Here is a 101,296-nt window from a genome sequence, read left to right as displayed (position 1 = left end):
GAAACAACTTCCTCCTTGCCTTCTTACAAAATTAGATATAAATTTTCGTATAGTAATAACAATAGCATTTATACTTATAGACTGCTTTACAGTGCTTTATAGCCCTCTCTAAGCGGTTTACAGAGTCAGCATATTGCCTCCAACAATTTGGGTCCTCATTTTACCCACCTCAAAAGGATGGAAGGCTGAGTCAACCTTGAGCCTGGTGAAATTTAGACTGCCAAATTGGAGGCAGAAGGCAGTCAGCAAAAGTAGCCTACAGTACTGCACTCTAACCACTGCGCCACCATGGCTCATATGAATTTGTAACCAACTTCTACCATTTTTCTTCAATAAAGATGATCCCTTGGTATACTAGGTAGACACAATGAATACCAACCAATGCTTTGTAGGGAGTTATTTCTGCTGATGTAGAAATATGTTACCTTACATGCAATGCCATTCTACAAACCACTAGCAGACAGCTGTCCAGACACAGTGTTTAGATGTAGTGAACCCAAGTTTGTTGTGACAGTTATGGTGCCCTCCCATTTTAGCTACAGGTAATCCTCGACTTGCGACCAGAATCAAGTCCAAAATTTATGTTGCTAAGTGATAAATTTGTTAAGTCAGTCTTATCCCATTTTTATTATTTTTCCTGCCACATTTATTAAGTGAATCACTTCACTTATTAAATTAGTAACATGGTTGGTAAGTGAATCTGGCTTCCCCATTGACTTTGCTTGTCAGAAGGTCGCAAAAGGGAATCACATGACCCTGGGATACTGCCACCATCATAAATATGAACCACTTGTCAAGCATCCAAATGTAAATCAGGTGACCATGGGGATGCTGCAACAGTCATAAGTCAACAATGGTCATAAGTCACTTTTTTCAGTGCCATTGTAACTTCAAACTGTCACTAAATGAACTGTTGTAAGTCAAGGACTACCTGTATTTGTATCCTGATTCTTAAGCATGGTGCGAAGTGGAGTCACCAGTTCTACATATATCGGTGGGTTTTTTTACATGCTTTCCCACCTCAGTATAATTAGCCCATTTCATGTTCATAGAAATTGGACTTTATTATCTGGAAAGGTCTTCAGCCTCATTTCCTTCTTTAAAAGTTGGAACAATTACCTATTTTTCTGCTCTATAAGGAGACAAAATAACATGCATTTATAGCCTATGGCACTATTAAAATACTACAGAAAGGCTAAAGCACAAACATAACACTTGGGAGTCCTCTGAACTTTTGTTAGACAATGTAACATTCATTCTAAATCATTGTAGCCCTAGACAATTTTAAGGTCAGGAAAAGTAATGCAATTTACTTAGATCAGTCTTGCATTCAATTTGTCCTAAGACTCGGTTGCTTTCTTTCTGCACCATAATAATTGAACTTATTTGAAAACAGACTTCGTGAAATTCCCAGAATGCAGTGCAAGAGTTTGGATTTGGGTTATATAACAAAAAAAAAGAGTTTATAATAAATCAAGAACTTTTTATTTCAGAGGTAATGAGACACTTGATTTGAGTACATGTTTCTAAACATACTAAAACTACATATATTTTAATATATATTTCTTCCACCAAATCATCCCGATTATATATAACACTATGTAAATGTGACATTCTATCTCAGGGCAGTAACTATATTGAATTCTACTGTATAGTGAAATACTAATGCAATATCGGGTTTTCAATTCAATTGTATAGAATGTGAAGGATGTGTGTTTGTGTTTTAGTTTTATAACATAGTTATAATGTACGCTGAAGATCGCATTTAATTTCGTTGTATGAGGTGCAATGACAATAAAGTAAACTTAATTTAACATGGTTGACATAGGTCTTTTCAAATTGCTTTCTGTATGTTAATTACAATCAGACATATCTCTAGGGCAGTGCTGCCCAAATATTTATTATAAATGGAAATTGTACAAGTTATCATAATGGAATGGCATGAATGACACTTAGCATTTGATCGTTTACACAAAATATACAGATTATATGAGCAATCAAGATTTTTTTTTAATTATTAGAACAATGGACAACATACTACCCTTTGCAAATATAGATCACAGTGATATGCATAGCTGCATCATAGTTTAGCAATATCTGCCTATGCTAGTCTCCTTTTCCACTCCACAAGAATGCTGGACTGAAAATACCTGCTTTTATTTTCAATTATTCTCAGATTTTATCCAAACCCTGAACTGCAAATAAGTGTAACTATGGTTTAGCTGAAACAATGGCTTTAGTTTAGATCAAAAGCCGTGGTTTGATGACATCAGTCACAGGAAAGACATCCAATAATGAGGAGCTGCAGCAGGAATGCTTGGGTCTGGCCCTGAGACTTTGCTTGTGATCTGAAGTCTTATTCCTCTGCCCCTTTGACTCTGCCACTCATAAACTTTGTTGAAAAATGTTTTTAAATAGCAAAAGGAAACTCTGTCATACAGTAAATAACACTTCCTTCTCTCCTTTTTTTAAAAAAAACATAAATTACAGGTGTCAACTTCTCCATATTCTACCTGGGAACAAAGGAGAGGCTGCTGTTCTTGTTCTAAAAGCCATAGAATTAAAGTATTTGGAGCTGGTGTTTTCAAACTTTGTTTTTTTTATATAATTTTTTTATTATTATTTTTAAAACAAAAACATAAAACACATCTTTTCAAAATGAAACTTTTTCTCCGGTCACAAATTAATACCAATCACTAATAAATCTTAATTTTGAATGAACACAACTTAATATTTTACACAAATATTTCCCTCAGATCTGTCTATTTAACTATGCCATTATCCCCAAAAACCCGTTACTTAAATCTTAAATCCTAACCACTTATCATTCCATTTTTTTTCTTTCATTTGCTTAGATGGATATATTTTAACAATATAAGTCATACAATTATGATAAACATTCTTAAAGTATTTAATTTCAGCATACTCATTTTATTTTTACTATTAAACTCAAAATTTATACTCTTTATTACTATTATTAAATCTAACTTATTCATTTTACTTTAACTATCACTCTCAACATACACCTTCTCACTTTAATTACCCCACCTGATTTTATATTTTGCTAAAAAACCCAGTATTGTTATCTTTATCTTTGTTGTTAAACCAATCATTTTTATTTCTTGGCTGTTAAACACAGCATGCCCATTTTTATTTTTTGGCCGTTACACAGCATATCCATTTTTGTTTGGCTGTTAAACATAGCATATTCATTTTTATTTTTTGGCTGTTACACGGCATATTCAGTTTTGTTTTGGCTGTTACACAGCATAACCATTTTGTTTAGCTGTTCAACACAGCATTTTTATTTTTGTTTTCTGGCTGTTACACAGCATATCTATTTTTACTTTTTGGCTGTTAAACACAGCATATTCATAGTTGGTTTAACTATTGATCCCTACTTAATCCTTTCTTTGTTGTTTCCATCCATCTATGCACTGCTTATTTTCACTTAATCATATTTATCTTTGTCCTTTTTCATAGCATTCATGACATTTTAACATTGAGACATGGTTCTTGCTTAAAACATATCTTTAGATATAATTATAAATTTCTTTTAACATTTTCATTTAATCATATTTATCCTTATTCTTTTTCCTAACATTTTAACATAAAACATAAAACATAATTCTTGCTTCAAACATACCTTTACATATATTTATTAATTCCTTTTAACATTCTTAATTTCTATAGAAACCTCCCTTTTATTATTACAATCCAACTTTACTTTATTTTATTTTTGATCACATTATCTTAATTTCGCCTGCAAACGTATATTTCCTTCCATTTTCCAAATTTTTAATTTGTTCTCCATAAATCAGATTAATTCTCTTTCTTATTTTTATTTTGGATATAATGTATCAAATCTCTTTCTTTTAAGCCTGTGCTTAATCCTTCTTCTGTTCCTGCGCCAGTATTTGAGTTATTATTATTTCAACTATAGGAGTTCCATAGTAGATTCCTTTTCTTTTCACCAAAATTGAGCTGCCTGCAGACAGGAAAAAAAAAATCCTCCTCCACAGAATCCAGTAACTTTTATCTGTAAAGCTCAGAGTTTCCCATAACAAAGAGAAGTTACAAAGTTCCTCTTTAGGCCAGATGGTGTCTCTCTATAATCCACATTTTCCATTAGTCATGCAAGACTTCATTTTACTATTATATAACCATCTAATTTATTTCTTCTTCTTTTAATTTAAAAAGTATCAAATCTTTTTTTTTCCTTTTAAAATCCAATTCAAGTTTTAAAGTGTTTAATCTTTTTACCATATCTCCATGGTTAATTCCCTTAGTTCTGTTCCAAAATTAGTTGATTAGTTTGAAAAGGTGTTTTCAAACTTTTTAAAGCTATGAAATTTGTTCTCAAAACTAATAGCTCCCCAAACCCCTGAGCAAAAGGATCAGCTAATAAGCCCTTTCTGATTCATCTTTAAAAATTGCTATGGACATGCGTGAGACGATAGCTGGGTACATTCTGATTTTTATCCTTAATCCTTTGCCAAAAAAAATGTTTCTTAATCCTGCAGACCCTTTCAAGTCCCTTGAGTTTCATGAACTTATTGTAAGTTAAGTAGTCTGGCAATCCTGTGCATTTTGATCATGCATTGGTGCAATGTTGCTATGTCAACTATTTAGGCAGACACAGTAGAACAGTAGTAATCAATTGTAAAGGAAAATAGGCGGAGGAAGGAATATTAGGTATGTTCACCACACTTTGAGTTATTTAAAAAATAATAAAGGTGGGATGAAGAATATAAAATAAATTAAAATTAAAATTACATATTGGTCGTTTGCACACAATTCCCTTTCAAATACTTTTCACTGTGAAATATCATCTTTTATCTACTTTAAATCTTTCCGTTAACTGTAAATAAGAAAACCATTTGACAACTATGTCCGTCTGCCATCAAAAAGTGAAGTAGTAAATTATCAATGAACTTTGTGATCTTCCAGAATACAAATGCAGGTAGACAACTGAACATTCTTACTAAGTTTTTTAACCAAGTCTGTTCCTATGGTAATAAAAACACAGCAAGATGATACTTAGTAAAAGGAACGAGTCTTCAATGAACACAAGGAACCAATATCCAGCAAAGGATTCCTAACAGGTGAAAGAAACAGGGATTTTCTCCAATCCTGCCCAGAGGTCCCTCAAATAGAATAGAATAGAATAGAATAACAGAGTTGGAAGGGACCTTGGAGGTCTTCTAGTCCAACCCCCTGCCCAGGCAGGAAACCCTACACCACTTCAGACAAATGGTTATCCAACATCTTCTTAAAAATTTCCAGTGTTGGGCATTCACAACTTCTGCAGGCAAGTTGTTCTACTTATTAATTGTTCTAACTGTCAGGAAATTTCTCCTTAATTCTAAATTGCTTCTCTCCTTGATTAGTTTCCACCCATTGCTTCTTGGTCTACCCTCAGGTGCTTTAAAGAATAGTTTGACTCCTTCTTCTTTGTGGCAACCCCTGAGATACTGGAACACTGCTATCATGTCTCACCTAGTCCTTCTCTTCATCAAACTAGACATACCCAGTTCCTGCAACCATTCTTCATATGTTTTAGCCTCCAGTTCCCTAATCATTTTTGTTGCTCTTCTCTGCACTGTTTCTAGAGTCTCTAGAGGATATTAAGGTACTTTCATTCTGGGGAAGATAATATGACTATGAATGCTTGCCACTTCCTTCAGCAGCAGCAAAGTTTCACGGAATATACATTAGAATCCAACTGTTTGTTATTTGTTATTGCACAGTTTATCTTTAAATAGAAACTAATGCATAGAAGCCAAATTCAACAGATTATATTTCTGTTTTGTGCCATCATTGAAGTCATATGAATAAAGGAGTTTGGCCAGGTAATAATAATAATTTAAAGAGAACATCTTAGAATGAAATAATTAATGAGATAAATTCAGGCAAGGTTAGACACCCTTCTGAGTTCTAGCCCCAGAAGTCAAACTTTTCATTTCTTTAGACAAATCTCTTGACACTGTTAGAGAAGCAGCAAAGGAAAAACTTGAATTCATTGCCTGTCAGTTCAACATTTCATGAGCATCTCCAAGAGAAACAAATGGATCAATTGGACCTTGAAACTTTTCTGAAAGGTAAATAGGTCTTTTCAGAATGTTTTCAGAAAAATAACCAATTAAATTGTATCAGTTTGAAAACTGCAGTATCTGACAAGATTAAAAATGTATTCATGTGGAGGACATTACCAGCAAAATAATTTGGTGGCCCATAGAGTTTGTGATTTCTTTCTTGGTGAAATTATTTTTGAAGAGACCCAGCATTGCTAACTGAGAGCACTAATATAATTTTTAATAATTTGGGAAAGGAATATGAAGGGGGGTTGAATAAAATTGAAAACATCACAGGTTATTTGTTTTGTATTGAAATAGGTGCCTTATCTCAAAGGGAAATTTAGTTGAATTCAAACAAAACAAAGAAATGTAGTCATTTGTTTGAAAGGGTACTAAATATCTTCTCTTTGAGCCACAAAATAATTTCCACCTTAGATGTGTAAGCACAATTACACCTATATCTGCAGCAGCTTTCTATAATGGGCCAAGAGCTCTGTGTTCCCAAGCAGTATGGTAGCTGGCAATGTAAACTCATCTGAATGTATTTGCCATTTAAATACATACTGAAGGCACTTTTCTCTCCCTGTTCAATGTCATGGTCCATCAGAAGATCAAAAAGTTGGAGCAAATTCCTTGGGAAAAAAGATTTATGAGTTGAAAATTAAAAGGGGCATGGAGATCACTCACACCTAATGCTCTGACTAGACAGAAGCTGTTCTGGCTACAGAAACAGTGGAGAAAAGAACTGCTATACTTTCCTTCAGGCTGGAGAAGACATTTGCTGGTTTCCATGTGTAGGAAATTAGCATAATAGGCTTACTTTAATTGCAAGGTTGGAGTGGAATCTGCTTTCCACCATTATCATAATTCTTCTACTGTAAGCTTTCTACCCAACACAATGGCAGCTTTGGTTTAAATATCAATATATCCTTCAGAATCACACATAGCAATTGCTAAAATATATATAATAAAGTTGTCACAAATACACTTAAAACAATCTACAATGTACTTAAAGGGCATAAAAAACGTGCCTCTGGCTTATTGGAAATTCGGTCACTGCACAAATGGTGTTATTCATGAAATCTACATAACAGTACCATGTAGTCTGAAATTCAGAACTTTCGATTACAGAGCTAATTATTCAAAAGCCCAAGCTTAAATCTAACTTTCCCAATTTCATTTATGATACTATGCTATTTCTAATTCTAGCTATTAGAAGAAAAAGATGGAGGTAAGAGTCAATCATTTATCACAAGAGAAACCATAGCTTTTTCATCCAATCTCTTTCATCAAAGCTCAAAAACCATCTAAATAAAACTAACAGGTTTATAATATCGTATTTTTAACCAGTCTGTTCTAAAACTAGCAGCACCAATTTTCCTAGAGTCTAACGCAGGAAAGTAAATGTGACTTAAACAATTTAATCTCCAGATATTGTGGTTTGTAAATGTTGTACATTCATTAAGAAACACTTCAGTCCTTTACTCATCTCATTATGAGTCATTTATCTATGAAAGAATTATTAGTTTGGAAGACTGAGCAAATACAGTGTATATAGTGTACCCATATCTCAGTAAATGATCTCAGTAAAATGTTCAGTAAAACTTCTCATTATTTCTTTATGGACAAGATATGTAAGTGCTAGAGGATACAGCAATGGATTTACAACTTGTTAAGCAACCATACCTAAAGAGGTCTTGAAAATAGCTCTGCATTGACCTCAGTGAAAGTATTGAATGAAGTCTTCCAGGGCTTTTTCCTCAGCTGTCAACCTCATTATGTAGACTAAACCAAGAATCCAAAACTACAGAAAGGCTAAAACTACTTTTATTAATGAAGGATATAATAACCAAAACTTGCCTGTTTGATTGTGTTGTACATCCATTTCATCCTTCTTATACTGTACATCATTGAATTAGGGAGGTGTCTGTCTGCTTCAAAATGTCATCTAAACATTCTGGATTTTAAAATATTAAACTTAAATAGAAAACTTAAAAATATTTCAGTCCCTTTCGCCTATGACTATGTAATGGTTCAGGGAGCGAAGAGATCATTAAGTAAGACACCCTCATGTCTGCTTTGCTCAATGACAGCAATCCTGGCACTCCAGTTGAGGTCATTAATAGCAATAGCAATAGCACTTAGACTTATATACTGCTTCACAGTGCTTTACAGCCCTCCTTAAGCAGTTTACAGAGTCAGCATATTGCCCCCCAACAATCTGGGTCCTCATTTTGCCCACCTCGGAAGGATGGAAGGCTGAGTCAACCTTGAGCCTGGTGAGATTCGATCTGCCAAACTGCAGCTAGCAGTCAGCTGAAGTAGCCTGCAGTACTGCGTTCTAACCACTGCGCCACCTAAGCTCTATAAAGTAATCACATTAAGTGATCACATAGGCTGTTAAGCAAATGGCTACAATGCCCACCCATATGTGGAAACTTGCCATGACCCAGGAGGCCTCACCCAGCTATTCGGCCCACCGGTGCACATAAAGCGGCTCACTTAACCTTCATGATTTTTCTTCAAATGCTGATAGACAGACCCAGCCTGTCACAAGGCGCAACCTTTCTATCAACACTACCTCCCAAAACCCTTCAGAAGCTCTTCTCAAGGATCACAAAATGTAGTAGATTCTTGCAATGTTTTGGAAGCCTCCCAAATTGTCTGATTTGGAAAAGGAGGATTCCGAAGGATCATGAGAGCAGGATTGCTGAGAGGGGGCAGTTGTAGCATTCCTGTGGTTGTAACTGCAGGTGGGCTGCATGGGTTGTTAAGCAACTGGTAAAATTCAACTATATAAATTTTGTTCACCTGACCTTGCAACATTCATAACTTTGGGCATAGATCACAAGTCCCTTTGCTCAGTACCATTGTAATTTTGAATGGTTGCTGAACAAACAGTTATAAATCAAGGAGTACTTGTAATTTTTACATCAGTCCAAAGTTTATTAATACATGATCAAGAGAACAGAATACAGAGGGAGATGTTTGCCTAAAAATGAGGGGAAAGAAGATGAACCAAGGCAGGAAAAAAGAAAATCTTCAGCCTCTGATAAAAAAAAAAAAAATAGAGGAATTTGAGGGAAAAAATACCCCAAAGCAAGTGGGGAAACCTAACTTTAGGTTATCCTAAGAAACAGATAGGGAGAAATATGCATTAAGTTTAATTCTGTCCCTATGTGTGCACCTATCTACTATTTTATTTCCAATATTTATTTCATTCTACGATAGCAATAGCACTTAAGACTATTATATAACACTTCACAGTGCTTTACAGCCCTCTCTAAGCAGTTTACAGAGTCAGCATATTGCCCCCAACAATCTGGGTCCTCATTTTACCAACCAAAGGATGGAAGGCTGGGTCAACCTTCAGACAGCCAGAATCGAACTGCTGGAAGTGAATAGAGTCAACCTGCAATATTGCATTCTAACCATTGCCCATAAGCTCAGTAATCATGTCACCTGAAATTTCTTTACAACTGAGGTTCCTCTAAATAACAGAAGTTCAGTTGTGCAGTCTGCAGAGAGCCTTATATTTTCCTTCTTTTTTTCTGAAGGCTGTTTTAATATGCTATCTATTATTTGAACTCCATATTTTTCCTCTCCATCACTGTGTCTCCAAAAAGGTGAGAGAGAGAGAGAAGGGGGGGGATAATTTTACTACCGTGTTTCCCTGAAAATAAATCCCACCCCGAAAACAAGCCCTAGCCTGATTTTTGATGTGGGCCTAATATAAGCCCCACACCAAAAATAAGCCCAGGGGGAAGGGCGTGGCCAGCACGAGAGGCGGCAAGCATGCAGGGCAGTGGTGGGTTGCCCCCGGTTTGCACTGGTTCTATAGAACTGGTAGTAAAAGAGGCGGGAAGCTCCGCCCACCGACCCCGACATCATCAAAACGCTTCTTGCGCAAAAGAGCAGGTGTGCGATCGAAACAAGCATGTGCGCGCAACCCCGCTGTGAATTGGTAGTAAAGGTTAAGTAGAACCCACCCCTAGTGCAGGGGCCAACAGTGTCCAGCAGCAGCTGCAGCCCACAGTCCCCTTGGCACAGCATAAATACCGATAAATCCAAGCACGGAGACAGAGGCGGGTGGAGAAGACAGGCGATCCTGAAAAGGCGAACACTTTTCGCCCGAATGGAGAAATGATGGAGACTCAAAGCTTCATGTACTTGCAAAACGAAAGGTTTGAAGTGGAGCGATCAGCTCCATTTCAAAGCGTCCCTTTTGCAAGCAGACAAAACTTCATCTCCCTCTGGGTGAAAAGTGTTTGGGCAGCTACCACAGGCCCCGCCCTCTCTGTCCCACTGTCTACTTGCCTGCGGCCTCAATTGGGGCCAAGCTCTCAGCACATCCCAGCCTCCACCTACCCTGCCAGGAGGATGAAGAACCCCCGCGAGGCCAGCAGCAGCATGGGCAGCAGCTTGGCGGCCAGCACAGCACCCGCTGCAGCCGAGAAGTGTACCGGCAGCAGCTGGGCTAGCAGGCAGGGCGAGTGGAGGCTGAGGCATGCCAAGAGCTTGGCCTGTTGCAGCTGCGGGCAAGCAGACAGTGGGATGAAGACATCGGGGCCAACAGTAGCTGCACTCCCATTCCCGTCAGTCCTCACACTCGCCGCCTCCCACACTTAAAAAAAGAAACCTCCCCCAAAATAAGTCTGAATGCTTATTTTCAAGCCCAAAAGAAAATAAGACCGGGTCTTATTTTCGGGGAAACACAGTAGCTATCCAGCTTGCTGTTACAGAACCAGCAAGTAATTCTACAGAATTTATTTCTGTTTTTTCTTTTGATTTACCAGAAACCAACATAGTTGTAAGAATTCCACCTCTATCACTCCCCAGGTTAGAAGAGAAGCAATAGGTGAGATACTCCCTGGAAGAGAGCTGGCAGCAGGAAATTAGTATGCACAGGAATTTGAAGAAAGTTTTCTTCTCGTAGAACCTAGATGAATGTGCACTGTATGTAAATTGTCTATTTTGCTAGAGGAACATAAGCTGGCTTCAACCTCAGCTTCCTAATATATGCAAATACACTATGTACTGTACCCTCATTAAAATGATCATCTTTTTGCTTTACTTGGCTGAATTAATTCTTCACATTCCTAAATGCAACAAAAATCAGTAATTCTACATTGTACTAGTTTCACTTCTACATACTCCTCAGTGGTCTTCCGTATCTTTTTCCCCCTTACATTCGAGTAAAGGGAATGGGACAGCCAGCCTTGAATACAGCAGTGTTATAATTGTCTCCTACAAGAGAAAAAAAAGATTGGATTCTTCGATGCTCCCTTCCATTTTCTTCAGAATAGATTCTCTCTGTTCCTGTATCCAGTACTAAGGTGATACCAGTGCCAAAACCAAGTAGTTGCATTTATATATTATATTTCTTTTTTCTGGGGGACAGATAATTGCTACAGCCACTGCTACAGTACAAACGTTCAAGACATAAAATGGTAATTAATTCCTGCTAATGCATCCCATGGAAAATGAGTTGGAATCAGTTCCTGCATCTTATTTCTAGAGAGAGAGAAAATGCCCCTAGTGCAGTGATGGCTAACCTTTTCTGGACCGAGTACCCAAAGTCTGTGCACAAATGTGCACACATGCCAGAACCCCCAAAATGTAATGCGTAGGCTGCCCCTATGTGCAACTGCCCCACCCCTGTGCATGCACAGGGGCCCCCTGCATGCACTCCACCCCCATGCATGTGCACACCCACCCCACGCATGCACCCCCATGCGCAACCCTGCACATGCACAGCCAAGTCCCGAAGAGCCAGCTGGCTGGTGGGAAGCGCATGCGCTGTGTAGCTGAACTGGGGCAACGGCTCGCATGCCATCAGAGAGGGCATTGTGTGCCACCTCTGGCACGCATGCCATAGGTTCACCATCACAGCCCTAGTGGAAGACAGTAGAATGTTGTAAAGTTTTATTTTTTTTTGTCCCTTCCTCTCAACAATGAAGTCCCCCAACAATGGGACTGTAACTGGACCAGATGTAACTTAGAAAAATGAGGGTAGGAGTGAAGGAATCTATAACTTATTTCCCATCAACAGTACAAAAAAGAGAGGTAGAATCTGAGGCAATTCTTTGCCTGACTGCAACGAGATTCGCCTAGCCATGCCGATCTCAGCATTACAATCTTAAAACCCTAATTTTTCTCCACAAAGCATGCTTGTATACTGAGCAGAAGATTTTTCCAAGGCATTGCAATTTCATGCATTCTTTTTTTATTTCACTTTTATTTTGAGGCTACCAAGGAGCTTGTTTTAAGTATGGGTGCTTGCAACATGACTTTAGGTCCACACTAGGCAGTTTATGATTTTGAAGCACTGGTCTGTATTATGTATTCTGAAAATATATGTTTTATTTAAATATATTAATATATTTAAATAATATAATATATTCTGAATTCTCCTGCCTATCCATCAATTACTTTCTTTGAATTGAATCTGTAATAATTGGAAATAGGTCTGGTATTACATAGTCACCCTCTAGAGAAAGAAAAAGATAGCATTTGTTTGGTGGGCAAAACCTACTTTAAAAGAGAAAGAAAGATGGGGTAAATTTAGGGTATTAGATTCAACATAGGACTCCAGTCCTAAGCCAATATTACTACAACAATATGAATATATTACCGTGTTTCCCCGAAACTAAGACCTCACTGGATAATAAGCCAAATTGGGCTTTTCAGCACATGCGTTAAAATAAGCCCCTCCCCAAAAATAAGCCGCCCACCAATTACTTACACGCATGCACAGCCGGTCCTGCCATTTCCTCTGGTTGCTTGCCGCACAACCAAAACGAGTTGAGGAGGCGAGGCCAGAGGGGGGGAAGGGGGGAACATGCCCTCCCACCCCTGTTCTTCGTGCCGGCCAGGCAGCTAGCCGCCACTGCCCTAACGTGTCCCGCCGCCGCTGCCCCATGCAGGACTCTGCAAGGCTTGTTGTGCCGTTGTACTCATGAACTGCAGCACCACCACAAGCTTCATTAAACCGGCACAGCTCGCGGCTGCACCGGTATGTCAAACCTCATGGCTGTGCTGCCGTTCATGCATGCAAGCCTTGCAGAGTCCTACTCCACAAGGTGGCGGTGGCGGTGGCGCAATGAGTCTCACAAAGACTCATTTCTGACAGGTGGGGCAGGGGAGAAGCAAGATGCGTGGAGCAAGACGTGGCTCCCCTTGCCGTCTCTTCTCCCCCACCACCACCAGGTATGGCAGGGCTCCTGTCCCTTGCTTAGCCACCTGCCCCCTTTAGAGATGCAATTTGGGGGTGGCAAGTGGGGCCTTCCTGTTCCTCCCTAAAGGGGGCAGGTGGCTAAGCAAGGGGCAGAAGCCCTGCCATGCCCAGCATGGCAGGGAGATGAGACGGCAAGGGGAGCCACGTCTCGCTCCACACATCTCACTTCTCCCCCGCCCCACCTGTCAGAAATGAGTCTTTGTGAAATTGTTTAATTTGGAATACTTATCCTGCCAAAACCACCAGATAAAAGGAAGAGCACAGGTAATTAGAAAAAGTTCTATTATGGCTAATGGTGGCATATTAAGTTAGTGCACCAAAGTCCAGTAAAGATAAATATTCCTCCCTCCCCAGTTTATTATAACATGCATGAGAATTACTAGACATGTATTGATAATTTAATAATTGCATCATGCATTCATTTTAGTAAATCCTATTTGATCTAACAGGGTTTACACCTCTAAATAAATATACCTAGGATTGTACCGCAAGTTAATTTGGTGTGATTAATAAGAAAATGATTTTTGGAAGCCTTTGGTGTCCTTCGGGGAAACCACTTATTAGGAAGGAAAAAGTAAATCTCTTTAGCGCAGAGAAGAAAAGGCATGCATTTTAGACAATATTTTACAGGTAGCAAAGTTTATTACTAAGGAAAAAGAATTCAGCCACAAGTCTCTGATGGCTTTGTGTCAAGCATTCATTATAACATTAAGAAGCACTTTGTGCATAGAATTTCAGACATTTTGTCATAAAACTTAGTCCATTTGGAAAATTATATTCACCAGAAGCCAAAGATTAGTTCCCCTTAAAGCAGTGTTTCTCAACCTTGGAAGCTTGAAGATGGGTGGACTTCAAGTTACCAAGGTTGAGAAACACTGCCTTAAAGCTACATCCCGAGTAATTTCTCAGATCATTGACCTCCTGTGACAAAAACTTAACTTGCACATTCAGCCTGTTTCAATGTGGATCTGGAGAAAAAAATTCACACTCTTTAAAACCATAGCATCATCATGCCTGTATGGAAACTACTATGTCTTCAACTGTGGGGAGATTGTAACAGGTTGTTGTTGTTGTTGTTGTTGTTGTTGTTGTTGCTATTATGGTTAGAAAGAAGCATGATTTTTTTTTCTTTAAACTGCAACATTAAAAATGACTCAAGCATTATAGAATATAAACCAAATCCTAATACAGTGAAGTTTACCTTATTATTTTTAAACCAGCAAAGATGGTTTAAGATAAAGACCAAAATGTACTTTGTTTGTTTGGAAATATATACCAATAACATATAGAAATATATAATAAAAATGACCACATACTGGGATATTTAGAGGTTTTCAGCCACAATCCTGAGAGTTGAGATCGGAAGATTGGGGGGAGGAGGGGGACGAGGAGGAGGAGAAGCAGGGGAAGATTTCTCACAGTGGGAAAGCATCCAAAGGTGCTCCCAATGCCCAAAGCCCAAACAAAAGAGGAATTCAATATTCAAGTGGCAGAAGACCAATCTTTATCCATAGCAATTTTAGAAAAGTTCATTTTCCAAAATATATGTCATTGTTCAAGGACACTAGCTTTCAAATTCTTTAGCATCTTTTCCAAATAGATTTATTGTACCAATGCAAAATATTTACTCTCAAAACTATCCACCTCTCCATTTCTCCCTCCTTTAGATATGAAACTATAAGTTTGGCTACAATCCCTCCTTTTATTTGATTCACTTCTTATATTTACCATAGGTACTTGCAAGCTGAGGGCCCAGGAAAATTATAATTAGGCAGATTTGAATAAGGAAATTGGTGTGACCAATATCTTGATTTTCTTTCTGAGCAACTCCTCTCCCATCCCACCTTGCCTTTTCTTGGCATTCTTCATATTGGAACACAAAACATTTGGTAGGTGTGAGTAACCCTCTGTAAAATGGAATTTTAAAAAGGGGAGCTTCAACTGATGCCCCAAAGAAAGGCTTCCCTAGAAAATTGAAAAAAGGGGGAGAATTAATATAGAGAGACAGGGAACAATTACAAAAATATGTACAATTAACTTCACTGTTTTTTAAAAGTCATTATATACAGGCAACTCTTATGCAACCGGAGTAAGCAACAACATGGCACATGGAAATACAAGAAAACCCATGTTAGTTAGCTAGTGCAACAGTACTACAAAAACCATATCACAAGTATGAAGACCCAAATTGTTGGGGAAATATGGTGATTCTGTAAACTGCTTAGAGAGGGCTGTAAAGCACTGTAAAGCAGTATATAAATCCAACTGCTATTGCTATTACAAAGCCCATACTGTGTGACCCTTAATCTCTTCCTAAAAATCAGACGAAGGAATTTCAGATGGAAGATAGTTTTCTCCAAGCCTAAAGATAAGCAAGCCAGAATTATAACCCCTTCTGCCTTCTTCATAAAAGTTCTATTGCTGTGATTGGAAGACAAATCTGCACAAGGCCAAAATGAAGGTAAAGGGTGGCTGGTCCTTCCATCTGGCACAATGTTTGCACTGCTTACTCCCTTGCATTTTGTTTTCAATGCAATTTCCTAGAGTTTTTTGTTTTTGTTTTCAAAAAAACCCCAGAGTATCAAATGATGAGAAATGTTTTAAAATCGTTATCCTGCCTTTAGTGTCATTCACAAATAAGTGCATACAGCTTTACCTTGTATGAACACAGCATTCCAACAACAACCAAACTTCAGACCTACCGTGTTTCCCCGAAAATAAGGCCCTGTCTTATATTGGTTTTTTTTTTTTTTTGGTTTTTTTTTAATTTGATTTATATGCCGCCCTTCTCCGAAGACTCAGGGCGGCTTACAATGTGCTCAGCAATTGTTTTGAACCCTGAAATAAGCGCTTGGCCTTATTGCCATGAGCTCAAAAGCCTGATTATTATCAGGGGATGTCTTATTTGGGGGGAAACAGGGTACTCATAAACAGTATGTAATTGCACCACATTTTATGTGTCTGAAGACTTTGCTTCCATGCTTAAGATTCTGTTTTTAGCAATAAATTAACGTTAAAGGTTCCAGAAGCAAAGTAAATTAAATATTCATCGCACATATTTCTATTTAACAGAGACATCACTATCTGCATTTCTGAATACAATTTCTAACACTATATACAACACATGGGATTTTTATGATTAATATTGTTTCAAATAAATTACACAACTGAAATGTTATGTTCTGCTGATGTTATATTAGGAAGTAAATAATAATAACTCAAATACAAAGTTTGAATGAAACTTAATGCATTCACCTCCATTGTTTGTTTAAATAGGGATATTTTAATAAATGAAACAGGAAAATAATCCTTGAAATTAGCTCTTCTGTTCCTTGTATTTACTTCTCTACATTATCAACATCATTCACTATTCACTTCTCTCAGTGATAGACAAGCTTCTAAGAGCCGTCAAGAAAGAACCCCAGACTTGGCTTCTTCACCAGTTCCTTAGTCTTTTTCACCTTTTCATGAGTCAAGCAGATGCCCACAAAGATGCACCTTAAGTTGTGGAGAAAGATGGAAGTTCCCTGGCATGTTTGGTTTCTATGGTACATGGGATAGCACAGGCATCTCTTGGGGGTGTCATGAGGTATGAGGCACAATGTTGTCGTGTTGCAGCAAAATGTCTTTCTTGCACTTCCAAATTCTGCTTAACTGGGTTTCAAATGTTTGAGTGTTGTAATGATAGGGCTGCTACACTTAAGGGAATCCATGTCAATAATCCTGCATCGGTATCACCTCCAAGCTGTAACCATGATGTTGAAAAAAAATTCCTCTGCTTCATCCTTGTGGCAGGGCGGCAATTGATAGCAAATTTCAGCTCTTGACACTTTGATACCTGCTATCAGTATGCAATGAACCCATCTTGTACAAACCTTCCAATACTGAAAAACATCAATAATGTGAACCACGTGTTCCTGTGAAATGCCAAGCCTGATGGCAATTTCCCTTTGAGTGAGCTACCAATTGTCCTTAAATGTGAAACTCATCAGTTGCTGTCATAGGTCATCCACTTCATTCTTGATCACACAAATCGGTTCTGCTCATTCACCATCATTATTCATTTGGGCCCATTACGGTACAATATTCACATCAGCAGACTCATCACTATAAACAATCTGTTTGGCAATGAATTTCACTTGGAAGGACTTTTTCAGCAGTCAAAAATTTAATGCATTGCTTGAAGTGCATTAATGAGAAGTCTTTGCAGAGTTCCATTTTCACAAACAACAACAGTACAACTGTTTCTCATAGCAACTTTCTACCAACTAAATAGAAAAACAGATTCTTAAAACTATGCCAACTTCTAGCACAGTTTAGAACATTGAAGACATTACTTTTCATTCAGCCCTCCTATTTAAAATTAACAATTATGTTATGGCAACTTAACATGGCAACTATGACAACACAGGTAGAGAACAGTTGAATAAGTTCTGAAAAACAGATTGCATCTTCCAATCTTCATCCTTATAGTGTCAGAAAGAGAGCCTATTTGTAATTGGAGACAATACACAAGAAAGGTAAGTGTGGTTGATGTAAAGGCTGAACCCCAAAAGTAGCAAACTCACTGCAAAAACAGAAAATAAAATAACAGGATTTTTTCTAGGACAATTAGGAATTAGGTTTCCCTCTAAGTTAACAGCAAATACTTTGCTAACCTAGTAGTGCCTCAAATAATAATTCTTATAGTAATTATTGACCAGGACTCTGCAATCATGACTTGCAATGGTTGTAACAAGTTTATGATCCTTCCCAGTGCATATTTGCAACAAGTTTGAATTTATAGCAAACTTACAATAAAAGTCAATAGTACTTTTATAAGAGTATAGCAGTCATAGTTCATCTGCTGTAAATAAAGCTAATTTTATTGGGTTGATTTGTAATTATTTTGGTGGATTGTTGTTTTGTAATACAACAAAATGCATAATAAAAAAATGGAAGACTTATCAGATAAAAGGTGCTGATAGAAGAGAATTTTGTTGCTCAGGGCTGAACTGTGTGATCCTGGGTCATTTGCTTACAGACGTTTCAAAACCAAACTAGGTAACAATATCGATGCTAGAAGGGAGCAGGATTTGCTCTTTTTATATACTAGTGGCTTGACCTGTCAGTCTTGGTGGGAGTGTTCTTGGGAGTTCTTTGATTAGGCTGTTTACTGTTAGCTTGTTTTTCTGAGTTGGTAGTTGCTTGATTGAGGTATTATTGACTTCTTGATTGTTGGTCTAGTGTTAATCATGGTGTTAAATATTAAAGGTGGTACTACAAGAATAGCTTAACAGAGGAAGCAACTTTCCATAATGAAAACAAAGCAGCAAATCCTATGGACAATAACAACCAGAAAACAGACACATGAGCAATATTATTCTATAATGCCAGAACTCAGAAACATCTTTCAGTTACCCTCAAAAGAAACATTCCAAGGCTTCAGAGGAATACAGAACTACAAAAAATGAGACAAGGCAGTACACAGAAGGAATGTTGTGTCCAGTAAAAAGACAGTCATTAGATTTGGTGATTTACAGATTGAAAAAAGATCTCCTGAATGAGCCCATCAGCTTGTGAATATCAGCAGTGAGTGTGAGAGAATGTCCAATGCTTACCATATTCTTTTATAATTACAACCTTCTGCTAAATCAGAACAAGCAATACTGCAAAGAACAGTTACACCATCCATGATGAACTCTGAAGCTTCAAGAAGAAAGCTCAAGAACCTGATGGTTCAAATGGTCTCTTTCAGCCATGGAAGAAGACCAAAAAGGAAAAGAGAGAAGTTGTAAGCCAGGAATGGGAAACCATGGCTCTTTTATGACTTGTGCACTTCAACTCCCAGAATTCCTGGCTCAGTCCACAAATCATAAAAGGCTATCCAAATGATGTTAACAAGATTTGATTTCTGGGACCATAACATGAATTTAGTGATTGATGCAGGGGTGAAAACTAAAATTTTTCCCTACCGGTTCTGTGGGCGTGGCTTGGTGGGGGGAGGGGTCCTGTGACTGAGTGGGTGTGGCCAACTCGATGTCACTCACAGCCACGCCCACTCAGTCACAAGACCCCCTTCCACCAAGCCATGCCCACAGAACCCAGTAGGAAAACTTTTTAAATTTCTTTCTCCCGCGGCTCCGCCCACCTGCCCCATTCCCCAGATTCCTACTGCTCACTTTTCTCCCACAGCTTGCTGTCAGGGAAGGCAAGCGCCTGAAAGGTACCAGAGTCGCTCACTCTCCTTCTTGAATGAGCCACTCTGGTCCATGCGCTGGCTGCGCAAGCGCAGTTTATTTAATTCAGCGGCAGGTTGGATGTGCGCTTGCGCAGCCGGCGCATGTATCAAAGCGGAGAGTGAGTGACTCCGGTACCTTTCAGACTCTTGCCTTCCCTGACAGCCAGCCGCGGGAGAAAGGTGAGCAGTAGGAGTCGGAGAATGCACCATTCCTCAACTCCGGCCTTGCCACAGAGCCACTGCCTGCTCGCCCTTCGCCACGTGGCTCCGCCCACCCATCCCATTCCCCGGACTCGGGGAATGTACCATTCCCGGACTCCTACTGCTCACCTCCCGCGGCTGGCTGTCAGGGAAGGCAAGCGCCTGAAAGGTACCGGAGTCGCTCACTCTCCTTCTTGAATGAGCCGCTCTGTTCCACGCGCTGGCTGAACAAGCGCAGTTTATTTAATTCAGCGGCAGGTTGGATGTGCGCTTGCGCAGCCGGCGCATGTATCAAAGCGGAGAGTGAGTGACTCCGGTACCTTTCAGGCGCTTGCCTTCCCTGACAGCCAGCCGCGGAAGGTGAGCAGTAGGAGTCCAGGGAATGGGGCGGTGGGTGGGTGGGCGGAGCCTCCAGCTGCCATTGCTACCAGTTCTCCAAACCACCGGCCATCATCGCTACCTACTCGCCCGAGCCGGTCTGAACATTTCACCTCTGGATTGATGGATTGCAAACATAGGATGGGTTGCACCCAGGGGTGAAATGCTCCCGGTTCGGACCGGCTCAGGCGAGTAGGTAGCGATGGCGACGGGCAGTTCGGAGAACTGGTAGCAAAATTCCCTGCCCCCACCCCCCATGCCCAGTTGAGCCGCGCAATCACCAGAGCCTTTTTTTTCTTTTAAGTGGCTCTGACCAGCCAAGCTCTGACAATCCCAGCTGAGTTGCCTGCTAATCAGGCAACTCAGCTTGGATCACCAGAGCCATGTAAAAGAAAAAAACTTTTTTTCTTTTAAATGGCTCTGACGATCCCTCCCCCTCCCCCCGTCAGCTTGCTTACCTTAGCTGCTGGTCGCAACGCCTTACTGTAATCCCTGCAATCGATTGCATCAGCAAGCAACTGAATCTCCCTGCCTGCAATCAAGCAGGCAGGGAGTTGTGGACTTCAACTCCCAGAATTCCTCAGCCAGCAAAGCGAAGCTGGCTGAGGAATTCTGGGAGTTGAAGTCTACAGGTCTTAAAGTTGCCAAGGTTGGAGACCCCTGTTCTATTGGGTAAGTTTTTTTCCCCTTTGGGAGCTTTAAAAAAATAGTTAATTGGGGTTTTTTTTTTAGTTGTTCTTTTTTTAGACCTAGCCATTTAAAGTTTATGAAGTTTTAAATTTAGCTGCTTTTATGTAAAAATAAAAATAAATTAAAATAAAATATTTGTGCAGCTTTCTGAGATTTAGTGTGTTTCTGTAGTGTTTCACTCTAACTACACAAACACAAAATCTCACAAAGCTGTATGTGGAATTTTGTGTCTGTAAAGTGTGAACGTTGGTTTTTTGGACTTTTTGTGGCTGTATGAGGTTCCTGCTTGTTGCAGGGGCCATTTTGGGTCTAGCACAGCTGCTTTTACATTGTGGGTGAGCCAGTTGTGTTGTGTTGTGTTGTGTTGTGTGTGTGTAAAGTGTGAAAGTTGTTTTTTTGGGCTTTTTGTGGCTGTGTGAGGTTCCTGCTTGTTGCAGGGGCCATTTTGGGTCTAGCACAGCTGCTTTTATATTGTGGGTGAGCCAGTTGTGTTGTTTTTTGTAGGTTAAAAAAGGGCAAAGAAGTGACATTGACTTGGCCACGCCCATCTAACAAGCCACACCCTCCCAGTCACCTTACCACCAAAGCCACGCCCATTAATTAAGCCACGCCCACAGAACCTGCAGCAAAAAAAATTAGATTTCACCCCTGGTTGCACCTCAAAGACAAACAAGCATACATACATACACACACATACACATACATACATACATACATACATACATAAACTCCTAAAGAAACATCACAGATAATTCAGTAATGCAACTTATTACCACTGGATATTATTTCAGAAATAATATTGGCTAATTAACAACACCCAGATTTTTGGAAACAAATTACCTTCAACTCTTAGAACAAGAAAATAAATATGATTTAAGAGGTAAAGCAGATATTGGCAAGATGATTCAGGTTATTGGAATGTAACAATCAAAGATGAACTGTGACAGAAAGGCAAGTTGAAGGTTTGCATTTAAAATATCCATACTGGCTCAGAAATCCAAATGAATAAACTTTGCAATACCTCAGAGAGCATCTAGCTTAAAGTTAATTAGTTAAAGTAAAGCCTGCCCAACCCATAATAAAATACTGGGATGAGGGGGGAGGGGGGAGTTGGATGATTGAAAACTAAGCTATAGATTTTTTTCAAAGAAGCATTGAATAGCTGTGATGGAAGACTTTACCTTAATTACCAATTTAGGGTAGACAAACTCTGTCAAACTGCCCTTCCTGAAAATGCTTACCTTGTGTTGTTTCACAACTTGCCCCTTCAGGGTGACAGAAGCTGTCCTTCATATTAACCAATAATAAAAGCTTACTTGAAAAGGGGAAGTAACCTTGGGAGAAGTGATCATCTAATTCTGTAGGCCTTGATTGTAAAGGAAACTTACACCAAAGGTAGCCTAATAACGTTTTTCGGATTCAAGAAAAATTATAAAAGTATCACAGTAATGGTGACTAGGATTCCACAGTAGAAGTAGCAGTGGGAAAAACGAATTCACAGTGAAGGCAAATTCCTAAAAAAAAAGTAGATCCTGAAAGTATAACAAGCAATTCCAGCAAATGTGGGGAAATGGACAAAATCAGACAATGTAGCTACACAATTGCCTACAGATAGTCCCTGACTTACAGCCACAATTGGAACCAGAATTTCCATTGCTAAGCAAGATTGTTAAGTGAGGATTCCCAATTTAATGAACCTTTTTGCCAGAGTTGTTAACTGCAGTTTTTAAATGAATCAGATTACAGTAACACGTTTCCATCATGAAAAAAATTATTTTATATCTGTGCCTATTTGGCACATAGATTGGTCAGCTCCGAATGTCACTTGGTGACCTGTCATTTAGAATAGGATTATATAATCATCCTCAACTAAACAAGCCATTTCTATATCCCAGAACAGGATTGTTAGATTTGGGAGATTGAAATTAGAATTTCAATTATGTAATGCAATTTCTTTCCCAGAATAGCAACGGCAATAAAAGGAATGTTGTGGTGTTGAGTTCAGCTCGAGAACAATTAAACCTAGTTTCATTGCCCAGATGTTTAAACTAGCAAACTTCAGAATTATATATAAATTAAAATTGCACTGTGTTCATACAACATACTAACTCCTGCTTCACTGAATGAATTTATCTGCCTAGGCTCACACTAAGCATTTGTAACAAAGGGGCGGGAGGGGGAATTTGCATACAATTCTCAACAACAAACTATTGTAGTCAATCACATTTTAGCCTAGTATGTTGTACAAATCCAGTCTAGAAGTTTGGGTTGACACAAAACGTTGCAGCCACTCTTTCCGTTAACCATGTCTGTAATATTAAATATGTTCAAGTGCATACATTTGCATATTTTATCAGGCCAGCAGGCAAGATAAAAAGCATATACATAATATTCTTCTGCGCATGCCCCAAGATGGCGCTCCGGCGCTGAGTCTCGGCTTCTTGGGGGCGATGCCTCGGCTTGGGGGGGCTCAGGGGGGTCATTTCGAACATCTATGACCCCCCGCCCGGACGAAGCAGCATCTGAGGAGCCCGTTGGAAGCTTTGTCGGCTCCCCGGACCATCCCAGCGCTGAGGGGGATGACGTCAGGACGGCGGTGGGTGACGGCGGTCTGCGGCCTGCAGGGGAGCGGCACCGGCGGCGGCGGTCGCGGGCGGTCATGGCGGCGGCGGCGGCAGCTCCTGGACGACGTCGGCGTTGTGAGGCCCCTACGGAGGTTCCCCACACCCCTGGATGCCTCGAGGTGGATCTTTGGAGGCAGGGGGCGGCTGGGGACGTCCGTGGGGGGGCCGATGGCGACGATGGCGATGGGGACTGCGGAGGCCGCGGCGGTGGTCGTGACGGGGGCGCCTAAGGTTGGGGCGGCTCCCAAGGGCCTAAAGACTTCCAAACAGACGGCCCAGGACTCTTCAGCAGCGGTTTTAGGTCTGATTTTGGGGTGACTGGAGAGTATATGACCCTTGAGGGAAGGGTTACCCCCAGGGAGACCCAGAGCCCCCCCCCCAGGGTGAGCTGGATGGGGGGGGACGAAATTGGGGAGCTTTACCCTCTAGAATGGAAGGTTGAGGGTTATTGGGGCTGGAAAATGACTACAAACTTATGCGGTTTGAATCCCCCCCCTCCTTCCTTCAGACTGAGCTTTGGCCTATTGGCCTACTACGATCATAGCTTCCCATCCATCTTGGCCTGCTGAACTACTCCTAATTTTTTCCCATTTCCATCTGGCCTGTCTGGATTCCCTACCATGTAGAACTTTTCTGACGAACATTTACGAACTTAAACCTCCTTTGAGCTGGATATTGGATTCCCTGATGCTGCTAATCCCAGGAGGGATACTGGTTCTATGGACATGGGGCCGAGGAGGCGGAATATGGCTATCCTCACCCTTGAGCTTTCTATCAAAGTCTCCATGGATTGGCCTGGTGAGAGACGGCCACCCTGGAAACTTTCGGGGTCGAATGATATGCACCTCCTTAGCCACTGTCGTGAGAGGACAGTGGAGCTTGGCAGCCTGACCATGGACTGGAATTTTCCCTACGCTTATAACATCAGTGGTCCCCCACCCTTGGACTGTTTCCCCTTGATAGCTATATGTATTCGGTGTCGGAACTCCTCGCCCTGCGAGATTCTCCCCTCTCGCAGATTTGGCCCCCCACATTATCGAGGGCCTATCTCGATGACGGACTTTGGAGTCCGGAGAGATGGCATGGAGCAAGGAAGAATTTATGGGGCTTTTTAGGGAAATTTTTAAAGATTTTAAGGGGTTCTGGGGGAGGGGGTTGTAATTATTCTTTTAAAGATATTGGGAAGAAGACTAAGGCGGATTGGGGGGGAAATCCACCAGGGTCAGAGCCGTGCCCGGCACAGGGTAACGATCCGGGGGGCACCGGACGAGGGATTGGGAAAGGGATGGGGGACGATATCTATGAGGGCTGTACCATCGGCACGGTGAATGGGAGGGGCAGATATGGCGGGAGCAGGGGACCACATCAGGTGCTGGGGGCTCGCACTTGCTGTCTGAGAGCAATTGCTTGCCCCGGTCCCCAAGGCTCTGCTCGGATACTAGGTGGCTTAGATACTCAGGAGCTGGGCCTTCGGCTGATGCTGTGCAATGCCAGGTCCGTGGTCAATAAGGCCCCCCTCATTCACGATCTTATACAAGAGGGAGGAGCGGACCTGGCGGGTATTACGGAGACCTGGTTGGGCCCGGAGGGTGGCGTCCCTCTGGTTGAAATGTGCCCACCAGGCTTCAGAGCATTCCATCAGCCGAGGGCTCAGGGGAGGGGCGGGGGGGTGGCGGTTATTATTAACGAGGATCTGGGTCCGAGGGAGACCACTGTGCCTCAGATAGCCGGATGTGAGTCCCTCCTTGTGAGGTGGGGCCGTGGGGTTCAGATGGGCTTGTTGCTTACGTACCTGGCTCCCTGCCGCGTGGCAACAGCCCTACCTGAGCTACTCGACGTGATAGCCACGGTGGCAGTAGATACACCCAGGCTTTTAGTCATGGGTGATTTCAACTTGCCATCCGTCGGTGAAACGTCTGAGGTGGCTCGGGAGTTCATGGCTTCCATGACGGCCATGGACCTGACCCAGTTAGTTCATGGCCCTACTCACAGGGGAGGTCACACTCTGGATCTGATTTTTGTCTCTGGCCAGTGGTTGAGTGGTCTTGTTATAGGGGATATAGACATGGAACCCTTGTCATGGTCTGACCACTCACTCCTTCGCCTAGATCTTCGAACCGCGACCCCTCGCCGCAGGGAGGTGGATCCAATTAGATGGATCCGCCCCAGGCGCCTGATGGATCCTGATAGGTTCCAGACGGAGCTTGGGCCATTTCCTGAGGATCTAGCACATGACTCGGCCGAGGACCTGGTAGCCGCCTGGGATCGGGCGGCTGGTGGGGCCTTGGACCGAGTTGTGCCTTTGCGGCCTCTGACCCGATGCCGATCCCGTGCGGCTCCTTGGTTTACTGAGGAGCTGAGGGAAATGAAGCGCCGGAAAAGACGCCTGGAGAGCGGTTGGAGGGCCAGTCTCGCTGAATCTGATCGAACACTGGTAAGGTCGCATATTAAGGCCTACCTAGTGGCGATAGAGACGGCAAAGTCTAACTACTTTTCCGCCTCTATTGCGTCATCAGGGAATCGTCCGGCTGCCCTGTTTAGGGTGACCCGCGCCCTGCTCCATCCAGGAGTGCGGGAGGATCCCTTAGAAGGCAGGGCGGAGGATTTCGGACAATACCTGTATGACAAAATCGCCCAGATCCGGGGGGATTTGGACTCTGACTGGGTAGATCAGGGCAGGGTGACGAGGAATAGTCTTGAGAATGTTATCTGGGAGGAGTTTGATGCTGTGACTCCTGATGATGTGGACAGGATTTTGGGGAGACTTAGTGCGGCCACATGTTTACTGGACCCGTGTCCCTCCTGGTTGGTACTGGCTTCCCGGGAGGTTACACGAGGCTGGCTCCAGGGTGTTATCAACGCTTCGTTGAGTGAGGGTTACTTCCCCACCGCCTTGAAAGAGGCGGTGGTGAGGCCTCTCCTCAAGAAGCCGTCCCTGGATCCGGCAATATTGGCCAACTATCGTCCTGTCTCCAACCTTCGCTTTATGGCGAAGGTTGTTGAGAGTGTGGTCGCACGACAGTTTCCGCAATTCCTGGAGGAAACATCTTATCTAGATCCGTTCCAGTTGGGTTTCAGGTCTGGGCACAGCACAGAAACGGCATTGGTCGCGTTGGTTGATGATCTCTGGAGGGCTCGGGACAGGGGTTGTTCCTCTGTTCTGGTCCTGTTAGACCTCTCAGCGGCTTTTGATACCATCGACCATGGTATCATGCTGCACCGGCTGGAAGAGTTGGGGGTGGGAGGCACCGTGTTGCGGTGGTTCTCCTCCTTTCTCTCCGACCGGTCGCAGTTTGTGTTGGCAGGGGGGCAGAGGTCGACCTCGAGGCCTCTCATTTGTGGAGTGCCGCAGGGATCGGTCCTCTCGCCCCTTCTGTTCAACATTTATGTGAAGCCGCTGGGTGAGATCATCCGTGGCTTTGGGGTGAGATACCACCAGTACGCTGATGACACCCAGCTGTACATCTCCACCCCAGGCCACCCCAACGATGCCCTTGAAGTGATGTCCCAGTGCCTGGAGGCTGTACGGGTCTGGATGGGGAGGAACAGGCTCAAGCTCAACCCTTCCAAGACTGAGTGGCTGTGGCTCCCGGCATCCCGATATAGTCAGTTGACTCCATCACTGACTATTGGGGGCGAGTCATTGGCCCCCACAGAGAGGGCTCGCAATCTGGGAGTCCTCCTGGATATGCAGCTGTCCTTGGAGGAACATCTGACGGCTGTAACCAGGGGGACCTTTTGTCAGGTTCGCCTGATTCGCCAGTTGCGGCCCTTTCTTGATCGGGATTCCCTGTGCACAGTCACTCACGCCCTCGTCACCTCTCGCCTTGACTATTGCAACGCTCTCTACATGGGGCTCCCCTTGAGGAGCACCCGGAGGCTCCAGCTGGTCCAGAACGCAGCAGCGCGGGTAGTGACGGGAGCAGCATGGCGCTCCCATGTAACACCGCTCCTGCGCGAGCTGCACTGGCTCCCAGTTGTCTTCCGGGTGCGCTTCAAGGTGTTGGTTATCACCTTTAAAGCGCTCCATGGCATAGGGCCTAGCTATCTTCGAGACCGCCTGCTGCTACCAACGACCTCCCATCGACCCGTGCGCTCCCACAGAGAGGGCCTCCTCGGGGTGCCATCAGCCAGACAATGTAGGCTGGTGACCCCCAGGGGGAGAGCCTTCTCTGTGGGGGCACCTACCCTCTGGAATCAGCTCCCCCCAGAGATAAGGAGAATCCAAGACCTCAGTGCCTTCCGTCGCGCCCTTAAAACCCATTTATTTAAACAAGCCGGGCTGGCTTAAGATGAAATTTTTAACTGTTTTTAAATGTTTTAAACGTTTTTAATTGGTAAATGAGTTTTAATTGGGCCAAATTTATATATCTTTTAATTGTTTTTAATATTTGTTCTGCATGTTTTTTTAATCTGGCTGTACACCGCCCTGAGTCCTTAGGGAGAAGGGCGGTATAGAAATCCAATATAAAATAAATAAAAATAAAATAAATTATTCTTACCCTATAGGAAAAGTGTTTTGTTCCTGTAAATATGATAGGAGAAATCCTCTTATGTTTGCTGAAGGCAGAAGATATTAAAGTAAAAGGGGAAATGGACAATTGGCTGCAAACACTGCTGCTGAAAAACAGTTTTGTTTGGTGTTTGCTTTTTATGTTCTCCTTTGTGGGGTTCATCTTAAACTCAGAATTGTCTTTCTTTGGGGTAAAAATGGTAAATAAATAATTTCATTACATGAAATTCTTTTCCCCAAATCTACCAGTAGTTCAAACAAGATAAGAGTTACAACTACAAATACTTACAACTACAAGTTCTTTATTATAACATTGAAACATATAAATCAAATTAAAAAAAAAACAAGTTACAACATTGTTCAAAATACAACTTTAAAATATAGCTTGTTTACTTGTTACAAGGGAGGGGGAAGATCAATTACTATTTCATCCAGAGTGGCCAGAAAATCCTTAGTTGACTGCAAACAAGCTAAAAATAAACAAAAATAAAAGATTATAATATCTCGAGTCAGTTATATTCTCTGATTTAGCTCTAACTTTAAGTATTTTTCTAAAGTGACTAAAAAGTGTGTTTACTTAATCATTCTTAAAGTAGGTGTTATTGAATAATTCCTAAACAGTTGTTACCCTTTTTCTTTCTACTACCTCTAGCCCTTCCTAACCAGGTGCCTAGCCAATTACCTTAGGACTTCAGTTTGCAAAACTATTAACCCACATGACTAAGAAATACCAGTAGCTAGTAAAACTAGAAATTATGGTTTCAGTATATCTTGAAGACCCCAGATTGAACAAGGCAGTTAAAGAAAAAACGTCACAGCTGCTAGGTTTTCAGAATACAGTCTAACTACTTACCATAGTCCCATGAAATTAAAGGTTGTTTTGCAGGCAGAGGGATGCTGCTTGCAAATCTATCAGGCCCACTATCAAATGTCATAAGAGGAACTCCAGTCAAAGACATATGGCTCAGCCGGTGCTCTTCAGGAACATCAAAACTCTCAAAATCTATTAATGGAAAACAGTAGAACAAAATACAATGAAATGCAACTTGGTTAAAACCATGCTTAAATTTAGTCAATATAACACTTCTAACTTTTAATTAACTTTATTAACCTGGACCAAGAAGATTATATACTTCACTATATACAGGATGACATGCCAGTGGTATCACATCTTATTGTCCAGATGTTTATTTATGAAACTTGATTCTTCAATAATGAGTCTCCTGTTGCCAAAAAAGCTGAAGCTCTTTCCTTTTGGGGCATTACCTAGAGCCGTGATGGCAAACCTGTGGCACGCGTGCCACAGATGGCACACGGAGCCATGTCGCCATGTCGCCTGGCACGCCAGCTCAGCTAGGGCGCGCATGCATGCGCCGGCCACCTAATTTTTGGGCCTTCTGGGCCCATCAGAAGTAAGAAAACAGGCTGTTTCCTGCCTCCGGAGGGCCTGTGGGTGGGGTGGGGTGGGGAAGGCTGTTTTTGCCCTCCCCAGATGCATAGAGAGGATCTGGAACCAGGTGAGAGAGAAAAACAGGCCTACCGGGACATCACGTGCCAGGAGCGTGGGTAAGGGGTGTGTGCGGGGTGGGGCACATAGAATTATGGGTGTGGGCACGCTCGCTTGCGAACCTCCCCCTCCACCCCTTCTTGGCACGCGATGGCAAAAAGGTTAGCCATAACTGACCTAGAGGATTATAAGAAAAAAGATTCTCCTTCTCTGGACATTCTTCAGGAACCATGCTGTTGTCTTCAATTCTGCTTGTATTTTCATTTACCTAAGTAAGAATAATAATAAAAAAGTTACAACACCCTCTCAAGACAAAGATTAGACATTGTAGCACATGAATATCTGGGGTATATAAGAGGCTGTTTTATTCCAAAGTTACTAGCCTAGGTTATTAGCCCACAATGCCCCATTATAGTCAAGATTCATACTGTAAGCAGCAGCTCCAATCTTCCAAGTAGAAGTTTTATTCCTCTACATCAGGGGTTCCCAACCTTTTCTATAACCTACACCCAGTGGTTGGTTGCTACCGGTTCTCCCCAGTTCAGATGAGCAGGTAGTGATGGAGGTGAGGTAAGAGCGAACCGGTTCCCTCCGATCGTCAGCTGGGCCCTCCAGCCCACCCCTGCGCTATACCTACCTATATTCATTCATTTTTAGCCCAGCTGATAGGCGCAGCAGAGCGGATTGCCGTGTCTCAGGTGTTGTGAAATGCAATGCGCTTGCACAAAGCAAATCGCACGCAAAGCACATGTGTGAAGTGAACCAGTGGTAACACCGGTTGAAACCTACCACTGCCTGAACCCCAAGAACACTTGATATATTCTCGCACCACTTAAAAAATAATTATTATATGCATATAATTATAATTATACATATACACTATAATTTTGAAACTTCTAAACCCAAGTTTTCACACTCCCTGCGAGCACCCCCAGTTCAGAACCAAGTCTACATGAAGATGCCAGAGATTGAATTCAGGACTCAAGTGCTTTTTTATCGAGTCACTTCACCTCCGGTGATCAAAGGCTAATAAAATGTATACAGAATTACTGTCCTTATCGAGAATTCCCTCACATTGACTTCCTGTTTGTTGCTGGCTGCCGCCAGACGTTCCTTTGGGATCGTCAGCTTCCACTGCCTGTCAGAGCCGCCTTCACAACGGAACGGCGGCTCGAAAAAACTCCGTTTCCATGAGGAAACGGAGATAGAGCTGGCAGGGGTGGGTAGAACTCTCTGCAGAGTCCCAAAAGTTTTTTTTTTTCTTTTGGGACGGAGCGGATGAGATGCCCCATATCCCCAGCCGTTGCTCCGGGCTTTGGGAGACCTCTGCTAATGCAGAGCCAGGCGTCAAGAGCAAGCCTGTGAATCTAACAGATTACTCAAAGAAAATGTGAGCTGGATCTGTAATACTGAACCGCAAGTATTTCACTTATCTTTTAAAAAAATTACTTAAGAGAAAAGAGGAAAGGAAAGGGGGGGGAAAAGCCTTTTAAAATGGCGCTTGCAGCAGCTGGAGAAGAGGCAGAAAGGAAAAGTCCTTCCGTTTTCTATTATTACAATGTAGCGGAATAAATACCACTGGCTACATTTGTAGACAAAACCTCGCTCCTGTGTTTTTCTTTCTTTTTTGTTCCTGGAGACTTGATATTGTTGTTTACTGGAAAGAAGTCTTTTTTCTTGTTTTTTTTCTTTTTTTCTTTTTAACAAAGCCTGCCTGGGCGGAAACATGGCACTGAAACTTACAAAATCAGATAAACAAGCAAGGGGGGGGGGATTCCCCCACCAACAACTTAAAGGAACAAGTTTTAACTCTTCAGTCTCAGAAACCTGATTTTAATATAATAGAATTTCTCTTAGAGGAGATTGAAAGAAGGGATGAGATTGTGAATCAGCATCTTGAAAAATTTAAGCAGGAAATTAAAGAATTGGTAAAATCTAAGTTTGATTTTTTGGAGCGAAAAATTTTAAAAGTGGTTAATGGTTTTTCAGAATTTATGATACGGTTGGATACAAATACTAATTTACTAGAGTCTAAAATGGATGAAACTCAAGATAAATTGGACAATAGAATTCAAAAAATTGAAAATGATTTGATAAACACTCAGGACAATAGCTTAGAAGAAAAACCTAAAATGGATGCTGATCAAAAGTTTGGTAATGTAGAAAATCTGCAACAGAGGATTGAAAAAGAGGTTCTAATGGTACAATATAATTTTACAGAATATGCGATAAGACTGAGAGGTTTGCAGGAAAATAATAGAGATGATTTAAGGAAAATATCTTCTGAAATTCTAGCTGGGATTTTAAAGGTTCAACCTGAGGAAGTGTTTTGTAGGATCGACAGAGTTTTCAGAATAAATTCCTGGATTGCTAAGCAAAGGCAACTGCCTAGAGATGTGGTGATTTATTTTACGGACAAGGAAATTAGGAATAATATTGTGCAAAATTCCTTCAATTCTAATTTGCAATTGTATGGAAGAAAGATATGGATCTACAAGGAACTCCCACCCAAGATATTAACAGAAAGGAAGAAATTTGGTTTTCTGGTGTCTGAGTTAAAAAAGAGAAATATCTCATATAAGTGGAACGCCCCAGTTGGTATTATACTGAGACATCAAGGAGAAAGATATCAGTTAAATACTATTGAAAGAGCGGAAGAATTTTATCAAAATAGGTTGAACATGAATTTAACATCTTCAGGTATAATACAGGATAAGCAGAAGGAGCTGGAAATAAAGGGAAAATATCGAATTACAGAGACTGTACCAGATAAATTGCCTTTGGATTTATCGGATACCCCAGCTGGATTATCTACAAATTTGAGAGAAGTGCCATCTGATTTTAATGTGATGACTTATCAAGGCAAGGACAAGCATGGAAACCAATTAGCGGATATACAAGGGATAAAAAAGAAACATGAGACACAAAAACAAAATCAACACGACCAATCTATAAAGCAGAATGAAAACCGACCAGTTGACATACAATCTGTAGAAAGGAAACCAGGATGGAAGTCAAACCCACAAAAACAAAACAAAAAAAGAAACAGGTTGTATAAAAATAGAAATTTCTAACTCAAGCAACAGTGAAGCCAGTGACTTTAAAATACGAATGATTATGTGAAAACATAGAGGAGGCGACATATTGGTCAATATCATCCTGAGGATAGTGGCAGATCTCTGCATTGCCGTAATTTTGGGACGTGGAAAGAGCCTCAAACTGATGGATTTGAATTATCCACTTTGAAATTTCTTTTTGTGTTGATAAATATATTATAATTATCTTGAATCATAAGGCAAGAGAATCATGATGGGGCATGCAGAAGATCCGGTTGTTACCCACTACGATGATGGAAATTAATAATCCTGATGAAACCCACAATTATTATTATATGGAATATAATTATAATGTCACTCGGGTGGTTGTTTTTACTTTTATACATATAAGAAGATATTTATTACTGATGGGGGCAGATATGATTGAAGATCTTGAATAAACTGTTGCACTAGCAAGCTATGTTACCCTATTATGGATGTTGGTTTTAACAATCCAGTGGAAAGACCTCAAAGAAGATATTATATGGACTATAAATTTAAAGTTATTGTCTTTTCTTTTTTTTATTTAGATATAATGGAATATATATATATATATTTTTACGTAGTGTGGGCAGTGAATTAAAGATATTAAGAATTGTTGTGTATGGTAAATTTGCAGGACAGTGGGTGAATAAGCTAGCTACAGACCGATTAGTTTAAGAAAAGGGATTTTTAAGTGATATATTTAGGGGAGTGGAGGAAATGGATAGAGTGGAATAAATGTTAAATTAGATTTTATGGGGAGGCCGCTTTGAAATGTTATAGTAATATATACAGAAGATTAAATATTAAAGTAGGATTTATTGTATAGTTTTAAAGTGGAAGGTGGTTTTGAATTGTTGTAATAATATATAGATATAAAACACTATTATGTTAAATTAGAAGTTATTTTATAATAGTTATAGTATAATGTTTTTTTTTTCTCTTCTTTTCTGAAATGTATGGATAAAGGGGGATATTATAATATTTATAATATTTTTAGTAAGTAAAGGTCAGTATTTTAAGGCAGGAGTAAGTAATCTGTTATGAATTAGGGTTTTTTTGTTACGAAGAAGTCACAGGGGGGGATGGGTGGGGAGGGGGGTTAGGGAGGGGGAGGGGGAGGGGGGAAAAAAGGGGGAAAAAAATTTGTATTTGAGAGAATTCCCTCACATTGCCTATGGGTGTAAACTACCCATTTCAAGTCTTAAATCACTGTTTAATGATGTGAAATAGTAGCAATTGCATTTAATATTGTTAGCAATAATTTATATGTTCATTAAAAATGAAATCTGACAGAGACCTGGTGCAGAACATGTTTGTTAGGATTAGTTAATCCCCAAATGATGATATGCAAAAGAAAGCATTCTGGCCCTCATTTCCTGGACCTAAAATGTATAAAACTGACACCTAGATAACTTTGTTATCAAAAAGTTAAGAGGGGGAAGAGCTGGTTAGGACATGGATAAGCAACTACCAAGAGTAGGCTATCAAAACATCAATAACAAAATAGCAAACTATTCCTATTTTGTTAAGAATAAACTATATGGATGTTCCTGAATAGTCATCAGGCATCTAGCCTGACCTGGAGACTTTGCATCAAAACAAAACCTTGCTTTTAATTAATTAATTTTAATTAGAAAAATTAGTTCTTTCTGCATTAGAAGAATGCACCAAGAAGAACTGATAAGGATAAAGTAATCTGAACATTGCAGAAATCTTTATTACTTGGAATATTTCCTTGGAAATCCCATAATACTATCCTGATTTGTTGAGTCTCTAAATTATAATTAGTTTAGAACCTACCTACATAGGGATCTCTGTTCTCCTATGCCTACTATAACTTTTGTTAGGCTTAATCCATCTTCTTGAATTGTAGGGCAAGCAATTTCTCTGACCAGATCATTCCTCTAAAATTGGTTTGTGCTTCCCTTCACACAATTCAGGTTACTAAAGCCCTTCCCCTCTTTTTAGTTTCAAATATCACCTTTGTCCTGGTCTATTTGTTTTATCTTTCCTTTCACCACCACCACCCCAAATTAATCATGTAGATATCAATTTCATTTCCCTTCCAATGGAATGGCATGGAAGCACTGTTGTATTGCTTTTCTGGCTGTCCATCAACTTCCAAGATATTATTTCTTTCTTTTTTTGTGTAGCTGCTTGAATGCTATACATGGCAGATTAGGAGACACCTCTAAAGCTTTATGTTCAACTTCTATAAATTGGAATTCATGCTTTCTATTCATTCTTTGGTTTAAAATTATTCTAAGTTATTTAACACAAACACTGTTAGTTTCTTCTGTCTGAGCATCTCAATGGCATCCAACAGAAAATTAGCTTTACTAACCTTTTTCAACAAGAACTTTTTTCCTTTAGGGAACTGACTCTTTGCTAGAGGTCTGTTCAAACTTCCCAGAGCCTTCTTGACTGATTGAGATTCTGTTAGATTCACATTAGCTGTCCTTCCAACAAGAGGGGTTTTAGGATGAGACCTTTCTACAAACACTTTTGCTGTAGAGGGGAAAAGTCCTGTTATACAATGCAATTTAGGTCCTATATTCCAACATTTCTTTATTAAAGTAGGTTTTCTCTAATACAGGTTTAGCATCCCCAAAGGCACTAAAAGCATACAACTGGACAATTCAGAATAGGGCTATGGAGGAATCAGTACAACCACATTGGCCTTTATATCCATTAGATAATAATTTTAATAAAAATTGCTTGTCTAGTAAACTAAGACAATATCCTGCAGTTTAGTTCAGCTTTTTCCATTCATGACAGAATTCACAGTGGTCCTTTCTACAAAGCAAAAAGATGGCCACTTTTCATTTCTCTTTCTTCCCAACCAACAAGAGTTACATCACCAAATTACACCTATAGTCTCAAGACTGGCTGTTTTGTCAGGCTTTCAATTATACAAAAGCCACATTGATATCATATTTATTTATTTATTTATTTATTATATTTCTATACCGCCTTTCTCCCGTAGGACTCAAGGCGGTGTACAGTCAAGAAAAATATAGACACACAAACATCATAAAATTGCTAATTAAAATTATTACTTAGTTTGGTCAATTAAATAAAACCCAGAATTAGATAACATTTAAAAAATCATTCACATGTTTGTATGTTTAGCCCTGCCTGTTGGAACATCAGGGTCTTGAGGGCATGGCGGAAAGCACGGAGATCAGGGATATTCCGTATCTCCGGGGGCAGTTCATTCCAAAGGGTTGGAGCCCCCACAGAGAAGGCCCTCCCCCTGGGAGTCGCCAGTCGACATAATTTGACTGACGGTACCCTGAGTAGTCCCTCCCTGTGAGAACGAACTGGTCGGTGGGAGGCTATTGGTGGCAAAAGACGGTCTCGTAGGTACCCAGGTCCTAAGCCATGGAGCGCTTTAAAGGTGATAACTAACACCTTGAATCGCACCCGGAAGACCACCGGGAGCCAGTGCAGCTCGCGTAGGAGAGGTGTTACATGGGCGTAACGAGCTGCGCCCATAATCACCCGTGCGGCTACGTTCTGGACCAGTTGGAGCCTCCGGGTGCTTTTCAAGAGGAGCCCCATGTAGAGAGCATTACAGTAGTCCATACGGGAGGTAACTAGGGCATGAGTGACCGTGCGCAAGGCGTCCCGATCCAGAAAGGGACGCAACTGGCGGATCAGGCGAACCTGATAAAAGGCACCCCTGGCCACGGCCGTCAAATGATCTTCTAAAGATAACCGTGAATCCAGGAGGACACCCAAGTTGCGGGCCCTCTCTGTGGGGAGCAAGATCTCATCCCCTATTGTCAGTGATGGTACCAGCTGACTATACCGGGACGCCGGAAGCCACAGCCACTCGGTCTTGGAGGGGTTGAGTCTGAGCTTGTTTCTCCCCATCCAGATCCGCACGGCCTCCAGGCAATTTAGGTAGCTATTCATCTTCCATCCTCTTAAAATAAGAAATCATTCTGATTAGACAGCATCCAAATCAATTAATATGTTGAGTGAGCCTTTTTAGAGACAGATTTTTTTGCTTATTTAGACTACAGCTTTTTATATAAATGCAAACTCACAAGGTGCCAATAGCTGTTTTAGTCGATCCTTAGTAGCAGTATTGGTGACAGTTTCTCCATTCTCTTTGTCTATGAAGATATGTGTTGCCATTTCTATGGCATCAAATGATTCCTAAAACAGATACTTACAATATTATAGCACATCTAAATTTATTCTCTAAACCTCTCACATCAATACAAGACTGCAATTGTACTCTTCTCCTAGAACAGGGCGGTCAAATTCCCAGATGAGTCACATGCTGGCCATGCCCACGCCCAGTTTTGCGAAGGGGGGGAAAGTCCTGATACGTCACATGACGCCACCATGACACCGTGAGTTTGACATCCCGGTCCTAGAATATTACATAGCTAGGGCAGCAACTTCTAGCTCAGAATCTTTCAGAACCAAGGCAGTTATCCTAGTTCAAACTGTCTTAAATTGACCCAGGTGAGAAGACTGTGAATTCCATACAAGATTCACCTGTTCTTTTTACAGAAAACATATTTTTGGCTTAAACAATTTGAAAATGTGACTTTATAATCATGTCTTCCCAATTTGGAAAAACAGAGTCTCCCATCTACTACTTGCAATATTATTATTATTATTATTAGTCATATTTCTATGCCGCCCACTCTCCAAGCACCTCTCCCTCCCTCCCCCCCTTTCCCCCCCCCCCTCTCTCTCTCTCTCTCTCTCTCTCTCTCTCTCTCTCTCTCTCTCTCTCTATATATATATATATATATATATATATATATATATATATATATATATATATAAAATTCCTTGATTTGACAATGGAAACAAGTAAATAAATTATATTGTCTTAATTTCAACAGAGCTATAGAATTTGATTGGTCTGTAAAAATGCCATCTGTGGATAATTATGCCTCAGCAAATGGACTTAGCTGACTTTGGGCTCAAAACTAAGAAAAATCAGATCAAGTTTACACTAATATAAAAACTATCAGTATTGTTAGATAGGCTGAGATCTCAAAAGTAGACAGTTACAATCCACTTCCATTTTGGTTTCATAAACATTTTGATGAAGTAACTGGGCTTCAAGCTCATTAACAGGAGACTTATTTACACCAAATCAGGAGTTACAGTTGAATAAGTAAGATTCAAAATTTATAGGTCAGACTAAATATAGTACAGTATATAGCCATTAATTTGATCTCCAAATGCTACTTGTCTGAATTCATAGTTTTCCCAACATCTAGTATTCAAGGATCTAAAGTTTCTTACCATATTTTGAATTAAACACTTTGTAGGTTAAACAACTAGCCTTTTAATAAAAAACAGTTCTCCCTCATCCCCTAGTTTGGAATATCATGCCTCATGAAGTTCTAAACCGACATTTTTCTTAGTTCTACAACAAGGATATTATTCCATATGAATTTGTGATGTGCAGGTACTATAGAAGTCAGCATATCTTGCTTTCTGCTGCTACCTGTAAACAGAACTGAACCCTTTATTTTTCAATTATTTCAATTTAATACTCGTAGAGCCGGCATTTGTATGTTCATTAATAGAGCTTCTTCCAGAATTAGTTTTATAAGGCTATCAAACAGAAAACTAGCATTGCGGTACAAGTCCAGTATACACGACTTTAAAACAAAAACAAGTTTCAGCAATTATGACAAAAGATAGACCATCCCGCTTCTCCCTAAACTACGGCTTGCAGTTTTAATATTTCAACAGAGCTAGCTTTTAAAACCTAATACGTAGGAACAAACAGAAACGAAAATTAAACTAACTGTCATGGGAAAAAAAGTTCTGCATCTATCATCCCCTTATCGATTCATTTACCTTGGCAAATACTTTGGGTAAAACCTACAACACGGCTTTCTCTACCGGATTCTTTTAAATCATTAGCTTGCTTCCTGATTGGCTGTTGCGCTTCAGTTAAAACCACTGATTGGCTCCCTTTCTAAAACCAATGTTGGCGGGAGGGGGAGAAGTGGAGGCTACACTGCTTTGCCTTCAATCTCATTTGCAGGCAACGCGGGATATTTAAGAGCCGAGGATCGTGATGTCGATTTGTGAACTACGAAAGCGATACTGACTTGATCCCATAATCTTCAAGTTCGGGGGGGGAAGCGGGGGGAGGGAACTTCAAGCTCCAGGATAAATTTAATTTTTAAAAAATATATACATCAGAGGGATGGCTGTGTTAATCTATAGCAACATAATCAGCATGGGATCGTGGTATTTTACTGTGATGCTATGAACATCTAAATCAGATCAAACTCCCATGAAACTCACTGGGAATTGCCAAGTAAGTTTAGCTAGTAGTGCCCGATTAATTTTATCTGGGTTGGGAAGGCAAGGAGGGTTGGCGGTGGCTAAGACTTTGATAGGAGACTGCCGTCCTGGGGATACCACGACCGTCCGCTACACTGGTCGAGAAAGTCCCGGAAGAAAATAATACAACCACTTCTAAATCGTTGCCAAGATAACGGTATTTATTTATTTTATTTATTTATTTAATAAAATGTATATGCCGCCCTATCTCCGAGGACTCAGGGCGGCTCACAACAATAAAACAGGGGTATGCTGCCCCTATCAATCATATTAATGATTGATTGCATTAGTCCTATGTTATGATTCCGTGCCAACAAATTAAGTGTTGTACCTTATGATTCTTGACGAATGTATCTTTTATGTACACTGAGAGCATATGCCCCAAGACAAATTCCTTGTGTGTCCAATCACACTTGGCCAATAAAGAATTCTATTCAAGTCATCATGTCTAGCAACTACATCGCTAAGAGTTTCTCCGTGAAGAAATAAAAACCTTTGTAAATTACACGTTTCACCTTGTCACATTTTTCTTTTTTCTTTTAAACAAGGCAAAGATCCATGGATACTTAGACCATAATAAATAATAGATCCTATCGCAGCAACATTAAGATTCTAGTAGCGGCTGGTATGAAAGAAAACGCATTTCCACCAAGTCTTGGGTTTCACATCCTCGGAGCTTTATAAATGTAACAAAATTTATTTGGGAATAAACTCCCACCGACATTTGAAAGACCGACTCTGAAGAGCTTTAAGCTTAGGTCCGCAAAAAAGGGTTACTGAAAGCCAAAGCCCGGGAATGAGGATGTCATTGGGAGAAAGCGGAGCGTTTTTTAAACTAAGAGTGCGGCTCCTTTAAGGGGTAGCAAGAAGGCGACCGCGCTGCATTGTGGGAAGCGGAAAGACACCGGAAGTGAGCGTCGTAGGCCCTGTGGCGTAGGAAGGCTTGGGTGAGTGGCGGGTGTTCTCCTTTGGGTCGGTGAGACTTATCGGGGCTGATTAGCTTTTTCCCCGGTGGAACCTACAACAGGTGTGTATTTTACACGTGGAACTTAATCTGGGTTAAATTACTTCGTCGGTAGTTAAATTCCGGGTCTCTTCGTTTAATGAGACACGGGAAGTTCAGAAGTCTCCTTTTTTAAGTTTCATAAAACGGGAGTGAATTCCAGTTATGCCTCTGTTTCTGCTGCTGCCGCTACTAAACTCAAGGCAACTAAAGCTGATTATCGGTTTCATAGTCCTGGTGTTATTGGGCAGGTCGACTGGGGCTGATGGGAGTTAGAGTCCAAAACGCTTGGAGCCGACTAGGGCAGGGGTCTCCAACCTTGGGAACTTTAAGGTTGGCGGACTTCAACTCCCAATTCTGGGAGTTGAAGTCCGCCAGGCTTAAAGTTCCCAAGGTGGAGACCCCTGGACTAGGGTCTCTGCCCCAATTTAGCAAAGCAGCATATTAACTAATTGAACTTTCTGGAAGGTATGTATCAAAGGGAATGCTTTCAATGATACTTTACACAGTATGTGCAAATGTACTTTAGAATTTATATGGCTATCTGTCTCACATACTGATCGTAGACTATTCACAACCACCAACAAAAACCAGAGTAACAACAGAACAACCCTTCCCCATCAGATGCCACGGTAACGGCACCATTAATTTCCTGACTCAATCCGCATCCAAGCCCAGTGTTTGGTGTAAGAGCCAAATGGTCTTCATAGCCTTCTGGAAGGCTAAAAGCCTTCCAATGGTCAGGACCAGCTGTAGAGAAGGAGTGTCTCCAAAGCCCCAACAGATGACAGCCTTTAAAGGAAGGGAACTGGAACTCACCCAGGTCAGATTATGGGATGGCATATGCCCTCGGAGAGAGGCAGTCCATAAGTAACTCACCCTGTGCCATGTATTTCTTTAAAGGTAATAAGCAGCACCTATAAAGCAACTGGGAGCCAGTCCAGTTCACACTGTGACAGTCACATTATAACCTGGGGGAAGCACAGGGCACCCATTCTGGACTAGTTGCAGTGAAGGATCCCCAAATTGCACAACAGTTCTGTCTGGAGGGGGAGGTTACCTTGTCCAAACAACAGAGGACAATGACCCACAAACATTGTGTCTTGGTAGAGTTGACTTAGACAATTTCTACCCAGCCATGCCCATAGAGCATCCCAGGGCTGACCAAACTCCTGAACAGTATAACCTACCTAGCATAGGTAGAGATGTATGATTGGATATAATCAGCACCCACAATGGGTATAACGAGCCCACAATTGGGACGTAAGTTGTGATGGTCATAAAGCAGGTCACAATATGCCCATACCCAGTTTTATGATCTGTTTTGTGGCAGTTGTAAAACAAACGTCATGGTCATTAAGTGAACCCATTGATCACTATAGAGTGGTTTTTGCCAGAATCTGGAATAAACACTAGTTTCAGTCATGTCATTGCAGGGTGCTGCATAAATACAAACTGGTTGGTAATGTCCCAGATGTGGTCATGTGACTGGACACGGGGGTTGTCACAAGACATCAGAACTTTGAATTCGGATTGTAAATTCCATTTTTGTGATAAGTTGAAAATGCCTGTACAAATGATGGCAAAATCCATACCATTAAAGTTCATATTCCCATATTCCCATTATATATAGGTTTGTAAAAAAAAAGTTTGTAATATGTCCAGAAGGCAAAGAAAAATGGAAGATATTTTTAAATAATAAAAATGGCAATAAAATATCATAAATTAAAAGTCTTGACTGAACTCATAAAATTGGTATAAAATTATAATAAGAAAACACTTAAGTATTTGAATGATGCACTAGTTCTCACAACTAAAAATAGCATGAAAGCTCAGTTCTTGATCCATGGATTGCTGTCAAAGAAAAAAATTGGTCTTCTACACACATCCACATCTTGGTACCCATGGGAGAGAATTTGCTTTTCAGGCTAGATTAATTAATCAAAAATGGTAAGGACTTTTTTAGCATTTATTAAAATAATTTGAAAAACTAAAAACAATTAAAATAGTTTGAAAACCTATTAACAAATACAAACATGTATTTGTTAATAGGCCAAAGAACAGAATCTGGGAGCATGGAAACTATAGCTGCTAATCCTCCTGGAGGATCAAATGGCTTGGAAGAACCGAAGAAGATGACGAGAGAAGATTGGAGAAAGAAGAAGGAATTGGAAGAACAACGAAAACTGGGAAATGCACCAGCTGAAGTCGATGAAGAAGGAAAGTAAGTATTGTTTAATACAACTGAACCAATATAACTTTCTTTAGTTTTTTTAGCATATTATAACAAAACTAAGTGTGGGACTTCTTCTGAAAGATTAGTAGATATTGATCTCAATTATGAAGTTAATTGATTTCCATCTTTGATCTATGCTGCATTCTCCTAACCTTTTCTAGACTAGGGCAGGCAATTGGGAGTACTTAAATTTGGAATGTCAAATCTAATGTGGCTAGAATCAAAAGAGATTACAATACATTCTCTAGTTCAGAATTTTAAAAATCTTGGAACTCCAAGAGTATTGTAGACACTTCTGGTTCTATTAGGTTAGGACCAAGACCCCATTGATTTAAGTGGGAGGAGTCTTAGTCCTAACCTAATAATAAGACAGCATTTTGGTATTGGCATTGAGGATCTTAGTCTTGGCCAGAATGCTCTCTTGGTTTCTTTGCCAGTCACTGAGAGACAAAGAACAGGAAAGCCAATCAGAGACAGAATCCGTGTACAGAAAGCTTGTGATAATGTAAGTGAAGGTATTTTATTATGTATAAGGTGTCTTGTTGAGCCACATGAGCATCTGTGAAAATCTTGCTCCATCCCCCATATCATACAAATAAAGTTCCAGTTAAGATCTTAAAAGTATGGTATAATAGAAGTGGTTCCTGAATTTTTAAAAAATATTGGAAAATAAGTGCCGTGTTCAGTGATTCCTACATAATGACTGGAGCCTAAATTCTCATCTAATTGTAACATTACTTATTACAGAGACATCAATCCTCATATTCCCCAGTATATTTCCTCAGTACCATGGTACATAGATCCTTCAAAAAGGCCTACACTGAAACATCAGAGACCTCAACCAGAGAAACAAGAAGAATTTACAACACTAGGAGAATGGTATAAGCGAGGAGTTAAAGAAGTAGGTATCTATATGTAAAAGTGATACTGTTGTGCAAGACTATTAATAAACGTTAGCGAATTTGTTGGACTTTTTTATTATGACTGGTCTTCAAAAAGTCAAATTCAGTGATGGTGAATTTATATTCAAATGTGAAGGGGCATAGCTTGTTTGCTATTTTTGGCTAAAAATTCCGTGCAATAAGCATTTCAGAGTAATTTATATAGTTAGATAATTTCTTTGTAAAGTTAGAATGGGGCTGCCATATTCTATATTCTCATATAGGAGAAAATAAACTAAATACTCTATTGCTACAAATGACTTCGTATTTCTTTTTGTCTTTAGAATGCCTTTGCAACCAAATATCGTAAAGGTGCTTGTGAGAACTGTGGTGCATTGACCCATAAGAAGAAAGATTGCCTAGAGGTAAATAACATTCCATAAAAGCATAATAAGTTTCTTCTTGTTTTGCTGTCTTGGATTTTTTTCAAAATATGTTTTTAGAGTACATTTAATTATAGATAGATGATAGATAGATAGAGATAGATAGATAGAGAGAGAGAGAGAGAGAGAGAGAGAGAGAGAGAGAGAGAGAGAGAGAGAGAGAGATACAGGTAATCCTCAAGGTACAGTTCATTTAATGACCATTACAACAGACCCCCTTCCCCCAAAATATTTACCACCTTATTTCAAAGTTACAAATTCTACAAAACTCACACGGTCATTCGCCCTTCTGGCCAACCACAAAGATGCAACATGTCCTCCTATCTATTCCCCCCCGCCCCAACTCGCCCTGCCAGGTCCCCAATTGTGGAATTCCACATGGCCCTCCTCTAGCTGTCAAAATGCTTGCTTACTTTATGAAGATCTACAGAGCTCAGGAGATGGGGGAAAGGAAACAGAGAAAGCCTCTTGCTGGGCCACATGGAAGAATTCCAGTGGCATTTTTTTCCTTTTTCCATCCTCAGCACATGCATTTTGAAACAGTTGCTGTAATTCTCAGCAAACAAGGCCTTCCCCCTCCCTCTGCATCACTTTTTCTTAATTCTTCATTGTATGTTCTCCATACAGGCAGAGGCAGCTCAATCTTGCTTTTTGAAACCTGAACTGCCTCTGCCTGAGGCGTGCCTCATCAACAGCAGAAGGAAAAAGGTGGTGAAGGTCAGCTGGGAGTGGCAGGGACTTTGCAAAAGAAGCAGCAGCACCAGGCCTGAAGTAGAGGCTTGGGGACAGCAGTCAGCTGATGCTGCTAAAGGCTCCAGGCCTCTACTTCAGCCCCATCACTGCTGCCGAGGAATGCCGCTGCGCAGGGTAGCAGAAAGGGCAAAGATATTGGGGAGATAGGCAGGTGGGTGGAGTTGTAGTATCCCTGTAGTTGTAAGTGGACTGCCAAATGCCTAAATTCTGATCACGTGACCATGGAGGTACTTATCACAGATATAACTTTATGGGCCGGGCATAAATCCCATTTGTTCAATGCTGCTGTAATTTTGAATGGTCACTGAACAAATGGTCCTTAAGAAAGGACTGCCTGTATGAGGAAGAGGTTGATCAGATGACAAACAGGAACCACTTTTCCAAAAGGTAACAATTCAGTAAAATAGCAAGACAATCGTGTATGTTGTTAAATATAGCTAAATCAAGGCTATTTGCAATTGTTAAACTGGCTTTCCCATATTTTTCAATCACAAAGAACTGGGAAACTTTGGATGTCAGAAAATTCAAGTTTCCAGTCCACCCCATGACAGAATAAGGCATATTCTTATGCAGCTATTGCAGTGAGGTTACCATGGGATATGGTGATCCAGGCCACAATGGATGGGCCAATAGGATTTTAGTTTATCATTCCAAATTTTAGGTCTTTGAAGCTCCTGTTTATTTATTTATAACATTTTAGTAGTGTTTTCATTTAAAAGAAATCAGAGCAGTTACTTTTTTTGTAAGGAGTTATATTAATTTGTCCGTCGTGGTCCTTGGTTTCAGTGTTAACAGTAGAGCTGTAGTTCAGTCACATAAATATAGTAGCTGCATTACACCTGGAAAAAACTTAATGCCACTAGGGAAGAGTCTGCAGGAAGGAAAAGGTAGGAAAAAGCATCAGTGCTATGTGAAGATGGAGGGGCTCTGATTCCCTAATGTCTGCTAAGAAACAGGAATAATTGTAGGCAGTTTTCTTGCTGAGAAGCAAAGATTTCATTGCATATTGTTCCCTGCAGAGACCTAGAAAAGTTGGAGCAAAATTTACAGGAACTAACATTGCAGCAGATGAGCACATGCAGCCTCAATTGATGTTTGACTATGATGGGAAAAGAGACCGTTGGAATGGTTATAACCCAGAAGAGCATATGAAGATTGTAGAAGAATATTCCAAGGTTGATCTAGTAAGTAGAATGTTTTTTTTTTCCCCTCTTTGGATATAACATCCACAGTACCTTTGTGTAATTGTGTCATGTTGGTATAAAAAATAAATAACATATTATTCAGAATTGACCCTTGTGCTAATATAAACATATAGACGTGTTTCTAAAATAGTGTCAGAAGCTGTTATTGATTCATTTACTTTCATTTTCCAAGTGTTCAGATTTTTCCTCTTCCATGCTTGGAGACCCTGGGGATATACTGTACCTGTTCATGTTTGCATGTAAACTAAGTACTCTTTCATCAAGCAGCATCTTTCTCTAATAATCTCCAAACTTAGTCAACAATTAACCACAAAGTAATTACATTACTAAAAAAGGGGACAAGAGGAAGGTGCATCCCCCTACACACCATTCATAGTTTGAAGGGAACCATGGTGAATCTTTGGCTGCCTTTACTTTTTATTCCATTGCTATTTTCTCGTTGGCTGCCTCTGAATTAAGACACCAAAGAAGCTAAATATTCTTAAGTATTGAGAAAGTCATTAAAGAAAGGAGGAACAGATTTCAGACAGAGTTTAGCAAACGAGTAAAGATGGGGGGAAAAACTGAGTTAGACATAAGTCCATTTTCTGTCTAAATTGCTTACACTTCTGTATTGTTGACTCTAAATTATGCCTTGCTCATCAAAACCAAAAAGAACATTTATTATTTCATGATAAGTATGGAATGGTTAGGAAATCTTTTAAGAGATATACTAACCCTGTTTTTCCTTTAATGTACAGGCTAAACGCACACTCAAAGCTCAGAAACTGCAGGAGGAACTGGCTTCAGGAAAACTGACGGAGCAAGTGGTAAGTCAGGGGAAAAGAACGTCTAAATCAGAAGGATAAGGCAGTGTTATCTTGTTTTTTAAACATATTTTTCTAGCTAGTATGTTGACACAAAAGCACTGAATATGTCTAAAATCTGTAAGGTAAAGCTTTCTCCGGTAACTGAGTTAAAGGAATGCATGGGCTGCTTTCACTTTGCTGTAAATTCTTAATTGCTTCACTAGATGGCAGTGCAAACTTTATATAATTCTTCTGAATGTGAGGAATCAAAGCTTTTCAGGATGAAAAGATATTTTCATTGTTTGGAATTTATTTTCCTTTGCCTGGAAACCTAATTATTTATTCAGATAGCTAAACATTTCTTATTCTGGTTTGCAGCAACTCCCCAAGTTTGGCAAGAGTTTTTTTTTTTTTTTGCATCACTGGCTACCTGATCTTTTGAACTGGAAATTTCAGAGATTAACATTGTACACAGAATGGACTCATTTCTCTCTATATATGAGCATGTGTTCTTTTTAGTAATGATGAAGTCCTATTTCATACTGGGTCTTTACATAACCAACACAAGGATGCCATCATAAGCGCTATGATCCATTTTGATTTCTTATCTCCTTTTAACAACTACTTTTAAAATCTAAATTGGAAGCCAATTTAATTTAAATTGTTGCATTGAAATTAGTTTACTGTAACACTTATTCTGTATTATAAAAATATTAAGGTCTCAGTTCTTGATTTTAAGAGTGGGTATGAAATTTAAGAAATATTTTAGAGATTTGTTTTGTGACTAAGAAAGCATGAAAGAACGATCTGTCAAAAGCTATTTTGAGGAAAGTGTTAGATAAATAAAATGGCTTCAAGCTAATAATCAGCCTGGGGTCTAGCTTGAGACAAGTGGAGGCCTTTCTTTTCAGAATGCCTTTTCTCAAACAATTTATCATTTCTTCTGATAACTTCACTGTATAGTTACTGTGATTGTGCTGATTTTGAGAGATTGTTTTTGTTTATTTTCTCCAGAACTCCCCACGTCATCGATGGGGAGAAGAGGAACTAAATTCACAAACGGTGAGTGTTATTTTTTAAAAAATATATAACAAAATACAAAGGTTTTTTTATATATAAATATGTCTTTCACATAAAGAATTTGATATTCTGTGTGGCATTCCTTGATTTTTAAGTAGCCTTTATCATTTTGCCTTCTTATACGGAAATATATAGATTCATCTCTCATTACAGTGCAGTTTTTCAGGCAAGTGATATAATGAAACTTTTGCCCAAAGCAGAATTTAAATACCTAGCAACCTCAGGCTTTATATAATTGCAAACTACTTAGCCAACTAATTCAATCCTTCACTAATAGAATCATATTAGTATTAGTATTTTTTTTTAAAAAAAATCTCCTAAAATTCGGTATATGTATTTTGTTACTGATGCAAATTTAATCACACCAGTTAGTTAATGCCACACTCTCTCTTTTTAGGAAAGAGATCATAACAGTGAAGATGAAGACGAAGACAAATATGCAGATGACATTGATATGCCTGGACAGAATTTTGACTCCAAAAGACGCATTACAGTCCGAAACTTGCGAATTCGAGAGGACATTGCTAAAGTAAGCTGGACAGCATCAAGAACTGTCATTGTGACACTAATATTCTCCATATTATTCTCAAAGGCACAACTTTCTTCTTCCTGTCACATCAGTAGTATCATCAGGTAGTAACTAAGTATGCCACTCTATGGCTTAGGATACTGTGTGAATTCAGCGTATGCAACATAATAGTGCAAATACAGGGTAAATCATTCAGTACTGTGTAAAATGATCAAAATAATCCAAGATACAGAATTTCAGCTATCCTCTCTTTCTGTAGAATGGCATTCCTTCCTTATAGGGATAAAGGAGAACTGGTTATGGAAATAGTGATGGGTGATAGCTGTAATGCATCCTAACTTTGGGTTGGCCTAATTCATATTATTGATTATCTGATTTTATTGGTAGCTTTACATGATAATCTCGGAATAGCTACATTAAATTGATAATGTTATTGTATCAGAATTTCAAGTTGATATTTTTATGTTCTTGCTCTTTAGTACCTGCGGAATCTAGACCCCAATTCTGCCTACTATGATCCTAAAACCAGAGCAATGAGGGAGAATCCTTATGCCAATGCAGGAAAGAATCCAGACGAGTAAGTTAGTTTCAAATTGCTTCAGCAAATACATGGTCTTATATACTGCCGTAGAACTGATATATGGGAAGGTCTCTCCTGATTGATCTTCAGTTTGAAGAAAGTTAAAATAGAACCACAAGCTAAACACTTACAGAATAAACTATTTTTGCTTACAGAGTCAGTTATGCAGGAGATAACTTTGTTCGTTACACGGGGGCCACCATTTCCATGGCCCAAACTCAGTGTAAGTACTAAATCTGAGATGTATCTTTTAATGCTGCTCACTTGTTTTTAAGTTACATTTGTTTAGATAAGATTATTCTTTAAGGAAGAATATTTATATATCACACTTCTTAACTGCCCATCTCCCTCATAGATGCCCAGTTTATATCATATTTGGTACTATATTTCCCAAACAAAGGTGGAGGGGCACTTACTAGAGGCAAAGTCCTCTAGCAGTGCCCTCTCCCAAAGTATATTAAAACCAGTGCTTTTTTGAAAGGTATGCATATACCTTTGAAAGGTATGTATATACCCTTCCAGACACTTGAAGGACTGTACGTGCATGCTTCCTTGTAGTGTCAAAGGGCCACTGACTACAGAAAAAAAATATGCACTTTTATGAATTCTTAGGGGGCGTGCTGGCTCAGTGATTAAAGACACTGAGCTTGTCAGATAGAAAGCTAACAGACTGGGTTCGAGACCCAAGTGCGGTGCGACAGGGTGAGCTCCCATTACTTGCCCCAGTTTCTGCCCACCTAGCAGTTTGAAAGCATGCAAATGCAAGTAGATAAATAGGTACCACTTTAGTGGGAAGAGAACAGTGTTCTGTGAGTCTTTGGTGTGTAGCCATGCTGATCACATGACCACCAAAAGTGTCTTCAGACAACTCTGGCTCCCTCAGCTAAGAAATGGACATGAGCACTGCCCCTTAGAGTCAGGCATGACTAGACAGGGAATAACTTTACCTTTTATCTTTACCTTTATGAATTCTTAGCAGATTGGAGCTGGAAATGGATTAACTTATGATATCAAGGGAGGGAGGGATGGGATGATACCAAGTAAAATGTCCTCCAGTCCCCTTTACCTCTCTCAGGTCCTTGGTCTAAAAATGGACCTGGCAGGTATAAGTGTTTATCCTCCACACTGATTCTCCTCCATTTGTCTCTTGAAGTATCCCAGAGGATGGGAAAGAGTAAGAATCCTCTTTTCTAGGGTTTCCTTCACAGAGAATTTTTTCACAATATTTTCTAAGTGCCTATTAAATAAAAGCTAGTTAATAGTTCAACGTTCATGTATTTCAAAAAACCTGAAAATATTTTCCTTTCTTTAATTTTCAAAGTATTCGCCTGGGAGGCCTATGAAAAAGGCTCTGAAGTTCATCTTCAAGCAGATCCTACAAAACTTGAACTCTTGTACAAATCTTTCAAAGTGAAAAAAGAAGACTTTAAACATGAGCAGAAAGAAAGCATCTTAGAGAAGGTAAATTAACAGGCATTCCGTCTCTTTCAGAATGCCCTTTTAAAAGTTTTTTACCATTTTACTCAAAAAAAAAATGTTTGCAGCACTATGGCATCATTTCGCATTTCTAAATTAATTAAAACTTTATAAAGTAAAGTAATTAGATGTCAAATTATCGGAGACTTTACCAGATCAGTATTACTAAAGAATAAATCAATTAAAAATGGAAATAATCTCACATATCACCAGAAAAAGCTAAAATCTTTACAATTATAAACATAGCTAACTTCAAAGTCAGAGTAAACTTATGCAACTCTTGGCTTTTGATATTTTTTGTATGGTACCTTAAATTCAAATGATTTTGAGACAGTTTTTTTAAACATGTTGACCGAAGGGGGGGGGGTCTGAACTTCAGAAACAGGTTGTAAGGATGTTTGGGGGGAGTCCATTGTAACTTTGAACAGTCATTAAGTGACTTATCATAACTTTGTCAGTACTCTCTCCATTATGGGAATCTCATGGCATAAATGCAAACACCGTGTATAAAATGCTACAAATTTTTTTTTTTATTTGAAAAATATATATGGTCACTCATACCACAACTCTGGATGGCTTACAATAACAATAAAGACAAAAGTGATCAAAACAATAAAACCAAAACCTGGCAGCTGAACTATCTTTCATGCTGCATCCAAAAAAGTCATCCTCAGGCCACAACCTCATCCTGTTCGAACCTTTGGGGGGAAGAGTCAGCACTTTACCATTGTCCAGAAGGTTGAAAGGGTGAGGGCCTACCAGATCCTGGCGGTAGGCTGTTCCACAAGGCAGGGCCTACTATGGAAGAGGCACATTTCCTAGGACTTGCTAGATAACAACATTTAAGGGAAGGGATCTGGAGCCTCTCCATCCTATCCAATCTGGTGAATGGACAGATATCTTCAGGGAACGGGAGTCCTTGCAAATGAATTTTTCAAAATTCTTTTTTTTTTTTTCCTTGTAGTATGGAGGTCAAGAACATCTGGATGCCCCACCATCTGAATTGTTACTTGCTCAGACAGAAGACTATGTGGAGTATTCTAGACATGGAACAGTTATTAAAGGTCAAGAGAAGGCTGTTGCTCGCTCTAAATATGAGGAGGATGTAATGATCAACAACCACACAGTAAGCACCTCAAACAGGACTTGGCAATTTGTGGTTCTTGAACTAATTTCAAATACTTTCTGCATAGAGTAAGTGTAACTAGCCTTTGAATTGCTTAGCGATGGCAATCCCTGCAGTCCCAATTGCCACTATTAACCAAATCCCACAGTCATGAGGCAAGGTAACTTCTTACTGGTTTCCCACAACCAAAATCGTTGGGGAAACCACAGCAAGTTCCAGGTTGCAGGGAAGTAAGTGGCTGCTGCTGGATGGGAGCAAAGGGGACTCTAGGGGGTACACAAAGAAGCATGGACGGGTGCGTAAGAGTTGTGTGAGTCTGGGAGTGGGTGCAAGAGTGCAGGTTGAGAAGGGGTTGCAGGAGGAGGGCACACAGGGTGCATGGGGCTAGCATAAGCACGGAGGAGCCGTGGGAGGCTGTACAGGTTGGGGAGACTTATCCTAATGACTTCCAATCTTCTCTGCCAGCTTCCCCATTGACTACGGGGAAACCAGCAGGGAAGGTCACAAATGGCAATCGTGATCATGGCTGCTGCAACTGATTGTAAATGTGAACCAGTTGCCAAGCACTCAGATCACAATCACATGACTGTAGGGTGCTGGGATGGCTGGAACTCTGAGGATCGATAATAACCATTCTTTCAACACCATCATAACATCAGTCACTGAAAGAATGCTCATACATCAAGGACTTGCTGTGCTGATAACTTAATCCCTGTCCTGTTGTGTGCTCTCCTCAATAGGCCATTCTCAGTGAATTGCTGTCATTGATTAAAAAATTGCCTGGTCTGACCTAAAATAAAAAAACCCTCTGTTTCTATTAGAAATAAGTCTTTTCAAGTAATGAACAGTTAGTAAGGATTCTATGCTTAGAATTATTCTGAGATTTACAATTGTAAAAATTCAGCAAAAATCTGGAAGACAGTATAATTTTTGGCTTCTGTGATTTTTTTAAAATTACTTTTTAGAATTGCTTTATTTAGGAAAATGTATACTGTACAGTATTTTTCCTTTTCCTCCACATTCTTGTCTTAATAGTCTTGTTCTGTTAAAGTTAGCTAACTGGCATGTGATCCATTAGGGAGTTTTCATGGCAGAATTAAGATGAAGCCAACAGATTGAATTGGGGCTGGTTACTAACTTTACTCAGAATCAGATTTAAAACATGAAAAATCAGTTTGTAATGTTCAGTCAGTTTATTATCTAAACATTAAGACTCTAATTTTTGTTAGTCATTCCTAACACTGTGGTGTTAGTCATCACAAAGTGTTTGATGTTAGTCATGAATAGGTTCATAAGAGAGTATTGTGAAACATTTGTCGAGGAGATTTTAGCAGAATTGAAACTGAAGATACTTTAGATGCAGCTTGTTTCTTTTGACAGAGCATTGATCTTTTCACTGAGCCACCAGTTTGTTTTCCTTATTTATTTCAAAATATTCTATGAGGAAAGTATTTAATATTTACCATATTTTTCGGAGTATAAAACACACCAGAGTATAAGACTCACCTTAGTTTTTGGGGAGGAAAATAGGAAAAAAAAATTTTTGCCTACCTGGTATTCATCTGGCTAGCGACCTCAATCTGGTCAGCACATTAATTTTGAGCGTGCACGCACATTTTTTATCCCCTGGTTGGGGATAAAAAAACAGCTTCTAAAGCACAGCTGATTGTCGGAGAGAGAAGCAATGAGAAAAGCAGGCAAAGGGAGGAAATTAAGGCTGAAAAAAAGCTTCGAAAAAGCTACATTCTGAGTGTAAATGCACCCAAAATTTCAGCCTCTTTGGGGGGGGGGGAGTGTGTCTTATACTCCAAAAAATACGGTATTGGGTAAGGTTAAATGCAAAGAGAAAATTCATCGATAAAATGTGAAAAATACTGCAAGTGAAATCTATCCCATACTTTTTAGATTCCATTAATTTCATTAGTAGAATTAAGCAAATGCTAAATCTTTCAAATAAAGCAGTATAATAGAATAGGGATTTGGTTCTTGATACAAAGGAATTATCACATTACACGCAACTCAACTGATTAGTGCATGTTTCATTGTGTCTGCTCATTTTTCTGCTGTAGAATGTTGTACCAAACCTGTATAGAAATTTAAATAATACATTCTTCAGGAATAGAGTATTTCTTAAATTTTATCACAATCTCTTTGGGTATCAAAAAACCTTTAAGAAATGTATTACATGAAATTTCAAGCCATTATTATAAGCAGTTAATACCTTTGTTTTCCTTGCAGTGTATTTGGGGTTCTTACTGGAAAGAAGGAAGATGGGGATATAAATGCTGCTACTCATTTGTCAAGTTTTCATATTGTACAGGAGAAGCTGGAAAGGAAATTGCTGTAAGATACAGTTTATTTATTGGAACTATAAATTAACATTTTTGAAACAACCCTAATACTTAACTTTCTTTGTGAAATTGGATTTTTCTCATTCTTTTTCCTACACACAGAATGCCAGTGAAGAATTGCCAAGTGAGGTGCATGAGGAAGAGCAGTTAACCAAACCCAAAACTCTAATGGAGGTGGGCCTCTTTTGTTCTCTTTCTAATTGATAGCTTTCTAACAAACCTATTGCCAGTCAAGGACAAGAGAAGCTATTTTGGTATACAGAGTGTATTTATAATTTTTTTTTTCCAGTAGCCAGAAAGGCCCCAGAAGGGATACCAGTGGTATAATTATGTCACATGATGTGGCAGCTCCAATATTTTTTTCCTGTTTTAGAGGGCAGAAGATTAAGTGAAATATATAAGACTTGAGAGGGTGCCACACATTTTACTGCTTAATTTATCATCTGCCATTATTCAGTGGCATGATCTTAAGGCAAAAGAAAAGTAGGTTGCAAAGTGTGGATGGCCTTCTGTTTACTTGTTTCTGCCTTATATGAAGTCCTGAAAACATGACAACTATTACAGCACTTTCTAGGCAGTTTTAATACAACTATTGTACAACGGCAATTATGCATCTTTTGCAGTTGTTTGAAACTTTCAGGTAGGACAGGACTCTGCCAGGTAAGTGATATAGATACATGCATCTGCTGCTAAGAGGAAATTTCTAGGTCGTCGTGTGTTACTCCCTTAAGTACCTATTGCCTATAACTTAGAATACCCACATTCATGTCAATCTGCATTTATGTTTATCCTCTTTCCCATTGCCACAGATACACCAACAAAAACAAAAAGAAAAGAAGAAGAAAAAGAAAAAGCATAAGAAGAGTACAAGTTCTGATAGTGAGGGAGAAGACAGAAAGAAACAAGAAAAATTGAAAAAGGTATGCATAAAACCACTGTCAACTGTATTATCTGCAAATTCTCTTGAAGTGCACTGACTATCTGGCATACCAAGTTCCAACATGACAATAGAGGCTTATTTCCCTCAATTCCCATGCTAGAACTTCTTTCCCATCAGCTATCTTTCCAGCAACAGATCTTCAGACATCCGTATTTATTTTCAGAAACCTATATTGAATTTAAGGGAGAGAGATTGCCTTTTCCAATCAGAACACATTGGCCTAATGAACCAAGTTCTGGTTTTCTTGGATTTAAAAGAGAATCAGAGATTCCTGTTCTGTCTTCTGATACCACTGTGAAATTACATTCTCAGTCTATGGAATAGCAAACTGTATTCTCACAACTATGTGAGAGCAAGTTCCTGTTGATTATTGAAAGAGTCAGTGGATGATGAAGCTTTTATATTTAGCATTAATTATTAGTAGTCTGTGAAATTTGAATAGATTTGCAGCGTAATACCATTTATACACTATTAGCTTAAGACAAATATATAATGTTTCACTTCTGTGTTCATAGTGAGATGATTTTTTATTCTGTTCTGATATATAACTCTTGAAGATTTTATATTGGCCATTCACTGGAATCCTTTGGATCAAATCTGACTTTCACGTGACCTATGTGACCTATTACGGATTGCAGCTTTTTCCAGCTTTCTCATTACTTTTCCCGAGTATCTTTTAGCACAGCTTCACTCTTTGTACCCTATTGAGTGTTACCATCTGCTTACTAGATAGTTGTAATTCCAGGGACAACTATAATACAGCGGTGAATTTGTATTTTCAGGCACTGAATGCAGAAGAGGCCCGTCTCCTTCATGTGAAAGAAATCCTGCAATTAGATGAGAGAAAGAGACCATATAATAGCATGTATGAAAACCGAGAACCAACAGAGGAGGAAATGGAAGCTTACCAAATGAAGCGCCAGCGACCAGATGACCCCATGGCCTCTTTTCTGGGGCAGTAGTTTTGGGCAAAAGACTTGCAAGCACATAGGACTTGTATATAGGCATCTAAACAGATCAATGTTGTATGTGGGTCACTTTCCCTAAGCAAGTTGTCAGCTGATGTCCTGTTCTTTTGTATTATATTTACGCATGGCCCACCCAGCCTAGAACTCTGATTAAAAAAAAAAAAAGTGAGCCAGTGTTTTTTGTTGAGCAGCTTTGCTCAAATCCTTGGAAATTATACTGCTGAATGAATTTCTGAATTTTTTTTTAAAAAAACTATTGATTAGAAGAGTCAGTAGATACTGCAAATATCAAACAGCACACAATTGGTAGGGTATGTTTCAAAAATACATAATTGTTTACTTCCCTGAATAGATTAAATATGACTTTGAGGGAAACTATCTGAATCTAATAGAATTCCACATTTCTGAAATGGTTTTCAGTTTCTCAGCAGAATTTATTTTAGCATTCCAGATATTAAAAGTGGCTCTAATATTTCACTTCTAATAGGGTACATTATTCTGTCACAGTTAAAGATTCTGTTTTCCTATAGATTGTGGATCATATTGGCCTGGGATTTTGGGGGTGGTTATGTCGCAACATCAGAATGGCATAACGTTGAAGGAATCTCTTCTGCATTCTTTTAAAAGCATTGTGATTTTGAATAATTTTCAATTTAGTAATTATTTTTTTGGAATTCAAGAATGAGGAATTCAAATTCTTATCAATTTGGAAATGCTCTAATTCTAACTAATGTTTTAACAACATTGAATCTTGTGGTACCAAAGGCTAGTTCATTAATTGTAACATACGCCTAGATTGACTATGCCTAGTCAAACTGAGGAGCTCAAATTGGAGGGAGGTTTTGCCACGTCGACATGGCAAGCCAGAAGTTAATGAAATGCAGAGTACCGTCCAACATTAATATGTAATGCTCAATGAGAAGTAAAATGGATATTTATATTAGTTGATGTGTAATTGCTAAACTTCCTGGCTTTAGTATTTAATTGTAAAAGAAAAAAGTCATTTTGAAGTCATTCTAAATGAATAGAAACAACTTGGCAGTATACATTAGATTAATAATTTTTCCCTGCATAGTGGGAAATTCCTAATGGTGCTTATTGCTGTTTTTTATGTGGCTGTCCTTTGGCCAAAGTTATCCTTCTGGTTATAATAGAAAAGCATTGTTGACAAGTGATGGGATATCTTTTATATACAGATAAAAATGCAATTGGACCCTCAAAAAGAAGATGCAAAAAATAATAGAGAATATTTTGACATTTGTAATTGTAGCATGGACAAAAAGATATCCCATTTTGAAATGTATTATTCCAAAAATGTGTATATATATATATATTTACATAAGCTTTTTATTGCCTCAGTTTTAATAAATTAATAATCTGTTTAGGTCCAAGTATTGCTTTCTAGTATTGTGCAAGATCTTACTAAAATCTGCAAGATCCATACTATCTTGTTTGAGGATTTTATCTGCAAAAGGAAAATGTTTGCATTTCACACATTTCAAGTGCTTTGTTTTTGTCATCTATTCTGAACTGACACATTGAAAACCTCAGCAAAATACTTTTAAGTGTTTTAGTTGCAAGAAAGCCAGGACACCACTAAGGCTTGCAATTCTGAACCAGGTTTTATACAAGAGAAAAAATGGGAAGAATAATTTTGCATGGTAACCTTTACTGTAAAGTGGGTTTTCACTTTAAACTGAGTTGGATTCTAGAAAAGCTATTGTTTTCTAGATCTGTCCAATTTTTGCATATCCAATGCAACCCAAGAAAGGTTTTTCATTTCCTGTCATATTTGGTTTTTTTCCTAGTTCAGCTCTCATCCCATGTGTTTCCACATAATCTTTTTTATATATTTCCTTTATTTTATACTGAAAGCATTATAATTGCTAACAGCAGGAGAACCTACCCAGAGTCTACATCTACTTTTCCTTCTCTTTATCGAGTGGTAGGAGGCTGATATCCAAAACAGAATATCACCATCTGTAATTTTCCTAATACAAATCACACGGGGGTTTCTTTATTTACCATATAAATATTGGACTATGTTCTGACATGTTAATTGTAAAAGAGGTAGTGCTAATTTTAAATATGAGCCCTGCTTTAGCCTAAACTAAATCGTAATGCTGTTCTGCTTTGCATCTGTGAACATTTCATTTTAACAGCTTTTAGTTATACAAACAGAGCAGTTAAAACCTGGCTTGCCTCATAAAAGCCTAATGTAGACTAAGCTAAGCATTTTGTTTTGCTGTTAGAACAGTTTATAAGATCTCTCTTGGGACAAACTCTCCCAGATTTCATAAGAAGCAAGAGCATACTATGTTCCAGCAAAGAATATAGCTATAATATTGCAGGTTGCCAATGCTGGAACAAAGCCGGCTAAGGCTGGGAAACAGCAACTAAAAAGTACAATAAGGCACAGTCAAAGCATCCTGGTGATGAGCAATCACTGATTTACATCAAGGATCAACAAGCAAACAGATCACCAACATATGCTTTTGTCAGTTTTATTGTGGCATTTAATATCACACTTGGAAAAGGTAGCAAGAACTGGGATTATAGGAAGTCTTCAATTCACAACCATTCATTTAGTGACTGTTGAAGTTACAATCGTACTTTAAAAAATGACATGACTTTTTCACAACGGTTGCAGCATCCCGTGGTCACATGATCAAAATTTAGACACTTCACAACTGACATGTATTTATGAAGGTAGCAGTATTCCTTGCATCCCTTTAAACAAAGCATTCAAGATGGCTAAAGATCTTTTGCTAAATGTGTGTATTTTATAAATGAAAACTTTGTTTAAAGAAAACTCCAAGATTTATGCATTAGGTTTCAAATCTTGCCACAGAAACATACTGGGAAGATTTCCTTAGTAGTATATGTACAATATTTGTTTCCCTGAGCATATGCACACTTTTTTTTTTCACTACAGTATATCACTGATCTTAAAATAAATACATGATGCCTGCACCTGTTGAAATTTGGCAAAAATTGTAAGGAACAGAGTTAGAAATACTTGTGAGCTAGATTAAAGGCTACCTGCTGACCAGCAATGAGTAATGGTCCTCCACCTTAGAGACTTTAAGACATGTGGACTGTCCAAGGAATTCTGGGAGTTGAAGTCCACATATCTTAGTTGCTAAGATTGAGAAACATTGTTTAGCATCACTAGGTGGCATGTTGAAGACTAGTAGTAGCTCCTGATCCTTAGAACTCTTTGCCTAAAACACAAGGGGATAAGGGATTTCTCCAAGTATTTAGCCACATGTGTGGAGGGTTTTCTTCCCTGTCTCACGTGACTCAAGGCAGCCGCTCAAACACATTACACAATAATCAAAAAATGCCTCTGGCAAAGCTGAGCCAAAAAAACAAGCTGCTGGAAGAAACTGGGATGCAAATGCAAGGCAGCCACTTCAGCAAACTATATCTGAGAAGGCACGCTTCATTTAAAGGAAGTGCTTTGTGCCAGTAATTCCCAACAAAAGTGGACAACAAGGTCCGGCTGAAGAACATTTGTTTTAAGATTCAGCAGATTTCTGACTGGATGTCAGGCGCTGCTTGAAGAAAGTGGTGCTGGTAAGTAATATTTTATCTTTGACTTAAGTTAGAGTGTTTTTTTAAGTAGGGCTTTCAGCCAGAGGCTATGCAAGCAAAAAGTATGGGCAATTTACTGCTAAAGTAAGCGTGCCACCTTAAAACGGTTGATTTCTTGAGGTTTGTATGGCACTGACGGGACATGGGGAGATAAAAGTGCAGTGCAAAAATGCTGAGTTTTAAAGTTGCAGTTGTCTGTTGTGCAAAAAAATAAATAAATAGTGTGCCAAAGAATCGCTGGAATTGTGGCAAGGTCATACATGATCAATGACAAAGGGTGAAATTCTGATGAGCTGAGTTTTGAAATTGAAAAAAAAAAAAGTCAGGCGGCCACGATAGTCCTTAATTTGCACGTTTCTCTCATTGAACTCCACCGATTATTTGTCTTGGATTCTGCGCTCTCATAAACCACCCATTAGATGTCAACCGAGAAGCTGTTTTTAAAATAAAAGATATTAACACCAAAAAATAAAGAAAGCCACCAAATCTTTGCTGTTTCTAGGGAAGGGGTAAAATTAATCCGGAACTAAAATATTCATTTTAAGTAACTAAATAGTAAAACTAAGAGAACAACTGTCACACACACAAAAATAGCCAGAGGGATGTTTGACGTGGCTTTTGTGATACAAATGAAGGGGAGCTTCCTTTCTAATAAGATCCATCTGTTCCCCTTTAGCTGCTAAAAGAAATTTTAAGAGAAGGTTAAAAAATAACAGATAGGTTCGCCTTTCACAACTAATCAAACTATACTCCATTTTAAAACTGTGGGTTTATCTTTTCCCATGCCTTCGGCCAACAAATTTGATACGCTTTTCCCATATACTCACCATTCAACTGGTCAATCTCTTAGACTTTCTAACTGCTCTTGGGCATATCCTGTCTCTTTCTCCTTCCCTCCCCATCTCAAGGAAGAGGGAGGGGTTAAACTGGAGACTAGTAAAATACAGTCCATCCCATTTCCCCCCTCCTTCCCCTGCAAAAAAAGAATTGGCAGGGTTGAAGTTTCCCCCAAAACTGGTGCCAATCTTATTACCGTAGTAATTTCTAAGATTTATGTAGCAATGTATGCTTACCTGTTCAAATGTGCCTTGCATTTTTTCCCCTACTGCTTTCTACATTTGAATTTTAGGAAACCAAAATAACATTGTGTGTGAGTGTGCTGTCTAAAGTTAGTACCATGACACATATTACTACATTTTTCCCAGTAAAAAAATCACCCCAAAATTTACACATTGTTCAGTGGGTAGCTTATGAAACTTTAAAATACAATGATAATCTAAGAGAATATGAAAATCGGTGTCACCAGGTAAATTACATGATAAATTACTTTTTCTTAAGAAAATCTGTAGAAACTATTCTTCCCATTCTCTATTAATGCAGAACCAATTTGTGGGTATAACCTTCTAGTGTGAGATAGCTATGTCTGTTATAAGAAGAGTACTCTGTGCAATCTCACAGTTCTTTTGTTCATGCACCAGCCTCCATGCATAAGGAAAACAAATTCCACTCCTTACTAGGACTGCTGATGTTACCTAGTTTGGGTATTTAACCTTCTGCAAGAAAACAACCAAGCTCAAAGAGCACCAAGGACCTCTCATTTCAACCCTGAGCTACAAAAATTCTCCTTTATTGAAAATAAGTCCCAGAGGGAGACTTTAGGTATGGAAGCCAGATAAGTGACCTTGGACCGGTTCTTCTATCTCAGCCCTTGGAAAAAGGCAGGAGTAAATCACTGCCAAGAAAACACTGTGGACTTGTCTATATACAGATAGTTCTCCACTTACAACACTTTACTTAGTGACCATTCAAAGTTACAATGGCACTGACAAAAAGTGACTTATGACAATTTTTCACACTTATGATCGTGGCAGCGTCCCCATGGTCACCTGATCAAAATTCAGATGTTTGGTAACTGACTCATATTTATGACTGTTACAGTGTCCCGGGGTCATGTGATCACTTTTTGCGACCTGATAAAGTCAATGGGGAAACCAGATTCATTTAACAACCGTTTTACTAATTTAACAACTGCAGTGATTCACTTAACAAATGAGGCCAGAAAGGTCGTAAAATGGGACAAAATTCACTTAACAAATTTCTCAGTTAGCAACATAAATGTTGGGCTCAATTGAGACTCTGCCCACCTGCCTGCACGTAATGCACGAGCACAGAGCATGCACGGAAGGCCGTGCACATGTGCAGAGGAGGACATGCGCGCTCACATTTGCAAACCGGTAGGGAAGGTAAGTGAATCCCACCTCTGCCTGAAACATGTATACTATACAGTATATAGTATTTCCTAAGCAAACAATTCAAAAGAACTCTGATTTCCCTTTCTGCAAATAGAAAGGCCCCTGAACTGGATCCAATCAAACTTCCTGGAGCTGAGGATTTTTTATTTTTTTGCCCCGTCTCCCAGGTATCAGCTTCCCCAGGGTTCCAGAGATGTTCCCCTTCCTGGGAGGGGCCAATATAGAAAATTCTCCAGGTCAAGTTTTTGGTTTATTGTTTGTATGTTTCTTTTAATTATTAAAACATCAATCAGATTCTTTTGTATGTCCAGTTTAGCAACTTTTCCATGTCATTCTTGTAGTCTCTTATCCGTAAGTCCACTTTCAATTCAGTTTGTCTTGTCAAATAAAATTTGTTCCTTTAGAGACATTCTATCCACAGAGGAAGATATTTCTGTTGTCATTGTAGTAACTTCTGACTCCTTTATTCAACAATATCCTTCAATATTTCCAATATTTCAATATTCTGCATCATTTTGTAACTGTTAGTCAAGTTTATACATTCTTCTTTAGTTGAAAGCTTTAGTTCTTTCTAGGGTTCAATATTTGATCCTATTATGTTTTTTACCTTATTATCTTGTATTATTATGTTTGATAATTGCAACATCAAAAGGACATTGCATCTAAAAGCAATTAGCAGGCTTTTTTTTTCTGACTATGGTGCTTTAGAATAAAAACAGTAAGCTGTTAATGCTGTACTCTGTAAGTTGTTTGTTCTCCTTTCCCAGCTCAGGGTATAAACATCAGTTATAATTCTTTGGCAGCCATGGGAAAAACAGATGTTTTCTTTCTTATTCTAAGTTCTAGCTAGCAAGTTTTGTGTTTGAAGTCTAGTGGTTTACTGATGTTTATTTCAACTCTGATTGATTCTGAGAACATCCAAGAGAGGCCTGATACTTTAGAACAGAATGGGGGAGGGGGCTTGGCATCCCCCTGTACTATTTTTCATGATTTCGGTGTGTACAACATGGAATAGAGGAAAATATTGGAGACTAGTCTAAAAACAAAAATCATTTTCAGGGCTCAATTAATCATTCTCTTTCAGTTTCCCACTCTCCTGTGTGGTCTTAACTATGCATATTTTTAAATAGTGAAATTCTGTACATAAAAATAATTCATAATACATTTTTCCAGCAAGCAATTTGCAGTGAAGAAACACATCAGAAACTGTGCTTGATCTCCATTTCTCCCTTTCCCTGAAGACATACAGACTGTTTTATCATTCCTAATTCCTAATCATTAAGCTATTCTAGGCAGTGATTATACTCTGATTTTATATTGTGTGATTTAAACTTAAACCTCCTCCCTTTAACTTGGAGTCAGAAAATTACATTCAAGTGCATCACTTTTTTAAAATACGGTTTCTCTTTTTCTCTGTCACATACACACATTTATATATCTGTGTCTCTTTCTACATGATCTGCACTCTGTCTGATGGTCATTAGTTTGCCAGTCCCAGTTGTAAGCAATTTTTTCATGTCCTAAAAAAAATGTTTTCACCCTTCCGATGGTCAATACTCCCTCTCAATGACTCAAGGGAAATGTTCTCTGCTCTTCCTCTCTAGAGTGTCATTTCACAGCCATGAAAATAATTCTCTCTGCAACTGAAAGAAGGAAATCCAGGCTTAAAAAGGGCAGAAGCTCCTACCCAGGATTGCTATTCAGCAGGTTCTGACAGGTTCTGGAGAACCAGTAGCAGAAATTTTGAGTAGTTCAGAGAACCAGCAAATACCACCTCTGGCTGGCCCCAGAGTAGGGTGGGAATGGAGATTTTGCAATATCCTTCCCCCAGGAGTGGGGAGGGAATGGGGATTTTGCATTATCCTTTCCCTGCCATGCCCACCAAGCCACACCACGCCCACCAAGCCACACCCACAGAACTGGTAGTAAAAAAAATTGGAATTCCACAACTGCTCCTACTAGTGGGGATTCATATTTCTCTGCCACTCCAGAGAAACACCGTAAAACTGTCTCTGCAGTTTTACCCTGGAGCCAACCAATAGTTTCCCCACCTCCACAGAAGTCACACAAGTTGTGGGAACACACTGGATGGCTCCACTCAGAGCACCCAGTCTTCATGTGTTATGAAGGCCCAGAGTTATAAACCTTCTACTCTCTCTTCTTTTCAAACTGTATTTCCTTACCTACAGGAAATTCAGAGTAGATGCCTACAGAAATATGGTACAAAGCTCCCAACATTTGAAATATACAATGGAGGGAAAAATCAATCCTTTTGCTACAAGGGGATACAATAATTTTAAGACATTCTCGCTGAAGATCTCTACCATAAGACAGTAGTTAAAGAGGGAAAGCATTTCCCCAAGCCCAACCAAGCCTTAGCATCCTTGCAATATGTACATATCAGTCATGGTTGGAATAACATAGAAGTAACTGTTCTGAATGTAAACTGCCCCTGCAATTACCTTTTCCTCAATCCCACTGTGGATTTTTTGCTCTGCCTTCTGTATCTCAGTCCAACAACTTCTTCTGTAATCATCTCATCATCTTTCTTGATTCTCTTAGAAGATTCCTTTGAAGCAGTGGCACTTACTGTAGTTCCTAGGAAACTTCTACAAAGGCAGGTTCTGCTGGATTAAATCTGCTTCCTCGATGATCCACTCTTTCAGAATTGGAAGTGTTAATTCCAGGAAAAAAAGCAGATTTTACCTCACTGTCATACATTTTCAGACACTGATACATACTTTACAATCTTTTGCCTCCTGAGAACATTCCACAAAAACTTTTGTTGACAATAACATGGTCTAATATACCTGAGTTATCAGGCTGCAGTACTTACTAGAAAAAGGAGGGGGGGAAATGGTATAGGATTAACAACCAGGAATAATCCTTCTATAGTATATACCAGTGATGGCTAACCTTTTTGCTATTGCGTGCCAAAAGCGGGGGGAGTGTAGGGGGTTGCGCGTGCGTGTGCCCACACCCATAATTCAATGCGCCCCTCCCCCCACGCATGCACCTGCGCCGCCCCCTGTGTTCCCCTTGCTTTCGGCACACAATGCCACAGTGGGCCCGGTAGGCACATTTCTCACCCTCCCCAGGCTCCAGGGGCTTTCTTGGAGCCTGGGGAGGGCGAAAACAGCCTTCCCCACTCCCCTGGAGGCCAGAAACAGCCTGTTTCCCAACTTCTGGTGGGCCCGGAAGGCTAGAAAATCAGCTGGCTGGCACGTGCATGTGTGCTGGAGCTGATCTAGGGCAATGCTCGTGTGCCCACAGATATGGCTCCATGTGCCACCTGTGGCATGCGTGCCATAGGTTCACCATCACGGGTATATACCTTTAGTTATCTACTGTTCCCATCTAAAACTATCCAAACACATTCTGATGATCACTCCCAGGCCAATGCAATTTTTTTTCTTGCTTGCATAAAGCTATATATTTTGTTACAGATAATTGCCCAATCTAAAATAGAAATAACAACAAAGGAAGTAGAGCCTGTGTTGGGTGCCAGCTCTGCTGCTCCCCCTTCCCCATATCTAGTCTGACAACCTCATTTCAGGACCTAATAATATTCAAACCTTTACAAATTGATGTATTTACTTATCTTCCAATATGATACACACTATTACTTTCTATCAGTGCCCCACTATTTTCTGCATGTATTATTTCATTCATTTGTTTATTAATTTACATCCCTCATTTTTGAAGAGGCCACAAAGCATACTTGGGATCTCCCCTACTTTTATATGTTCATCATGACACAATGAGGTTGGACACTGAGAAAGAGTGAAGGGCCCCAAATCATCCATGAACTCTATGGTTGAGAAGGGACTTGAACCTAGATTTTCCCATAACTTTGGCCACTGCATTATGCTGGGGTAGTCTCAATATACTAGTCAGGTAGGTTAGTCTACAAATTCTACCAAGGAAAGAAAAAAAGAAAGATATTGGTGCAAATCTGAAATAAGTGAGGAAGCATTTCAGCCTTTCAGAGAAGCAGACACTGTTATTACCCATTTAAAGAAGGCAACTATAAAAACAAATTTCAATAAGAGCTCTTCAAAACTTTCCATTTTGTATCTTGTGGCTTGCAAAAACAGACTTGCTAAAGAAAAATCCCACTATTTGCATAAATCAGCTATCCAATAGAGAGAGTGAATTTGTATGTTACTACTTAACAATTGCTTGAGAAATGACCATTATTAATAACATAATCCACTTCCTTTAATTTCTTCATTTCATATTAATGCTTATAATTCCATCAGCTATCAATTAGATCTGTGCTTCTAACACAGGTAACATTGCATGTGTTGGATTATGTGGGCTCTAGTGCTGTACTTAAAAGCTGCTGCCAGAATAGATAGTCCTGAAATGCCAAAAGTGTCCTTCTTGGGGGGAGGGGTGCTTTCTGCAGCAGTTTATCAAAACCACACTTCTGAAAAGATTTTAGGATGCATTCCTAATTCCTCTGAGCCCCAACCTTATTACGTAACATGTTCCACTCCTGTAATGCTCCTGCCAGCCCTAGCTGTTTCTTGCAACACGCACCCATAATTGCTTCTGATTCATTTCCTGCAGGTATCACCATGATCTTCCTTTTTCTGGTTGCCTGGATTGCTCCCTGTATAGTTAATCAATTTCTCAGTAGCTTTGCCAAAGCAGACGTTCAGAAAAATTCCAAGGAAATAATTTGCAGTGTGCTAGGACCACAAGGCCCTCCGGGTGCTCCCGGAGCTCCGGGTGCTCCTGGGAATATAGGGAGGATGGGTTTTCCAGGAAAAGATGGACGAGATGGAGAAGACGGACAGAAAGGAGAGCCAGGGGATGAAGGTAAGAGATTCTTTTTCAAGATACTTTTCTACCTCAGAAGGAATCCCAAAAAGAATGGGGAAATCTAAATCGGCCATTACAGTACTAAATCCATTTTCTTTCATAAGACCAGTGGTGGGATTCAGCCAATTTGCACCACTTCGGGAGAACCGGTTGTTAACTTTCTGAGCAGTTTGGCAAACTGGTTGTTGGAAGAAATCATTAGGGCAGAGAACCGGTTGTTAAATTACTTGAATCCCACCACTGCATAAGACCTTCCTACATAGCAGCTCTCTCCAAAATCAAATTAAGGAAGAATGCCATTTTTTAATATATTTGAACAACCAAAGTGTTAGTTGTGGCATCTTAGTGCAGTTTATTATTTCAGAAGTCCATAATCATAACTTATGATAGAGGTGCAACAAATGTCATTTAGAGGCTTCAGGCAGCCCACCAGCTTTACTCTTTTATGGAATCACAAAACTTCCCAGAGCAGCTGGGGTTGAAACTTTAGACCTTTGGGGAGTGGAGTTTAAATAGCAAAATGTTTTTTCCCCCAGATTTATAGCTGTTTAAAGCAAGGGTCCCAACCCGCCAGGCCATGGCCCGGAATCAGGCCATGCGAACAAAGCTCCACTTGCACACGCGGCAGGCAAGCACGTGCACACGTGAAGCTCCATTTGCACAAATGAAGTGGACTGCCACCAGTCCACAAAGCCAGAAAGTTTGGGAACTGCTGGTTTAAGGCATATATCATGTCTTTTTTTAAAAAAAACAAAAAACAACCCAAAACTCTTTCCCAAAGCAGGTTTTGAACCTGTTCATTTTGGGAACAATGTGACATATTATGAAAAGTGTGATATGGTCTGCCACATGACAGATGTTACATTCACCAATTATTGTTGTTGTTAGTTGCGAAGTCGTGTCCGACCCATCGCGATCCCATGGACAACATTCCTCCAGGCCTTTCTGTCCTCTACCATCCTCTGGAGTCCATTTAAGGTCACACCTACTGCTTCAGTGACTCCATCCAGCCACCTCATTCTCTGCCATCCTGTTCTTCTTTTGCCCTCAATCTTTCCCACCATTAGGCTCTTTTCCAGTGAGTCCTTCCTTCTCATTAGGTGGCCAAATATTTGAGTTTCATCTTCAGGATGTGGCCTTCTAAAGAGCAGTTAGGGTTGATCTCCTGTAGGACTGACCGGTTTGATCACCTTGCAGTCCAAGGGACTCGCAGGAGTCTTCTCCAGCACCATAGTTCAAAGGACTCAATTCTTTGACACTCAGCCTTTCTTATGGTCCAACTTTCACAGCCATACATTGTAACTGGGAAATTCATAGCCTTGACTATATATGCACTTTTGTTGGCAGGGTAATGTCTCTGCTTTTTAGTATGCTGTCTAGATTTACCATAGCTTTCCTCCCCAGGAGCAAGCGTCTTTTAATTTCTTGGCTGTGGTCCCCATTTGCGGTGATCTTGGAGCCCAGGAAAATAAAATCAATTATAGGTTGCACAATTAACTATTGGCTTGAATTGGCATGTTAATTAGCATTACCATGCTAATTCAAGCAGGGGTTAACCCTGTTTACAAACCATAATGGCTTGTTTACATGAGTTTGCACTTCATATTCAGCACATTGTGGAACCCCAGACAATAAAACATAGATATCATTGTCAAATAGTCTATTCTATATCTCCATCAGAAATGAGATGAGTGGTAGGAGGTGATTCCTTACCTTTAAATAGCAAGTAAAAACAGTCTACCCAGGTATATGTTTGAAGGAGGGAGACAAAATGACCAAAGAAGGACTTTGGGGTGCTCTGTATTTTTAATTTTAACTGAGCTTTTTATCAGCTGGACATGTTTGGGCAGGCTTTAGATGGTTCAGTTCACGTTTTGTTAAATAAATAAAAAAAATACAGTATATATTAAATGAAACTGAAAGGACACATATTAATATTCTGTCTGGCTCCTAGGCCTGCTCAGGGATGATATAGAGGAGAAGGCTTGTGTCTGGAATGATGAGGCCAAATTGGGCTGTAATTGTATTGTCTGGCTGACTTTGTTTATAAATAGAAATTATCTAACTCTTAGTTAGATGAAGCATAAACTTCCTGCCAACAGAACTCCTAACCATTAACAAAAGGAGCAGCCTTTTTGCAGCTTTTCGGACTATCAAATGTTCTAATGCCTATGTTTTTGTGAGCTGTAGTTATCAGATACACAGAGCAGCTGGACTGATGAAGGGTTTAAACTGGATTTTTTTTTCATCCTAGTGTTTTTCTGTAAGTGCAGGGTCCACTTTTTTCAAATCAACCAAGCTTCAATCTTTTGACTGCAACAGAAATTAACCTACTGGTTTACCACTAGAGCTGACGTCATGGGCTAAGAGAGAGTGATTGGTCCAAAGTCATTCAGCCAGCTTTCATGCCTGTGGCAAGACTAGAACTCACAGTCTGTCAGTTTCTAGCCAGGTGCCTTAACCACCACTTAAACTGGCTCTCAAATGATTTATTATAGGATTTAAATAAGGACGAGATGGGGAAAACAGGATGTTTATGGAAATACAACTTACATGCAGGACAAATTACAGCTCATTTACCAATGAACATGTGTAATGTGTTAGAAATATTTTTGTTGAGACCTTCTGAGATAACTTTAAACCTTTTGATGAAAATTCAGCAATCTGTCACTCAATTGTGTTGGCAAAATTTGTTTGTTTCCAAAATGGCCACATGTAATCTTTATTAAAAGTGTACACTTTTTAATTAAAAAAAATTGTTTCATGGAAAAATCAGACTCCTCCCAATTTTCAGCTTTCTTAGATTAACATGGTGCTCCTTCTACAAGCTCCTCACTTAGAGGGGACTTTGAAATCCATTGAGTTTTGTACTGTTAGTAGAAAGAGGATTTTCACCAATTACATTCTTCCTCCTAAAAAATATTCGCCAGAAGGTTGACAGAGCTTTCAATACAATAAGGGTGTGGAAAGCAAAAGAATTGGCAAGAAGAATTTCCCAGCCCACCCACTTTCAGAGAGTGGAAATTGTTGAATGCAATTTCACTTGGGATCCTTCCATTTGCACCAAAACTCTAATCCAAACTCTAATTAATATACAATTACAGTAATAACTGCAAATATGAACAATAATTCAACTGGGAGTTTTAGCATACTGTTAACTGTTTCTTATGTTGTATCTTTCTGCTAGAAAGATTCTACTTTTAATATTTTTTTATTAATTTTCATTATAAAATCAAAGGAAAAAACAAAAGTACAAAGAGAGAAGAAAAAAGTAATGACTTCTGGCTTTGTTTGATGCAGTAGATTACCAAAAAAAAGTTTGTATTAGAGATATTGATTCCAATCCCACAGAACAATAAGCCAGAATTTTAAAACCATGGTTTGTTCATCAAGCTGCAGTGGTTTCATTTATACATTCAGTAATAGTTTAGATATCATGACAAACCCAAAACAAAATAAACTCTATTGTAACTTTGCAGGATGCGAGAATCCTTCCCCTACCCCTCTTTTTTTTATGTCAGCTACCTATCTAGAAGAGAATATATTTTCTCCACATTTTCTAATGGAATGACCAGGACGAAAGAGATGGGGATACAGTTCCCATAAAATAATGCAGTTCAAAACTTCCCAATAGACAGCCCTTTTTTTATGCTTCCTGGGTTGCAGAACCAGTTTTGGCCCTCTGGTTGCTGCTTCCAAAAGATCCATGAGTCCCTTGTATGATTACTCATTGAGGTTGTGTTTTCTCGTAGGTACCCAAGGCAGGACGGGAAATCCAGGCCAGCCAGGATCAAAAGGGAAACCAGGAGCCATTGGCAAAGCTGGTCTCCGTGGTTTAAAAGGCCCCAAGGGCCCCACTGGAAAAAGCGGGGGCCCTGGAAAGAAAGGTCCCCGAGGAGGCCAAGGAGACCTTGGGATGTCTGGCCCTTGCAAATGCAATGTCAAGAAAGCCAAATCAGCTTTCTCTGTTGCTGTGACCAAAAGTTACCCAAAAGAGAGACTGCCCATCAAATTTGATAGGATCCTCATGAATGAAGGTGGAAATTACAACGCTTCAAGTGGGAAATTTATATGCAACATCCCCGGCGTCTATTATTTCACTTATGATATCACACTGGCCAATAAACACTTGGCTATTGGGTTGGTGTATAATGGTCAGTACAAGATAAAGACATTTGATGCCAATACCGGGAATCATGACATTGCTTCTGGATCGACAATCCTTTCCCTAAAGCAGAAGGATGAGGTGTGGCTGCAAATATTTTACTCAGAACAGAATGGGCTGTTCTATGATCCCTACTGGACAGATAGCATTTTTACTGGCTTTATGATATACGCCGATCAGGATTATCTCAATGATCTATAAAGGGGGCTGCCAATCTCAATCAACTTAATGGGAGACAAGAAGCATGGGAAATTATGTACGTTTATCTTTGAAAAAGTTCTTCAGCCACAAAAGCAGGCCTAAGAGGACAATGGCCTACAACTCCTCCAATATTTATATAATTAATCTAAACCTTGGGGTTTCTTTGTCTCAGATGGTACAGACGCTTTATTCTTTTTCATAGACATGCATTCACAAATGATTTCCAAATGAGAAGGAAGGGGAGAAAAAGAGATAACTTTTTATTGGTGGATATGACTCCACAATCTGGTTGGGAAGCCGCCTGTGGTCCTCAGTATACGAGATGCTTATTATCAATGCCCTTTTTCTGCAAAACACAAAAGAAAGAAATTTTAACTTATACCAACCAATACTGATGCTCCTTCTCTAAAGCAGAAAGAGATAGAAAGTACATATCCTGTACTGTAAATGATGGTCAGACATTACTGAAACTAGAGCTGAATTTATCTGCCTATTTTCTGATTGCCTGCATAGAAGGACAATTGCCGTTGAGCATTTCAGGAATGTGCCTTTCAACAATGCTTTCTTTAATCAGGGAACCCATAGATGCATCTGGAGTTCTTCTGTTGGTAAAGCATGTGTTCCATTGCTAGAAGTTATGGCTACTCCCCTAAATTTGCCCATCACTACAGCAAGCCTCTCTTTATCACCCTACATGTTTTTAATAACACCAAAAGGATCTGATGTGCTAAAAAAAATAGTGCTACTATTAAAAAGTTACAAATATTAACAAATATTCCATTTTCCCTGAAAAATCTCCTTTCTTCTATGAGCAAATACAAATGGTATTTGGTTGTCAAACCAAATAAATAAGTCAGTAGAGAATTAGCTTTAAAATGTTTAAAGAATCAAATGTGCCATTGATTATTCTACACATGATTCTGTTTCATTAGGAACTAATTATATGTTGGTTAACAAAGCATTAGAGGGTGGTATAATTGGAATCCTGTAATAATGGCTTGATCTAAAGCTCTCCTGAGAAGGGGATACTAGATTTACACTCCATTATTGCCTGTTCATGATGCCAGTACTCACGGGCAAAATAGAATTAATTGGACAATTTTATACTGCAATAGCATGTTAGTGCTGCAGACTACAATAGTACAATAGCAAGAAAGTTAAAATGGGGAAAGGCTACCTTAATCTAGAATCTAAATTTTTCTGATTTTTTAAATATTTAATTTCTTAATCTCCCTATTCTCTTTCTAAGCATTGAGAATTTATTTTCAATTTGCCATAAACCATTTCATTTGGAAATACCCAAAGCTAAGGGATAGCCAAATACTTGCAATTGCTCTTGACTTGGATTGACCAGGAGAAAGGGTTTGTTTGCTTAACAGTTCATTAACAAAGCATTGTTTTGAAAGCTCTAGAAGACCATATCCCCAGATGGTTTCTTATAACACACAATTTTTTATTTGTTCATTTTTCTACTTTAAGTCTCTGTGGTTGGTAGATATTCTCATGAATGGCTCTATGGAAGCAATGTACACGAAAAGTCAGTATTTTACAGCACTTTGGGATCAGACCCAAGCCAGACTAATTTCAAGATTTCAATACAATTTGGGAGTTTTCTGCTCTTTCCTCTCCTCTCTTTTGCTATCCTGCCAGGTACCCAAAGGATCTGCCTGGGTATGTAGGACATAGCCATCTCCTCCTGCCCATCTCTCATTCACAAGGAAGAAAGGAGAACCTTCTGCTAGTCTTAAGACCAGAGTGTGACTGTTTAACATGCTCCTGAAACAGCAGAAAATCTCATCCAAGAGCTGAGGGCTTAACTTGGCTAATTCATAATGTTTTCTATGGCTTCTCAGCTGCAGGTTTTTCATTCATGCCTTAAGTTATGCTTCAGATATTAGATAATGATATATGTGGCCAGATTTTCTAAGTCAGGGTTCCTGATTTCCCAAAACCTAAGGGATAGCCAAATAATTGCAATTGCTCTTGACTTGACAGAGGCTTCACCAGGATTTTCAATAAACTAAAATTATTCAGGAAGTTATAGTCATGTTGTGAAGCCCTTCATAAATGTTTAAGAACATTTAATGAATCAAAGCAAACTAGAATCAAACTACAAGCATTTCATTTTTTTCAGAGATCTCTCTGACCACAAATCTTTAAATAAACCAGTAGGCCAATTTAAATCAGGTTCTGTTAATATCGTGCTGTGGACTACACAATAAAAACTGCTGTTATAACAAGGAATACTATATGTTATGATAAAAATTAAAAGAATTTAATTAAAAGCTATTGAAAAGCCATTTATAAAGTATGCTAACAGGGAGTACAGACCACAATAATTTATTTTCCTGTTAATAGCACGATTGATTTTACGCATTTCCCATGCTATGGAAGCCAGTAGTAGCTTTTTAGCTAGCATTTAACACCAATGTAAGAATTGAATTCAAGATCATGGGAACAGAACACCTAACAAATGGGACATTCAAATTTCAGATATTTGAATAAAAATCACCTATATCACCACAAAGTAACCCTATCAGCACAACCTGCATTTTTATAGATGAAGCAACATTTAAGAAGCCTAGGACTGAACAAGGCATTCAGCTACCATAATATGCTTTGAAATTGTGTTTCAAAATTGCCATACTGTAACTTCCTATTAGATCACCATATAGTCATTTAGGGACCTTCCAGACATCTAATATTTTTCCCATTACAAAATGTGATGTTGTATGGTTTATAGAGTGAATATCTCCAACGTATGGGATATGCTACCTAAATATTGCATTGATTTAACAATGTTAAGTAATAATTACAAGCAAGAACCAATTTCAGACTACCTAGTCCAATATAATGAATTCAGTTTGTGCAAAGAGGCCTTAAGCCCTATATTGAGTGCAGGTAGTGGGGGAATTTAAGTGGATTCTAAATCTTGGGCTTGATTTTTGACAAGCTATTGGGAGCTCTGTGTTCTGATCTAATGGAAACCATAAACAGTTGATCTCTACAGTTCTGCAGACCTTCTTACTAGTCTATTTTTCCATCGATGGCAATGCTTGCCTCACCCTTTCTCCTGGATCCAGCTAGCCATTATTCTCTTTCCCTCCCCTTCCCTCTCCCCTTCCCCTCCCTTCAGGATCCTGTTCCTGAGTCATGTCTCTTCCTGTATGTATTGTTTAAACATATCTGCCTTTCCCCATCCCATGGATACAATTATAAGTAAAAGCACTTAATTGAAAAATTATCAGAATGCTAGCATTTTACCTTCCCACTCAAATGAATAGAGGAATAGTGTTATGTGGCTAGGAAACCTTTACAAGATTTCTTTCCTCTTCGAGCTTCTCCTGTGTTTGCATACGACCAGAAACATACACACCAATGCTGTACTTATACCAAAAGACATTGATGGGTCCAGGCCAGTGGTGGGTTGCTACCGGTTCGTCCTGGATCAGGCGAATGGGTAGCAGTGGCGGGAGGCTCTGCCCACCCGCCTGGACATCTCTGCGCATGCGCAGAAGCATCACACGCACCCATGAACAAACCGGTAGTGAACAAAATTTAAACCCACAACTGGTGCAGGCTGTAGGAATTTATCTTATTTCCTTTTTCTGTGGGGTTGGATATTGTTTCTATATCTGGCAGTAACTCTGGGTTGGGATAAAGTGCTGTGGAAGTGCCCAGATGAAGTTAATCAGAAGGGAAAAAACAATAAACGATAGTTGGTAACTTTGAGCCTTTGCCAAAACAATTAAAATGTCACATAGCTAAGGGCAATGTTCCAAATTCCACAGGGTTTTCACCAGGCTGAATTATTGATCAAAACCAAGGAAGCGGGAGAAAACTAACAGAAAAATTATAAAGTAGAGGAAAATAATTTTCTATTTTTGGAAGAAATGTCCATCTGGGTTCAGTTCCAAGTGGGGAAAAAGACACTGGATTCAATGGAAGTTTCTTGGAAAGAAGGTGTATTGATGAACAGGATCACATGGCTTGAGTTCCTGAACGGAAAAGGGCAGAGATGTTGAGAGTGCCTTGGTTTTATGCCCTCTGTTGGGCTTTGAATTTGAGGTTGTATTCTGATTGGTTGTCAGATTCCCATGGGGCCATGCAGGAGCAACTCTGTAGGCTGTGTTTTGAGTCCAAGTTTGGTTGAGCCTTGCTGAGTGATGTAATCTTTCCAGGTCCCATGTGAGATGGGTAGAGGGCTAATCCTACCTTTGTTGAATCTCGGGTTAGGGCATTTGCCTATGAATAGACCTAGCTATCTCTTTATCTCTTAAGTGTGGATATCTGCTGTGGGCTATTGAGGATGGTGGGGGCTATTAAAAGTGAGTCTGTTTCCTGCCTAAAAACATGTTTCTCCATTTCTCATCCAGCAGATAACAGAAATGAAATTTGCCTATGGCTTTGCAAAATTTTATAATAAAATATTGCTACCGTGTTTCCCTGAAAATAAGACCCTGTCTTATATTTTTTTGAACCCTGAAATAAGCGCTTGGCCTTATTGCCATGCGGTCAAAAGCCTGATTGGGCTTATTATCAGGGGATGTCTTATTTTGGGGAAAACAAGGTAGATATGACTTTCTTACTGAAGAAATACATTGGCATGTTCTTGCTTCCTTGCTTCAGCTGACCCAAAAGCCGTTTGTCAGGCAGAAGATGTTTATGTATCTCTATACACCAGAAGCAGAAAAATAAGAAATCCTCCCAAGTAAATAATGCATATGTCCACCCAAAGTAATTATACAGCTGGAGGAGGATGACAGTGTAAAAAGGTACAAATGTTTTATGATTTCAGCTCAAAAATGTGTCTTCTTTAAAAGATGAACCATTTCATTCAGACACAAAATAAATATATATTTTGCTAGCTTTTTATATGTACTACTGATGTTTTATCCTGATAGTTCTTGCAAATCTAAATTGAATTTACTTGGTAAGGGAGGAAAAGAAAAGCAGAAACTCAGCAAAGTATTGGCCAAATAACCTACCACCGTTCTGAAGCTTCACAACAGTGCTCATTGCACAAGGCAATTCAGAAACTAAACAAATAGTGGCCTCTTTACTTTCCTTTGTGCAAAATGCTGACCCAGAAATATGATTTTGAATTAGTAATTAAAGCTGTTTTCAAAACAGAACTAGAGGAGTGTTTTAGCCCATGTTCTTAATGCACGCTTGCAAATAACTGAAACGTCAGATGGTTTTCCATTTGCACGTCTATGTTCTGGAAATTTGTATCTTCTGTAAACATAAAAAGCCTGTTGCCTCTCTCATATTTCCTGGGGCTCTTTGAAGTGTGCCACTAATGATACATTCCAGATGAATCAAGATTGAGGCAGGGGAATGTTGTCCCCCACACACTAGAGGTGGCATATTAACTTTTACAGTGGAAAGATTCCCATACATACACATGATATGTGGGTGACAAAGCTACAGCTACCTCTTAAAAATGGTCTGATGTTTTTCAATTTTTTAGCTACATCAGTACGTCCTTTTGGAGACTGCGGACTTCTACAAGAAGCATTTAAATTCAAAGTAAGGAACTCTGTATCTGTTACCCGTAGTATTCATATTCTTTATATGAAGTGCTCTGACCGCAGAAAAAGAGATGTTTCATATTTTCTTCTTTGATGTGAGCTCTACTCTCTTCCTACAATCTACAAGCACATTGAAAAGATTTCACTATTACTTGTAAACATATGAACAAAGATAAGCATGTCTTGGCTAGATATCTCTGCTATTGGCATGCAAGGTGACTTACCTTTAAGCAACCTAGAAGGCTTCTCCTGGGTATTCCAAGATTCTGTTGTTTTGACAGTTGGGCAGTTGTGAGATGTTCTCAAGAGATCAACTTAGAAGGAGTTTGCCTTTTTTACTGATCTCATGTTTGGTAACTATTTCAGTTATTTTCTCTCTCACACATACACACGCTCACTATTCTTTTAAAAGTCATAGGCAATGATGCTTTTATGTTCCTTAGTAGTACCGGTATGTATATATTAATATTAAGTACTACTGTTTACGTTTGGTGAGTTACTAAGTCTAGCTATAATCTCTTCTCTACATTGTTATGAATCAACCTTACAAATCTACAAGAGAAGCTGTGTGCAAGTCAGCACTATAGTGAAACTCTAGAACAGTGTTGGTGAACCTTTTTGGCACCAAGCGCGCGCACATGCGCAGGAGCACTGGAAACCGGAAGAGCAGTTCCCAGGAAGCTGGCCTTCCGGTTTCCAGCGTGCGCATGCGTGCTGGTCACCTGGTCTTCCAGCTTCTGATGTGCATGCACACATGAAGATCAGCTGGCCGGCATGCATGTGTGCGCTGGAACCCAGAAGAGCAACGGGCAATGGCTGGCATGCCCAGAGAGATGGCTCTGTGTGCCATAGGTTCGCCATCACGGCTCTAGAAGGTAAAGTATAATGTATCCAACACCAGGTTTGTCAATCCTGGAGCCTTTAACTGCATAGTCTTTGTAGAAAAATAATTTTAAAAGCTGTATTCTGATGAAGATCTTGAGAAAGGTAGATCCTCTCAATCTCCATGTCATAAAGTGATTTGTACCCTCAGCAACTATACAGGTCTTCAGATAATCTGTCTCCAGGTTGACCCTTCAGTTTTGTTAATGGTTCATCCTTCAGTAATTGAGACCATCTACCTTGTTGTTGGTCATCTCTTATTTCCCATCCATCTTTCCACGCAATGAAGACTTTTCAAGAGATCCAAGTCTATGTATAATATCGGTGATATTGTTTAGAGAGTTTAGATTGGTGATAAGATTACAGCTAAGAGTTTTGGCTTCTTGCAACTACTAATTAGAATATTCTGCCTCTCATGTTATGATAGATGAAAATCTAGCAGTATTTGGGATCTATAAATTTTCTTCATTTATATACTTTCAGGGCGGATTGCTGTGCAATAAGGCCAAAATGAAAAAAGAGTAGGATGTTACTCATTTTTTTCTGATACCTTCATGATATTGTGCTTGAACTCTATATTTAGATGTGAAGAAACTAATAGATGTGGATATACTCTATGTTTAAGCATGAATAAACTGCCTTATAGGTATTTTTATTCCTGCATGTTTTGTTATCTACACATTTTGCTGTAAAATACACATACCTGTACTTTGATTTTTCTCAGCCAGTGCTATTGGACAAAAAAAACCCTGAAGTATAACTTTCTCTCATCTAATATCCTCCAGGACTACACTCTGATTTTCCTCAGTCAATGTGCCAGATTGGCTGCAGACAATGAGAGATGTAGTCCAACACATCTGACTGGCACATGTTGAGAAAGACTGTTCTATACCTCATTATTTCTGAGAGTTTAGGAATATATAAAAAGAATATTGGTTCTTCCTCTGTTAACTCACTTTCAGGTCTTGATTCTTATTCAAACTATTCAAAGATATATTCAAGGCTTTCACAATATATCTCATTTTCATCTGTATATAGAAGTACTATGATTGTGGAAAGAAAAAAGTCATATATTAGCTGTCCATTTTTATGCAAAAAATGAGAATACATTGATTTAGTGTGAAAATATTTGATTTTCTTGGAAAAATTGAAAATGTTATTTGGGAATATCTCATGAATAGCTCAGAAGTAAATGTACATATGCTGTCATTTCATTCATTGTTGACATTATTTTCTTTACCTAATTTTATATATGTTTTCAAGTGTGATTAAAAAAACCACTGATGAGAAAAAGTAGGAAAGAATCAGTTCATTGGTGTTATAATTCAAACTTGCTCTGTTTTATCCCTCTATCCTGCCTTAGAATGTATGAAACTGGTAGTTGTGGAGGTAAATTAGAACGTCTGATCCAAAACATAAATCATGAAATAGTTTATCAACTCATACATATAATCCCAGTAACAAAGTTACTTTCTATGAATAAGTCAGTATTCCTCACTAAAAAGAATATTTTCCATTTGGGTGAGTCTTCCTAAATCTCTCTCATTGACCTTCTATAGGTAGTCCTTGACTTATAACAACAATTGGGACCAGAATTTCCATTGCTAAGCAAAGCAGTTGTTAAGTAAGTCATGCCTGATTTTATGACATTTTTGCCATAGTTAAGTGAATCATTGCAGTCGTTAAATGAATCCAGCTTCCCCCATTGACTTTGCTTTTGGAAACCTTTTGGGAAGGTTGCAAATGGCAATCACTTGACCCCAGAACACTGCAACTATTGTAAAATACATGCCATGCACTCAAATTTTGATTGTAACAATGGGGATGCCATAATAGACATAAGTGTGAGGACCAGTCATAAGTCACTTCTTGCACTACTGTTGTAACTTTGAATGGAAACAAAATGAATGGTTGTAAAGTTGAGGACTGCCTGTATTTCTCAGCAATAACCTATCCATTCTATCCTTTTGTCTGTCCAATGATTGGCAAACGAACTAGACTGCCAAATAAAGGACAACAGCTACCCAAATCTAAAGTCTTTCCCTGCTTGCACCCATTCATAGTATAAACATGCCCTGGCTATCTATAACTATCTATTTTTCCATTCCTGTCCCTAGACTATAAGAGGGGCAACTTGAAAGTAGCATTATATCTCCTCCTAGATCCTTCAAAGTAGCATTATATCTCATTTATTTCAATATCATCCAGGAGCGGTTTCAGGGTGTATAAAATTATTAGGCTTTTGCACTCATCCTGTAGGGAAGTCAAGTGACTGGACATTGACTGAGAAGAGAAGCAATAGGTAGGTTAGAAATCATCAATATTTTTATTTATTATTTTATTTTTTATTTTATTTTATTTATATACCGCCCTTCTCCTGAAGGACTCAGGGCGGTGAACAGCCATAATAAAAATAATGTACAAAAATAGAATTTAAAAGCAGATTAAAATAATTAAATCATAGGCTGAATTTAAAACTCTCATTTTAAAACCAATTTTTAAACAATAGCCAGGTTCATGTCAGTATAGTTTGCTGCAGATTCAAGGATGGTAGAAATAGCACTCAACAATGAGAAAAAGCCTCTAGGAGTATTAACTATAAGGACTCTTCTCAGTCAAATTTATAGACATCAACATCAGTAAGTACTGCCCCTAACTTGCCCATTCCAAGTTGGCTATCTGCAATAAGATTCCAACCTTAAGTCTGAACTAATTTACTGCATTGTCATTAGATTAGACAGAGATAAATCCTTAAAAACTCAATATCTAAGAATTTGTTGTTGGTCATATTGAAAGCTAGTTTGATGTAACTTTTAAGGGTTAAGACAGTAGGCTACAGAAACAAAGAGAAGTTCAAATCCCACCTTAGGCACCAAGCCAGAGCATTCCCAAAAATCCTTGCCAAGAAAACCGCAGTCACCAGAAGTCAAAATTGACTTGAAGGCAGAGTGGGCTGCTGCCAGTTTAGACTGGTTCGGGCGAACCGGTAGTTCCGACCAGCAGCTGAGCCCACCCACCTGCCCTGGCGCTATCCCGTCCTATATAATTGTCATTTTTTCACACACACGCTCACATTTTCCGTTCTGGGCAAACTGGTTGTTACAGTATGTGACGACCACCTCTGCTTGAAGGCACCTCTTTCCAAATGGCCATATTGAGTATCGCTGTACATCTGAGCCCTCAGTATTGCAAAATGCCCGGATGTTAAGCATGTTTTTGCAGCCCTTGAAGAGAAGCCAAGTCAGAAAACAGACTCCACAAGAATGATTGCAACTCTATTTTATTGATATTAGCTATAGTAACAGAATGTTGAAAGCCTGTCTTTTCTCTACCCTCCTCCTCAACTCAAGACAGTTAAGGCAGAACTAGTTTGAGTTTTCTAATTGTCCTACACTAAAATAATGTTTTTTAAATGGATGTCAAGCAGTTTCTCCAAGAACCCAATATCAGGTAACCTCCTATAATCTGGCACTCTTTCTCTGGGGGAGTGTGGCTCAAAGATCTCTGTTAGCAAATTAGCAATCTGAATCTCCTGCTTGAGGGGGTGAAGGAGTTGGACTAGAAGACCTCCAATGCCCCTTCCAGCTCTATTCTGATTGATTGCTCATTAAACTATAAGTCCTAAGATACACTGTGTGAAGTCAGATTTCAGATTTGTTTAAAAAGTGACTATTCCCTTGAGTTGAGTTTGACTTGTTCACAGAATTCTCCTGAGAAAGTATGAAAGTATTTTGACAGATTTTTTTTCCTACTGTTTAGTCTACCCTACAACCTAGGAATTTCCAAGAGTCACCTGCTGAGGCCACTGTCTGGAACCAAACAAATTTAACAATGAGAGATACTATAGATTGCCTTTATTCTCCTTAAGCACTGGATGCCACCAGCTTCGGCAATTAGCAAGAATTTAATAGACTGAGTTTTTATAAATATATTTATCTTTGTGCTGAGCACACTTGCCTAATAATTCAGTTGCCTCTCAGATTTCTGTCCTTAAAAACAAAATACTGTAACAATGCAGCATCAAACCAACAATACAGCACTGCATCTCTCAGGTGGTTTCCAAATACTCTCTAAAGAAAAATAGTACTGTTTTGCTGCTCACAATTAATGTGAAGAAAGCAACAATAAAGCACTTTGGGAACAACTGCTAATTTTTTTTTCAGGCTAAATTGTATGAAGTTTCCACAAGTTTGTCCATATTCTGGAATTTTTAAAAGCACTTCGCTCCAGTTGTTTACACAATAACTCATGTTAATTGGCTAGATCGATTCCCATAAAAATCCTTTATCATATGCAGCTTGTTTCAGCAAACGTGCATATTGTAAATCCTTATTAATTTAATATCCCCGAGTGCTGTCACACCTGTTAAGATAAAGGGGCGTCAAAAGCAATGTTATGCAATGAAATGCCAAAGCAGAGCTGATCAAAGCAAAGGCAAAACTCAGAGTGGGGATAGCGAAACTCAGCAAGCATCCCCTGTAGTTTAAAAGGAGCGATAATTCCATTATCCTCCCACTACTCAATGAATAGCAGCTGAGAGGGGCAGGAGGAGCCATTATTCTTATTCAAGCTCAAGCGGGCAGGACTCAATGTTTTGATAACGCTCTATCTAAATCCCTTAGAAATGGAGAATGGCGCCAACAATGGGCTGAGGTAGAGCGACAGAACCGCCCAGGCGGCTTCAGGGCACATACGAAACAGGCAGCCGCGAGCAAATGAGCCCCTCGGGCGCGCAGACAGCGAGCCAATCCAGCGCTCGCCCGAAGCCCAGCAATAAAAAGTGGGGGGGCGGGGGGGAGCGTAGGCAAAGGAAGCGGGGAAGGACTACAACGTCCAGAGGCCCAGTGAGCGGTAGGTGTGCGCGTGCGTAATATAGAAAGCCGGTGTGTATATAACCTCTCCGGTGAATTAGGTCGTTTCTTCAAATCGAAGCCGAGATTTGGGGGGCGAGGTGGTCTGGGGGCGGGGAGACATCCTCTTTCCCTCCGCCTTGCACCCCTGGGACATGCAACCAATTGCTGATCTTCCCTGCTGGGATTAGCACAGGGGGGAGCACAGGGGTGCAGTTTTGATTCTCCCTTCCCTTTCTCGGGGCTGCAGGATTTTTTTTTCCTTGCAAGAAGAAGTCGTCGGATTCAGGAAAAGGACAAAAGGCTGTCGCTTTGCGGGCCATCGGCAAAGGTAAAGCTAACGCGGGGTGGGTTTGCGGGCAGCTTGTCAGAAGTTTCAGTCCGCGGAGTTCTGAAAAGTTTCGTGCCACTTGCACTTGTTAAAGAGAGGGAGGGAGGGAGAGTGAAATGAGCCCGGGAAAATGCTGTCTTGATTCTCGGCGATCTCAAATCAGATGGGGTGGAGGGAAGCGAGTTGGATCTGAAATTCGCCGTTTGCAGTCAGGTATCGGAGGATCTCGGATTTTGTTGCAATAAAAAAAAGCCTGGCCGCCGGAAAGTCGGTGCCGTCTCCCCACCACAGGCCGAAAGGAAAGTGGGCGTGAGTCGGAGATCGATAATGACTTGTATTCCCATCAGTACCTCTTCTTTGCTCTTGTTTTGAACAAGAAGAGAGCGACAGGTAACGTGCTGAGAAGATGACTTGATATTGGCCAAGACGGGTTGAACTCTTTTGCACAGATTCAAATCTGAAAGGGGCATCCAGGTGTAGAGAACGTTTAATGGGCTAAATTATTTTCATGCTGGGGGAGCGGAATTCTATAGCTAAATTTGCAGCCATCAACTGTATCTGGTTAAGTTGGACCTACCTATCCCTAATTTTACAGCCCAATATGTTTTTAGGCTCTTTTTTTTTTACAAAGGAGTAGATGGGATTGTTGAAAAACAGTGGATGAAGTTTAAATGTGTCCATATTTCATTTGTTAATTTACTTTGATTTCTGCCTACCTTGCAGGGGCTGCCTGTTTCACTAGACGCTTTTCCTTGGATGAGAAGTTTAAGGATGGAACAGCCGTGGTGGAAAGGAGACCTTGCAGCTGACGTTCATCAGACACTAAGACTGAAGGTTAGATTAGAAAGCTGCTTACTTTTTTTTTCTTTAACCTTTACTGTTGCTGTTGCTACAGTTCAAAACAGGTACAACCTGCTGTTTAGTTGACCATCCAAAGTAACTTCCAAATAAAAACTCAAGCAACTGGAAGTATTTTTTTAAAAAAAAATGACTGAAATTAAACTAAGCTTTCAGATTTGAAGTTACTGAGAGCTGGACACACATGGCAACTACTTTACTTAGGAAAGATCTGTTTGGAACAAATAGGTAATAAATTGTTCTTAAACAGATGTATTTAATGTAGTAAGGAAGATGACCTTGACAGAGAGAGGCAAGAAAGAGGCTGGGGCAGCAGGGAAGGAGAAGGTTGATTCTGTTTATATGTCTGTTGTGTTACCTTACCCACCTCCGCATCACACTTGCATCAAGCCTTGCATATCTTTATCAAGGACACCTTATGTTCTACACATTTCTCAGCTGCAATCCAGCTGAATGGATCTGCTATGGATATAGCTGAAAAAATAAACCTGATAAAATGGAGACTACTCTCCTCCCCCCTCCCCCTTTTGAATATGGCCAAGGTCAAACCCACTTCCTCTTTTTGCCTAATCCCATCAGCCAAATTGACCGTCCCTGCCTCCTGAAAGCCTATTTGCCTAACAATAGGATTAATTCCTAGGACAGTGCAGAGACCTGGGCAACTTCCCCAAACCGGCCAACCAATCAGATCCCCAGGGTTTCCTGTTTTGTATCCATTAAAATCTTTGGAAATTTTGTCTATTGTTCAGGGTTCATCTTTCTTCTAAAGCAGGCACCCAATGATCATTGTAGTAGATGTGGCTCTTCAGAGCTATGCTTCTTCCTTTGGCAAAACTCCACAGCAGTTATATAATTGCCATTACCATGACATCCATGCGCCTTGAAGTTGCTAGTATAACTATTTCAAAGAATGTGATAAGCATGCATCTGAAGTTTTATTTATCTAACAAGGCCACCCATTTTACGTTCCTCAACTAGGGGATACATGGATGAATTTAAGCACATTTACATTTTCTTCTGAGTAAATATGGAAAGAATTGATTTCCATGGGGAAATGATACATTTTAGTACTCTCTTAATGACCAGCAACTCTCTTAATGGAACCAGCAACTTGGTTGCTAAGCAGAAAATTTTGTGACTGTGACAGACCTGTCACTTCTCATTGACATTAGGTGAATCACACTAGTCATTAAGTGAGTCATCAAGTGACCATGACTTGTGATTTTACTTCTGTTTTCTCCATGAACTCTGGTTTTCAGGTGCTAATTTTGAAGCATGCAAATGGTGATCCTGTGACCATAGGAGGCTGCAACTATTGTAAATGCACACCAGTTGCAAAGTGCCTGAATGGCAATCATTGTGATAGTTGTAAATGTGAGGATTGGTCACAAATCTGGGGGGGTTTACACCATTGTAATTTAGAACAGTTGCTAAACAAGGAAGTTGGTAAGTAAGGATTAACTTACTAAAAATAAAGCTGCCATATCTGGTCTGCAAAAGTTTGGATGACCACTAAATGCCATTATTATTATTTTTTTACTTCCAAGCTGCCATCTGCTGCATGTCCAAATTATGCAGTCAAAATCCGGTACGCCTAACTAGATTTTTTTTCTTCCCCCCTAAAAGCAAAATCTATCTAAACACATGAACAGATGATTAATAATTCAGACAGTTTTATCTTGCAATATACTCTCTGAGATGGAAATATTTTTTAAAAGCTGTATATAGATGTGGTCTAGGTGTAGGGATACATTTTTTGCACTGATTCAGGAACCAGTTTTGAAGCCACAGGGGTATAAGTGAACACTGGTACATCTACAACAAAATCAATTAGGCTACAACATAGCATCATTACTTGGAGCCAAATCTTGTTGACCCTTGGCTTGGTTATTTCTGAGTTGATCCATCAAACAAAGAAAGGTTTGAAAGCTACGGTAGTCCTAGAAGTAAACAATCTTCTCTTAACACAGGTGGATTTACTTCTCAGAGCTGCATTGGAATCCACTGAATGAAAGATAGCTTCTTTTTTTTTTTTGTCCTACAAACCTCCAACAATTGTAAAGATTCCTGAGAAGAGTCCCTGATACTGCATAGCAGATATGCCTTTTAGTTCTGAATAATTTTTTGGTGGTTTTTAACTATATTCTGCACTATTATGGCTTTGGTGTGGAGATTTGTATTTCAGGAATATTCAGAATTATGTCTGTTAAATAGGCTATTAGTTGGGATAACCTTTTATTGCCAATATTTCATGAGAAAAGGACCTTTTGGCATGTTTTTTTTAATCTAGCTGTGTTTTTCAGCACCCCGCATGAAAAACAGAAACAGGTTTATGTTTCAAATTAAGATGAGCAAACTGCATGACAGGTGGTGTGTTTTTGAAAGCACACGTGGCCATAGGTTGCACATTTTTCAGCTTCTTTTGATTTGGATATCCCATTGTTCATTGTGTTGCCAGTAATGCATATGCTAGCTTTTTCAAAGAAAAAAAATGCAATAAAAAGTAAGCATGAGTTTCATCTGCTTGGAACATATGAGAGAACAAATCTCTTTCTTAATTTGCATCATTCAGTAACGTAATGTGACTTGCAATAAGAAACAGTCAATGCATAGAATCTCCTAAGAGGTTTTATTTCTCTAAATATTTACTTCGGTATATGCTAATGTTGTCTTCTGTTTCTTTGAGCAGGCTATTTAATTTTTTTTTAAATTATTTCTCCCCTGCTTCTAGAGCAGAGGTCTCCAAACCTTGGCAAACTTTAAGCCTGGAGCAAAGCTGGCTGGGGAATTCTGGGAGTTGACGTCCTCCAGGCTTAAAGTTTGCCAAGGTTTGGAGACCTCTGCTCTAGATGATACCAGATTATTTTCAAAGGACCATTTCATTCTTGAATTTTTTTCCCTTATTGGCTATAAACCACAATAAATTAACAGCTAATGATGAGGATCTTGCCATAGGAGAATGTTTTCCTAATTCTTTCCATGTGTATGCAGAAAAATAACATGAATTAGTGAACTCTGGTAGATCTGACCCTGAAATTTTATTTATTTACAGTATCTCCGCCTCTGAAGATACTAAAGAATAAAATAAAAATACAATTGAAGTTACTTTCTATGAATAATATTCTTCTATCTCATGAGAAATTACAATTTGGTGTCAGCCTTTCTGGGGGAAACAAAGCTTTGGGGCCATTCTAGAGTAGGAGATTTTATATCTCGGTCCTAGGAAATTATGGAAACTGCAGATCTCTGAAACAAAGTATGAGCATATTCACAACCACAAGTACTTGAAGCATATCCAAAAGGGTGTGGGACATAAAAATAATGCAAATGGGTCTTAGCAGCAGCATTGGTGTAGTGGAGTTTTAATTTAAACTGAGACCAAATTTACTTATTTTTTACTGGCTCCAGTATTGAAGTGCAGGGTCTGGTACTGTACATATCAAAACAAGTAGAAATCTTAGTATAAAACTGATTGTGTACCTCTGCTCTGTGAAGTTGGAAATCTGACACCCATGGAGCGTGCTAGGTAGAAGAAACAGATTTCTTATGTTTCCTCCCACCCCCTCCCAAATGTTCTCCTTGGCTTTTCAGTGCCTGATTGGTGAAAGATAAAACTGTGTTTTCACAAAGCCTGAAAGACAGTTAACACTGATAACAGTTTTGAAGGATTAGTGTTGTGATTGCTCCTCCCAGTTATGTCTAGTGAGTGGGGAGATCTGATCTAATTGGAAAAATTAACATTACCTAGGCAGTTAGGCAATTACCTAACATTTCTAGTCTGTTGGCTAGAAATTTCTGTCGGCCGGTTATAAGTGTTAACCTGTTTGCATAGACTTAAACATACTGCAGCTCAGACGGTTTCGAAGCTGGGTTTTTTTCCTTCTAATTCTTACATGTAATGAAACATTTTCCTTTTCAGTGTTTAACTGTACACATGATGTCTTATTGTTGGATAGTAACCATACACCTTCCAGTTAATATAAAATATTTTCAGCAATCAAGAATAGTTTTTTTATTTATATGATACCTATTCTCTCTAATATAGGATTAAAAAGTAGGGGTACCCAGATCTGGCAGGTGTTGGGGTGAAAGATCAGGTCTACACATGAAGGTTCAATTAAGCTGATTTATTGCTAAAAGCATATGCACAGGAATTTTCTCAACTAAAAATCAGCATCTGGTTAGAGTTAGATAAGGGTCAACAGCATTTGAGGAGAGTTGGACCTAGTTTGCTTAGTTTGCTTGTGGCTACTAGGGATTTTAGGCTGATCCCTCTTTTTACACTGCCCCTGGGTTCTGCTGTGCCTCCTCCTACAGCAGGACCCCAGCCTTTTAACTTTCCAGAAGGCCTTAAGGATATACCCTGGCATTAATATAGGCTGAGGCTGGAGCTCAGTATTTATGAATGTTAGCATATGGGGAAGTATTGTTTTGCAACTCTGGGAGTTATTTGGGAGGGTGTTGGTTTTTCCTGTTTTTATATATATTCTTATCACTATAGTGACCATATAAGCGTCTTAAATCAATACATCTTTATTTGGATTGTCAAGTGACAGCATCCAAAAGTAGCCATTAATAGTTGTTCTTCGCCTTAGAAGAAAATATCCAAGGGAGTGCCCATAGCTCTATGTTGGTGTCTATGTCATATAGCATTTTTATCAATGATTTGGATGGGGAATTGATGGGACATTTATAAAATTTGCAGCTGGCATAAAACTGCGAGGTGTGGCTGATCTTTTAGTTGAATGAGAGGAAGTTCCAGAAACGCCAGACAAGCTTGAACTGTATGCTAAAATGAAACCGATGGAATTTAACAGAGAGAAATATCATGTTCTAATTTATACTATATATAGTATACTAAGTATACTATACTTAGTATACTATACTAGTATACTATACTAAGTATAGGATGATGGAGATCTGACTTGGCAATAATACCTGTGAAAAGTAATTAAACATGAACCAATAGTGTGCTGCAAATTAAAATGGTGGTGTGGGATACAATAACCAGCCTAAAAAGCATATTGTGGGAAGTAATTTTTTCAACTTTATAGTGCCTGATCAGATTTCATGTGGAGTAGCGTGTCCTGTTCTGCACACTGCAGTTTAAAAACAACAGGGGCAAAATGGAGCAAAAGGTGAAAGGTTACCCTATGAGTAATGTTAGAGAAGAAATAACAGAGATCCAAAAGCTGTCACTTAGATGAATGAGTAGATGTTTCCTCCGTTGTTGAAAAAGTCAGGATTAAAAGTGCAGTGTAGTTTATTAAAGTTAGAGAAAGCAAATTCAGGCTAGACAGTAGAAGAAACTTTGAACTGTACAAGCTCTCAGTGGGAACAGGCTGCCAAATAAAGTTGTGAGGTCTCCTTCCCTTGAGGTCTTCAGACAGGCTGCGTGGTCATCTCTCACAAGTGCTCCAGTGGATACTGCACTGAATAGTGGAGATGATTAGATTATCTCCAGGGTTGTTTCCAACTTCATAGTGTATACTAAACCAGTCAGTAATTCAATTGTACTATTATTCTAGTATTAGTGCTATTTTTTTTTAATTGAAGTGTCTTCTCTGTCTGGTAGCACTATATATCACATCTATATGGTTGGCATTTCAAAAATCAAAGCAATGAACGTCATTGTCCTTCTTAAGTTCTGCTCCCTTGATGATGGATAAAAGTGGCTTTTGAAGTATAGAATAGACATTATAGAATACCTGCTTGCCTGCCTGCTAAATATGACGAAGATGTAGTTTTCTGTGATTTTGTATCCAGTTTTATTTCCAGCCAAGTCAGAAACTGCAAAATACTCTGTCTTTGAAAGGAATGTGTTGACTCGTTTTGCTTCTTGAACAAAGACTTGTGGGAACATCTAATCCTGTTTGTAAATGCATCTGGTACATCCCAGTAGGTAGTTGAGCATATATACCTGGGGAAATCAGGTCTTCTTTACCATGGTATAAATATTTACTTGTGATCTTTTTCTTTAAGAGATTTTATCAAGTCTTTACAAACAAGGCAACCTCACTGTTTTAGCCCATTTAAAAAACAAACAAAGTGAAGTAGAACATATCTGGGCCTGGATTTTAAATTTCAGGACTTAGTATCAATAACATTTTATGCAAAACTGAACTAATGTATAGAATTTCTCAAAGGCATTAAATTGTTTTTGTTCCATTTTGATGGCAGTGCCACTGAAGAGCTATCAGGGAGTCCTCTGCTTTTGTTATGTCATCCAAGCCTCCCACAAACTTAGAGTGAAAGTTGGGAAGAGGCACTGAAGCTTCATCCAGTTGTCTTCTCTGATCAGAATGCTAATGCATTGGCTTTGGGCTGCATTGTTCCTTGGCAAAATTAGCTGCTTGAATGCAGCTAGTTCTTCCAGCATAAACAGTGGCCATCACAGCATGCACTGGTTCTAGAAACTGAGTTATTTGTGATCTGGATGAATATCCAACCCTTTCCCTCTCCTGTTAGTTGGAAAGGTTGGGGAAATTTTTCATCAAGCTTGTCTTCCAAGGGAGATTAAACCACATACCTTCACAGACACCTTCCAGGCTCTTGCTCCTGCTTGAAAAGTGTAGACAAGTCAATTACATTTACATAATTCATTCTTTTGCTCCCGGGCATTGAATTATTTAAGCAAATGCATCTAAATTTAAAAGCAAGGTTGCATTGCCAAGAGTACTGTTAATGTAAAGCTGCTTTCTATTCCGACTTTGCGTCTGCTTGAATTCCACAAAGGTGATGTGGAATTCACTTAAAACAAGCAACATCCTCCGTAGTGCTTTTTATTCTTATATTCAGTTGGTTAGATAAATTCTTATGCATCATTTATCTAACCAACTGAATATAAGAATAGAAAGCACTATCTAGGATGTTGCTTGCTTTAAGTGAATTCCCCATCACCTTTGCCATTACCCCCGTCTTCAAATATACAGAAGAGTGTTCTTTTGTGAAGATTCTATAATAACAAGGTCAGGACGATCTCTTTAGTCAGTAGCAGTCTTTCTCGGCTTTTTTTTTTTTTTTTTTTAATCTTGGAGGAAACCGTGAAATAATTTTCAGGTCTTAAGGAACACCTGCCTAAAAATATAAAAACCTCACAATACAAGTAATTTCTACCACTTTTATGACCTTTATACAAGAACAGCAAAGTAGCAGGTCAGCCACCAAATGGTATTATTGGAGAATTCCCACCTTTATGAGTTATAGTTTGAAAAACCTTGTTTGTTTGTTTGTTTTGTCTATCATGATTTCTCATAGAACCTCAGTTGGAAAAAAAAAACAAAACTAATCCAGAGCCTGGTTTTCCTAAGTCAGGATTATCAAATGCCACTCTTAACATAAGATTTTGTAAATAATGCTTCTTCATCAGAAATATGATTAAGTATTTAGCATAATATACAACGTAACAGCTGCTGGAATTTTTTTTTTTTTTGGATCTCTCTCCATACAGAAGTTTCTTATTTCTTAGAATACAAACAATTTGTATAAATGTAATTGCTTTTCAATACCTAATTATCCAGACACGATGGTGAATGGGATCATTTTGTATTCATGTGGTTGTTATCTACTTGCCAGAACAGGTGGTGCAGTGCTGATCTAGATATTCTCTTTACTGAAATGGATATTCCTCTTTTCTTTCCCTCCCACTCTTGTTTGTGTTGCCATAGGAGCTGAAACTGCCGATCTACAAGGCCCATTCTCCACAAATTGAAAGACGGCACTATTTTGCTCACCTCCTTACTGTCCTCAGCAGCCATTGCCAACTTTGTCCCACAGCTCGGCACCTTGCTGTCTACTTGCTGGATATTTTTATGGATCGCTATGATGTTACTGTGAAGCAGTTATATGTCGTTTCAATTGCATGTCTTCTCCTTGCAAGTAAGTCACCTTACCTAATGATAACAGAAATCATTCAATATGAATTGGGTGGGGCGGGGTCTTTCTCAAGTAAATGTACGGAGAAAGCCACTATAAATCGTGCAGTAGAATGCATCAAGAGATGGTGGCTTTTAAGACAGCATTTCAGCAATCTTTGGGCTTGAATTTTTTAGTGATGTCTTCAGCTTCTTGTTGCATAGAAATAATTGTTCAAATTACAGGTAGTCCTTGACCATCTGTTTAGAGATTGTTCAAAGTTACAACAGCACTGAAAAAGGTGTCTGAAGACCAGTTTTCATACTTACGACCGCTGCAGCATTCCCATGACCACATGATCAGAGTGTGGGCGCTTGGCAACTGGCATGTATTTATGACAGTTGCAGTATCCTGGGATCACGTGATCACTTTTTGCAATCTTCTAACATGCAAAATCAATGGGGAGCCAGATTCATTTAACAACCCTGTTACTAACAGCTGCAATGATTCACTTAACAACTGTTGCAAAAGAAGTAAAATGGCAAAACTCAGCTGCCTTGCTTAGCAATAGGTATGTTGGGCTCAATTGTGGTTGTATGTCAAGGACAACCTGTACAGTCCAGTACAAGCAGAACTATGCTAAAGAATGTTGTGTGTTCGATGTGGTGGCCTTTAGATATTCTAGTAATGACATGAAAGCTGTTTTTACCCAGTACATTGCTATGATATTGGAAGACCAAAAGTAGAAGCCAAGCTAGCCTTGTATTTGTGGCAGAAAATCTCTCAGACCCTTTAATCATTGACCTTCCTGTCTGGTGCTGCTGGGAATTGTAGTTCAGCCACCACTTGCTTCTCAATGGCTTGTCTAACTCTGTAATGCATCCTTAGAAGTCTTTAGAGGTAGTGCAGACATTTTGACAGATTGTCTAAGCAAAAGTATTTCAAGGTTGTAGCAGATTTTTTTTTCAGGTTGTTAATCCCTTGTTGGAAAGCTGTTATGGTCCTAAACAAATGAAATGCACACAAACCCATTTTGAGCAGGCTTTTTAAGGAGCGTGTGGCCTATGGTTATTGGTGCAGTTAGATTCCAAAAGACCAATCTGAAAGGGTGGAGATAAGCAGCAGCTAATAAAACAACAAAAACAAGCGAAGGGATCAGTGTGTCTTCTAGTATTCATTGTCCGCCCTTTGTACTCTGCTCCCACAAAACAATTTTTACATGTTGATTTTGATCCCACAAGCTAGAAAAATGCTGATTGCAAATGCGTGAAACTTAAGGAAGAAGAAGGAAAAAAAAACACTTTTATAATTTTTATTAACATAGAATAGGATCAGAGTTTTTGACATTCATACCTGTTGCAGTATCAGTAATCCTCTGGTGAGACACTGATTCATTCCTTGAGAAACCAGAATTCTGGCTTGTCAGGAATGTACAAGCTTTGGTGTACTCCGGACGTTCAGACAAATCTCTTCAGCTTTTGCCTGCTGTTGTGAATATGGAAATGAGATATTTCATCTGTATTATTAGCTCATTAGCTAACTTCGAAACCTGGACGAAGTGCTTTTGGGGGACTCTACAAGAAAAGGAACAACTGGAAGATTAGAAGCCATGACCAGTTATCCTCCTCCGGGTGCCGTCAGCCAAACAATGTCGGCTGTCGGCCCCTAGGGGGAGAGCCTTCTCTGTGGGGGCACCTACGATTTGGAACGAGCTCCCCCCGGAGATACGTAGGATCCCGGATTTGCGCACCTTCCGCAGCGCGCTTAAGACTTTTCTATTTTATCAAGCTGGCCTGGCCTAAATCTTCCCCCTTTTTAAATGTGGAAATTTTAAATTTTAAATTCGTCTTATTTATAGGGTCATGGGTAAGGCGTTTTAAATTGGGGAGCCATTTTGGATTAATTCTGTTTTAAACGTATTTTAATGTTTATATTGTATGTTTTTTAAATTTTGGCTGTTCACCGCCCCGAGTCCTTCGGGAGAGGGGGCGGTATAAAAATCTAATAAATAAATAAATATTAGAGTAAATATTTCCAAATTCCTGAACAACTAAGTAAGAATGTTACATAATTAAGCCTTTATATTGGTTGTGTTTAGCATTAAAAAATGCTGCAAATCCCCCCGCCCCCATGTTGGTTCCTTCTCTTTCTTCCTTTTCATGCTTCAGAGTTATCCATGATACTTGAATTTAAAACTGGGATTTGTCTAATGGGAAAAGGTAGAACGTGGTCTCAGATCCATTTTATAATTCCACAAATTCAGAAATGATGGAACTGTGGTTTGTTTTCATAGCAGAAAAAACAGTTCTCGGCCTCTTGTATCCATGAGGACTAACAAATCTACAGATGGCTTAAACATATAGATGTGGGTCTTGAATCAATCTCCTTGTGTTCATCTTTCCTTAGGCAAATTTGAAGAGAAGGAGGATAAGGTGCCCAAACTAGAACTGCTGAACAACTTTGCTTATATGTGCAGCCTTAATCTAACACTTACAAAAAAAGACCTTCTGAAGATGGAACTCTTGCTCCTGGAGAGCTTCAATTGGAATCTGTGTCTGCCAACCCCAGCGCACTACATTGACTATTACCTCTTCGCTTCTGTCAATGAGGGTGACCTCCACAAAGGCTGGCCCATCACGTCTGTCACCAAGTTCAGAGCCATCATGGAGAAATGCTCTCACTCATTCCTAGAAGCTTCACTGCAAGGTAATAACTGGATCTTGATTACGACCATTTGTGGTGTAGGAAGCCACAGCGTAGCCTCCTAGTCGTCTTGAGGACCAAAAGAAGGCGTAATGTTACCAGAAGGGATTAAGGCAGGGATTTCCTCAAGCTGTTCAGCCCATCAACCCCTTCATGGAATTTTAGACAGTTCATTGATCCCAAACAGTTATTATAAGAAAATAATTCTGTACACACTATTACTATGAATGATAATAATCATTTGGATAGTCTCATCGAGCTTTCAGGTTCAATACTGACTTTGGAAAACCCTGATGAGGCTGAGCATTTAAAGCACATTTTTAAATAGGAATGTGAGAATGGAAAGGAAAAGCCACTAGGAGGCAGTATTATGCCTCCAACCATTTTAGAAAAACTCATCAATCCATGATTCAGCTCTATGATCGCAACTTTGCTGAATTTTGGTTCTTGGGTTGTTTTCAACTTAGAGGTAATGCAAGATTGAGGATAATTTAAAGCACATTTTTTCAATTCTTCCTAATGCTGTTAAAGGACATAAAGCACCAAATGGTGATTTCTCGATTATAAAGTATCAGCAGGATGATCAGCTGCATGTTTGCTTGACAATGAATTTTGTTGGTGGTATTCAAAGGACCCAACTCACTAAGTCAGCTATTCATTCTCCTGTGCAGCTACCCACATCACATTATTGTCAATGTCCTGTGAAATGAGGGGGCAGAATTGCTAGGCATTGGGCAGCATATAAATTTAATAAATTTAACACGTTATTAGTAATTTCAACTTTTTCCAATTATTGCAAAGGAAACTGAGAAACTGTCTACTCTTTTTCTCATCCTCCATAAAAGCAAAATTTAAAATTTCCAGCAGTCTGAACATGGCACTGTTACATTGGAACTCAGGGAGAAGCTCAGGCAGACCTTCTAATTTTGAATTTTCCTCCATTCAGCTTGGGGGTGGGGGAGGGGATTTGCAAAATATTACACATTCTTGGAGCAGCCCTGGCTTTGCAGGCCATTCTAGAAGCCTCACTGCTTGGACAGCATCAGAATTTGGTTTAATTTTTAAGTAAGCATGCTCATGATTGCAATGTTAGAGGTCTAAAGGAAGCAGTAAAATAAATGCCTATTAAGAGCATTTTTCATACCATAAGTTATTATACAGCACACCAAGAGATTTCAGTAACTTTCCATGATGTTCCTTGCAAACAGCCATGACAACACCTCAATATTAAATCAGTTTTGTCCCAAAGAGAATTAATTTTTAAACAGCAGTCTTATATGTTTGTTTCCTCTCTTTCCCCTCCCCCCCCCAGATCATGTTTTTCTCTCTTTTCGGCCCTCTCTGGTTGCTGCTGCTTGTGTGGGTGCCTCCCGCGTCTACCTTGAGATCTCTCCCCCGTGGACCACACAGCTTCAACTGCTGACATGTTATTCCTGGGAACATCTTGTTCCTTGCATTGAACTCATGCTTGGGTAAGTTTCAAAGTGAAGTAGACCATTCTCCTGAGCTGCCAATACAGTGTTATGGAGCAGACAGATGCCAAGTTTGGATCTAAAGTAAACAGGAGTGGGATCCTTGTCTATTAGCTGCTCCTACAAAGAAATTGTGGCTTTTTCTGGTCTCAAAAGGTAGTTGCACGAGCCCAAGAAAATATGTGTAAGTTAATTAAAAGGATTTGCTATTGGTAATGAATCTTTTTCAGTGACTTATGCTTGCATTTGGAAATAAAATGTTGGTCTATAGATAGGGGCCCTGTGGTTGCCCTGATCCAAGATTTTACCAAGTGACACTTCCTCTTGGATGATTATAGTTCCTGCTCCCATTATCCTAAGCCTTTGCAATGTATTAATATAATAGATGGTACTATGTGTTCATATAATAGATTCCTGCATAGATAATTGATGAACATTTTTAAAATAAATTCTTAACACACCATCAATTCTTGTTCATTAGTTTCTTTTTCCTGAACTTGAAACAAGAGAACGTAAATGGTATTCAGCTATAAAATTACTGAAAACACAAAATTATTATGGGGAAGTTTATTTATTCAGCAACCAAGTTTCATTTTTTTTTAAATTATTGCATTTAAAATTATAACAGGAAAAAAAACCCAAAAGGGACAAAGCACAAGATAAACACATTATTAAAAATATGTAACAAGTGCTTAAAAATAACTAAATAAATAAACTATAAGTTAAAACAACAGTTACAATTATATATAATTATCTAATATTTATAATATACATATGTTTATATTCTATGACAATCATGCCTTTTTAGAATAGAATAGAATAGAATACAATACAATACAATACAATACAATACAATACAATACAATACAATACAATAGAATACAATAGAATACAATAGAATACAATAGAATACAATAGAATTCTTTATTGGCCAAGTGTGATTGGACACACAAGGAATTTGTCTTGGTGCATATGCTCTCGGAGTACATAAAATTTTTATGTACAATAGATTTTTTAATCTATTGTACTTTGCTAAATGAGTCCCATATTTCATTATATTTATCCATACAAAGTCTATGTCTATTAGCAATCCCCTAATAGGTAGCAAGTGTAATTAGATCTTGAATCCATTGAGTAAATGAGGCCGTACATTTATCTTTCCAATGATGTAATGTCAATCTTTTAGCTGTAATATAGCACAGAGAGTCCATTCATGTTGTCCAGTTGTCGTCAGATTCTATGTACTAGATATGTAATTCAAGAGAATACTATCCTCTGAAAATACTAGCTGTTTGTTGTACAGTCAGATTTATAAGTACTCCACTATTTTCTCACAAAACGTAGTAAGTATAGGGCAATGGAAAAAAGTGTGTTTTTATCTCCAACATAGTGCTCTCCTAGACAGTTTTCAATACAAATGTAATGGAATCCAATTATATTTTTGTTGTATAAGTCGTAGTTTAAGGTCCAATGACACACTAGTTAAGACGCTCTCCTATTGTCTAGGTAATACAGGAATTTCAAACTCTGTAGTTTATTAATCTCTTAATATCTGTATATAAAATTGATTTATGGATAACAAATAATATATAGAAACTAACCGTAGATTTTAAAAGATTTAACCAGTTCTATTACCTTGGCTATCTGGGAAGCTGGAAATGCTTTTGTCCATTGTTGTTAGCAAATGTTGTAACTATAAATATTGCCCCTGGGTTAAATCTGATAAATGATACTTGCCAATAAAGGAGAATATTTGTAGCTCAGGGTTGACATGAAGGGTCCTTGGTGCTCTCTGAGCTTGGTTGTTTTTGTGTAAATATTTGATTACCCAAACTAGGTAACATCATCAGTGCTAGTTGATACTTGTTTCTTAGCACATCATGTTAATTAGTTTCACATTTCTTTTCAAAACGTGGTTTGATTGTGTTTTTGATTTATTTTCTTCTAGCAAAGTTCACAGTAAGGACCCCAGAGAAGACACACAGGAAAAAGATTCCCTAACTCTGTTGCAGCAGCAGCAGCAAATTATGGAAAGCCTAAACCTACAGACGCCAACTCAGGTTCTCTTCCAACAGCCACAGTACCACCCCCTGCCCCAGCCCTCAGCTGTCCTGTCGCAGTTCTGTTCTCCGATACAGGATCTGTGCTCCGCTTATCGGGACTCCCTGCAAGCTCCTCGATCCAGTGGCCTCAGTTCAGGGAATAGTACGCTGAGTACTTACTCTGCCCTGCAGGAGAATTTCCAACCTGTTTTGCAGACCATGTCTCTCCAAGGGCCAATCACGATGCAGGTAGCCATTTCGACAGAATCCAGACATTGCCTCTCATTGGTCTACGGCAGCAGCTACTTCAGCAGGCATCACTCATACACAGCAGGCTGTTTCGATGGCTGAGCGCCTATGGAAAAAGGGAGCCAGAGAGAGGCAGGATGTTTTGCCAGAAAAACACAGGGTTGGAGCACACGAACCAGATTACCCATGTCACTATCAGCAGGATCTCTATGAAGAAATGGCTGGACAAAAAAACAGATCCAACTCACCAGCTCAATTTTGATTTCTCAGTACGTGTGCTTTGTAAGGAGGCAAGACTTTAAGAGAAAAATGCAAAAAGATATACCTCACCTTTCCCAGATTTGCCAGGCTTCATTTTGAGGGAGGAAGAATTGGAAAAGCTTCTTCCATAAGACAAACTTTTGCCGTAAGATAACTACCCTGTGGCACATGTGTATAGTTGCTTCCCTGATGAGGTTTGCCAAGTGGATGATTGTAGTTTGTAGTTTTTAGCCCAGGAACCTTCTATTGGTGATAAAAAGGCCAGTGTTTGTTGCACTCACCTTAAGATGTCTCTCTCTCTCTCTCCCTCTCCCCCTCCCTCTCTCTCTCTGAATACTTTATGAAGGAACTTCCTTGTTGCTTATTGGAAGATTCGCACAGCAATATATTAAACATGAAAATAGGGAGAGAAATACTTGGAACTTTTTTAATACATTTTATAGGTTAAGCACCATTTGAGTTTCATATGTATAGTATTTTTTAATTGCCTTTTTAAAGTACCTCTAGATATTTGAAATGCTGCTGCCTTATGTCACAGTCATTTGTTGAGAAAATATGGTTTACAAGTTATATCAGGGATTAATGTTTACTTGAAGCAGTTCACTGTAAAGAAAAATAGTTAAATCCCTTAATTTTTAAGGGAACTGCTGCCTTTTATTATAGGATGTTAGGAATTTGCAATATGACTTAGAAAAGTAGACAAAAATATACATAGAAGGACTCTTAAAAGAGGAAAGAACACTTAAAAGGTTCAAGAATAAGGAATGTAAGGTTAATAAAAGGTGATTAAACAATTTGCATTCCTAAAAAGATACTAGCTGGAACAATACTATAGATGACTATTGAGATAGGTTGCCATGCAAGCTATTTTTAAGGCAATATGTAAATCAACATGACAAAGTAAATAATAATTCACTTTGAATATTAGCATTTAAAGCAAGGAATGAACCACAATGATAAAGAAAGCTAATCTCTTTCTGCAATTGCTTCTTTAGCACCTTGACCTGGTTCTTTCTAGCTGGACTCCAGAATTAGGAAGTACTGTAAGTTTGGAAAAGAGGGGAGGGGTTAACATTAGCAGAAAATAATTGATGGAAATGGGCGGGCTACAGTACCATGCCCCCACCACTGATTCTCTTCTAAAAATATAGATTTAACAATACTTTGCCAGGTTTTGCCTTGCCCCAGTGCTCTAATATTTCTATGTAAACTTACTTTTAGGATCATGGCCTTAAACAATTTTGTATGATTAAGTTTTGTACTAGACTTCTGCTCCAATTTCAAAATATGTTGAAGATGTCTACTACTGTGTCAAGTTGCCACTTGATATGGAGCTATTGTCACTGAATGACAGTATTTTTATGGAATGTTTCTCAGGATTGCAATAACACTATGTGCAATATGCTTTTATTCTATTGAATATGTAGAGTTTGTTGTTGAGAATGCAGTGGTAAAATGTTATTCGTTCATTTTGCTTTAAGTTATAATTTTCAGAGAGAAAGTGAAGAAATTTTTAACTGAAAAAGAGAGTGCTGCTTTTAATGTAGGGGAAGAATGTTTCCTTTTTATTGAAAAGTCTGGTGATGAGTTCTGCTAAAGTCTATTGCAGACTGGGCTTGTCCAGCTTTTGATGACAACATATGTAGCAAGACAAAGTTGGAAATGTTTTTGTATGGATTTTCTTTCCTTGTTAGAAACATCTTTGTCAAAAAATAGTATCTGGACTTGTACGTTACCTTTTATGTATTTATATACAACTTTTTAACTACAACATTTAAGCAGACAGTAGTCACTTAATTGTGTAAAAACCACTGGAAAAGCTCAAGCTTATAGAATTTGGCCTGATTATTTCATGACGTCTTGTAAAGAAGGTGTTTTTGTGTATTGAAATTTTCTGTTTCTGTCTTTAAAAGGTTTATTGAATAAACAGCACAAAACATTAATGGACTTGTCTCCTTTTGGGTGCTCATAATCTTCGTAGGCTCTACTACACCCTTTAATCAAATGACTCCAGTTCCTTCCATGCCTGTTACAGAGCTTCATAGTGGTAGGATTCAATTAATCTAGAGGCTACCCAATGATCTAGTGGTTTACCATGTAAAAAGTAATAAATAATAAGACCATCCACTTCAGGAAGAAACACGTGGAACATGCCAAATATAAAATGAAAGACTGAACAACTACATTACTAGGCTTGGGAGAACAGTCAAGTTTTCAAAGATATAGGCAACGCTGCTCTAGAAAGCATGTGACACAATAGAAGAGAAGGCCTCTGAGGCTACTAATTGATTGATTTCTTTTAGGCTTTCTTTTGATGCTGCTGAATATGCACAAGATTGCTATTGCAAAGGTACACACCATACAACATATGTATCCCAGGAGAGCCACCTTTTCGACCTGTTTTAGCATCTGATTAACTCCACTTTGCCAACAGACGTTCCAAGACTTCACTTATAATTAAAAAGAATTGAGTTGCTTTCCAATTTAGTTTCCTGGAAGCAATACTCAATTGTGCAAATAAGGAATTAAATTCCACTTATAGCTGATGAGAACAAAGGAATCTCAGCACTGCAACAGAGCGCTTTTAAATAGCATGCAAAGCCTTCTCTCATGTTATATTTGCAGCTCAGAATTTCTACTCAAGAACAACTATTACCAAACACTAGTCCTTTTTATTAGCTTACTGAAGTTGGCATCTATTCATGATGCCTGACTCCACTTGTTATCAGTTGTATGTTATACCATTGAACAGCTCATTAATATAAAAAACTAATTCCTGAATATGAGCAGGGAGTGGGCAGAGATATGGGTACACTTTCTTGACTCCTGTAGAGCCAGGAAGCTTTGCTTACATGGTGTTCCTATTTTCAGAAGATAAAAGGAATAATTACTAACTTGTCAGCTATGAAATTTTTTATGGAAAATTGTGTCCTATCTAAAGAGGTTCCTAGTATGAGGTTTACTGGAACCAATTGGTAGCAACACTGAAGCTTGAGTTTCTGCCCGATCCAGATGCCTAGTGTCTCTGTACTTCATTCTATCTAGGTGTCAAACTCAAGGCCCGCGGGCCGGATTCAGCCTTCAGTGTGCCCTGTAAACAGCAAAGGACTGGCCCGCAATGCCTCTGCCACTGAAAATGGAGCATAGGAGGGCCACAGATGGTCCTCTGGGGCCCTGTTTTCGGACATGATGGCCTCCTGCAGCCCTCTGCCAGTGAAGAGCCTGGTGGCACAGCAGACTAATAGCCTGTTATTAACATTCAGCTGCCTGCAATTACTGCAAGTTCGAATCTCCCCAGGCTCAAGGTTGATTCAGCCTTCCGTCCTTTCTAAGGTAGGTAAATTGAGGACCCATTTTGTGGGGGCAATAAGCTGACTTTGTATAAATATACAAAAGTATGAAGGCTATTGCTTAACGCAGTGTAAGCCGCCCTGAGTCTCCGGAGAAGGGCGGCATATAAATCAAATTTTAAAAAAAAAACAGACACCCACCCACCTCTCCGAGCTCCGTTTTCACTGGCAGAGAGCTAGCAAAAGAAACTAAAAGCAAAACAAAACAAAAGGAGAAATGTTTCCCCTTTTGCATTTGAGCATCCAAGAAGAGACAGGAAAGGAGAAAGGGAAAGAGGAAAGGAAAAGAAAAAGAAAAAAAAATAGGAAGGGAACAAGGAAGGAAAAATAAGGAAAGAGGGGAAGGCAGAAGAAAGGAGAATGAAGAGGGAAGGAAAAAGAAGAAAAGAGCAGGAGGAGAAGGAAGGAAGGAAGGAAGGAAGATTATAATGAGAAGGAGGGAGGGTCTGAGGCAAGTCCTGCCTTAGCACTTGGCCACTACAGGTGACCCTGACACAAGTGTTGCCAAACTGACCACGTCCACCATGCCCCAAGATGAAACACAACCCTGATGTGGCCCTCAATGAAATCGAGTTTGACATCCCTAATCTAGGCACTTGAGAGGAATTTTATGTTCCCTTATGTGGTATTCTATTTCAAA

At 39.3% G+C, this 101,296-nt stretch overlaps 4 protein-coding genes across 8 annotated transcripts; 3 read left to right on the top strand and 1 right to left on the bottom strand.

The window, feature by feature from the left end:
- Positions 1–28,222: 28,222 nt before the first annotated feature.
- Positions 28,223–38,456, bottom strand: PTTG1 (PTTG1 regulator of sister chromatid separation, securin). Of its 3 annotated transcripts, none has more exons than XM_034406483.3 (6): positions 38,372–38,456; positions 36,583–36,694; positions 34,872–35,035; positions 29,625–29,715; positions 28,794–28,943; positions 28,223–28,410 (listed from the first exon to the last, which is right to left on the bottom strand). In XM_034406483.3, exons 2-6 carry the CDS (start codon positions 36,671–36,673, stop codon positions 28,337–28,339), a joined length of 570 nt encoding a protein of 189 aa, XP_034262374.2. In that variant the 5' UTR covers positions 36,674–36,694; positions 38,372–38,456; the 3' UTR covers positions 28,223–28,336. The 3 variants fall into 3 exon arrangements, with proteins under 3 accessions (XP_034262374.2, XP_087743474.1, XP_087743475.1); XM_087887348.1 differs by having other exon boundaries at positions 38,320–38,381; XM_087887349.1 differs by lacking the exon at positions 38,372–38,456 and adding an exon at positions 37,808–38,264.
- On the top strand, positions 37,960–55,394 carry SLU7 (spliceosome associated SLU7). Of its 3 annotated transcripts, none has more exons than XM_034406466.3 (16): positions 37,960–39,023; positions 41,922–42,093; positions 42,853–43,006; positions 43,331–43,411; positions 45,202–45,366; positions 46,128–46,196; positions 47,190–47,237; positions 47,653–47,784; positions 48,264–48,361; positions 48,520–48,587; positions 49,686–49,825; positions 50,805–50,966; positions 53,205–53,309; positions 53,420–53,491; positions 54,127–54,237; positions 55,040–55,394. In XM_034406466.3, the coding sequence occupies exons 2-16, from the start codon at positions 41,945–41,947 to the stop codon at positions 55,217–55,219; spliced, it is 1,734 nt and encodes a 577-aa protein (XP_034262357.1). In that variant the 5' UTR covers positions 37,960–39,023; positions 41,922–41,944; the 3' UTR covers positions 55,220–55,394. The 3 variants fall into 3 exon arrangements, with proteins under 3 accessions (XP_034262357.1, XP_034262342.1, XP_034262348.1); XM_034406451.3 differs by lacking the exon at positions 37,960–39,023 and adding an exon at positions 39,748–39,893; XM_034406457.3 differs by lacking the exon at positions 37,960–39,023 and adding an exon at positions 39,750–39,813.
- Positions 55,395–58,398: 3,004 nt separating this feature from the next.
- On the top strand, positions 58,399–71,045 carry C1QTNF2 (C1q and TNF related 2). The gene is made up of 3 exons (XM_034406492.2): positions 58,399–58,804; positions 65,650–65,901; positions 69,657–71,045. Exons 2-3 carry the CDS (start codon positions 65,658–65,660, stop codon positions 70,268–70,270), a joined length of 858 nt encoding a protein of 285 aa, XP_034262383.1. The 5' UTR covers positions 58,399–58,804; positions 65,650–65,657; the 3' UTR covers positions 70,271–71,045.
- A 7,199-nt stretch (positions 71,046–78,244) lies between these two features.
- Positions 78,245–99,249, top strand: CCNJL (cyclin J like). Its single transcript, XM_060688599.2, has 7 exons — positions 78,245–78,310; positions 81,787–81,867; positions 82,591–82,701; positions 90,393–90,603; positions 92,986–93,285; positions 94,595–94,754; positions 96,703–99,249. Exons 3-7 carry the CDS (start codon positions 82,624–82,626, stop codon positions 97,145–97,147), a joined length of 1,194 nt encoding a protein of 397 aa, XP_060544582.1. The 5' UTR covers positions 78,245–78,310; positions 81,787–81,867; positions 82,591–82,623; the 3' UTR covers positions 97,148–99,249.
- Positions 99,250–101,296: the final 2,047 nt, after the last annotated feature.

This window comes from Pantherophis guttatus, chromosome 2 (assembly GCF_059756535.1).
Source record: "Pantherophis guttatus breed Tessera chromosome 2, ASM5975653v1, whole genome shotgun sequence".
NCBI lineage: Eukaryota > Metazoa > Chordata > Lepidosauria > Squamata > Colubridae > Pantherophis > Pantherophis guttatus.
Note: the sequence above shows the minus strand (reverse complement) of the source record. Positions and strands in the feature narration are given on the sequence as shown.

Excerpts from the sequence above, each read along its gene's own strand:
- PTTG1 (XM_087887348.1), bottom strand. Across the intron at positions 28,944-29,624 it reads TTTTTCTTATAATCCTCTAG|ATTTTGAGAGTTTTGATGTT; the intron begins GTCAGTTATGGC and ends TTCCATTAATAG. Across the intron at positions 28,411-28,793 it reads TTTAATTTCATGGGACTATG|CTTGTTTGCAGTCAACTAAG; the intron begins GTAAGTAGTTAG and ends GTTTATTTTTAG.
- SLU7 (XM_034406466.3), top strand. The coding sequence starts at position 41,945 with ATGGAAACTATAGCTGCTAATCCTCCTGGAGGATCAAATGGCTTGGAA. Across the intron at positions 48,588-49,685 it reads TTCCATGGCCCAAACTCAGT|TATTCGCCTGGGAGGCCTAT; the intron begins GTAAGTACTAAA and ends TAATTTTCAAAG. Across the intron at positions 53,492-54,126 it reads AACCCAAAACTCTAATGGAG|ATACACCAACAAAAACAAAA; the intron begins GTGGGCCTCTTT and ends CCATTGCCACAG.
- C1QTNF2 (XM_034406492.2), top strand. The coding sequence starts at position 65,658 with ATGATCTTCCTTTTTCTGGTTGCCTGGATTGCTCCCTGTATAGTTAAT. Across the intron at positions 65,902-69,656 it reads AGGAGAGCCAGGGGATGAAG|GTACCCAAGGCAGGACGGGA; the intron begins GTAAGAGATTCT and ends GTTTTCTCGTAG.
- CCNJL (XM_060688599.2), top strand. The coding sequence starts at position 82,624 with ATGAGAAGTTTAAGGATGGAACAGCCGTGGTGGAAAGGAGACCTTGCA. Across the intron at positions 90,604-92,985 it reads TGCATGTCTTCTCCTTGCAA|GCAAATTTGAAGAGAAGGAG; the intron begins GTAAGTCACCTT and ends ATCTTTCCTTAG. Across the intron at positions 93,286-94,594 it reads CCTAGAAGCTTCACTGCAAG|ATCATGTTTTTCTCTCTTTT; the intron begins GTAATAACTGGA and ends TCCCCCCCCCAG.